The sequence below is a fragment of the Neodiprion lecontei genome, chromosome 1 (genome assembly GCF_021901455.1).
Source record: "Neodiprion lecontei isolate iyNeoLeco1 chromosome 1, iyNeoLeco1.1, whole genome shotgun sequence".
Taxonomy (NCBI): Eukaryota; Metazoa; Arthropoda; class Insecta; order Hymenoptera; family Diprionidae; genus Neodiprion; species Neodiprion lecontei.
The window spans coordinates 16,590,095-16,734,273 of NC_060260.1; the positions used below are offsets into that span (position 1 = coordinate 16,590,095).

At 33.7% G+C, this 144,179-nt stretch overlaps 2 protein-coding genes, 1 long non-coding RNA gene and 1 pseudogene across 3 annotated transcripts; 1 reads left to right on the forward strand and 3 right to left on the reverse strand.

The window, feature by feature from the left end:
- Positions 1 to 19,274: 19,274 nt before the first annotated feature.
- LOC124296582 (vicilin-like seed storage protein At2g18540) lies at positions 19,275 to 20,543 on the reverse strand. Its single transcript, XM_046746613.1, has one exon. The coding sequence runs from the start codon at positions 20,541 to 20,543 to the stop codon at positions 19,275 to 19,277; it is 1,269 nt and encodes a 422-aa protein (XP_046602569.1).
- A 6,733-nt stretch (positions 20,544 to 27,276) lies between these two features.
- LOC107218168 lies at positions 27,277 to 49,508 on the reverse strand (annotated as a pseudogene).
- Positions 49,509 to 65,933: 16,425 nt separating this feature from the next.
- On the forward strand, positions 65,934 to 67,574 carry LOC124296583 (jerky protein homolog-like). The gene is made up of 2 exons (XM_046746614.1): positions 65,934 to 67,014; positions 67,069 to 67,574. Exons 1-2 carry the CDS (start codon positions 65,934 to 65,936, stop codon positions 67,572 to 67,574), a joined length of 1,587 nt encoding a protein of 528 aa, XP_046602570.1.
- A 17,412-nt stretch (positions 67,575 to 84,986) lies between these two features.
- Positions 84,987 to 85,328, reverse strand: LOC124294607. Its single transcript, XR_006904518.1, has 3 exons — positions 85,277 to 85,328; positions 85,097 to 85,213; positions 84,987 to 85,036 (listed from the first exon to the last, which is right to left on the reverse strand). It is a non-coding gene; the product is annotated as an uncharacterized LOC124294607 (long non-coding RNA).
- Positions 85,329 to 144,179: the final 58,851 nt, after the last annotated feature.

The window sequence follows — 144,179 nt, forward strand, 5'->3', positions numbered from 1 at the left end:
TCCATATAGGACATTGGATAGCATTTTTTCAATGAATAATATTTTTATTTTAAATAATATGTAAGCAAATTGTTACGGGGTAGATTGCGTAGGCTCCGATGAGCGGTAATCGGAGCTCACTCCACGCCCAGCCAAGGTGTTATTTGGCCATTGTAGGGTCCGTTCACGTCGACTATGCACTCGCGTGCTACTACTCCCAATGCAGGAAGTGAATGGAATAGAAAGGGATCGGTATTAAGGGAAGGTGAACGATTTAAAGTATATGGTTGTTTATTAGTGGTCAATGCAACGGAGTCGGTCAAGGGAAAAAAGGTTTGGTCTTGGTTTAGAGGGATAGGTGTCTTGCTTGAGCGCTGGGATGGATCTGCCTGGTTTTGCCGGATGTAGCAGGCAAGCTAGCCGCGAGTTACAGGAGAACCTGCTGACTCGCGAACGATAAGGGTAGACTACAGAGCGTAAAGTAACTAAGAGCGTGGGAAGGGAATATAAAGTCTGGAGGACGTAACACGCCCCCCCTTGGGGAAGAACATTCGGTGAGAGTACGAAATAGGATGTTCGGAAGGAAGCGGAATGCCATGAAACGTAGTGACTCACTTACAGAATATTACAAAGAAAGGTCTTAAAATCTAGCGCCTAGATGTTAGTGCGCGTTTAAGTGGGTTAGTGTACATTTGAATAAAAAAAAAAAATTTTATAAATGACATCTTATCGTACTGAATCACTTACAGAATATTACAAAGAGGGGGCTTAAAATATAGCGCCTAGATGTTAGTGCGCGTTTGAGTGGGTTAGTATACATTTGAATAAAAAAATAATAATTTATAAATGACATCTTATTGTACTGAATCACTTACAGAATATTACAAAGAGGGGGCTTAAAATATAGCGCCTAGATGTTAGTGCACGTTTAAGTGGGTTAGTTTACATTTGAATGAAAAAAATTTCTAAATGACATCTTATAAATGTGGTGGTATATATGATAGATATTGTGTATGTTATAAACGAAACTTATGCAACGTGCTGATGATTCGGATGCATGGGAATTTGGTGGAACCCGGAAGCAAGGTCGAATGTGGAAAAGTATTCAGCTGAGCCAAGCTGGTCAAGGATTTCCGTGATATCGTGCATGGGGTAGGCGTCGCCGACTGTTTTTTCGTTAAGTTTTCTGTAGTCGATTACCATACGCCATCGTTTATTGCCGTCACTATCCGGTTTTTTTGGAACGATCCACACCGGGGAATTATACGGAGATGAGGAATGTTTAATAAGATTTTGTTTGAGTAGCTTATCAACTTGGGATTCAATTTCGTCTTTGTGAATTTTGGGAAAAGGGTATTGTTTGGTATGAATAGGCGTATTGTCCGTCGTGGGGATAGTGTGATGAGATAAATTGGTGGGGCCTAATTTATCACCTGGGAGATGAAGGAGATGGTTAAATTCTGTTACGAGGTTAAATATAGATTGTTTTTCGGTCTCATTCAAATAATCAAGATGTACGCTGCTCTTTAGGACGTCCAATCTTTCTGACCTACTGTCAGTCAAGAGCACTGTTGCGGCACCGGGACAGGGTGTACTGTCGTCAGGGATAGGAGGATCGGATTGCAGTTGCGCGAGGTCAGTGGACTGGATGGGGCAAGAGGGGGGATTATTAGTCGGTCGCGATGTACGCTTGGCGGCAGAAAGAATTAATGATTTGCTGAGGAGAGGGCCTGGGTGCGAAACGAGGGTTTTGGCGCGGGCATCGCTGTGGTGGTTACTCGATGCAGTGGGCGTAGCGTTGGGCATGACTGTACTCAGTGGCTCGTCGAACTCGTCTAGGGTTACTGTTGGGGGTCTTATCTCTACGGCAGATTCGTTACAATTGAACGCGTACGAGTAAGCTATGCCGTTCTGGTTTTCAACTAACGCTTCACCACATAGAACATTGTTGCCTAAATCGATGCGTTTAAGGTAACCTACTTTAGTGTCTGGGTTCGCAACTATTAGTGGGATGGCTTTCACGGTACGGGCCTGTATTGTAATTACGCGCGTTTTTTCGGGCGCGGACGAGGGTTCATCGAATTTACTAAAGTGGATTGGCAATGAGGATCCAAGCATCACCGAGTTTGAGTTGAAAGAAATAGTTGCTTTCTCTTTTCGTAAGAAGGGCTGGCCTAAGATGCCGTCGTGCGGAATCGGAAACGAGTCAGGGACCAAGTGAAAGGTATGGGATTTATTATTAAAACGTATTTCCGTTTTTGCGATAGTTTGCGTCTTTTTGTCCGTTATACCAGTCAGCGTCAAACGTTCGTCGGTTGTTCGTCGTACAAGGGGCCTAACGGAACTTTCTTCGACCAAGTTGACGTCTGCACCGGTGTCAATAATAAATGTAGATATTTTTATTAGCTCGGGGGTGTCGATCGAAATTAGTGGAGGGTCAGCTGAAGCTGTTATGGGGATATGACTTGAAGATCGGAACGCTAGTTGTTTGCATTGCTCGCGGGCGCGTTCTCCCCGCGGGCGATATTCCCGTTTAAATGTTTATTTGAGTCTGCATTGCCTTGGTTATTACGCGGAAAGGATCTACATCGGTCTACTGTGTGGCCTCTGCGATTACAATTACCGCAGTATAGTTCTTGATTTCTGTTGGTCCTGTTGCATTCATCGTGAAAGTGGCCCATTCTGCGACATTTAGTACAATATCTTTTACTTTGCAAACGGTGACATTCCGTGATGGAGTGACCCTGGTGGTTACAAAATTGACAAGTGCTGGGCAGAGCATTAACGTGGTCAGCAGAACTGGTGTTCGGATGGAGCGCTTGGGCGTAGGTTCCGGGTTCGGTACGAGGCGCTGGTTGATAAACGTAACCACGTGTGGGCAATCACATCAGGGGGGGGATAGAGGAGGCCGCGGTGGGCGCCTGAGAGGAGGAGCAGTATGGGGGGGTAACGGCAGACACATGGGTGTAGAGGGGGTAAAATAGTGTGCAGAGAATTGCATCTGACGGTTAATTAGCTCGGCTTCTTCACCTTCGGCGATGCTGACGGCAGTTTCGAAGGTTGGTAATGGTTTGATAGTAGCGATTCTCCACTCCAATTCTGGCCGAAGCCCTCTAATAAACGATCTAGAGGTATCCTTCTTTAGATCGTTCAGTAGAAGCGTTGCTAAGTCTGGTGGGTGTTTGGCTATGATCGCTGTGCTTATTTCTTTTGATATTGCTCTTATTCTGCACGAGTAATCTATAATGCGCTCATATGGTTGTTGTGTAACTCTATCTAATTGAGCAGATAACTGGCGTATGGGGATATCCGGGCGGTATGCTCGGCTAAGGGCAGTTATGAGGTCCTCGACGTCATTACAGTTAATGCCTATTAAATATTGGGAAGCGGGGCCTGTAACCTTTGATTGCGCAAATTTGGCGAAGGTCATTTTATCCGAAGCTTTCATAAGAGTCTCTACGTGACGTAATTGTTCTACAAATGAGTCAAAGGGCATGTTGTGGCCGTCAAAAGGGGGGATTGTCGGCAAGACATCTTTTACTGACCAAAAGTTTGAACCGGTTTCGTTAATTGGTGCCTTGTCGATTTAAACAGAGTATTGCAAGTATAGGAATAAAAATATCAACTTAGCACTAAGACTTAGAATAGACTTACAGGGCGAAGGTGAACGCAAAAACAGAGTACAGCATGGTTGTAGGCAGCTGGACGCAGGTGAAACTTGAAGAGGCGATACACGTCATGCGTCGGCACGAGGAGGGTATAGATGAGGTACTCCGTGGCGTGTTGATAAATAAGTGTGGTAATCCAGGTCTTAGGGCGATGCCACTTTCGGGTCCAGATTCTCTTCTTAACAGGGTTGCAGGAGTCCGAATGAGCGGGAAGGGTCCATTCGATATTCGTCGGTTCGAAAGGTGATGTGTTCAGATGCGGTGTGCGGCTTAACTTGGCTGTCGCACTGAATTTCCACTCGCTACACAGTTATTCGACGTCGTATCTATCGATGAATTTCAATAGTACCAAAATGTGACGGAGTTATTGAGATTGGGGACTCTTTGCAGAGCCTGTATCCGTGGCGAGTTGAATAGGTTCTGCGTGCCTGTCACAGTACTTTGTGGCCCAGAGTTCTTTCGTAACACGGCTATCACTGATTGGTACGGCGTCAGAAATTTTGAGCACTGAACACTTTCGTAGAAAACATGCAGCACTGCACTGACGAGTAGGTCGACGGGCATCCCACCGCTGCCACCAAAATGTTACGGGGTAGATTGCGTAGGCTCCGATGAGCGGTAATCGGAGCTTATTCCACGCCCAGCCAAGGTGTTATTTGGCCATTGTAGGGTCCGTTCACGTCGACTATGCACTCGCGTGCTACTACTCCCAATGCAGGAAGGGAATGGAATAGAAAGGGATCGGTATTAAGGGAAGGTAAACGATTTAAAGTATATGATTATTTATTAGTGGTCAATGCAACGGAGCCGGTCAAGGGAAAAAGGGTATGGTCTTGGTTTAGAGTGATAGGTGTCTTGCTTGAGTGCTGGGATGGATCTGCCTGCTTCTGCCGGATGTAGCAGGCAAGCTAGCCGCGAGTTACAGGAGAACCTGCTGACTCGCGAACGATAAGGGTAGACTACAGAGCGTAAGGTAACTAAGAGCGTGGGAAAGGAATATGAAGTCTGGAGGACGTAACAAATGGTTATTGTTTTTTTTCCGAAATTTTTTTTTCAAAAGTAAATTAAAAATTATAATATACATATTAAATTTATTTTTAATTTTTTTTTCTTTCAATTAATTATATATGTATATATACAAATCATACATTATTGTGATTGAATATAAAAATGAAGGCAATTGAATTGAATAATATGATGGTATAAAAAATAATTAATCGGGGTTTACCATTTTTCTTGTATTCAAGAATAATTGATTCTCAAAAATTAAAAATCTGAAATCAAATAACTAATCATATATCTATTTGTGTGTTTTCTTTGAACTTTTCAATAAGTTGTGATCCATCGTATGAATGTTTCAAAGTACAATCCATGAAGTACATCAAATGGCATTTTTTTAATGAATTATATTTTCATTTTAATTAATATGTAAACAAATAATCAAAAAATATATAGGATTCTTTTTATAATTATATTTTTCTCGAAAAATTTCAATTATTGTGAAGATATTTTTCGATGAAAATTCTTCTTTCTTCAAAAGTGAATTGAAAATTATAATATATTTAAATGAAATACATATAATAAATTTATTCATCATTTTTTCCATTTAATTAATAATATATATTTACAAATTATACATTATCATAATTCAATATAAATAGGGGCAATTGAATTGAATAATTTGATGATAATGAAAATAATTAATCCGAAATAATCTTTTTTCTGGAATTGAAGAATAATTCATTTTCAACAATTAAAAATATGAAATTGAATAACTAATCATTCATCTATCCGTATGTTTTCATCAAACTTTTCAATAAGTTGTAATCCAATGTGGAAATGTTCGAAATCACGATCCATAAAGTACATTGAATGGCATTTTTCGATTGGATACTATCTTTATTATAATTAATATGTGAGCGAAAAATTGAAAAATATATAGAATTTTTCTAGTGATTATATTCATTTTCAAAAAATTTCATTAATGTGATAATTTTTTTTTCAATTCTTTTTTTTCTAAAAGTTAATTGAAAATTATAATATATACAAATATAGTATAAATGATAAATTTATCTATCATTTCATTCACTCAATCAATCATATATATTCACAAATTATACATGAATATAATTGATTACAAATGTATGCGGATGAATTTAATAATTCAATGATACAAAATAAAATAATCCAAATGAATCATATTTCTTAAATTAAAAAATAATAGGTTTTCGAAATTTAAAAATATGAAATTAAATAACTAATCATTTATCTGTCTGTATGTTTTCTTTACACTTTTCAACAAGTTCTAATCCATTGTATGAATGTTCCAAATTGCAATCCATAAAGGACATTAAATGGCATTTTTTTAATGGATAACATTTCTATTTCAATTAAAATGTGAGCGAGTAATCAACAAATATATAGAAATTTTCTAATAATCATATTTATTTCTAATTAATTTGATTAGTGTAAGAAATTTTTTGTTTTTCTAGAAATTCTTTTTTTTTCAAAAGTGAATTAAAAATTATAATATATATAGATAAAATATAAATGATAAATTAATTTTCTCATTTTTTTTATTCAACAATTTTGTATATATATATAAATTGCCCACTGATATAATTAAATATAAATGGGGACAATTAAATCAAATAGTTCAGTAATATTAAAAATAATTCATTTCAATAGATCATTTTTCTTGAATTCAAGAATAATTAATTTTGAAAAATTGAAAATATAAAATTAAATAACTAATCACATATCTATCCGTAAGTTTTCTTCAGACTTTTCAATAAGTTCTAATCCATTGTACTAATGTTCCAAACTACAACCCATAAGGGACATTGAATGGCATTTTTTCAATTAATACTTTTTTTATTCGAATTCATATGTGAGCGAATAATTGAAAAATACAAAGAATTCTTCTAATCATTATATTCAATTTCCCTCCTTTTACAAGTGAATTGAAAATCATAATATATATAAATAAAATGTGAATAATGAATTTATTTATCATTCAATTCATTTAATCAATTATGTATATACAAATTATACAATAATATTATCGATTAGAAATGTAGGCGAACAAATTGAATGATTTAATAATATAAAAAGAAATAATTAAAATAAATCATATTTCCTGAATTAAAAAATAATCAGATTTTGAAAATTCAAAATATCGGATAGAATAACTGATTATTCATCTGTCTGTGTATTTTCTTTAGACGTTTCAATGAGTTCTAATCCATTGTATGAATGTTCCGAATTGCAATCCATAAAGGACATTGTATGGCATTTTTTTAATGAATAATATTTTTATCTTAATTAATACGTAAGCGAGTAATCGAAAAATATGTGGGATTTTATTCATATATGTATTTATTTTCAAAAAATTTGATTAATTCGAGAATTTTTTTATTCTATGAAATTTTCCTTTCTTTGAAATTGAATTGAAAATTATAATACATATAGATAAAATATAAATAATAAATTTATTCATCATTTTCTATTATTTAATCAATTATATGTATATACAAATTTTACATTAAGATAATTCAATATGAATGGTGGCAATTGAATTGAATACTTTGATGATATAAAAAATAATGAATTTTTGATAAATCATATTTCTCAAATTAACAAATAATTTGTTTTTTAAAGATAAAAATGTGAACTAGAATAACTGATTATTCATCTGTCTGTATGTTTTCTTGAGACGTTTCAATAAGTTCTAATCCATTGTGTGAATGTTCTAAATTACAATCCATATAGGACATTGGATAGCATTTTTTCAATGAATAATATTTTTATTTTAAATAATATGTAAGCAAATTGTTACGGGGTAGATTGCGTAGGCTCCGATGAGCGGTAATCGGAGCTCACTCCACGCCCAGCCAAGGTGTTATTTGGCCATTGTAGGGTCCGTTCACGTCGACTATGCACTCGCGTGCTACTACTCCCAATGCAGGAAGTGAATGGAATAGAAAGGGATCGGTATTAAGGGAAGGTGAACGATTTAAAGTATATGGTTGTTTATTAGTGGTCAATGCAACGGAGTCGGTCAAGGGAAAAAAGGTTTGGTCTTGGTTTAGAGGGATAGGTGTCTTGCTTGAGCGCTGGGATGGATCTGCCTGGTTTTGCCGGATGTAGCAGGCAAGCTAGCCGCGAGTTACAGGAGAACCTGCTGACTCGCGAACGATAAGGGTAGACTACAGAGCGTAAAGTAACTAAGAGCGTGGGAAGGGAATATAAAGTCTGGAGGACGTAACACGCCCCCCCTTGGGGAAGAACATTCGGTGAGAGTACGAAATAGGATGTTCGGAAGGAAGCGGAATGCCATGAAACGTAGTGACTCACTTACAGAATATTACAAAGAAAGGTCTTAAAATCTAGCGCCTAGATGTTAGTGCGCGTTTAAGTGGGTTAGTGTACATTTGAATAAAAAAAAAAAATTTTATAAATGACATCTTATCGTACTGAATCACTTACAGAATATTACAAAGAGGGGGCTTAAAATATAGCGCCTAGATGTTAGTGCGCGTTTGAGTGGGTTAGTATACATTTGAATAAAAAAATAATAATTTATAAATGACATCTTATTGTACTGAATCACTTACAGAATATTACAAAGAGGGGGCTTAAAATATAGCGCCTAGATGTTAGTGCACGTTTAAGTGGGTTAGTTTACATTTGAATGAAAAAAATTTCTAAATGACATCTTATAAATGTGGTGGTATATATGATAGATATTGTGTATGTTATAAACGAAACTTATGCAACGTGCTGATGATTCGGATGCATGGGAATTTGGTGGAACCCGGAAGCAAGGTCGAATGTGGAAAAGTATTCAGCTGAGCCAAGCTGGTCAAGGATTTCCGTGATATCGTGCATGGGGTAGGCGTCGCCGACTGTTTTTTCGTTAAGTTTTCTGTAGTCGATTACCATACGCCATCGTTTATTGCCGTCACTATCCGGTTTTTTTGGAACGATCCACACCGGGGAATTATACGGAGATGAGGAATGTTTAATAAGATTTTGTTTGAGTAGCTTATCAACTTGGGATTCAATTTCGTCTTTGTGAATTTTGGGAAAAGGGTATTGTTTGGTATGAATAGGCGTATTGTCCGTCGTGGGGATAGTGTGATGAGATAAATTGGTGGGGCCTAATTTATCACCTGGGAGATGAAGGAGATGGTTAAATTCTGTTACGAGGTTAAATATAGATTGTTTTTCGGTCTCATTCAAATAATCAAGATGTACGCTGCTCTTTAGGACGTCCAATCTTTCTGACCTACTGTCAGTCAAGAGCACTGTTGCGGCACCGGGACAGGGTGTACTGTCGTCAGGGATAGGAGGATCGGATTGCAGTTGCGCGAGGTCAGTGGACTGGATGGGGCAAGAGGGGGGATTATTAGTCGGTCGCGATGTACGCTTGGCGGCAGAAAGAATTAATGATTTGCTGAGGAGAGGGCCTGGGTGCGAAACGAGGGTTTTGGCGCGGGCATCGCTGTGGTGGTTACTCGATGCAGTGGGCGTAGCGTTGGGCATGACTGTACTCAGTGGCTCGTCGAACTCGTCTAGGGTTACTGTTGGGGGTCTTATCTCTACGGCAGATTCGTTACAATTGAACGCGTACGAGTAAGCTATGCCGTTCTGGTTTTCAACTAACGCTTCACCACATAGAACATTGTTGCCTAAATCGATGCGTTTAAGGTAACCTACTTTAGTGTCTGGGTTCGCAACTATTAGTGGGATGGCTTTCACGGTACGGGCCTGTATTGTAATTACGCGCGTTTTTTCGGGCGCGGACGAGGGTTCATCGAATTTACTAAAGTGGATTGGCAATGAGGATCCAAGCATCACCGAGTTTGAGTTGAAAGAAATAGTTGCTTTCTCTTTTCGTAAGAAGGGCTGGCCTAAGATGCCGTCGTGCGGAATCGGAAACGAGTCAGGGACCAAGTGAAAGGTATGGGATTTATTATTAAAACGTATTTCCGTTTTTGCGATAGTTTGCGTCTTTTTGTCCGTTATACCAGTCAGCGTCAAACGTTCGTCGGTTGTTCGTCGTACAAGGGGCCTAACGGAACTTTCTTCGACCAAGTTGACGTCTGCACCGGTGTCAATAATAAATGTAGATATTTTTATTAGCTCGGGGGTGTCGATCGAAATTAGTGGAGGGTCAGCTGAAGCTGTTATGGGGATATGACTTGAAGATCGGAACGCTAGTTGTTTGCATTGCTCGCGGGCGCGTTCTCCCCGCGGGCGATATTCCCGTTTAAATGTTTATTTGAGTCTGCATTGCCTTGGTTATTACGCGGAAAGGATCTACATCGGTCTACTGTGTGGCCTCTGCGATTACAATTGCCGCAGTATAGTTCTTGATTTCTGTTGGTCCTGTTGCATTCATCGTGAAAGTGGCCCATTCTGCGACATTTAGTACAATATCTTTTACTTTGCAAACGGTGACATTCCGTGATGGAGTGACCCTGGTGGTTACAAAATTGACAAGTGCTGGGCAGAGCATTAACGTGGTCAGCAGAACTGGTGTTCGGATGGAGCGCTTGGGCGTAGGTTCCGGGTTCGGTACGAGGCGCTGGTTGATAAACGTAACCACGTGTGGGCAATCACATCAGGGGGGGGATAGAGGAGGCCGCGGTGGGCGCCTGAGAGGAGGAGCAGTATGGGGGGGTAACGGCAGACACATGGGTGTAGAGGGGGTAAAATAGTGTGCAGAGAATTGCATCTGACGGTTAATTAGCTCGGCTTCTTCACCTTCGGCGATGCTGACGGCAGTTTCGAAGGTTGGTAATGGTTTGATAGTAGCGATTCTCCACTCCAATTCTGGCCGAAGCCCTCTAATAAACGATCTAGAGGTATCCTTCTTTAGATCGTTCAGTAGAAGCGTTGCTAAGTCTGGTGGGTGTTTGGCTATGATCGCTGTGCTTATTTCTTTTGATATTGCTCTTATTCTGCACGAGTAATCTATAATGCGCTCATATGGTTGTTGTGTAACTCTATCTAATTGAGCAGATAACTGGCGTATGGGGATATCCGGGCGGTATGCTCGGCTAAGGGCAGTTATGAGGTCCTCGACGTCATTACAGTTAATGCCTATTAAATATTGGGAAGCGGGGCCTGTAACCTTTGATTGCGCAAATTTGGCGAAGGTCATTTTATCCGAAGCTTTCATAAGAGTCTCTACGTGACGTAATTGTTCTACAAATGAGTCAAAGGGCATGTTGTGGCCGTCAAAAGGGGGGATTGTCGGCAAGACATCTTTTACTGACCAAAAGTTTGAACCGGTTTCGTTAATTGGTGCCTTGTCGATTTAAACAGAGTATTGCAAGTATAGGAATAAAAATATCAACTTAGCACTAAGACTTAGAATAGACTTACAGGGCGAAGGTGAACGCAAAAACAGAGTACAGCATGGTTGTAGGCAGCTGGACGCAGGTGAAACTTGAAGAGGCGATACACGTCATGCGTCGGCACGAGGAGGGTATAGATGAGGTACTCCGTGGCGTGTTGATAAATAAGTGTGGTAATCCAGGTCTTAGGGCGATGCCACTTTCGGGTCCAGATTCTCTTCTTAACAGGGTTGCAGGAGTCCGAATGAGCGGGAAGGGTCCATTCGATATTCGTCGGTTCGAAAGGTGATGTGTTCAGATGCGGTGTGCGGCTTAACTTGGCTGTCGCACTGAATTTCCACTCGCTACACAGTTATTCGACGTCGTATCTATCGATGAATTTCAATAGTACCAAAATGTGACGGAGTTATTGAGATTGGGGACTCTTTGCAGAGCCTGTATCCGTGGCGAGTTGAATAGGTTCTGCGTGCCTGTCACAGTACTTTGTGGCCCAGAGTTCTTTCGTAACACGGCTATCACTGATTGGTACGGCGTCAGAAATTTTGAGCACTGAACACTTTCGTAGAAAACATGCAGCACTGCACTGACGAGTAGGTCGACGGGCATCCCACCGCTGCCACCAAAATGTTACGGGGTAGATTGCGTAGGCTCCGATGAGCGGTAATCGGAGCTTATTCCACGCCCAGCCAAGGTGTTATTTGGCCATTGTAGGGTCCGTTCACGTCGACTATGCACTCGCGTGCTACTACTCCCAATGCAGGAAGGGAATGGAATAGAAAGGGATCGGTATTAAGGGAAGGTAAACGATTTAAAGTATATGATTATTTATTAGTGGTCAATGCAACGGAGTCGGTCAAGGGAAAAAGGGTATGGTCTTGGTTTAGAGTGATAGGTGTCTTGCTTGAGTGCTGGGATGGATCTGCCTGCTTCTGCCGGATGTAGCAGGCAAGCTAGCCGCGAGTTACAGGAGAACCTGCTGACTCGCGAACGATAAGGGTAGACTACAGAGCGTAAGGTAACTAAGAGCGTGGGAAAGGAATAGGAAGTCTGGAGGACGTAACATTCACATCAATTAAATTCATTAAAAATAAATATAATCATTCAAAATACCCTATATATTTTTTAATTACTTGCCCACATATTATTGGAATGAAAATGTTATTCATTAAAAGGAAGCCGTTTGATTTACTTTATGAATTGTAATTTGGAACATTCATACAATGGATTAGAAGTTATTATAAGGTTTAAGGGAGCTTTCCAGTGTGACAGCCCGAAAAATTGCTGTTTTTCGCGATTTTTTTTTTCAAGAAAAAATAATCTAATCGGTCTGGTTTTTTTTTGTATATTAATTCGGTATTGAAAAATACAAAACAATTTTTAAAGATCGATTCATTCATTAATTAATATCTATAAAAATGATGAAACAATTGTTGCAGAAAATGCACTTGGATGTGGTGTCCACGTTGGGGGTCACAATTTTGATCTGAAACAAAAAACACAAAAAGATTATTGATCGGTATATAATTGGCTTTCGTGCTATGGAGGCTTTTTTCTTTATTTTTTTTTTTTTTGCAAAAATGACGCCGGTTTGAACAAAAAGTATCGATTTTAGCATTTTTTTTGGCAGTTTTCTTTACAAAAAAATAGGAAGATGTTGAAAAAAAAAAAGCTTCCATAGCACGATAAACAATGACGTTAAGAATATTGTGTAAAAAATTCAACTCGATAGCTTTAAAACTCTGCCCTCCAAGTTGGACACCGTTTTGAAAAATGCTGTTTCGAGAAAAACGCGTTCAAAGTTTCAAGTGAGGGAATTATAAGTAAATCGTTTACTTACGGTCAATCAGCGATGCCAGGTCCATACAATATCCCTTCTGCTTCTTCGAAAAGATCGTACTCAATGGATTGTTCAGTCTGACGAGCTGTCCTCGCCTCTTTGCTATCCAGGGACGCCCGGCGGTTTGCTTGGGTGATGCACGCATTCTTGTACTTAGCGGCGAAATCTGCGGCGCTCGGCCCTATCGTGCATCCCATCGTCTCCAAAATTTTCAAAATTGGGTCGTAACCTTCATTGAAGGTGCACACAGCACACTGCGTAGCGATTTCTACTATCTGCTTGCCGCAGAATACGTGCTTTGGGGCTAGTTGCCACACACAGTGATTGATTGATTTTCAAGAATTTAGCACGCCATCCGCTTTTTTTTGAAAATTGAGTGGGACAAAGAAATAAGTCGAGCGACTAATTTACGGCTAATTAACGGCAAATTATGCAATAGTCCGAATTCACATTTTCGACAATTAGCGAGCCAAGTTCATGTACGTGCAGGTAGGAACGAGACAATAGAAATAACGGTCGCACAGGCAGACGGCCGACGCAGCAGCTGTAGCGCTCCGTTGCCTTCTTCCAAGAAATGCTGTACAGTAACCGAAATAATCTGAATTTCGGCATGAAAATTCTAGGGAATATTCGGAAGAGTGTATACTATTCGATAAAGCAAAAAAAAAATCGATTTTTTGAAAATTCCACACTGGAAAGCTCCCTTAAAGAACACATACAGATAGATAAATAATTATTTATTTAATTTCATATTTTTAATTTTTAAGAATTAATTATTCTTCAATTAAGGAGAAATAATTAATTTAAATTAATTATTTTCTTACTTTATTAAATTATTTAACTCAATTACCTAGATTTATATTTAATTATATTAATGTATAACATATATACATATATACATATATTATAATTTTCAATTTACTTTTGAAAAAAGAGAAATTTTGAAAAAAAAATTTTTTTCACATTGATTAAATTCATTAAAAATGAATATCATTATTAAAAAAATCCTATATATCTTTCAATTATTTGCTCACACATTAATTAAAATAAAAATATTATTCATTAAGAAAATGCCATTTAATTTACTTTATGAATTGTAATTTGGAACATTTACACAATGGATTAGAACTTATTATAAGGTTTAAAGAAAACATACAGATAGATCAATGATTATTTATTTAATTTCATATTTTGAATTTTTAAAAATTGATTATTCTTCTATTGAGGAAAAATAATTTATTTAAATTAATTATTTTGTCATTTCATTAAATTATTTAACCTAATTACCTCCATTTATATTCAATTATTATAATGTATAATATATATAAATAAATGTATTTATATTTAATTATATTGATGTATACCATATATATATATATATATATATATTATTATATATATTATATGAATAAAAATATCATTCATTAAGAAAATGCAATTCAATTTACTTGATGAATTGTAATTTGGAACATTAATACAATGGATGAGAACTTATTATGAGGTTTAAAGAAAACATACAGATAGATAAATGATTATTTATTTAATTACATATTTTTAATTTTCAAAAATCATTATTCCTCAATTCAAGAAGAATAATTTATTCAAATTGATTATTTTCTCATTTTATTAAATTTTATAACTTAATTACCTCCATTTATATTCAATTATATTTATGTAAAATATATATATATATATATATATATATATACAGGGTGTCCCTAAATTGAGGGACACGGACCAGCGAGCGTGATACCTGACTGAAATGCAACCGAGAATTTCTTTACCGGAAGCTCGTCCGACGCATAGTTTTTGAATTATAAGCGATAGCGTTAGGCCAATCAGAGTGCACCATTTCATCTGGATTTGCCGCCACGGAAATTGCTGTTTTGTTCGTCTGGGTGAATTATTATTATTCGGTTACAAACTAAATATCGGCACCTCCCCTCACTCGCTGTTGTACCCCTTCTCGAGCGCTGACCTCGGTATTGTTGCCGCGGCACACGCTACCGGCCGCACACCCACGGACGCACACTCGTGTGTGTGAAAATAAGCGAATGCCCAGCTCCACAATACTACGAAACACACATACACGAGTGAAAATAAAAACAAATCTCGAAATAAATCAGCGGATTTAAGATTTAATGTTATAAAACACTTCCAATCATCGACGTATGCATAAAACTAGAGATTTTAGATGATTGATATGCCGTTAGGGTTCATAATTAGTCATTCAATCAATCTGAATTATGCTTTCCGAACATTTTTTGTGTCTTTGCAACATAACTTTTCCACTAGTTTGAAATTCATCATTGACATCCGATTTTTCAATAATGCGAGGGAACAACAACTCGCTGAAATGACGTGTCAATAGGTTTGTAAATCACTTACGATTCACCTGAGTTAACACAAAATAACTGTATAAATGAGAATTCACTGACTCACTAAAAATGATAACTGAAATCTGGAGAATTATTTGAGATTTAACTGAATTAGGAAGAGTTGTAATAAGTCAAGTTACTTTGAATAACTTTAGATTCGTGCCAAAATTTTATGTTTAGAGAGAAAAATAATTAAATTCAAATAAAAAAGTAATTTTAAATCAAGAAGAAGGAAATTCCCAAATACCTGAATTCAAATGAAGCAATTTCAATTTAATAAATCTATCTGAATTTGAAGAAAAATAATTATTATTATTTGGAATAGAAAAATGAAGTCGAATTACATGAATAAATTCAATTAATTCAACTCAAAAAAATATGGTGTCATTCAAATTCCCAGTTATTTCCTCGTCTATTCAATGTGGGTCTGGAGCCGCTTGTTTACTAACACGAACGATGCAATACAGTATCGATGTATGTATGTATGTAATCTTTATTGTTCCCCTTGGGGTTACAAGGACTTCCCTTTTCTTCTTCCTTTACAATATTTTTTTTTTTTTTTTTTTTTTTTTTTTTTTTTTTTTTTACATGTTTTCTTAACCTATTCTTACCCTAATTCTTACTTCCTACCTTATCCTTACTTATTTTCTAATTGCCTGTGTCCTGTGCCATTGCCTTGCCATTCCCTTACTTTCCCTCTTATCCTTTCCTTACTTTTTATCCTTATCTTTACTTAACCTTATCCTATTTTACCTTATTCTATTCCCTAATTCGTCCTTATCCTAATCGACTTCCATTTCCCATTCATATCTCACTCTTTCATTCTCTTGTACATCCCTGATCCTTTCCAATTCTCTCATCCAGACTTCTCCCCCCCCCTCCTCACCTAACATCTCCCTCACCACCTCCTGCCAGCTTTCCTCCCTTCTATCCCAGCCTACGCACCTTTCCCATACGTGCTCCCATGTTTCCTCCGCCCCCCCGCACACCCTACACCTTCTCTTTTCCTCTTCTTCCCAGTACCTTGCCTCCTTCATCTCGCTTCCTAACCTAAATCTTGCCACCCTTATCCACCTGCTTTCTCCCCATCCCTTTCCCAGATATCCTGGTATCCCTTCTCCTTTCACTAGCCTGTACCATCTGTTGTACCTCGATTCCCTTATTTTCTCCCACCTCTCTTTTCTCTGTTCTTCCCTCTCTCTCTCCTCTATTTCCCTAAACTCCATCTCGCCCCTCTCCCTTCTCGCGACTACCTCTCTACTCTCTGCTCCCCTTTCCGCAAAGAAACTTTCCCTTTCTCTTTCCCACCTCGATCCCTGCCTCCCAGCTTCTGCCTTGTCCCTTATCTCTTCCCAGCATCTCCTAGCTAACTCGCTACCCTCCCCTCTCTCCAGCTTCCTTTCAAAATTCCATGCCCTTCTCCCTGCCCTAATCCTTAGTTTCTCCCTCTGTAGTTCCTCCCTTACTAAATATCCCGGTGTTCTCCCATCCACTCCTAATGTCCATCTCAAAAATCTATCCTGTACCGCCTCGACCGCCCTCCACTCTCTCCACCCCCATATCTCCGATGCATACTCTATTACCGTCCATACTAGCCTGTCAAATAACCAAATCCTTTTTTCCCAATCCCTCCCAAACCTTCTTTTTCCTATTCCCCATACCTGCCTCATTACTACCCCTGCCTTCCGTACTCTCTCTTTCACCTGTGCTTCCTGTCCCCCATTGCACTTTACTCTATACCCTAAATAGCTGAACTCTTTCACCTCCTCTATCCTTTTCCCTTTCCATCTCCAATCTATGTTTTTCCTTCTACCGCCTCCTTTCCTAAATCTCATAATCTTTGATTTCCCTACATTTACCGTCAGCCTTTTCCTATCCATATACCTTTCTAACTTCCTAATCATTACCTCCATTTCCTCTTCACTTTCCGCTAGTAACACCATATCATCCGCATAAGCTAACGTGCATACCCTGCCGCCTGCTGGCTCCACCCCCCCAACCCTTCTCCCTCTCCCCATTTCCTCTTCTAAGTCCGCCAGCAGCAGGTTGAACACATGCGGACTGAGCGGACATCCCTGCCTTACCCCCCTCGCTGTCCAAAACGCCTCTCCTAGCTTACCCCCGCTCCTTACTCGACTCTTTGTTTCCTTGTAAATTTCCTCTATCCTTACCCTTAGCCCTTCCCTCACCCCTCTCCTTTCCATAGTCTCCCACAGCACCTTCCTGTTCACTGAATCAAAAGCAGCTTTCAGGTCCACAAAAAACGCCACCATCTTTCCCTTATCCTTTCCCACCTGCCTATTGATTAAATAGTTAAGAACATATATATTGTCAATGGTGCCCATGCCTTTTCTGAAACCCGTTTGGTTTTGCGGTATCAAGCCCTTTTCTTCTACCTCTCTTTCTAACCTATCCGCTAATGCCATCGCATACACCTTATATAGAGTTGGCATCAAAGTCACCCCCCTATACTCTTCTACCCTTTTCCCCTCCCCCTTCTTAACTATCGGCGCTATCAATCCCTCCCTCCAATCCTCTGGCCAGCCCTCCCCCACCCAAACTCTGTTACATGTTTTCCATATCCACTGCTCCATTTCTTCCCCCCCATACCTCCATACCTCGCTAACTATTCCATCCCCCCCTGGTGCCTTTCCATCCCTCAGCTTTCCTATCACCTTTTTAATCTCTTCCCTCTGCAGCTCCCCTTCCCCGTCCCCCTTCCTATTTACCGACTCCCCGCCTTCTGTTACCTTGCTTTCTACCCCGCCTAATACTCCCATGAAATACTCCCTCCACTCCTGATCTCCTATTTCTTCATTCACCCTCTTCCACTTCTTTCTTTCCCTATTAACTATCTCCCATACCTTGCTTTCTGTCCTTGCTTCCGCTGCTTCTTTTATGAATCCCTCATTTTCTTTCTTTTTCCTCTCCTCGCATAGCCTATTATATTCCCTTCTTTCCTTTCTATACGCGTCCCCTTCCCCCTCCCCCTTTCTCCATTTCCTTAGACTCTGCCTAACTTCCGCTTTTTTTCGCCTACATTCCTCGTCCCACCATCCCTTTTTCGCTTCCCTCCCCCTCCCTCCTACATCTAAGGCTCGTCTAAACTCCCTTATTCTTTTCTCTATCTCTTTCCCTACATCCACTTCTCCTATCCCCTCCCATTTGACTTCTGTTCTAAACCTCATCCTACCCTCCTCCGTCCAGTCTCCTCTATTAGTTCCCCCTACTCTTTTTCCCTTCCTTGTCCTAGCCACTGCCCCCCTCAACCACACTATTACCGGGTGATGATCCGAGTCAACCCTATCCCCAATCTCTATCCTTTTGACCCTATCCCTCACCTCGATGTCTCTCATAGCGTAGTCTATCACTGTCACCCCTGCCCCTCCTACATACGTAAATTCTCCCTCCTCATCCCCCTCTATGTTCCCGTTCATTATTGTCCATCCTGTCTCCTCTAAAAATTGCACCAGCTGCCTACCTTCCGAGTTTATTTTCCTGTCCTTTGATTTCCTACTCCTACTCTCCTCCTCTCCTTCTCCCCAGCATCCTCCCCCCTCCTGCCCTGTCCTTGCATTAAAATCACCCCCCACTAACACTTTTACCCCTCCCTCTATCTCTTCTGCCCGCTCCTTCAATTCCCCTATCTTTTCTTTGAGGTCCCCATTTACGTATATTCCTATTACTACCCATTTTTCCCCCCCTACACTTATTTTCCTTTCTATCATGCCCTCTTTTACCTCTTCCCTCCCTCCCTCCCCACTTACTATCTCCCTTCTTACCCCTGATAGCATTCCGCCTATTGCTCTTCCCTTCCTATTTTTTCGAACCGCATACTGCACTTCCCATTCATACCCTACTGGCAACTTATTTCTAATCCTTTCCCACCCCTTCTTTTCTATCCATGTCTCCATTAGAAATATTACATCCCACTCCCCTAGCCCCCTCCAGAAATCTTCATCCTTTCTCGCGAGCCCCGCCACATTCCAAAAAGCTACTTTCCACCCCTCCCTTTCTGTCTCGCCTACTCCCCTCTCTCTCCTCCTTATTTCCCTCCCCACCTGCCTCTGCCCCCCCCCACTACCCATTCCCCCGACTGCCTTTCCCTACGTACCCTTCCCTGTGCTTCTATACTTCCCTCTTGTCTTTCCTCGCTTGCTGACCTTTCCCTATCGCTTTCCCCCACTTTTCCCCTCCCCTCCCTTTGCCCCCCTTCCCTCCCCTCCCTTTGCCCCCCTTCCCTCGCTCTCCCTGTACCATCCCTAAGCACTTCTCCTATCTCATCCCACTTCCACATTTTCCCTTCTATCCAGATCTTTGCATACCCTATTCTTACTCTGTTTCCCCTTCTCTCCTCAATAGCTGCTATCTCCCTCAACTTCCATTTCATTCTTCTCTCTGCCCAGGTGAGATCCTCGTCTATTCTCTCCTCCCTCCCTTTGAGTAGGCTTTTTCTTCCCATTACCTGCCTCTTTTGCTCCCTATTTCCTAGTCTTGCTATCCATATACCCTTTTCTCCCCCCTTTTTCGCGCCTACCTCCCACATATCCTTTACCTCAACCTCTACCCCTATCAGCTGCAAAATCTTTTTCAACTCTTCCTTTTCTCTTCCCTTCTCAAGTCTCGCTCCTCTCAATACTATATTTCCCCTTCTTTCTTCCCTTTCTTTCCTCTCTATGGCCCACTCCATCTCTTTTAATCTATCTATTGTTACCTGCGCCACTTCCGCATTTCCCTGTACCTGCCTTTCTCCCCCTCCTTCTGCACTCTTCTTTTCTAATTCTATCAGCCTTTCCTTTACCCTTTCCATCTCACCCCCTCTCCGCTCTTCTACCTCTTCTAGTCTTTTACCTAGATCCCTTATCATTTCCTTCATCTCCCCCCTCTCTACTTCCCACTGCTCTTCCCTTCTAGCCATTTCGCCTTTAATCTTTTCCACTTCTTCCCTGATCCCCCTTCCCTGCCCTTTGACCTCCTCTAGACCTATCTTTAGCTCTTCCCTAATCAACCTTAACATATCTTGTATACCCCCTCCCTCTACCTTCCCTTCCTCCCCTGTCTTACCCTCCGGCGATCGGTGCACTTTCCTGCTTTTCCCAAATACTCTTTCTCTTTCCTGCAACTCGTCTGCCTCTTCCTCCCCTTTTTCCCCTTCCTCCTCCCGCTTTCTCTTCCATAAGTCTAGCACCGTCGCCGACGATCCCAGGCTATGCCTCCTATCCCTCCCTAACGCTGCAACTGCCCCCGGCCTACCTTTCTTTTTCTCCTCCTCTTCCCTGTTCGCCCCTTCTTTTTGGCCACCCGCGTTACTCATACTATTTCTCTCCTTCACCGCTCCCTACCTTATCTATCCGCCGCCTACCTGTCTACTCTATCCCCCTTCTTACTCCCTAGGTGTCACTGCCTATTCCTATCTTATCCGAATCGTTGCCGTCCGCCTGCTCTTTCTGCCTAACCTCAAAACTCTCCCCCTTCTTTCTTTTTCCCCCGCCCTTCCCTTCTATCCCTGCCTCCCTATTCCCTTCACCCGACCGCCCGTCTATGTCTTCCCCGCTCCTTCTCTGCCCTATTTCCTTTTCTCCTCACCTTTGCTATCCTGCTAAATTCTCTCCTTTTCTCTCGGACTCTTTCGCACACCTGTCACTCACATTCAGAACGGAAACGGAAGTCCGTATCGATGTATGTGATTTAAGTAACAATTACTCAAAATTTGTCAAACTCAAAAATATTTTGAATAAGACTATGAATTATCGAAATATCTCTTCTGATATTAAGACTACACGCAGAAATTTACCAAATTGATTAATTTTTACCAATTTGATCGAGCCATGTCCGATTACTTTGTTGAAATCGATTAATCGATACATCGATTATTCTCAGATAAGTGTCCATCACTAGCATTGATCTCAACAATTTCAACGTTACTTGCCACTCCAGACCCACATTGAATCGACGAGGAAATAACTGGGAATTTGAATGAAACCATATTTTTTTGAGTTGAATTGATTGAATTTATTCATGTAATTCGACTTCATTTTTCTATTCCAAATAATAATAATTATTTTTCTTCAAATTCAGATAGATTTATTAAATTGAAATTGCTTCATTTGAATTCAGGTATTTGGGAATTTCCTTCTTCTTGATTTAAAATTACTTTTTTATTTGAATTTAATTATTTTTCTCTCTAAACATAAAATTTTTGCACGAATCTAAAGTTATTCAAAGTAACTTGACTTATTACAACTCTTTCTAATTCAGTTAAATCTCAAATAATTCTCCAGATTTCAGTTATCATTTTTAGTGAGTCAGTGAATTCTCATTTATTCAGTTATTTTGTGTTAACTCAGGTGAATCGTAAGTGATTTACAAACCTATTGACACGTCATTTCAGCGAGTTGTTGTTCCCTCGCATTATTGAAAAATCGGATGTCAATGATGAATTTCAAACTAGTGGAAAAGTTATGTTGCAAAGACACAAAAAATGTTCGGAAAGCATAATTCAGATTGATTGAATGACTAATTATGAACCCTAACGGCATATCAATCATCTAAAATCTCTAGTTTTATGCATACGTTGATGATTGGAAGTGTTTTATAACATTAAATCTTAAATCCGCTGATTTATTTCGAGATTTGTTTTTATTTTCACTCGTGTATGTGTGTTTCGTAGTATTGTGGAGCTGGGCATTCGCTTATTTTCACACACACGAGTGTGCGTCCGTGGGTGTGCGGCCGGCAGCGTGTGCCGCGGCAACAATACCGAGGTCAGCGCTCGAGAAGGGGTACAACAGCGAGTGAGGGGAGGTGCCGATATTTAATTTGTAACCGAATAATAATAATTCACCCAGACGAACAAAACAGCAATTTCCGTGGCGGCAAATCCAGATGAAATGGTGCACTCTGATTGGCCTAACGCTATCGCTTATAATTCAAAAACTATGCGTCGGACGAGCTTCCGGTAAAGAAATTCTCGGTTGCATCTCAGTCAGGTATCACGCTCGCTGGTCCGTGTCCCTCAATTTAGGGACACCCTGTATATAAATGAATGTATTTTTATTTAATTATATTAATCTATAATATATTAATGTATAATTTAATAATTTGTATTATATAAAAAGATAAGCTAATGAAGCACATGTGTTCATATCTCATAGATAAAGATTTTAATTTTTTTCTTTTTATATAAAATGCCTGAAAAAGGGTTATTTTGATAGAATCAATTATGTAATATGATAATTACTTTTATAGTTGATACAAATCATTATAATTTTTAATGATAAATTCAATTTTTTTTTCAAAATGCATGCAATTAGTTAGTTTGAATTAATATTTTTATTTAATATTAATTTTCGGTATTTAAATTACTATCAATTCTTCATTATGAATTGATGATTGAATAGGAATGGAAGTGAATTTATTGTCATTCATTCGTTTATTAATAAATAGTAGTAATAAATTATCCAAATTTTTTAATTCTTTAATGTTATATTATATTATTTGAGTTGGGGCTTCTTCTCTTTTATTTATAAGAATTTTAATAATGAAAATAAATTTAATTTTCATGAATATAAATTTTTTTATGATTTTATTACAAATTAGATTGATTTTAAAGTTAGGGGCTAGTCCATATCATTGTTGATTGGTAAAGATTATTAATAATATTAGATAAGTCAATTTTTTTTTCATTTTAACTATTCAAAAACTTGCTCCGTTATTCATTTTAATTAATATTAATAACAAATTAATTATTTGTATATCAATAATTTTATCTGGATTTATAGGTTCATTGTTAGGATTAAATCAAACATCATTACAATTGATTACAATTTACTCTCCTCTTAATCATATATCTTGGATGTTTATGTCAATATCAATTGATTTTTATATTTTAGTAATTTATTTAATAATTTATTCTTTAAATAATATAATAATTTGTATTTTTTTTATTTGTTTTATTATAAATTATTTGAATCAAGTTTATAAGTTTAATAATATAAGGTATTTTATATAGTTTTTAGTTATAATAATATTTATATCAATAGCTGGTATTCCACCTATATTTGGGTTTATCCCAAAGTTTTTTGTTTTCATTTCAATAGTAAATGATAAATTTTTTATTGAATGTTTGATATTTATTATTTTTACATTAATTGTTTTATTTTATTATATAAATTTAATTTTACCTACTATATTATATTTAAAATTGATATTTCAATTAAATTTTAATAATTTCATATTTAATTTTCATTTTTTTATGATTATTTTATTCAATGTTTTTATTATATTAATAATTTATTTTATTTCATTATATTTTAATAATTAATTTGCAATAATTTTAATAATTTTTATAATTTCAAATTTGCCATTTAATGTTACATATATTTCACTATGAAATCAAGAATTTAAGTTAATTAAACTAATAACCTTCAAAGTTTCAAATAAAAATTTGTTTCTAAATCTCATTTTATTAATAATAGAATTAAACTATTTCTAAAGATTTCAAAAATCTTTGTGCTTATGACACTAAATAATATGTATATATATATTATAATTTTTATTTATTTTTTATTGAAGTTTGATTTTGGTTTTTATATAAGTTTTATTATTTTTTTTTGCATGGATTTTTTTAATTGATTGAAAATATTTTTTTGCAGCATTTAATTTTAATAATCGAATAAATTTAGAATTATGAATAATATAAATAGTTTAGACACAAAAATTGTGCTAGCAGTAGCGGTTAAACGTTTTATACAAATTAATATTTTTAATTAATAAATTGTATTATCTATTTATATTCAATTAAAAACAATTTTATGGTGAAATAAAATTTCTTGATTATATATATAATAATTAAATATTAATATAATAATTAAATTATATATAATAATTAAACATAATAATTAAATATATATATATATTATTTTATGAAATCTAAAATTTGAACTAGGATTAGATACCCTATTATTTTAGATGTTAATATTATATTTCAATAATTAATAGTTATGTTCTTTAAAATTAAAAAAATTGGCTGTATTTAAAACTAATTAGGGGAATTTGTTTATTAAACGATAATCCGCGATAAATCTTACTTCAATCAATTGAGTTTATTTATTTTCGTTTACAGAATATTTTTTAAAATTATTAATTTTCATTAAATTTTATAGAAATTTTATTTCAGATCAAGATGTAGCTTATATTAAAGTTTAAATGAATCACAATGAAAATTTTATTTTTGGATATTAAATTGAAATATTTATTTAAAATTGGACTTCATAGTCAAATTTAAAATTATATTTATTTGAATTAAGAATTGAATATGTACAAATCGCCCGTCACTCTCATTATAAAATGGGATAAGTCGTAACAAAGTAAATATACTCGAAAGTGTATTTAGAATTCAAATCATTTGGAAGGATTTTTTTATTCACAATAAATTAAATAGTTGTTCAATTCAACTTAATTTGGAATTAATAAATTATATTTTTTAGAATTAAAATTTTTTTATTAATAAAAATATTTTTATTAAATTTATAATTTTAGTATTGTTAAAAGACAAAATAATTTAAATTACAGTTTAATTGTATATTGATAGAAATTTGAAATGTTTTGAAAAATAAAATTTTTAAAAAAGTATATTTTATTTATTGTACCTTGTGTATCAGGGTTAATTGAAAAAATAATATAAACTAATATTTTTCTCGAATTGAAAAGATCTATTTGATTTTAAATTATTTTTAATGTTTAATAATTATTTTGATATAAAAGTTTTAAGGGATTTGCTTTAATTCTAAATTTTATAATTGATTTCAAATTATATAATTATATTTTAGGCTGAGAATTAGTTTTAATTTGAAAATTGTAATAATTTTATAAAATTATATATATACATATATATATATATGTACACATATTATTTATGAATTTTAGTTTTAATTTAATTTTTTTTATCAAAATAATTTAATTAATAATTATTTAATTTAAATAATGATTGAATTAGTATATATTATACGATTTATAAATATAAATTCATATGAGAGTTAATCATAAGGAATTCGGCAAAAATTTAATTCACCTGTTTAACAAAAACATGTCTTTTTGATAAAATATAAAAGGTCTAATTTGCTCAGTGAAAATTTTGAATAGCCGCAGTATTCTAACTGTGCAAAGGTAGCATAATAATTTGTTCTTTAACTTAGGACTGGAATGAATGATTTTACGAGATTAAGGCTGTCTTATAATTATTAGTTATTGAATTTAATTTTTGAGTTAAAAAGCTTTAATTTTATTGGAGGACGAGGAGACCCTATAGAGTTTTATAATTATATTTATTTCATTAATTAATTTATTTTCATGAAATAAATATAATTATTTTGTTGGGGTGATAATTAAATTTAATAAACTTTTAATTTTGTGTTACATTAATTAATGAATTTTTGATACTATATTTTAGATTATTAGATTAAATTACCTTAGGGATAGCAGCGTTACTTTTTTTAAAGTTCTTATTGACATAAAAAATTGCGACCTCGATGTTGGATTAAAATTTATTTTGGGTGTAGAAGCTTAAAAATTTAGGTCTGTTCGACCTTTAAAATTTTACATGATCTGAGTTCAAACCGGTTTAAACCAGGTTGGTTTCTATCCTTGATTTTATTAAAAATTTTTAGTACGAGAGGACCATAATTTTAAATTATTATAATTTTATTTAAAACGAATTTTATTAAATTTGTTAACTATTTTGGCAGATTAATGTAATAAATTTAGAATTCATTTATACTTTTTTTAAGAAGATTAATTTTACTTATTATGGTATTAGTAAGAGTGGCTTTTTTAACTCTTTTAGAGCGTAAAGTTTTAGGTTTAATTCAGATTCGTAAAGGGCCTAATAAAGTTAGAATTGTAGGTATTTTACAGCCATTTTCTGATGCTATTAAGTTATTTTCTAAAGAGTTTTCTGTTCCTTTAATATCAAATTTTTTTCCTTATTTTTTATCTCCTTTAATTATATCAATATTAATATTGATTTGTTGAATAACAATACCTTATGTTACTAATTTTTATTCATTTGATTTAAGTTTGGTGTTTTTTTTATGTTGTTTAGGTATTGGAATTTATCCTGTTATAATTTCTGCATGATCTTTAAATTCCAAGTATTCTTTTTTAGGCATATTACGTACTGTAGCTCAGACAATTTCTTATAAAGTTAGTTTACTTATAGTAATTTTATCAATTTTATTTTTAATTGAAGGTTATTCAATAAATTTATTTAGTTTATATCAGGAATTTATTCGATTTATTTTTTTAACTTTTCCTTTAAATTTTGTTTGATTCGTTATTTGTTTAGCTGAAACAAATTGAACACCTGTTGATTTTTCTGAGGGGGAATCAGAGTTGGTTTCTGGGTTTAATATTGAGTACAGAGGTGTAGGATTTTCATTAATTTTTTCATCTAAATATTCAAGAATTTTATTTATAAGTATATTATTTGTTTTAATGTTTTTAGGAGGCGATTTATATAGTTTTATTTTTTATTTAATAATGATTTTTATTAGATTTTTATTTATTTTAATTCGAGAAACTTTGCCTCGTTTACGTTATGATAAATTAATGATAATGGCTTGAAAAAAAATTTTACCTGTTTCATTAAATTATTTAATTTTATTTATGGGTTCAAAATTTATATTTTATAGTTTTTTATCAAAAATTATATTAAAAATTTAATTATTTGAGTTTAAATCAATAAAAGATTTAAAACTTTTATATTATGTTTTCAAGACATAAACTTATTCAAGTTCATTGATTTGTAGGGTTAATTTAATTTAATAAATAGTCTTATATTTTTGTTAATATAGGATATATTAAAAAATAAAAGAAGTATACTAATGTTAAAATTTGTCCAAAAATAATAAATGGATTTTCTACAGGTCTTATTCCAATTCGTGTTAGTATTGATACAATTCTAATAAATATTCAAAATAGAAATTGTCTGAATGGATAAAAATTTAATCCTTTAAAATTTATTATTTTATAAAAAGGTATAATTAATAAGACTAAAATAGATATTAAAAGAAGAATTACTCCTCCTAATTTATTAGGGATAGATCGTAGGATTGCATAGGCAAATAAAAAATATCATTCAGGTTTAATATGAGGTGGGGTAATTATAAGATTAGCAGGGGCAAAATTGTCTGGGTCTCCTAATATATTGGGATTTATTAAAATAATGTAAATTAAAATAAAGTATATTAAAATAAATCCTACAATGTCTTTTAATAAAAAGTATGGTTGAAATGGTATTTTGTCAATATCACTATTAGTTCCTGAAGGATTTCTTGATCCTGTATAATGGAGAAATATTAAATGAATAATTGTTATTATAATAATAATAAAAGGAATAATGAAGTGAAGAGTAAAAAATCGTGTTAGTGTAGCGTTATTAATAGAAAATCCTCCTCATAATCATTGTACTAAGAATTCTCCTAAATACGGGATAGCTGAAAAGAGGTTTGTGATTACAGTGGCTCCTCAAAAAGATATTTGCCCTCAAGGTAAGACGTATCCTAAAAATGCAGCTGTTATAGTTAATAATAACATTATTGTTCCTGTCATTCAAGTTGGTTTAAAGTTGAATGATCCAAAAAATATTCCTCGTCCGATATGTAAATATATACAGACAGTGGTGTAGCTATCATAGGGCCAGGTGGTGCAGTGCACCAGGGCCCTGGAGCTCAGGGGGCCCTCTAACCTCAGCTTTGAAAAAAAAAAAAAATTTTTTTTAAAAAAAAAAAAAATTTCAATCTAGTGACTGTGTTTTTTTCAAATCAACATCACCATATCACCAATTATAGAACTCCTTATTTAACATTTCCAACACATGCGCCAAGCGTCCTCGATAGGCATGTTCTGTTTGTTATCGTTATTTCGGTTATTTGGTAGTTTGGATGAGTAAACCAGTAGCTCATTGGATCAGCGATAAGCTCACGTGCTTGACGGTCGCGAGATCAATTCGCCAATTCCACCCATCAACTTTTTAATGAAGTTTTCATTCGATCTTGCCTAGCATCAGTTCTCATTTATGATATTTGTGGCGATGTTTTCAACCTTCTGGGGTCTGGGACGTACTACAATAGTTCAAATAGTTGACGCTAGGTGTGTCGCTGACTGTTGTAATTCGTAATTCCCTACTACCAGCCTTATTTCATCAAGGATCACCTCTAATGTTATGATTTCTATTCCGCACATCCATCCATCTGGCACCAAATTCTGCTAGAACTCATTTTCGCTAAAAAAATTTCCGATGACAAAATATGTATGATACAGGTTGCAGCCCAACGGTAACCGTATAATCTATGATAGCTCTCAACATGATCGACAACAAAAAATAAACAACGTTATTCTAAACTCAAATTCAAATTGACAAATGAGCTACTATTGAAACTATAATATTTTCTTATGACCTTACGAGTTAATATTGATTTTACCGCATGATTACCAAACAAGCTGTTTCGTGGGTCTTTTTTGTTGAGCTTCCTTTAATCTTTACTGAACATCAAAAGCAATAGAGGGAAAATCTCAGTAAGTACTCCGAATTTCTAAAATTTCGATAGTTAACAATTAACAATTATGGAAAGAAAAAAAGAACGTAGCGGTGCCGCAAAGCGGAAACGACGTCAAGAAAGGGAAGAATGTAAAAAAAAATTTGTCAAGCTAGACAGCTTTTTCACGAAACCGCTTTCTGCTACAGTTCCTTCAACAGCTGAAATATCGGTCAAAAGTGACAAGTGTTCATTTATTGATAACGTGGGTACAGCTGTGTTAATTAATAAAGCGACTCGAGTAGATCAGGAATATCAGGATCCAATAACTACCACCAATGCCACTGCTGAAAATGACTACCTCGACGCTTCCGTGCAACCTACATTAGAAGAATCATCCATTTCTACGTCTTCAAAAGTTCTTGAAATTTCAAATGACTTGGGAAAGTACATGAACAAGAAATTGAACGATAACGAAAAACGGCTGATTTTTGACAAAGGACCTTTGAAACCTCCGGGACCTTTTCCGAAGGACCCCCACCAAGATAACAGGAGCTTTTCGGAAACGTATTACGTTCCTACGTCACAATACGGTCCAGTTGATCATTTTTGGATATGCTACTCGAAAATGCTGGATGCTGCCTACTGCCAACCGTGTTGGTTGTTTGCTTCGCAAATAAATGCATGGTGCACAGGCATTCGGGACTCGAGGCATTTATCAGATAAAGTTAAGCAACATGGTTCCTAGAAAGCATAAACGGAGGCGTGCGCTGTGTATGAAGCGTGGCAAAAAGTTCTACCATCGACAGAGAACTTGAAGATGAAATTCGCAAAGAAGCATCATTTTGGAGACAAGTTCTTCGGAGATTATTCGATATTATAATTACTCCTGCGAAGAGTTCTTTGGCTTTGAGAGGACATCGAGAGGATCTGAGTGAAGGAGGAAACCACGGAAATTTTCTCTCAATTGTCCAACTCGTTGCTAGATACGACCACATCTTGCGTCAAGTTTTGGATATGCCCAGAGGTAAGAATTTATATCTCGTTTACTAAGTTTATAATTTATGTTATCATAATCTAATGTTTTCTCATATTTCCCATGTTTTTAGGATCAACAAGATACCTCAGTGCAACGATTCAAAATGAAATGATCGATTGTTTTGGCACCAAACTCGAGAATCATTTATTGGATCAAATCAGGGCGTCACCGTTTTTTACCATTGTTACGCCCCGACGTACCGCCTCGGCGTACCTTTTTTTTAAATTCCATTTCATTTCATTTCTTTGATTACTTCAATGCACACATATCATTTCATCAAAATCTCATATTCTAATAACGGCGAGTTCCACCCCTCCTGGCAAAAGTCACGTAGAGACCAACGATGATCCCTAGTATAAGGTTCAACTTTATTCTATTTAACTGGTACCAAGAACTGAGATAGGAGACTGCTGAATTAGCATCAGTAGCGCTCAGCCTGGAAATATCCCTCTTTTTAAGTTAAAACTATAATCAATAACTAGGATAAACCACTACCTTTAGAACCACCAAATTAAAACAGATTACTTATTGGAATGTATGAATGAATGTGTGAACATTGCATGTAAATATCTTTTGTTCATATCTTCAATGTGTCACCGACGAGATTGAGAATCGTCGGAACACCGTCGAAGAGCGAGAAGTAACGCTGACCATGTGGATTTGGGCACCAGGAGGTCGCCCTCGCACCTCATTGGCTAATTACCGTTTTAACTAATTACAACTGCAGCTCCTTGGACCCTCGGGCCCAAGAAGACGCGTCTTTCGTCTGTCAAGTCGCGAAGTGCGTGGACGTAAACCCGGATTAGCCCTTCTCGAGCAAGAGTAGCGTTTGGAAAATCTTAGTTGTGACCGACCTAAAATCTCGCGCTAATTCGTTAAATTCGAGCATTCGGTTATTCTGTTAGCTGAAAGAGACTCACTATTTTCTACGTTTCAATCTTTTCTGTTCTTTACTAAATCTCATCATTTCGCGGATAGACATTTTTATGCAGTTCCATTTTCCATAATTAAATTGAGTTCGGCCCTGATTCAAACGAATCAGGTAATTCTAAGTAATAATAATAATAATTACACCATCATTTTCAATAAATAAATCGTTGCAATCAATTTCATCATACATTAAAATCAGAAAATTGACACTTTCAACCTTGCGATAACAAGATATCATTCTAAATTCACAAAGACTAAGTGACCGGCGTTCAACATCATTCGATTCATCAACTCTTCCAAATTTGAGGTGAGGCCCCCTGGTCCAGCATTCTACCGACGCAGACCGACACGATCCGACGGCTCTCAATCTCGTCGACCGATTCACCAAAAGCTAAGTCAATCCGAGGGTTAACCTTCAAAATTAGACGAATTCTTGTTTCACCTTGATAATCAAAACTACTTCAGTAAATTCGCAAAAACCAAGTCTAGAATTGGTGGCTAGCTTCACTACCCCCAATTAAATTGTACTTATTGTTTCCAAGAATTAAAGAATAAGACTAAACGATTATATATATATAATCGATTTAAGATAATCTAAAAAGAGAGATACAATACAATAATCACGACCAGCTAGTTATAACCATCGTTCAGAGTAGATGTTCCTGGTACCAAATAATAATATCCTCTAGGATAGTATAACACACGATTTTTTATAAACTTGAAAACTTTATAAATTGTTATTTTTGGCTCATATATCATTATCACCATCGATTGTTACCAGATATTTCAATAACTAAATTGAACCAGAATATACTACATCTTTTACCAGTTAAATCATATTAAACATTTATTCTGAATGACCTTCTTCCCATTTTCTTTATTATAAAATTGCCTCAACTATTTAAACAAGCCTCACAGACCTGTACAGGTCTATGGCAACACGATCCTACAAATTACCGGCTTATCGAAAGGTAAGTCTTTTCTTAGTTTCAATTATTATTCATTGTCGTTACGTGGGAGCTAGATTATTCAATTAATCATCAACTACCACCGCTCAGTACACACTCACCCCCACGTAACACCATCATCATGGATACCACGCAGGACATATCAAAAGTGGATCAACTAAGCATCGTCGTAAGATATGCAGTGATATCAAGATCGGAAAATGGACAACCAATCGATATTGAAGTAAGAGAAGTATTTCTAGGTTTCCACTCAGTCACTAAACACAGCGCCGCGGATTTGGTAAATCAAGTTACCACGTTGTTCTCCGAAAAGGGTCTTGATTTTAAAAAGTGTGTTGGGCAAGGTTACGATGGGGCCAGTGTAATGAGTGGTGCGTATAATGGAGTACAAAAACAAGTTAAAGATATTCAGCCGAACGCAGAGTACGTACATTGCGCCAGTCATAATTTAAATTTGGTAGTTAATGATGCCGTTCGAGGTTCCGTCGAAATTCAGAAGTTTTTTGCAACAATTCAAGACCTGTTTAACTTCTTTGGAAACAGCATTAAGCGCTGGGACCTTTTATCGAAATTCACCGGTGAATCAGAACTTACTTTGAAAAAATTGAATCCGACAAGATGGTCCAGCAGGGTAAACTCAATAACTGCAGTCAAACTTCGTTTTTTCGATAGCATAAAAGCATTGTCCGAAATAACGCTGAAGAGTTCCAATAAAGATGAACGTAGTGAAGCAGAAATTATAAAATCAAAAATGCTGAATTTTGAGTTTGTATTTCTTTGTGAATTCATGCACAGCGTATTGAACAACATCAATTATGTTTACAAAATTTTGCAAAAACGTGATATCGTTTTGGATGAGGCGAGTTAGGCTTTGGACGAAACAACGGATAAATTGAAAAAGTATCGAAATGACTTCGAGGCCTTCAAATCCAAGGCTACCGAAACCGCGAGAAAGTACGATATCGATCCTACCTTTCCAGAAAAGCGACGGAGAAAAACTACAAAGCATTTCGATGAATTGGCTTCTGATCACCGATTTGAAAACCAGAAAGAAGTCTTTAGAGTAACTATTTTCAACAATGTACTCGACATAATAATCAATCAGTTAGATGCGCGTTTTATTGGTATGAGTGCAGTTTGTAAATCGTTCGACTTCCTGATGCCAAAAAATTTGCTTAGCTGGAATGAAACGATTTTACTCCAGAAATGTGATCAGTTTCAGAAGAAATATTGCGATATAATTGAACCCAATTTTTCGCTCCAATTTCTCAATGTTTATCATCTGATCCTCCCTCAATTGATGAAGACGTCGTCTATTCGCCAGCTTTGCAAAGAAATTATAACGAAATTTGGTCTGCTCGAATGTGACCTTGCGGAAGTGTATACAGCGATGCTTCTGTTTCAGACAATTCCCGTTACTTCCGCGGCAGCAGAAAGATCTTCCAGTAAACTGAAGATTATAAAAAATTATTCAAGAAACAGCATTCGACAAGGTCGCCTCCAACATTTATCGTTAATTGCAATAGAAAATGAGGCGGCATCAAACTTGGATTTGAGTGAAATTATAGACGAATTCGCAAAAATTAAATCGCGCAAGAGATTGTAAATTGGGCGGCGAATTCTGTTAAAAATCGTTTTTTCCCTTAATTAATCTCATCTGTATAATAAATATTCTATATTGTCATGTGCATCGTTGTTTCTTTATTCCTTTTTTCTTCTATTAAACACATGGAGATTCTAATAGAAACGACGTATGGATTTAGCCTACTGGGGATAAGTTCAACTCACTGTTTCCTATTCTTATTCTTATCAATAATTTTGAAGGCCAATATAAGTTCAAACTACGCGGAAAGAGGGGAGGAAAAGGGCCCGATTCTTTCCCTATGCACCAGGGCCCTTGTCCCCCTAGCTACGCCACTGTATACAGATGAAAAATATAGAAGCACCATTTGCATGTAAATTTTTGATTATTCAACCATTATTAATATCTGGGTAAATATGAATAATTCTATCAAATACTATTTGAATATTAGGTGTATAATGTATAGCTGAAAAAATACCTGTAATTAGTTGGGTTACTAAACATAATCCTAACAATGAACAAAAATTTCATATTGAATTAATATTCGATGGTGTTGGTAAATCTACTAAACATCTATTTATAATTTTTATTAAACTATTTTTTAAACGTGATGGTAACATTGGAAAGTTTTTCGTAAAGGTCCTAAACTGATATTAGAAATTTTTACAACAATAATTAGTGTAATAAATAAGTAGTTTATTATTATAAATGAAATAATGAAATTTGGTTGATTAAATAATTTATTTAATGATATTTTAATTAATATTCTTTTACTTAGTTCAATATAAGGGAATTTTATTGTATCTTCAAATAAAAAATTTATTTTATTATAATTAATTATTAATATAAATATTAAAACAATTATGATAATATTTAATATTATTCATTTGTTGAAAAGAAATTTCACATTTGAGATTAATCTTGATACATAAATAAAAATAATTAATAATCTTCCTAAAAAACTTGAAAAAATTATATATGAGTATCAAAATCTTATATTTAACATTCCTGATGTTACAGAAATTAAAGATGTTTGGATTAGTAAGATTAATCCTATTGTAAATGGAGTTTTTGTTAAATATATTATTATAGTGTTGATTAACATAAATAGTATGAAAATTTTTATAATGAATTAATTTAAATGAATTTATATTAATCAGTTTAAAAAAAAAAATTTTCTCTGATTTGCAAAATCAATATTTTTAATGAACTATTAAAACTTATATTGAATATTAAATTTCAAAAAATAGTTCATTAAAATATTAATTTTGGAGATTAATGATAGAAATTTTTTTTCTTTTTTTTGAAATTGATATATATACTGTGACGTGGATTTTTCCCGCTCCTCGGTCACTCAGAGAAAGTGACCGAGAACTTACCGCGTGCACAATAATTTGGCGTCCACGATGTACCCTGGATCTAAAACAATATCGCAAAGTTTTTGTTGGGCGCCTGGCGTGATTAACACGCCTCGAAATCATTGATACGCTATTCCTCGGGCATATGCTCGATAGCTCAGTACCGCGGAGAGGGGAGGGGTAATTTTTGGAGAGAGAGAGAGACACTCGAAATACACACGCTATTTAACAAAAGTAAAATAAAATCTTATATTTCATAATAGCGGTGATACAAAACAAAAAAAATATAATCCAAAAATCGCTCATCGCGAGTCTAAAATTAAACAGAAAATTACACGTAACCTACTCTATTTCTTACTCTAATGAGCTCGCGGCTCCCTAACTAAAACGTCACTCAACGATCGCAAAATCCTGATACGCAATTCTCAATTTGCAAATTCGCCATTTGTTCTCCATGGCGATTATTGCTCGAAACGAAACTAAAACTAATTATTCGACGGTGCGCCGTCGGGCTACCGAACAGACGGCGTCCTCAATCTCACTCGAGATCTCACCCAACTCGGAGCTTCGACGCTACCGCGAGCTGTCCTAAATCTAAACGAATCCGTAAACGCTACTATATTTTAAACGCAACTAAAACTCAATGCTCAAACTTCTCGTCTCAACTGCTGCTCAACGCAACGGCAATTTCGACTATACATCACCTAACCTCGACTAAACACTATCTTAACTAAACGTAAACTTAACTAAGCGCAAACACCACTACATTTAACTTCAACTAAACACAAGCTCAGAGTAACGCAACTCAATCTACATTATCTTAACTAACGGGTACGGAACTCAATGCAGGCGCAACTAAACGTAACCTAAACTATACGCAATCGCAACGCATCCGAACTTAATTCTTTTCAAAATCCCCCAAAACGTTACCCGCTAATCCGAGCACTCCAATTCGGTACTTCCCGACCTACTCGAGAGGTGACACAAAAAAAAAAACGATAACGCGGCTCGACCCGGTACGGCGAAATTCAGCTATACTTGGTTTCACTAACGAGAAAGATTCAACTAAAACCCGTGACTCTACTCAACTTTTTCAGAAACTCAAAATTTACTTTACTCTAACCCGCGTACTCAGGCTACGGTCATCAAGCAAAAGAATCGGCAAAAGAATTTCGAGTACTTCTCTACAACGCAAATCCAAAACGGCTATCCGTTACTCGGCAAGCCTTTTCGCAATTATGCTCGAAATTCACTCGCGGGGATAGAAGCAGCGCTTACCTTCTACATCCTTGCAACCCCCTTTCCATTCCCCTCGCGATTTTTGGGCGACTCCATTGCTTCGCGAAACTCCCCCAAAACGTGACTACTAATCACGACCGCCAGAACTAGAGTGGTTTCAAAAACCTACCACCTGCCGCAACACGGATCTCGATACGCCATCCCACACGTGACGTCATACCCCCAAGAATACGCAATAATCGATACGTCATCGATTTCGTCGATCGCGCAACTCGACGCGCACCTTCGATCGCATCGCTGCGCAGAACTTAAAGCTAGCTTGCAATCTCGTCCTCCGCGCAGCTCCATGACGTCTTGGCGGTGAGCGTGGTGCTCCCTCGTCGCTAGTCGGTCCGTCGCAAGTCCGCTGGTCAATTGTTGGCGGGGTGAAGGGGAAGAGGCTGCGGCGCGCTGGCCGCCAGCGGGAATCGCGTCCACCTTGGATTCCCGCGATGCGGGGATCTGCGTCGGCTCCCCCTCCGCAGCCTCGACATCCTTCCTTCGCAATTGTTGCTAGTCCGCCACTTCGCAATTTCCTCGAATTCGGTGTCGACTTCTTGCCTGATGCCGTTATAGCTCGAAAAATAAAAAAACAAAAAAAACTGAAATATCTTACGCTGGTCGCTAAGGTGTCCCCTCTCGTAGTTTCGGATGCGTGACTCTAGTCCTGGCGCTCTTTTCCAAAAACTTCGCGACTCAATTTCGGAAATTCCTAAATTTTTGGTTCCGCCCAGGGTTCAAGGAGCCCCTTGTAACGGGCATCAAAAATGCCACGTTACAATACATATTATATGTATATATATATATATATATATATATATATATATATATATATATATATATTACATATGTAAACAAATATGACGAGGCCTATATTCACCTCATCATATTTCTTCCTCACTCCCAAATTTGAAATTTCACCGCACAACAATAAGCGCCTTTGGCAGTTTCACGGTCAATAGTAGATACGTGTAAATATAAGCGAATAGAGACAATAGAATGCCGAAGGCATATGACAGATGAGTACATAAGCTATTATCAGCGGAATCGCACGTGGAAACGTCAGAACGAGAGGAAAATAAGCTGTGAATGTCGTTTCTCCATTTACAGGTAATATTATTTTTATTCAACGTAGAATATAAGTACGTAATGTAAAGAAAAGTAATGTAATGTACTAGTGTACGAAACAATAAACTCCATTTACAGAGAAACTCATCGCAGCTTCGACAAAGTTAAAAAAGGAACATTATATATATATTATATATATATATATTATATTATATATATTATACATTAATACAATTAAATATGAATACATTAATTTATATGTATTGTAACGCTAAATTCTGTTACCCTCGGATGAGGACTTACCGTTGACACTTTGGCGCGATTCCCTACTTATCCGCAATATCAAACTATAACAAAATAATTACGTTGGGCGCCAGACGCATTAGCGTCGATTTTCAAACAATAATGCAAATCAATAAAATTAACACAAAACCGTACGAAAGAGATAAATAGAGAACCCGTTGTATGGCTGGCTAGGCACAGGTACGATCGCGTACATCCCGGTAGAGTGGCGGAATTCAAGGCAGCTAACAGTAATTCCAGAATCAAAGAGAATAACAAAATAAAGAATAAACTCCAGTCAAAAGGGAAAATGAACAGGTCAATCGATCATATATTGTCGAGAAGGTTACATGAGTGAGACAGGCAAATAAGATGGTATCGACAGCGGTAGTTAATAAAATAAATAATCGTTGTTCACAAAAAGTTCGGTAGAATAGCAGTAAACGGTAGCTTTAGAACGAGAGTCGATAGTTAACAGAGAAAAATGCACGTAGGTCGAGAGATGCGATATAATGCAAGAGTTGACTTGAAACTACACGTCACTGGGCGACGTGATCTTACCCAAGTTGCAAATGACGCTACGAGAATTATTATTCTGTCAATTAAAACGAGAGAACTTTACTGCGATCGGTAGAAAACAACGTAACGATAGTTCGGTAGATGATACGACAAATTGACTATAAATTATAACCAGTATGAGAGATTGACATTCAGTAACAATTTACCAAGTCGGCAAACGATCGACTAGGTAGCCTTCGGTAGAATTATTCATAAACGGTAGATTCGATAATTTATAATCATTACATACTTGAGGAATTAAATGGTGAATTCCTAAACATAACTTTTGAAAGAATACCAAAATACAAAATTATGAGAAAGTGAGAATTTCGGAGAGTTTACAAAATAGAGAAATATGTATACTAAAATATACCGCAATACAAAAGAATGATTCACAGAACTTAATTTAACAAAATAAAGAGAAATAAATAACACGCAAAAATGATATGAAATTGCCAATAGCAATAAAGAAAAAGTACGGTAATATCTAGGGTTGATTCTACGCTCGCTTGTACTCCAAGGAACTCGATATACGATACAATAGGCACAAAAATAAATAAAAATATAATAAGCGATAACAGAAATAAAATATAAAGCACACTACTATTACAAAAAGAATATGGAATAAAATATGAAGCCAATAGGGCTCGAAATACGGTGGAAAGTGCAGAAGCAGGCTAATAGAGATTCACAAATAATCAGAAAATCATAAATACAGAGAAATAATTATTTGGCAGCTACGAGGTCGCTCAGATACGAAAATAATAAATTACTGAAATCATGCAGTCACACGGCGGCTCACTGCAACTGTAAGTCGTGGACCATGATTCACACATAGTCGATAAATACCATAAGAAAGAATAGAGATTATGAGCAACTTCGTAACGATACTATTCAAAGGCAGAAGCCTTACCTTGGCGGTTGACTTCAGGCACACAAACTGACTCTAATTTAAATTATACGTTATATTAGCAAAACTGAGAAGGAAGGGAAAAAGAATGAAAAGAGTTTAGAAGGATGAAGTTTTCGGTAGGATAAACGATAGAACGATAGCGGTAGAAGGATAAGGTATCGGTAGCTTAAATCGGTAGAATGATGCGGAAAGCAAAGCTGTCTCTCAGCAGGTCAAGCGTAGAATAGCAGGTCGTAGTTCAGCTCGCCGATCTCGCGGTTGTCGTGAGGTGATTCTTCTTCTTTGATTGGTAGGTTGACCCCCACCGCAAATAGACCACCCCCCTGTGGCGAATATTGGTTACTACGTGGTCATACGTTTTCCAAAATTACCGCTAGATGTGGCGTAATGTGCTGCTCGCGATTTCGTCGTTGATACCAACTCGTACGATTTTGTAGCTGCTTCGGTTTACGGTTCAGGCTGCCTATCATCGGGGACTTCTTTGGCAGAGGCATGCACAGGGTGCATACTCAGGGTAAGTTGGAGGATGGCAGGCTACGGTCTGCCCTTCACGCCATCCTTACGGCATCCGATAGAGCTGGCAGCTGGTTCCTCTTCGAGAAACGGTGCCCTCGGCCGCCGGGAGGATTTTTATCTCCCTGTTCACCGGTAGTCGAGCCGATACGGAAGGTTCGGGTGGATGCTACCCCAGGTGTATATAAAGGTGCACCAAGGTAGCCAGTGTAGTCTGGTGAGACCGTCAGTAGGCAAAGTCGTCGAGAGCTGCAAACGGTAGCTAGTGGTCCCTTGTTGATCGGGATCGTTGTCGTCCAAGTACCTTATTAGCTTGCGCCGAAGCGCGAAATAAAGAATTTACAAAAAAAAAAAAATTAGTTAAAAGTAGTTATTGCCTATTTTGTATCGAGTTTGGTTGGAGTACCCTGCTGAGGACGCGTAAACTAAAAATAATAGCGGTTGTGTGCCCTTGTGACGGGCGACTCTGAAACGCCACGCTACAGTGTACATTATACAATAATATAATTGAATATAAATGGAGGTAATTGAGTTGAATAATTTAATAGAATAAGGAAATAATTGGATTAAAGAAATTATTTTTCTCAAATTGAAGAATAATTAATTTTCACAAATTAAAAATATCAAATTAAACAATTAATCATTCATCTATCTGTATGTTTACTTCAAACCTTATAATAAGTTCTAATCCATTGTATAAATGTTCCCAATTACAATTCATAAAGTAAATTAAATGGCATTTTCTTAATGAATAATAATATTTTTATTTTAATTCATATGTGAGCAAATAATTAATAGATATATAGGATTTTTTCAACAATTATATTTTTTTTTAATGAATTTAGGTACTATAAAAAAAAATTATTTTTTTTTAAATTTCTCTATTTTTAAAAGTGAACTAAAATTTATAATATACATACATATATATATATATATATATATATATATATATATATATATTATACATTGATATAATTAAATATAAATGAAGGTAATTAAGTTAAATAATTCAATAAATTAAGAAAATAATTAATTTCAATAAATTATTTTTCTCAAATTGGAGAATAATTAATTTTCAAAAATCAAAAATATGAAATTAAATAAATAATCATTTATATGTCTGTATGTTTTCTTTAAACCTTATAATAAGTTCAAATCCATTGTATAAATGTTTCAAATTACAATTCATGAAGTAAATTGATTGGCATTTTCGTAATGAATAACATTTTCATTTCAATTAATATGTGAGCAGATAATTAAAAGCTATATAGGATTTTTTATCAATTATATTCATTTTTAATGAACTTGATTACTGTAAAAATTTTTTTTTCTTTTGAATTTCTCCCTTTTTAAAAGTAACGTCAAAATTATAAAATGTATATATATACATAATATACATTATTATAATTGAATATAAATACATTTATTTATAAATATATTATACATTAATATAATTGAATATAAATGGAGGTAATCAAGTTGAATAATTTATTAAAATAAGAAAATAATTAATTCATTCAAATTACTTTTCTTAAATTGGAGAATAATTAATTTTCAAAAATTAAAGATATGAAATTAAATAAATAATCACTCATCTATTTGTATGTTATCTTCAAACCTTATGATGAGTTCTAATCCATTGTATGAATGTACCAAATTACAATTCATAAAGAAAATTAAATGGCATTTTCTGTATAAATAATATTTTTATTTTAATTAACCTGTGAGCAAATCATTGAAAAATATATAGGATTTTTTCAATAATTATGTTTATTTTTAATGAATTTAATTACCGTAACAAAAATTTTTTTTTTAAATTTCTCTTGTAAAAGTAAATTAAACAGTATAATATATATATATATATTATACATTGATACAATTATATATAAATACATTAATTTATATGTATACATTTTACAATAATAAAATTGAATATAAATGGAGGTAATTGAGTTGAATAATTTAATAGAATAAGGAAATAATTAAATTAAATAAATTATTTTTCTCAAATTGAAGAATGATTAATTTTCACAAATTGAAAATATGAATCTAAATAAATAATCATTTATCTATCTGTATGTTTTCTTCAAACCTTATAATAAGTTCTAATCCATTGTATAAATGTTCCCAATTACAATTTATAAAGTAAATTAAATGGCATTTTCTTAATAAATAATGATATTTTTATTTTAATTCATATGTGAGCAAATAATTAATAAATATATAGGATTTTTTCAACAATTATATTTTTTTTCAATGAATTCAATTACTGTGAAAAAAATTTTTTTTTAAATTTCTCTCTTTTTAAAAGTAACGTCAAAATTATAATATGTATATATATACATATTATACATTCATATAAATAAATATAAATACATCTATTTATATATATATTATACATTATTATGATTGAATGTAAATGGAGGTAATTAAGTTGAATAATTCAATAAAATTGAAGAATAATTAATTTTTAAAAATTAAAAATATGAAATTAAATAAATAATCATTTATCTATCCGTATGTTTTCTTGAAACCTGCTAATAAGTTCAAATCCATTGTATAAATGTTCCAAATTACAATTCATGAAGTAAATTGAATGGCATTTTCGAGATGAATAATATTTTTATTTCAATTAATATGTGAATATAAAAATTGAAGATATGAAATTAAATAAATAATCATTCATATATCTGTATGTTTTCAATAAACCTTATAATAAGTTCTAATTCATTGTATATATGTTCCAAATTACAATTCCTAAAGTAAATTAAATGGCATTTTCTTAATGAATAATAATATTTTTATTTTAATTCATATGTGAGAAAATAATCAACAAATATATCGGATTTTTTCAACAATTATATTTTTTTTCAATGAATTTAATTACTGTGAAAAAAATTTTTTTTTTTAAATTTCTCTATTTTTAAAAGTAAACTAAAAATTATAATAAACATATATATATATATATATATATTATACATTCATATAATTGATATGAATACATTTATTTATATATATATATATATATATATATATATATATATTATACTATGATATAATTAAATATAAATGGAGGTAATTAAGTTAAATAATTCAATAAAATAAAAAAATAATCAAATTCAATAAATTATTTTCCTCAAATTGGCGAATAATTAATTTTTAAAAATTAAAAATGTGAAATTAGATAAATAATCATTTATATGTCTGTATGTTTTCTTTAAACCTTATAATAAGTTCAAATCCATTGTATAAATGTTTCAAATTACAATTCATAAAGTAAATTAAATGGCATTTTCTTAATGAATAATATTTTCATTTTAATTAACTATATAGGATTTTCTTGATAATTATATTTATTTTTGATGAATTTAATTACTGTAAAAAAATTTTTTTACTTTCAAATTTCTCTCTTCTTAAAAGTAACGTCAAAATTATAATATGTATATATATACATATTATACGTTCATATAATTAAATATAAATACATTTATTCATATATATATTATACATTATTATTATTGAATGTGAATGGAGGTAATTAAGTTAAATAATTCAATGAAATAAGAAAATAATTAATTTGAATGAATTATTTTCCTGAAATTGAAGAATAATTAATTTTTAAAAATTAAAAATATGAAATTAAATAAATACTCATTAATCTGTCGGTATGTTTTCTTTGAACCTTATAATTAGTTCTAATCCATTGTATAAATGTTTCAAATCACAATTCATAAAGCAAATTGAACGGCATTTTCTTAATGAATAATATTTTTATTTCAAATAATATGTGAGCAGATAATTAAAAAATATACAGGATTTTTTTAATAATTATATTTATATTCAATGAATTCAATTAATACAAAAAATTTTTTTTCCTTCCAATTTCTCTTTCTTTAAAAGTGACGTCAAAATTATAATATATATATATATACATATTATACATTATTATAATTGAATATACATACATTTATTTGTATATATATTATACATTATTATAATTGAATATACATACATTTATTTGTATATATATTATACATTATTATAATTGAATATAAATGGAGGTAATTAAGTTGAATAATTCAATAAAATAAGAAAATAATTAAATTGATCAAATTATTTTTCTTCAATTGAATAATAATTGATCTTTAAAAATTAGAAATATGAAATTAAATAAATAATCATTTATCTATCCGTATGTTTTCTTGAAACCTTACAATAAGTTCAAATCCATTGTATAAATGTTCCAAATTACAATTCATAAAGTAAATTGAATGGCATTTTCGAGATGAATAATATTTTTATTCCAATTGATATGTGAATATGAAAATTAAAGATATGAAATTAAATAAATAATCATTCATATATCTGTATGTTTTCAATAAACCTTATAATAAGTTCTAATTCATTGTATATATGTTCCAAATTACAATTCATGAAGTAAATTTAATGGCATTTTCTTAATAAAAAATATTTTTATTTCAATTAATATGTGAGCAAATAATCCAATAATATAGAGGAATTTTTTCATAATTATATTCATTGTTAATGAATTCAATTGATGTGAAAAAATTTTTTTTTTTTTTAAATTTCTCTTTCTTTCAAAGTAAATTAACAATTATAATATATATATATATATAATATATATATATATTTCATATATATATATATATGTATATATACATACATATATATTATACATTAATACATTATACATCAATATAATTAAATATAGATACATTTGTTTATATATATATATGTTGTAACGTGGCGTTTCAGAGTCGCCCGTCACAAGGGCACACAACCGCTATTGTTTTTAGTTCACGCGTCCTCAGCAGGGTACTCCAACCGAACTCGATACAAAATAGGCAATAACTACTTTTAACTGATTCTTTTTTTTGTAAATTCTTTATTCCGCGCTTCGGCGCAAGCTAACGAGGTACTTGGACGACAACGATCCCGATCAACAAGGGACCACTAGCTACCGTTTGCAGCTCTCGACGACTTCGCCTACTGACGGTCTCATCAGACTACACTGGCTACCTTGGTGCACCTTTATATACACCTGGGGTAGCATCCACCCGAACCTTCCGTATCGCCTCGACTGCCGGTGAACAGGGAGATAAAAATCCTCCCGGCGGCCGAGGGCACCGTTTCTCGAAGAGGAACCAGCTGCCAGCTCTATCGGATGCCGTAAGGATGGCGTGAAGGGCAGACCGTAGCCTGCCATCCTCCGACTTACCGGCCTGGTGCCGGACTGACCCCAAACCACTACGTCCAGGTTGATAAAGCCATCATTCTCGATCGACGCTGCCTTCCTATCGGCAGGGACTAATTGTGTGGGTCGTGGTCCACGGTTTGGCCAACCGTCTGACTGCACGACCTCAGGTACAGGCAGCTAGCTACTGCCTGTACAAAAGCCGGTGGAGGTGAACAATGAGGCGTCACTCTCCACCCGGTAACTTTGACCGAGAGGCACCCTGTGTATGCCTCTGTCAAAGAAGTCTCCGATGATAGGCAGCCTGGACTGTAAACCGAAGCGACTACGAAACCGTACGAGTCGGTGTCAACGACGAAATCGCGAGCAGCACATTACACCACATCTAGCGGTAATTTTTGGAAAACGTATGACCACGCAGTAACCAATATTCGCCACAGGGGGATGGCCTATTTGCGGTGGGGGTCAACCGACCAATCAAAGAAGAAGAATCACCTTTCGACAACCGCGAGATCGGCTAGCTGAACTACGACCTGCTATTCTACGCTTGACCTGCTGAGGGACAGCTTCGTTTTTCCGATTATTCTCCCGATCATTCTACCGATTTAAGCTACCGACACCTTCCCTTCTGCCACTATCGTTCTATCGTTCATTCTACCGAAAACCTTCATCCTTCTAAACTCTTTTCATTCTTTTTCCCTTCCTTCTAAGTTTTGCTAATATAAAGTATAATTTAAATTAGAGTCAGTTTGTGTGCCTGAAGTCAACCGCCAAGGTAAGGCTTCTGCCTTTGAATTGTACCGTTACGAAGTTGCTCATAATTTTTATTCTTTCTTATAGTATTTACCGACTTTGTGTGAATCATGGTCCACGGTTTAAAGTTGCAGTAAGCCACCGTATGACTGCATGATTTCAGTAATTTATTATTTTCGTATCTGAGCGACCTCGTAACTGGCAAATAATTATTTCTCTTGTATTTATGATTTTTCTGATTATTTGTGAATCTCTTTTATCCTGCTTCCGTATTTTCTATCGTATTTTGAGCCCTATTGGCTTCATATTTTATTCCATACTCTTCTTGTAATAGTAGTGTGCCTTATATTTTATTTCCGTTATTGCTTATTATATTTTTATTTATTTTTGTGCCTATTGTATCGTATATCGAGTTCCTTGGAGTACAAGCGAGCGTAGAATCACCCCTAGATATTACCGCATTTTTCTTCATTACTATTGACAATTTTATACTATTTCCGCCTGTTATTTATTTTTCCGTATTTTGTTAAATTAAGTTCTGTGAATCATTCTTTTGTAATGCGGTGGATTTAAGTGTATTTCTCTATTTTGTAAACTCTCCGGAATTCTCGCACTCTCATAACTTTGTATTTTGGTATTCTCTCAGAAGTTATGTTTAGGAATCCATTATTTAATTCCTCAAGTACGTAATCATTATAAATTGTCAAATCTTCCGTTTATGAATAATTCCACCGAAGGCTACCTAGTCGATCGTTTGCCGACTTGGTAAATTGTTACTGAATGTCAATCTCTCATACTGGTTATAATTTATGGTAAATTTTTCGTATCATCTACCGAACTATCGTTACGTTGTTTTCTACCGATCGCAGTAAAGTTCTCTCGTTCTAATTGACAGAATAATAATTCTCGTAGCGTCATTTGCAACTTGGGTAAGATCACGTCGCCCAGTGACGTGTAGTTTCAAGTCAACTCTTGCATTATATCGCATCTCTCGACCTACGTGCATTTTTCTCTGTTAACTACCGACTCTCGTTCTAAAGCTACCGTTTACTGCTATTCTACCGAACTTCTGTGAACAACGATTACTTATTTTATTAACTACCGCTATCGATACCATCTTATTTGCCTGTCTCACTCATGTAACCTTCTCGACAATATATGATCGATTGACCTGTACATTTTCCCTTTTGACTGGAGTTTATTCTTTATTTTGTTACTTTCTTCAATTCTGGAATTACTGTTAGCTGCCTTGAATTCCGCCACTCTACTGGGATGTACGCGATCGTACCTGTGCCTAGCCAGCCATACAACGGGTTCTCTATTTATCTCTTTTGTACGGTTTTGTGTTAATTTTATTGATTTGCATTATTATTTGAAAATCGACGCTAAAAAGTCGACGCTAACGCGTCTGGCGCCCAACGTAATTATTTTGTTATAGTTTGATATTGCGGATAAGTAGAGAATCGCGCCAAAGTGTCAACGGTAAGTCCTCATCCGAGGGTAACAGAATTTAGCGTTACAATGTATATCATAAACACTAATATAATTGAATATAAATAGAGGTAATTGAGTTAAATAATTTAATAAAATAAGAAAATAATTAATTTAAATGAATTATTTTCCTTAAATTGAAGAATAAATAATTTTTATAAATTAAAAATACGAAATAAGTAAATAATCATTTATCTATCTGTATGTTTCCTTTGAACCTCATACTAAGTTCTAATCCATTGTATAAATGTTCCAAATTACAATTCATAAAGTGTATTAAATGGCATTTTCTCAATAAATAATATTTTTATTTTGATTATTATGTGAGCAAATAATTAAGAGATATATAGGATTTTTTTAATATTTATATTTTTTTTCAATTGATTCAATTAATGTGTTACGTCCTCCAGACTTCATATTCCTTTCCCACGCTCTTAGTTACCTTACGCTCTGTAGTCTACTCTTATCGTTCGCGAGTCAGCAGGTTCTCCTGTAACTCGCGGCTAGCTTGCCTGCTACATCCGGCAAAACCAGGCAGATCCATTCCAGCACTCAAGCAAGACACCTATCCCTCTAAACCAAGACCATACCCTTTTTCCCTTGACCGACTCCGTTGCATTGACCACTAATAAACAATCATATACTTTGAATCGTTTACCTTCCCTCAATACCGATCCCTTTCTATTCCATTCCCTTCCTGCATTGGGAGTAGTAGCACGCGAGTGCATAGTCGACGGGAACGGACCCTACAATGGCCAAATAACACCTTGGCTGGGCGTGGAGTAAGCTCCGATTACCGCTCATCGGAGCCTACGCAATCTACCCTGTAACAAATGTAAAAAAAATTTTCTCTCAAAAATTTCTCTTTTTTTGAAAGTAAATTGAAAATTATAATATATATATATATATATATATATATATATATATTTATATATATATATATGTCGGAGAACGGCCAGATAACACTCGCGAACTTTGTGTTTTGCGTGTGGGACGCATGATGAACCAACTTTTTATTCTTTTACAAGATTAAACCGGAACTTAACTCATTGAACAAAGCTTTTTAAAATTCAACGTTTATAACAAGATCCAAAATGCTCAATGTTTATTCTGTTATTGATCTTTGCCGTAGTTTCTCTGGAGACCGAATAGAAGAAAGCGGTGATAATCCTCCTTGTTATTCATTGCATCATCCTTGACACGGCTAATCCTGACAATCACACGTCCTCGTGTGCTGTAATACAAAAATTAAAAGATATTTAGACCGTTCGGCCAACCTGATCATATTACCATTCCAAAAATCACGATGTGCTTTAACAAATCCATAAGTTTTAACAAATTTCGTACTAAATAACAAGTCCGGTGACAAACTGTTGACAACACCCCATTTCATAGAAATCATCTTCTTTCCACAAGAGCAAGAACTACAATCTTCTCAAAAGACTTGCATTCCTCTAATGAGACTTATATTTTTATCCAAACATGTAATTTCCACACACATTGCCAATTATCAATTGGGCTTCACATATGTGACCGTATGACAACGTCAAGCCGTCCATACATCGACATTTCCACACACACTCGCCTCATGCGACAGCACCACACCATTAGCCGTTACATTGCGCCATCTCCGCTCACCGAAATGAGTAAGGTTTTTTTTTTGACTTGCAACTAATAAGCGTAATGAATGTGTGCACTAGGATCAAGCTCAAACCAAAGGGAATGACAATCATTTCCTACTCCAATATTCTGATGAATTTCTTATAGCAGGTGCGCCAACGAGGATGTCACAGGTTATTAATCCAAAAATAACACATTAAATTTGTAATTTAATACCTTGAATACTCAATGACTCTTCAGAAGATTTATCAAAATCAATATCCAATTCTGAAGGTACAGAACAGTCAGGCATTGCTCGAAGACGGTCATGAGCGTATTTGTACGTTCGATTACAATTTAGAGATTTTAAAATGTACCGATCTCCGTCCAACACTTCAATAACACGAAATGGCCGTTTAAATTTTGAATTCAATTTTGTTTGATTTCTTTCGTGATTTTCAATTAAAACATAATCCCCAACAGAAAATTTTAAAAATTTTGCCTTTCGGGCATCATATCGCGATTTTTCAATTTGCGAGTTAATCTCAATCATATTGGCTGCTCGCTCTCTGATTTCCGATAAGTCAATTTCTTTTTCACAATCAGTAATCGGTTACAGATTCAACGGTCTGGCTACGCGACCAATCATCAATTCCAGAGGAGTAGCTTTAGTCGCACTACTGACGGAACAATTCAGTGCCAGTTGAATATCTCCAAGAGAATCCTGCCAAGATCTATTATTATCAACCTCAACAGAAGTGAGCATATTTTTAAGTGTACTCATAACACGTTCGACTTGACCATTGCCTCGACTAGTACCAGTAGCAATCAAGTGAAGATTAATGCAATGGGAAGCACAAAAATCACGAAAATTTTTGTTTGCAAAACATCTCCCCTGATCAGCAATCACACGAACCGGTGCTCCAAATAATGTGACGATTGATTTTAAAGCTTTTATAGCACTTACAGCATCAATAGAAAGAGTATGGTAAAGAAAAACAAACTTAATAAAGGCATCAATAAACACAAAAACATATTCTTTAATATTACTTTTGCCACTAAGCTTTCCAGTAACATCAATATGAAGAGTACGCCAAGTAATACTCTTTGGGATTGGATGTAATTCAGCTTGAATTTTACCAGAAGTAGATTTGGAAATTCGGTAAGTAATGCAATTTTCGACAAATTTTCGGACATATTTGGACATATTAGAAAACCAATAATGTTGGTAAGCCTTCTCTAAAGTTTTATGCCATCCCAAATGAATAATCGATTCATGAACATGATTTATTATAGACCACTGAAAAGCTTTAGGGATTATTGGTAAAATACGAGTGTCATTATTTCGCTGTATTTTTCTGAACAAAATTCCAGATTTAAGTTCGTATGTATTAGAAACATTTGAGTCAAGCTCATCATTTTCTAATTTAGAAATAAGATCACGAATTTCGGCATCCTTCTGCTGCTCCGCTTGTAACCAACCGTGAGAAATTTTTGAAAAATTTATACGTTTTCGCTCAACAGTTTCAACATTCAGTTTGTCATTCTCAGGTAAAGGATTTCGAGAAAAGAAATCTGCATGTGATAGATTTTTTCCTTCTCGATAAACAATATCAAAGTCGAATGACTGTAAAAATGCCCACCACCTATAAACTCTTGGGGATAAGTCAAGTTTTGCACGAGATGCCTTGAGAGAATAACAATCTGTAAGTTTTAGTTTAGTTTAATTTATTGAGCTTCTAGGACAATTACATAATCCATAGCCCAGGGGGCACTTATACAATTAATTGACACATTTAATTATAATTCTTAAAAAACAGAGTAAAATAGAATAAAACAAAATAAAATAATAAAGTAATAAACGAGACTATTACAATCAAGATAACGGCAATACAAATATACTTTTGTTATCGACAGAATGCGAAGTGATACTAAAGAGTACGCGACAATTTATTCGTTTAAAATAAATGCTCTCAGACGACAAGCCTGAGGTATGAACAGGCTGAGAGCTTTTATAGTTTGCATGTCAGGATTTTTCAGAACATCGTGGATTGCAGGAGGTGCAAAACCAGAATTAATCAGGTACTGCTGACGGAGATGAGCCAGGACTGGGCAGTCAGTCATGAAGTGTTCGATGGTGTCATTTTCCTTGGTATTGCAGATTGGGCATTTTGAGTCGTAGTGCAGTTCATAGCAGCATCCAGAGGTTTTAAATGCAAAGTAAAATTTGCTGGCAAGTCTTAGTTGCATAAACAGTCTGGTGGCGTTGAGCTTCATCCTTTTGGAGAGATATTTGCAGCAGCCTCTTGGATTAGCATTTGTGTAAGGTGTTTGTAGGTAATGGGCATTACTGGCCAGCCGCATATCTTCCCACCAGGTTTGATTCTGGTATCTGCGTAGGAACGTATCCCTGTATGAGCACCATGTGGGTAAGTCCAGTTTTTCGAGACGTGGTACTATATCTGGATAGTATTTTTTGATGATCTCGAGAAGATGACAAAGCCAATTGAATTTAGCCTTGGATTGTGCAGCCTGGGAGAGACTGCTCATACGTTTAAGGCAGATCTTTGGTAGCCGCTTATCATCCATTGCCAGAATCTTGCAGATCCAGTCCCAGGTTGCCTTCAGTACGAAGTACGCTAGTCTAGGTCGTCCTAGTTCCACTCTTAAGAGAGCACCGGCAGTAGTCTTTGGCAGGCCGAAAACTCGTTTGAAGAACTCACATTGAATCTTCTCTATGAGATCAAGGTTCGATAGTGCCCATATGGGTGAGGCATATAGGAGAGTAGCTTGAACGATGCTGTCAAAGAGTTTCATAATGCACGGCACAGAGTCGGTTTTGGTTGAGAAGATGATTCCGGTGACTGAGCTGAGAGCTGAACGAGCTTTGTTGATGGCATTGATTGCAGTGGGGCGGCTGAATCCACTGGCCGAGACAGTTAGACCCAGATACTCATAGTTGTCGGTAATTTCGATTTTTTGATCACCAAAGCGGAAGTTCAGGTCTCTTGGTAGACGACCAGCGCAGCGGCAGTAAATTATTTTGGTTTTGCCAACGTTGACTGCTAGTTTGTTTGATTGACAGTATTGCGTGAGCAGATTTAGCTTCTTCTGGAGATCGGACTTGGTATGAGCGAGTAGCGCGAGATCATCCGCGTATAGCAAAGACAGTATGTCGCATTTACCATCAATATTGATACCGATGCTTCCGTTGTCTCTGAAGAAATCCTCGAGGTCGGCTATAAATAGGATAAACAATAGCGGACTCAATATTTCGCCCTGCAGGACACCCTCTGCGACGTTAAAGTTCTTTGTTGTTCTGCCGTTGCTTTGAATTTTGAAGGTTGCAGAGCTGTACATTTTGCGAAGCAGTCTGACCAGTTTTGCACTAACACCCAGTTTGTGTAGCTTTAACCAGAGGAGCTTATGATTGACGGAGTCAAAGGCTCTCCTGAAATCCACAAACAGAATGTAGAGTTTGGCCGTAGGTTGACGCAATCGGAAGTTTATTGCCGAGAGTAAGTTAAACAAATTATCTGTGCAGCCTTTTTTGGCTTGGAAGCCAGCTTGCGACTCAGGGATGGCTCCAGTGTCACGTGCCCATTTTTCCAGTCGTTTGTTTAGCATATATGTGAAAACCTTGGTAACATGGTTGACGAGTGCGATACCTCTGTAGTTTGAGGGGTCGCCACGGTCGCCTTTTTTATGGAGCATCGTTATCGAAGTAGAGAACCAGTTGCTAGGTATAATTTCAGTGTCTAATATTTTATTAAATAGACAGAGCGTGTAATATTTCCAGTTAGATGGCAGCGATTTGTAGAACTCGCTTTTGACTTTGTCGGGACCAGCTGCTTTGTTTGATTTAGAGTATTTTAATGCCGAATTTAATTCCTCGATAGTAAATTCTAGGTCCAGTGATGGGTCTAGCACTCCGTAGAATAGTGTTTCGTCCGGTTCCTTCGGCGGAGTTACCAGTTCATAAAAAGAGTTCCAGGTTTCTATGTCTATAGGAGTAGCATTGGAATTATGCTTCTTTCTATGCTTCTTGATGGTAGCCCAGAAGTCGGCAGAGTTTTTGATGTTTGCCAAGGTTTCCAGTGCTCTCTTGTGCGACTGGCGCTTTTTGCTTTTGACCAACGCTTTGAAATTCTTTTTGGCACTAATGTAAGCTGACTTTTCTGGGTCCTTGAAGCTTGCTTGTTTGAATCGCGCGAATAGGTTTTTTAGCTCGTGTTTTTTGTATTTGCATTCTTCATCAAACCACTCCTGTGACTCTCTGTAGTAACTCTTGGAGGATGATTTCTTAGACATACCTGCATGTTGGGCACTTTCGATGATGGCATTATATAAATTTTCGTTGAGAGCGTCTACCGGGGTGTTATTGAAATCCACAGCAATTTTGGCTGATTGTAGCATTTGAAGTTTGAAGTCCGAGCGACTTGCCGGCAACCAGTGATAGGTAGTTTTGACAACTTTGTTTGTAGCTGTGCCGTGCTCGGCTGAGGCAGTGCAGAGGGGATTAAGTATCGTCAGAAGTAGGGGAAAGTGATCTAAGGGGTTTTCGGCATGTAAAACCTCCATGTCGTTGATCAGTGGCAGGCTTTGGATGTTGGCCCAAACAAAATCAATAGTACTGAGTCCATTGCCAAAGTAGGTGAATTTGCCAGGTGAGTCGCTGGGCGTCCTTCCATTCAGGAGTATGAAAGAGTTATCAAGCATAAAGTTAGTTAGTAAGCGGCCCTTTGTGTCTGTTCTCAGATCATTGGAGATTCTCTGCTCGGTCAGGTTGGTTCCGAGAATGATCTCCTCGGAGATTTGGCCCAAAGGACCAACGTGTGCGTTGAAGTCGCCCGTGAGGAAGCAGGCGTGATGCTCATGTGATTGTGTGATCTCATCAATCGCGAGTTGTAATAATTCCAAGGAAGATACTATGTCGCGTTGAGGGCGAAAATAGATACTCCCAATGATGATGCTAGTAGGACCGAAAGAGGCCTTTGCTATGAGCCAGCTGTCTGACGAATCCAGTATGGTGATGTTTAGAGATTTTCTGGCAATAATAGCAATGCCGCCGCTGGCATGTCCTAAGCTTTTTTCTTTAATGGCAGGAGCTATATGAAGTGTGTAATCTTGGAGGCTTGCTGGAAGAGTGAAAGCTGTTGTTGCACAGGTCTCGCATAGACAGATTATATCAGGACGCGGAGAGAATGTGTGTCCGAACAAATTCTTCATGCCTCTTGCATTCCACGATAAGATTAGCAGTTTTTTGTATCTGTGGATGGTGAAGAAGTGGGAATGGAACTGTTTTGGCTGTTTAGGGAGCGGTTTATCGACGATTTGAGCTGGTCTTCCCAAAAGTCCCAAACGAACAATTCATTATTCATTTCCAACCTGGTACCTTTTATCTTCGGGTTTTTGCCATCTTTTCTCATGTCGGCTGCGGTTTCTTTAATCTTCTTTAGGCAGTAAAGTTCTCTATTAGTGTATTCATTGTTTAGTGACAAGGTCGAACCCTTTAGAACCGTACGCTTGGCATTCATTACTGTGTCTTTGGCTTTTCATAGCTGAGTTTGATTTTTAAGACTTTTCTGTCTTGACGCATTGGTATAACATCAATAACTGCATTAGATAAGCTGAATTTTTCCTCCATGAATCCATTTATCTGGTGTATGAGGTTAGGTTCACGCCAGTTGTGATTCTTGGCTATAATATTGAGCCGCTTTGCAGCTTTTTCTTGTTGGCTAACCAAGTCCTCCAGCTTATGGAGTCTGGCCTTATTGACTTCAGCTTCTGAGGAAGGATTTGTGGTGGACAGCGAGATGTTCCCGGACTTGAGTGTTTCAAGCTCCTTCTCGAGTTTGTCTTGCCTTTTTGAGATGTTATCAATCCGGCCCAACAATGTTTTTTCGCTCTTAAGGAAGTCGTCTCTGATGGCTTGGATAGCATTTTGATTTTCGCGCTGACTGTTCTTGATCTGCTCTTTGAGAGCTTCAGTATTGTTGTTAGCCTGTAACTGCATCTGCGCAATTTGGTCTGTTAACCTCCCTAGAAGGGCTGAGATGGGGTGAGCTTCACCAGTGTTGCTCAAATCGGACATCATCGCGTCAGGATTTGACACAAGAGAAGCGGAGTTGGAAGCTTGGTTAAACATCTTTTTGGCAGCTTGTGTTGTTTCTTCTGAATCGGATGGTGAGTCGTCGGGGTCTCTATCATCAATGGTCCTTTTCCTGTTAAGATAATCTTTAATGTCACCAAGTGAGGCGGCTCTTTCTCGAGTAAAAGTGAATGCTTTGATTGGAGCCCCGGGTTTCTTGGAGCTGGCAGGTGAGTTGGTGGGATTGTGAACAACACCGTCTGGTTTCGGGCTGCTGTTTACCATATTTGTGGGTTAAGGACTACCGCCTGGCCGCACGAGGACCAACCCGGGACTGGCATTTATTTATCTGGATTAGTTTAAGAGCCTGAATCTCGATCACACTAATTTGCAGATTAAAATTTAAAAGCAGATAGTTTATATTAGAGTCTGTTTATATGCCCTGATCAGAAACCTAACCTTCAAGAGTTGGCATCTCGGGCTTTATTTAAAATTCTGGTTAATTTGACGCGAACTTTTGTACTTTTGTGTTTAAAACACTTTTTGCTGCGTTACAATTCAATAAATAGCAGTTCGGCACTGGTAGGATTTTTACTTGTTTTTAAAACTTTTTATTTTATTCACAACATAAATAAACACGAGGTTACTCAAGCAGCGCTACAGTGGCTCCCCCTTATAATCTGTAACTACTGTAAATTTTCTACCATGTAAATAATGCCGAAAATGCCTAATAGCATTCACAACAGCAAGTGTTTCCAATTCATACGAATGATATCGCGACTCTATTTCTGTAGTTCTTTTGCTAAAATAAGCTACAACATGGGCCTTTCCACCAACTTTTTGGATGCAAATTGCACCGTAACCAACTGAGCTAGCCTCTGTATGTAATTCTATAGTAAAATTTGGATCAAAAATCATTAAAAGAGGAGAACTCGTCAGGTGAGAAACAATTTTTGTTCGAATTTCCTCAAATTCAGATTTCCAATCAATCCTACCCTTTCCATTAGTAAGTTCATACAAAGGACAAACAAGTTTAGAAAACCCTTTTATAAATTGCCGAAAATACGAGGCAAGTCCAATAAATTGTCTAAGTTGAGTAACAGTTTGAGAAGGCGGGAGTGCAGTCAACGCGATAACCTTGCGAGGATTTGGTCGAATTTCTCCTGCCGAAACTTGATAACCAAGAAATTCTATTTTCGTTTTCAAAAATGAACATTTCTTTAGATTGACTGAAAATCCAGCTTTAGTCAAGGCCCCTAAAACAACTTCTAATTTTCGAATACCCTCAATAATTGTTTCTGATGGGATGAGAATATCATCCATATAACAAATAATAGACGTATTCACTAGATCTCCCAAAGCTTTGTTAATTGCTCGCTGAAAAACAGAAGGTGCATTTTTCAAACCAAAAGGCATTGCTAAATATTCGTACTGCCCGTCAGGAGTAACAAAAGCAGTCCGTTCAATAGAATCTGGGTGAATAGGAATTTGGTGAAAACCGCTAGCCATATCAAGAGATGTAAAATAATTAGCACCTCCTAGTCTATCTATCTGATCAGCAATAAGCAGTAACGGATATTTATCAGCCACCGTATTATTGTTAAGCTCCCGATAATCAACACACATTCGATCAGAACCGTCTTTTTTTTAACTAAAATAATCGGACTAGCAAAAGGAGAACAACTGGGTCTGATGACATTCTCCTCTTGTAATTCCTTGATTTTATCTCGCACTATTTGACGTTCAACAGTCGAAAGACGATAACGTAGTCTTTGCACGGTTCGGTTAGGATCTAGCAAACGAATTTCAAGTTGTCCGGTCGTTACTCTAGATTTAGGTGTTCCTATGACGAAAGTTGAACGAAATTTGTTTAAAACATCAACCAAGAGACGTTTGTCATGTTCAGAAACGTCTGTTTTTATTTCGTCAAAATTAAATGAATGATAATCTACTTCACAAACATTAACCCTCGGAATTCTTTTTAGAACTAAACTGTCAACTGTCATTTCTATTCAGTAACCAAGAGATAATATTTCTCTTCCAACAAGAATTTCAGTACTAAGAAAATCATCATGAATCACATGAAATAAAATTTCCAGGCAATGATCATTTATAGTCACTTGTGCCAAGATTTGAATGACACTTTGAATACTGGAAGGACCGATACCGGAAAGAATGACTACAAAGTTCTGACGTTTTCCTGAAAATTTTTTAGCAATGCTTTCTTTAATCAGAGAGCATTCAGCACCGGAATCAAAACAAAATGAAAACTTCTCACCGGAATGTAGTAACTCGCCAAAAGCCGGTTGAATAGAACACGAATTAACACGACGCTCCATTTGACCTTGAGCAAGGGTATTTTGTCCAGATCCAGAAGACTTCTTGCAGCTTGTAGAAACATGTCCAACTTCTCCACATTTGAAGCACGTCACAAAAGATTTCACAGCGGTGGAGGGTATTTTCTTTGAAAGATTTCCAAAGTTGTCCGGGATAGTGCTCAATGAACGACTTCGACATTCCGATATTTTGTGTCCAAATTTTCCACAGTGAAAGCATTTTAATGAAGATACATAAGTTCTCAGTCGTTTGGAATCGAACGATGAGCCCTCTCTGGCTTGAGAAAAAGGAAAAGCTCTTTTTCGGTAATCAACGGCCATAAGTTCTTGTTGTAACTTCGTTCGAGAACTTATTTCCGTAGTAAGAGCCAAACGTTTTAAACGTGGATCCAACTGAGCCACGTGAGAAAGAACAATCGAAACAGCAATTTCTTCGGAATTCATCAGTTGTAGTCGTGGAATAAGAACACTTAAAACTCGACTTGAATATGCAGCGATATTTTCATCTCCATTTGGCTGTCCCGAATATAACGAAAGTAACGTCACCGCGGGAGTTTCAATAATTTCATATCGCGCGAGAAAAATGTTTTTAAATTGTTCCCAAGTCATTCCGTTAAAGCTGATTTGAGGAAACCAAGATGCAGCTGATCCTTTCATAGCTTCACTCAACGCATTTACTAACTTGCTCCCTTGAAGTTCCTGTTCTTGCATACACAAGCTAGCTGTCGAGCACCAAGCTTGTGCATCGATATTTTGCTCATTCGGATTGAATAGCGGAAAAGTAACTTCATGATAAGAAACAGCAGTTGGACTTTGCATTTTTCGAATTAACTCCATTATATTTTTTATTTTGATTCTCAAACAAAATTTGCCAACGATCTTCCGAAGTATCAGAATTGCGTTGAGGAGTCTCGGACGGTAATTCTGAAATGGATGGTTCCGCGTCCCTTCGGTATCCCACTTCTGATGTCGGAGAATGGCCAGATAACATTCGCGAACTTTGTGTTTTGCGTGTGGGACGCATGATGAACCACCTTTTTATTCTTTTACAAGATAAAAACGGAACTTAACTTATTGAACAAAGCTTTTTAAAATTCAACGTTTATAACAAGATCCAAAATGCTCAATGTTTATTCTGTTATTGATCTTTGCCGTAGTTTCTCTGGAGACCGAATAGAAGAAAGCGGTGATAATCCTCCTCGTTATTCATTTCATTATCCTTGAAATATATATCTATATGTATATATATATATTAGGCTGATTCAAAAAAAACGGCTATTTTTTTTTTTTAAATCCTCACATAAAAACTTCCGAGAAGGTGTGAAAAGACGCCTGTCAAAAGCAGAGCCCTTAATATTATTATTAAGAGGTCGCGCATCGGGAATTTCTATTTCCCGTTTAAATAACACAGGAATAAATTTTTTAAAATTTTGCAATTTCGTATTTGTGCAACGGCTCATTGAATTAGCGGACCAAAGCATATTTTTGTAGGAAATTTGACGCTCTACAAGAACAGTCCTTACAAAGTTTTCGATAGTCACACTCCTTCAAAAGTTATTCGAGGTCAAAGTTGAATTTACAAAAAAATTCAATGTTTTTTTGTGTTCGATGATACTATGAATCTTTTCTCATTATTTTGTTATAAAGAGGATAGATTTCGGAACAATTACATTTTTAAATAGTCAAGTGCATCAGTTATGGATTCTCCATGATAACATGTTTATTATTTAACATCGCATTTTTGTAAGGTAACTTTATATTGACTCAATGGGAAAATTAATGATTGAAAAAGCCCAATTAGAGTAAGATATATTTATTAAATATATCTTTATAACAAAATAATGAGAGAAGATTCATAGTATCATCGAAAAAAAAAAAAAACATTGAATTTTTTTGTAAGTTCAACTTTGACCTCGAATAACTTTTGAAGGAGTGTGACTATCGAAAACTTTGTAAGGACTTTTTTTGTAGAGCGTCAAATTTCCTACAAAAATGTGCTTTGGTCCGCTAATTCAATGAGCCGTTGCAAAAATACGAAACTGCAAAATTTAAAAAAATTTATTCCTGTGTTATTCAAACGGGAAATAGAAATTCCCGATGCGCGACCTCTTAATAATAATATTAAGGGCTCTGCTTTTTACAGACGTCTTTTCACACCTTCTCGGGAGTTTTTATGTGAGAATATTGAAAAAAAAAAAATTAGCCGTTTTTTTTTAATCAGCCTAATATATATATATATATATATATATATATATATATATATATACATATATATAATATACATCAATATATTATACATTAATATAATGAAGATAAAATTAGTCGAAAATTCCGGTCAGGAAAAGAAGTTCAATGATTTGGAAAACGTAAACATAATAATCGTTTCCGATGTTTCGGCCGGGCCCTGCCGACCATCTTCAGGAATATTTCTATAATAATTACCAAAAAGAATGTTTCAAAAAACAATTCTGAATTAAAAGCAGCGAGGTACGTTTATAAGTATAGTTGTTGTTGTACAACATTTGTTGCACTTATACTCTTATCTCTCGTGATCCCACCATTAAAATACAAAAACAAGTCGACGATATGATAAGCCTGTGGCAACAGAAAAAATTTATAGATTCCAACTCGGCAAAAAATCTCAGAACGTACAACTCTTTGCCTCCTAAAATATATTTCCTACCAAAAATTCATAAGAACAATGTACCTCTCAGACCAATTGTTTGTAACATTAACTCTCCCACTTACAAAATTTCAAGATTTTGTACTAGTGTACTCTCTAACATAACAGGTACATCCAACTATCACATCAATGACACTTGGTCTTTTGTAAACAAAATTAGAAATACACCAATCCCTCGAGAACACCTGTTACACTTCTCGCAAAAATTAAGAAAACAACAAAATTTTCGAAATTTTTTGGTAATTTTCAACAGGCTGTATTTCAGTGAAAAATGGTCGTACAAGAAATAGAGGATCAAAGCTTTTGAAGCTTAAAGACTCTAGTTTTTGAATTTTTTGATTAACAATTTTTCGGAGCACTATTAGCCATGCAATCATTGGATAAAGCACGAAGAAAAAATTTTCAAAATTTTTTACATTTTTTTTTTTCGCTCTACGGGCATGGAAAAATTTTTTCGAGCCAAACCAATGAATAGGTCGCATAGCCTGTTTATTCAGCTTCCAGATACTTTTTTTTAAACCTCGATACGACCATTTGTCTCCGAGATATCGAATTTTGAATGCCAAAGGATCACTCAACTGCCGATATCTCCAGAACTACTGGTCGCCTAGCGAGCCGAAGGGCAGTTTCTTTTTCTGCAGAAAATTTCCTACAAAAATCTGTCATCGTTGATGTCAAAAAAAAATTTTTTCCACCTGTAGCGTTAACGTGAAAAAAGAGCAAAAAAATGCCATTTTGCCTTTTTTTGGATAATCCACTGTATCTTCGTCAATATTAGGGGGAAGGCTTAGGTTAAAAGAAAATTTTACAGCCCAATGTACCCCAAAGGTCCCTCTAGATCGGTAAATCGATCGATTCAGCGGTTTTCCTGGACCAATTGATTGAAATTTTAAAAAAATTGAGGGAACAAGGATTTTGTTTCTTAAGGAATTTTTGGATAATCGACTGTATCTTCGTCAATATTGGGGGGAAAGCTTAGGTTAGAAGAAAATTTTACAGCCTAATGTACCCCGAAGGTTCCCCTAAATCGGTATATCGATCGGTTCAGCGGTTTTCCTGGACCGATTGATTGAAATTTTGAAAAAATGAAGGAAACAAGGTTTTTGTTTCTTAAGGAACCTTGTTCTCTTAATTTTTTCAAAATTTCAATCAATCGGTCGAGGAAAACCGCTGAACCGATCGATCTACCGATTTAGAGGGACCTTTGGGGTACATTAGGCTGTAAAATTTTCTTCTAACCTAAGCTTTCCCCCCAATATTGACGAAGATACAGTCGATTATCCAAAAAAAGGCAAAATGGCATTTTTTTTCTCTTTTTTCACGTTAACGCTACAGGTGGAAAAAAATTTTTTTTGACATCAACCATGACAGATTTTTGTAGGAAATTTTCTGCAGAAAAAGAAACTGCCCTTCGGCTCGCTAGGCGACCAGTAGTTCTAGAGATATCGGCAGTTGAGTGAAAAAGAATCCTTTGGCATTCAAAATTCGATATCTCGAAGACAAATGGTCGTATCAAGGTTTGAAAAAAAGCATCTTGAGGCTGAATAAACAGGCTATGCGACCTATTCATTGGTTTAGCTTGGAAAAATTTTTCCATGCTCGTGGAGCGAAAAAAAAAATGTGAAAATTTTGAAAATTTTTTTTCGTGCTTTATCCAAGGATTGCATGGCTGATAGTGCTTCGAAAAATTTTTAACCAGAAAATTCAAAAACTAGAGTCTTCAAGTTTCGAAAGCTTTGTTTTTTTATTTCTTGTACGACCATTTTTCACTGAAATACAGTCTGTTGAAAATCACCAAAAAATTTCGAAAATTATGTTGTTCCCTTAATTTTTGCGGGAAGTGTATATACATATATGTATATATACATATATATATATATATATACATATATATATATATATATATATATAATAAAATTTTGAATTGACTTTTGAGAAAAAAGAAATTTTTGGAAAAAAAATTTTTTTTACAATCATGAAATTCACTGAAAATAAATATAATTATTGAAAAGATCCTGAATATTTTCTAATTATTTGCTCACATATCAATTGAAACAAAAATATTATTCATATGGAAGAAAAATTTATTTAATCAATTATTTCCTTTTTTCATTAAATTATTTGAAATTATTACGATCATCTATATTCAATTATATCAATGCATAATATACATATATATACATATATACATATATAATAATATACATGTATATATATATATATATATACATATATATATATATATATATATATATATATATATCATAATTTTGAATTAACTTCTAAAAAAAAAGAAATTTTTGAGATAAAAGTTTTTTTTTCGATAAATAAATTCATTAAAAATGAATATCATAATCAAGAAGATCCTGTATGTTCTTCAATTATTTACTCACATCTTAATTGGAATAAAAATATTATTTATTAGGAAAAACAATTGATTTCAATCAACCATTTCCTTTTTTTGTTAAATTATTTGACTCGATTATCTCCATTTATATTTAATTATATTAATGTATAAAATTGAATTATATACATATAAATATTATGATTTTTGATTTACTTTGAAAAAAAGAGAAATCTGAAAAAAAAAACTTTTTCACAGTAATTAAGATCATTAAAAATGAATATAATTATTCAAAAAATCCTATGTATTTTTTAATTATTTGCTCACATATTAATTGAAATATAAATATCATCCGTTAGGAAAGAAAATTTATTTAAATCAATTATTTCCTCATTCTATTAAATTATTTAACTTAATTACCTCCATTTATATTCAATTATATTAATGTATAATATTCAAAAATATACATATATACATATTATGATTTTTGATTTACTTTTAAAGAAAGAGAAATTTGAAAATGAAAAGTTCTTTGCTATAATTAAATTCATTAAAAATAAATATAATTATTCAAGAAATCCTATATATTTTTCAATTATTTGCTCACATACTAATTGAAACATAAATATTATCCGTTGAGAAAAACAATTTATTTGAATCAATTATTTGCTTATTTTATTAAATTATTTATCTGAATTACCTCCATTCATATTCAATTATATTAATGGATAATATACATATATATACATATATACATATACAATAATATACACACATATATATATATATATATATATATATATATATATATATATATATATATATTATAATTTTGAATTTACCTTTAAAAAAAAAGAAATTTAAAAAAAAAAAATTTTTTTTACAATAATCAAATTCACTGAAAATAAATATGGTTATTGGAAAGATCCTGTATATTTTTTGATAATTTGCTCACATATTAATTGAAATGAAAATATTATTCATTAAAAACAATAATTTATTTGATCAATTATTTCCTTTTTTTATCAAATTAGTTGGCATAATTACCTCCATTCATATTTAATTATATTAATGTGTAATATATATAAAAATAAATGTATTTTTATTTAATTATAATCATGTATAATATACAAATATATATATACATATTATGATTTTTAATTCACTTTTAGAAAAAGAGAAATTTGAAAAAAAAAAATTTTTAATATAATTAAATTTATTAAAAATATATATAATTATTCAAAAAATCCTATGTATTTCTTGATTATTTGCTCACATAATAATTGAAATATAAATATCATCCGTCAAGGAAAATAATCTATTCAAATCAATTATTTTCTTATTCTATTAAATCATTTAACTTAATTACCTCCATTTATATTCAATTATATTAATGTATAATATATGTGTAAGTAAATGTATTTATATTCAATTATATTAATGTATAATATACAAATATATATATATATATATGTTATGATTTTTAATTGACATTTAAGAAAAGAGAAATTTGAAAAAAAAAAAATTTTTTATTATAATCAAATTCATTAAAAATACATATGATTAATCAAGGAAACCTATGTATTTTTCAATTATTTGCCCACATATTAATTGAAATATAAATATTATCGGTTAGGAAAAATAATTTATTCAAATCAATTATTTGCTTATTTTATTGAATTATTCAACTTAATTACCTACATTTATATTCAATTATATTAATGTATATTATACATATATATACATATATACCCATATAATATTATACATGAATATATATGTATATTATAATTTCAAATTTACTTTTAAAAAAAGAGAAATTTTTGAAAAAAAAATTTTTTTTACAATAATTAAATTCATTAAAAATAAATATGGTCATTAAAAAGATCCTGTATATTTTTTAATCATTTGCTCACATATTAATTGAATTAAAAATATTATTCATTGAAAAAAATAATTTATTTAATCAATCATTTCCTTTTTTTATCAAGTTATTTGACATAATTACCTCCATCTATATTCGATTATATTCATGTATAATATATATATGAATAAATGTATTTATATTCAATTATATTAATGTATAATATATATATATGAATGAATGTATTTATGTTCAATTATAGTAATGTATAATATTTAAATATATAGATATATATATATATATATTATGATTTTTCGTTTACTTCTAAAAAAAGAGAAATTTGAAAAAAAAAAAATTTTTTTACACTCATTGAATTCATCAAAAATAAATATAATTATTCAAAAAATCCTACGTTTTTTTCAATCATTTGCTCACATATTAATTAAGATATGAATATTATCCGTTAGGAAAAATATATTATTCAAATCAATTATTTCCTCATTTTATTAAATTATTCAACTAAATTACCTACATTTATATTCAATTATATCGATGTATGATATACATATATATACACATACACATATATAATAATAAACATATATGTATATATATTATGATTTTGAATTTACTCCAAAAAAAAAAAATGTTTGAAAAAAAAAATTTTCGATATCTAAATTCATTAAAAATGAATATAATTATTGAAAAGATCCTGTATGTTTTCCAATTATTTACTCACATATTATTTGAAATGAAAATATTATTCATTAGGAAAAACAATTTATTTCAATTAACTATTTCATTCTTTTATTAAATTATTTGACCTGATTATCTCGATTTATAATCAATTACAATAATGTATAATATATATAAATAAATGTATTCATATTCAATTATAATAATGTATAAAATTCAAATATAAACATATATATATATTATGATTTTTAATTTACTTTTAAAAAAAGAGAAATTTGAAGAAAAAAAAAATTTTTTTTTACAGTAATTAAATTCATTAAAAATAAATATAATTATTCAAAAAAATCCCATGTATCTTTTAATTATTTGCTCACATATTAATTTAGATATGAATATTATCCGTTAGGAAAAATAATTTATTCAAATCAATTATTTCCTTATTTTATTAAATTATTTAACTAAATTACCTACATTTATATTCAATTATATCGATGTATGATATACATATATATACACATACACATATATTATAATAAACATATATATATATACATTGTAATTTTGAATTTACTCCTAAAAAAAAATGTTTGAAAACAAAAATTTTCGACATCTAAATTCATTAAAAATGAACATAATTATTGAAAAGATCCTGTATGTTTTCCAATTATTTACTCACATATTATTTGAAATAAAAATATTATTCATTAGGAAAAACAATTTATTTCAATCAACTATTTCATTCTTTTATTAAATTATTTGACCTGATTATCTCCATTTATAGTCAATTATAATAATGTATAATATATATGAATAAATGTAATCATATTCAATTATAATAATGTATAAAATTCAAATATAAACATATATACATATTATGATTTTCAATTTACTTTTGAAAAAAGAGAAATCTGAAAAAAAAAAAATTTTTTTCTACAGTAATTAAATTCATTAAAAATAAATATAATTATTCAAAAAATCCCATGTATTTTTGAATTATTTGCTCACATATTAATTAAAATATAAATATCATCTGTTAAGAAAAATAATTTATTTGAATCAATCATTTCCATATTCTATTGAATTATTTAACTCAATTACCTCCATTCATATTCAATTATATTAATGTATCATATATATGAATAAATGTATTCATATTTAATTATATTAATGTATAAAATTCAAATACAGTAGAGCGTCGATTATCCGAACGTCAGTTATCCGAAACGTCAATTATCCGAATGGTGATTTGGTTTATCCGAAACGTCAATTATCCGAAAGATTTGTGGGGGTAGTGATTAGGTTTGTTGGTAGGTATACGGAAAACCTGACCGAGGTTAACCGTTAGGTCCGCGTAGACGTGCATGTGCAGTTTGCATTTGGCGACCAGATGTTTTATGGCCGAGTCGTGCAACTGTTAGGACCGTATCGCGGGTTCTACCTGGTCGCGAGCTCAGACTTGCACGGCGTACCTCCCCTCCGCCCGCTTGACAGGAGCTCGCGCGCATTTAGTTTTCCAGTGTCAGTCTTTATGTACTTTTCTGCAGAGCTGTGAAAGAGCGAGCCCCGATATTGAATCTGATTGTATGTGATTCCTAACTCACGTTCATAATGAGTTCTACGTCTAGTCCTTTAACTTCTAAGCGTAAACGACACGTTCTTACCTTGGAACAAAAACGAGAGATTCTTTCTAAGCTAGATAAAGGAGAGACCGGTGCATCTCTAGCTCTCGCGTACAATGTGGGAAATGCAACAATCACGGACATTAAAAAGAATAAGGATAAAATTTTGTCATTTGTGTCAACGTCGGACGGTGAACATGGGGCCCAGAAACGAAAAGCTTTAAAATCCGCGCAGAATCCAGTTCTCGACAAGGCTTTATCCGAGTGGTTCACGCAGAGGCGAAGTTTAGGACAACCAATTTCCGGTCCAATCTTGTGTGAGAAAGCTCTTGACTTGAACAATAGAATCGGCGGATCGTCTGATTTTAAAGCCAGCTCTGGATTTCTGAAAAACTTCAAGACTCGCCATGGAATACGAGAACTTCAGGTTCAAGGGGAAACGTTATCGGCAGATTCGGAGGCTGCTGAGAAGTTTAAACAGAACTTCGCTACCATCGTAGAAGAGGAAGGATATTCTAGAGATGATGTGTACAATGCAGATGAGACTGGGTTAAATTGGAAGTCTTTGCCCACCAAATCTCTCGCATCTAGGCGTGAAACTGCAGCACCCGGATTCAAGGTGTCCAAAGAACGAATAACGGCTATGACATGTGCTAATGCAGCCGGCACTCATAGATTACCGTTATTACTTATCGGAAAGGCGAAGAAACCGCGGTGCTTCAAAAATGTGACTGGCTTGCCTGTGATCTATAAAGCCCAGAATAGTGCTTGGATGGACTCAAGATTGTTTTGCGATTGGTACACAAACGATTTTATGAAGAACGTTAAAGAATGGCGCAAGGCTCAACATAAAACTGGTAGAGTGTTGCTGCTCCTAGATAACGCGCCTTCTCATCCATCCGCTGAGGTATTGAACAGTCTCGATCCAGACTTCGAAGTCAGATTCCTTCCACCGAACGTAACATCTCTTATCCAGCCTATGGATCAGGGTGTGATAGAGAAAATGAAGAGATTGTATAGAAAAGAAGTTCTTAGGAGACTGTTTATGGCAGAAGAAAACACCGAAGACAGTATTGTTCAATTCGCGAAAACCATAAATTTGTAACATTGTTGCTACATGATAGCTGATGCGTGGGCATCGCTAACAGAAAGAAATCTGAAGAACGCTTGGAACAAACTGTGGCCACCCTCAGAAGAAACGCAGGCCGAGATTCGAGAAGATATTTCTAATTGCGAGCAAGGTGGCATAAATGAATTCGTTGAAATCTTCCACGCCATCCCTGGATTCACGGAATGTGACAACGATGACGCCGAAAATTGGCTGAAAGATGACGCGAACGATCCCGGCTATCAAATTTTAACCGACGATCAAATCGTATCTTCAGTTCTCCACGACGAAGATAGTGATTCTGATGACAAACACAGCGACGAAAGTGTGGAAGCGTCAAAGCAGCCCTCTCACGGTGAGGCCTTCGGGGCTCTGGAAACGGCTATGGAGTGGTACGAAAAACAACCTGAATGTTGTCAAACGCAACTTCTTCTCCTGAAACGATTGCGGGATTTGGCTGCAAAGAAGCGAGCTTCCGTTGTAAAACAGAGGAAAATCATGAACTTTTTTCCAAAGAAGTAAACCAAGTATGTACATACACCTACCACTTATAAAATTAGTATAGACACTTGTTTTTCAATACATATATTTTGTACACTATATTCTATTACGTAACCGTTATAAATGTTAACAAAATGTACTATGTATATAATAAGAAGATAGTTCATCTGTTTTAAATACATACGTATGTTTATACATTGAACGAATCAGCGTTTTTTTCACACTGTTCGGTTATCCGAATTTTCGATTATCCGAATAGTTCCCGGTCCCAATTAGTTCGGATAATCGACGCTCTACTGTATATACATATATATATATATATTATGATTTTTAATTTACTTTCAAAAAAAGAGCAATTTGAAAAAAAAAATTTTTTTTCACCATAATTAAATCGATTAAAAATAAATATAATTATTCAAGAAATCCTATGTATCTTTCAATTATTTTCTAACATATTAATTAAAATATAAATATTATCCGTTGAGAAAAATAATTTATTTAAATCTATTATTCGCTTATTTTACCGAATTATTTAACTCAATCACCTCCATGTATATTCAATCATATTAATGTATAATATACATATGTATACTAATATACATATATAATAATAAACATATATATATATATATATATATATATATATATATATATATATATTATAATTTTCAATTTACTTAAAAAAAAAAAAAAAATTTTGGAAAAAAAATATTTCTCACAATAAATCAATTCATTAAAAATAAATATGGTTATTGAAAAGATCCTGTATATTTTTTAATCATTTGCTCACTTATTAATTGAAATAAAAATATTATTCATCAAGAAAAATAATTTATTTAATCAATTATTCCTTTTTTTTATGAATTTATTTGACATACTTACCTCCATCTATATTTAATCATATTAACGTATAATATATGTACAAATGAATGTATTGATATTTATTTATATTAATGTATAATATACAAATATATATATATATATATATATATATATATTATGATTTTTAATTTACTTTGAGAAAAAGAGAAATGTGAAAAAAAAAATTTTTTTCTCAACGATTAAATTCATTAAAAATAAATATAATTATTCCAGAAATCCTGTGTATTTTTTAATTATTTGCTCACATAATCATTAGAATATAAATATTATCAGTTAAGGAAAATAATTCATTTGAATCAATTATTTCCTTATTTTATACAATTATTTAACTTAATCACCTCCATTCATATTCAATTATCTTAATGTATTATATTGTGGCACCCGGATCGGCAGTACCGACTGTCACCGCAAGGGAGCACGTCAGTGCTCAAGGCGGTGGCGACAACCAGCAGCAGCGTAGTCGGCGGAAACAGACGTTGACCGTGAAAACTGATTTCATCGACTTCATTAGCTGAACAAAGGCTACAGCTGTAGCACGTGGTCAAAGTTCAGACAAATAGTGATCATTGGGCTGTAATAGTTTTAAGACATTGAATAAATATATAATATTTATACATACTAGGTATTCGTCGTTGGTGTGTGTGTAAGCCCGCCTAACACAATCCCTACAATATACATATATATGCATATATACATTGTGACGTGGTATTACGTACCCCGTCACTTTGTTTAATTATCGCATTCCCCTAGGTGCAGATATCGCTAAAAATAACGAAATCACGTCTGGGGCCAATACTCCAAAACTAACGACTGGTTATCTTCAAGTGAAACTCTCTTTATTAAGCTAATTCTATTCTATTTTCTAATTTTGTAACGCTCTACGAGAACCATCTACGAGACTTCCGTTTCAAGATACCAGGACACTGCCTAACAGGGGTCACGTACCAGCTCAACACCGATCAACACCGACTACAGACGAACGAATACCGCTGAAACCACTCCCGATGGATGCCTATCTAAGTTGTGAACAGGGCCGTGCGTGATGCACAAACAGTACGTCCAACTATTCAAGACTTATCGGCCAGGAGCCGAACGACGAATCAATGCTTCTACCGCTCGGATGCATCGCCAGACGGCGTACAGGGCTGTGCGTCAAAAACACAACAAAGCCTCCCGTCGACGATACTTATCAGCCTGGAGCTGAACCGACCCTAACATCTACTAAGTCGTTGACTATCCAATAGAAGACGGTTTTCTCTTCACGAACCGTCTTATCGAAGGACTGCGGCGTGGAATAGGCTAATGATATGCTGACCACGTGGATCTGGTGGATCTAGTGTGGGGATCCGGGTTGAGGGCCATCACCACCAGATCGTTCCGGCATGAGGGCTTCGATGAGCGAGGGCCGGGATGCAGCGCCGACGAAATAGCTACAACGGGGAGTACCAGTAAAGCAAGGAGTGAGTTACAGTCGATCGCAAGTCCAAAGGACCGGTGACGTAATATTGCCGCACACCTCAATATCGCAACACATGAGCAGTACGACCCCCCCTCTCACCAACGATACCGCATAGCTGAAGGAAAACATCTCTAACAACCTTCCGACGTCCCGATACCTCGATACCTGTCGTCGAGGGAAAAGAAAATCAAGCGGCGAGGGATTATCGCCGCCTACCCATGGACCAGGCCTACGCGACCTGCTGGTCCAATTAAAATACCGCAAAGGGCATAGCCGGATAAGCAGGTCGAATCGGCCCCCGCTGAATTTTTTGTCGGTACTTCAGGGATCAATTTGGATCCAAATGAAAATAATTCAGTTAAAATTTCAGCTATTAATCTTAAACGGTTTCCGAGTAATTGAAAAAAAACCTATTTTTTAGTATTTATTTTTTTTTTAATAGTAAAATTAAAAATTTTGTTTTTGCTGATTTTTTTTTAAATACTTACGAGTAAAAGCTGTGAAAAAAATTTTTTTTTATGATTTCTAGACTAATAGCCGATTTTTAAACTAAAAAACAAAATTACAATTATTTTTTTTTATGCCTATTTTAAAACATGCAATCACCAAATTTGGACAGAATACGTCTTTCATACCCCTCTGTACTCAGGAATTTTTTCAATTTTTTTGGTTTGGTGCAACGTCATGAAAAAAATTAAAAACCAATTTTTTGTTAATTATTTTATATTTCAACTGCTTAGAACACTACTTACAACTAATTATAAAATGTATTTATTCATAAAAATATTCATCAAAAACGTAAGTGGTCATCAAAATATTTGTTAATATTTTCGTCAATCTTCATCTCTGTCTTCATTAATAACTACACAGCGCCCGGTATTATTGAAAATGCGACTTAAAATCTCTGCTGGTCTTACAATTCTCGATAAATATCTAGCATGTGATAGGTAATAAATAATAGCTGCTACATGCGAACAACAACCAACTGTACGCCGACCGTTGGCACAATCACAGCAATATCGAGAAATTCCGTTAACTCCATTTTTGCCACGATGATACTCAATGAAGCAGCAATATGTTTTTGCATTAATATGCCGAGATCTTACTTGAAATCTAAGAATGTTTTCAGCCGATCTTACGTACTGAAGGCTTATATTATTATCTTCATCCATCATCTCAGCTAAGTATGACACTGCTTGAGAAAGCTGGTATGATCCTTTTAAGTCGCATTTTCAATAATACCGGGCGCTGTGTAGTTATTAATGAAGACAGTGATGAAGATTGACGAAAATATTAACAAATATTTTGATGACCACTTATGTTTTTGATGAATATTTTTATAAATAAATACATTTTATAATTAGTTGTAAGTAGTGTTCTAAGCAGTTGAAATATAAAATAATTAACAAAAAATTGGTTTTTAATTTTTTTCATGACGTTGCACCAAACCAAAAAAATTGAAAAAATTCCTGAGTACAGAGGGGTATAAAAGACGTATTCTGTCCAAATTTGGTGATTGCATGTTTTAAAATAGGCATAAAAAAAATAATTGTAATTTTGTTTTTTAGTTTAAAAATCGGCTATTAGTCTAGAAATCATAAAAAAAAATTTTTTTCACAGCTTTTACTCGTAAGTATTTAAAAAAAAATCAGCAAAAAAAAATTTTTTAATTTTACTATTAAAAAAAAAATAAATACTAAAAAATAGGTTTCTTTTCAATTACTCGGAAACCGTTTAAGATTAATAGCTGAAATTTTCACTGAATTATTTTCATTTGGGTCCAAATTGATCCCTGAAGTACCGACAAAAAATTCAGCGGGGGCCGATTCGACCTGCTTATCCGGCTATGCCCTTTGAGGAAGAATCACGTGACAGCAGCTCGACGAAAATCAGGATCATCGCTCATCTCGTCACTCTACGTTCAGTTACTGATATTAACAGACGTGTTCTTGTTATCGCTACCAAAGTTCGTCGTACCGCTATTGTACCTTATCGCATTCTCTCGCACCTGTTATATCTTCTTTTACGTAAGTGAGGCTCCTTTTCTATTTTGTGAAGCCACGAGATTACTTGCAATATATCGTACCTTTACCTTTATCTCTTTCTCTCTTTACCTTGCAGTTGGTCTGCTTGAGCCAATTGGGCTCGTATCTTTTCTCTTTATCTTGCAGTTGGTCTGCTTGAGCCACCTGGGCTCGTACCTTATTCTCTCTTATCTCTTATCTTGTCCCTTTTTCTGCCTTATTGCAAGTAACTTCGCGACTGGTTGATTATTACTTACGCATTGTAGTGACTATTGTTTATTTTATTATCTTTCTCTTCTGGAATATTTGAATGTCTAATATCGCTGTCTAGCAGCGCGTTCCGTTAAAGGATCAATTTTTATCTTAGCTACTGAGCATTGCTATCTTGTTATATTTTCTCTGATTAGTTTCTATCTGTCTCTTTATCTATTATCGTTGATTATCGTATCTTAGTGAGTGTACCGCGGGAGCGATCTTATATCGCTGCGCGGTCCCGCTCGTCGTTCATTTGACATTGGAGTATTGTGCCGTATCGCATAACATCTTTTTCACTATTTTCTTCGCTAATATCGCTGATCGTAGTTGTCCGTAGTCTATTTGGTTTGCCGTACGTTGCATATTAATTATCTTGAATATTGTTTGCCGTATCTTGAATTACCTTCTATCGTACCGAATATTATCTCTTTTTCTCTCGCACTTACCGCAAACTAGAGACTACGTATTATCTGTTATTCTCTATATTTTATGCTAATTTTTTATTTGACATGTCGCTTGAATTTACCTTGTAATTCATAATTCCCTGCCTGCCTATTTCTGATCATTCTGGTAATGTGATAACTATTACAATTGTTGTATTTCGCATGTGTTTATAATCGCTTCTCATATTTTATGATTTATTTGCTTACCGCTTAATTTAAGTACAGTATATCTTTCTCTGTTCTGCCTATCTATCATAAAACCGTGTTAATCATTACCGTTAGTATCGCGAGCTTGCGCATATTTCCCGCTTATTCGGAAAACGTTCCGTTATTTGTTAACTCTCTCGCTTAACCTTTCTCTGGCTGTAAATATTGTTAATTATCGCATTTATCGTAATTGTAACTCAATCTCTTCAGCTACTTGCTTGTCATTAAACTTATCGCCTCTTGTTTAATATATTTGACATTATTCCTGCTTCACCTGTTTCTTATTTTATCTATTGGATTCGACTCCGCCCCTCTACCATTATCTTGTCTCTCTGAGCGAACTGTGCAAAACCGTCGTAGAACCTGACCTTACCTTTATCTATTACCTTTACCTTTACCTTTGTCTTTTTCTCTAATTATCTCTTTTTGACGCATGTGCGTCTGGCGCCCAACAATCGTATCTTTCTCCCTTAGTATCTCTCTCTCTATCTAATTATTCAGGTTAGTGACTGCGCCGTAGGGTAACCAATTATCGTTATATCGTTTTACCCTCAACTGTATGAAAAATATTGGTTACAACATATATGATAATATACAGATATATATATATATATATATATTATAATTTTGAATTTACTTTTAAAATAAAAAAAATTTTTGAAAAAAAGTACGATAATTGAATTCATTGAAAATAAATATAATTATTCAAAAGATCCTGTATGTCTTTCAATTATTTACTCACATATTATTAGAAATAGAAATATTATTTATTGGGAAAAACAATTTATTTCAATCAACTATTTCCTTTTTTTATCGAATTATTTGACATAATCACCTCCATTTATATTTAATTATAATAATGTATAATATATATACAAATAAATGTATTTATATTTAATTATTTTGATGTACAATATACAAGTATATATATATATATATATATATATATATATATATATATATATATATATATATATGTATATATATATATATATATATATATATATATGATGATTTTTAATTCACTTTTAGAAAAAGAGAAATTTGAAAAAAAAAGAAATTTTTGAAAAAAAACTTTGTTTTACGATAATTAAATTCATTAAGAATAAATATAATTATTCAAGAAATCCTATGTATTTTTCAATTATTTGCTTACATATTAATTGAGATAAAAATATTATTTATTAAGAAAAATAATTTATTTAATCAATTATTTCCTTTTCTTATTAAATTATTTGACATAATTACCTCCATCTATATTCAATTATATTAATGTATAAGATTTAAATATATACATGTATATATATATTATGATTTTTAATTTACTTTTAAAAAAAGAGAAATTTGAAAAAAAAAAAAATTTTTTACAGTAATTAAATTCATTGAAAATAAATATAATTATTCGAAAAATCCTATGTATTTTTTAATTATTTGCTCACATATTAATTGAAATATAAATATTATCCGTTAAGAAAGAAAATTCATTTAAATCAATTATTTGCTTATTTTATTGAATTATTTAACTTAATTACTTTCATTTATATTCAATTATATGAATGTATAATATATATACAAATAAATGAATTTATATTTGATTATATTGATGTATAATATTCAAATGTATACATATATATATATTATGATTTTTAGTTTACTTTTAAAAAAAGTGAAATTTGAAAAAAAAAATTTTTATTACAATCATTAAATTCATTAAAAATAAATGTGATTATTCAAAAAATCCTACGTAATTTTTAATTATTTGCTCACGTATTAATTAAGATACAAATATTATCCGTTAGGAAAAATAATTTATTTAAATCAATTATTTCCTTATTTTGATCAATTATTTATCCTAATCACCTCCATTTATATTCAATTATATTAATGTATAATATACATATGTATATATTTGAATATTATACATTGATATTATCAAATATAAATACATTTGTTCATATATATCATACATTATTATAATTGAATATAGATGGAGGTAATTATGTCGAATGATTTAATAAAAAAAGAAGATAATTGATTAAATGAATTATTTTTCTTAATGAATAATATTTTCATTTCAATTAATATGCGAGCAAATAAATAAAAAATATTCAAGATCTTTTCAATAATTATATTTATTTTCAATGAATTTCATTATCGTGAAAAAAATTTTATCATCGAAAATTTCTTTTCTTTTAAAGGTAATTTCAAAATTATAATATATATATATGTATCTTATTATATATGTATACATGTATATATGTGTATATTATAGATCAATGTAATTGAATATAAATGGAGGTAATTAAGTTAAATAATTTAATAAAATAAGCAGAGAATTGATTTAAATAAATCATTCGTCTTAACTGATAATATTTACATTCTAATTATTATGTGAGCAAATCATTAAAAAATACGTAGGATTTTTCGAATAATTATATTGATTTCTAATGAATTTATCTATTGTGAAAAAATTTGTTATTTTTCGAATTTCTCTTTTTCTGAAAGTAAATTAAAAATCAGAATATATATATATGTATAAATATTTGTGTATTATACAATAACATAATTAAATATAAATACATTTATTTGTATATATATATTATACATTCATATAATTAAATAGAGAATGGAGGTAATTATGTCAAATAATTTGACAAAAAAAGGACATAATTGATTAAATAAAATATTCTTCCTAATGAATAATATTTTCATTTCAATTAATATGTGAGCAAACAATTAAAAAATATGTAGGATTTTTTGAATAATTATATTTATTTTTAATGAGTTTAATTCACGAAGAAAAAATTTTTTTTCAAAAATTTCTTTTCTTTCAAAAGTAAATTCAAAATTATAATATATATATATATATATATATATATATATATATATATATATATATATATATGTATATATGTATCTCATTATATATGTATATATGTATATATGTGTATATTATAGATTAATATAATTGAATATAAATGGAGGTAATTAAGTTGAATAATTCAATAAAATAAGCAAATAATTGATTTGAATAAATTATTTTTCTTAACGAATGATATTTATATTTTAATTGATATGTGAGCATATAATTAAAAATTACTGAGGATTTTTTTAATAATTATATCTATTTTTAATGAATTTAATGACTGTAAAAAAAATTTTTTTTTCGAATTTCTCTTTTTTTAAAAGCAAATGAAAAATCATAATATATATATGTGTATATATTTGAATATTATACATTAATATAATCGAATATAAATACATTATATATATACGTATTATACATTAATATAATTGAATTCACATGGAGGTAATAAAGTTAAATAATTTAATGAAATAAGGAAATAATTGATTTGAATAAATTATTATTCTTAACGCATAATATTTATATTTTAATTAATACGTGGGCAAATAATTAAAAAATACACAGGATTTCTTGAATAATTATATTTATTTTCAATGAATTTAATTATAGTAAGAAAATTTTTTTTTTTCAAATTTCCCTTTTTTTTAAAGTAAAGTGAAAATCACAATACATATATATTAGGGTGGTCGTTAAAAATTAAAATCTTTGCGGCGCCCGAAAAAATCCTTCCTTCTGATGAGAAACTACGGGGAAAATTTTGCTTTTGCGATTTAAACAAAAATAACACATGCCGACGGCCAATTGAAGTTAATTTTTCGATAAAATTATGGTTTTTTTTTTTAATTTGTCTCAGTAGTTGAGTTTGGGTGAAAATCATCAAAAACGGCTTGTAGAAAATTAAATTCTCTACAAAATTTTCAGCAGTGATTTTGATAATAAGTTAGAATTTATAAATTTGATATTGAGATTATTGCGATGGATATGAACGTTATCAGAAACTTGAAGGAACATTTTTATAGAGAATTTAAATTTCTATTAGCCGTATTTAATGATTTTTACCCAAACTTGAATACTGTGACGAATTTAAAAAAAAACTATAATTTGATCGAAAAATTAACTTCAACTGGCGGTCGGCACGTGTTATTTTTGTTTAAATCGCAAAAGCAAAATTTTTCCCGTAGTTTCCCATCAGAAGGAAGGATTTTTTCGGGCGCCGCAAAGATTTTAATTTTTAACGACCACCCTCATATATATGTATATATTTGAATATTATACATTATTATAATTGAATATAAATACACTTTTTTTATATATATATTATACAATAATATAATTGAATATAGATGGAGGTATAATGTCAAATAATTTGATGAAGAAAAGGAATAATTGATTAAATGAATCATTTTTCCTGATCAATAATATTTTTATTCCAATCAATAGTGTGCAAATAATTAGAAAATATTCGGGATCTTCTCAATAACTATATTTATTTTTAATGAATTTCATTATTGTGAAAAAAATTTTTTATCCGAAAGTTTATTTTTTATCAAAAGTAAATTCAAAATTACTATATATATGTATATTATTATACATGTATATATGTCTATATATGTATATTATACATTAATATAATTGAATATAAATAAACGTGATTAGGTTAAATGATTTGATAAAATAAGGAAATAATTGATTTAAATAAATTATTTTCTTTACCTGATAATATTTTTATTTTAATGATAATGCGCGCGAATAAATAAAAAATACGTAGGATTTTTTAAATGATGATGTTTATTTTCAATGAATTTAATTGTTGTGAAAAATTTTTTTTTTTTCAAATTTCTCTTTTTCTAAAATTAAATTAAAAATCATAATATATATATAAGTATATATATTTGTATATTATACATCAATATAATTGAATAAAAATACATTCATTTGTATATATATTATACATTCATATAATTATATACGAATGGAGGTAATTATGTCAAATAATTTGATAAAAAAAGGAAATGGTTGATTGAATAAATTATTTTTCCTAATAAATAATATTTTTATTCCAATTATTATGTGTGCAAATAATTAGGAAATATTCAGGATCTTTTCAATAACTATATTTATTTTTTATGAATTTCATTATTGTAAAAAAAAATTTTTTTTTCAAAAATTTCTTTCGTTTTAACAGTGGATTCAAATGTATAATATATATATATATATATATATATGTATATTATTATATATGTATATATGTTTATATTTGTATATTATACATTAAAATAATTGAATAAGAATACATTTATTTCAATGTATATTATACATTAATATGATTGAATATGAATGGAGGTAATTATGTCAAATAATTTGATAAGAAAAGGAAATAATTGATTAAATAAATTATTTTTTCTAATGAATAATATTTTCATTCCAATTAATATGTGAGCAAATAATTAGAAAAAATACACGATCTTTTTAATAACCATATTTATTGTGAGTAAATTTAATTATTGTGAAAAAAATTTTTTTTCAAGAATTTCTCTTATTTTGAAGGTAGATTCAGAATCATAATATATATATATATATATTATATACGTATGATGATATATATATATATATATATTATTATGTATGTATATATATATATATATATACATATGTATATTATACAATAATATAATTGAATATAAGTGGAGGTAATTGAGTCAGATAATTCAATGAAATAAGCAGATAATTGATTTGAATAAATTATTTTCCTTATCGGATAATATTTATATTTTAATAATTATGTAAGCAAATGATTGGAAAATACACAGGATTTTTTTAATAATCATATTCATTTTGAATGAATTTAATTACTGTGAAAAAATTTTTTCTCTTTCAAATTTCCTTTTTTTCAAAAGTAAATTAAAAATCATAATATATATATATGTATATATTTGAATATTATACATGATCATAAATAAATATAAATACATTCACTTATATATATATATATATATATATATATATATTATACATTAATATAATTAAATATGAATGGAGGTAATTATGTCAAATAATTTGATGAGAAAAGGAAATAATTGATTAAATGATTTATTTTTTTTAATGAATAATATTTTTATTCCAATTAATATGTGAGCAAATAATTAGAAAAAATACACGATCTTTTTAATAACCATATTCATTCTGAGTGAATTTAGTGATTGTGAAAAAAATTTTTTTTCAAGAATTTCTCTTCTTTTGAAGGTAGATTCAGAATCGTAATATATGTATAATATATATATATATATATATATGTTATTATGTATGTATATATATATATACTGTGACGTTAAGTCTTTTCTGCCCCTCGTCGAGCGCTAATTTGTAACGCTAAATGTTGTTACTTTCGGATGAGGACTTACCGTTGACACTTTGGCGCGATTCTCTACTTATCCGCAATATTAAACTACAACAAAATAATTACGTTGGGCGCCAGACGCATTAGCGTCGTTTCTCAAAGAATGACATAAATCAATAAAATTAACACAAGACCGTACAAAAGGGATAAATAGAGAACCCGTTGTATGGCTGGCTAGGCACAGGTACGATCGCGTACATCCCGGTAGAGTGGCGGAGTTCAAGGCAGCTAGCAGTAATTCCAGAATTAAAGAAAATAACCAAATAAAGAATAAACTCCAGTTAAAAGGAAAATGAATAAGTCAATCGATCATGTATTGTCGAAAAGGTTACATAGGTGAGACAGGCAAATGAGATGGTATCGATAGCGGTAGTTAATAAAATAAATTGTCGTTGTTCATAAAAAATTATCGGTAGAATAGCAGTAAACGGTAGCTTTAACACGAGAGACGGTAGTTAACAGAGAAAAATAGACGTAGGCCGAGAGATGCGATATAATGCAAGAGTTGACTTAAAACTACACGTCACTGGGCGACGTGATCTTACCCAAGTTGCAAATGACACTACGAAAATTATTATTCTGTTAATTAGAACGAGAGAATTTTACTGCGATCGGTAGAAAACAACGAAACCGTAGTTCGGTAGAGGTACGACAAATTTACCATAAATCATAACCAAGATGAGAGATTGACAGTTAGTAACAATTTACTAAGTTGGCAAACGATCGACTCGGTAGCCTTCGGTAGAGTTATTCATACGGTAGATTCGATAACTTATAATCATTACATAATTGAGGAATTAAATAGTGAATTCCTAAACATAACTTTTGAGAGAATACCAAAATACAAAGTTATGAGAGTGAGAGAATCTCGGAGAGTTTACAAAATAGAGAAATATACTAAAATACACCGCAATACAAAAGAATAGTTTACAAAACTTAATTTAACAAAATACGGGGAAATAAATAACAGGCAAAAATAATATAAAATGGTCAATAGTAACAAAGAAAAATGCGGTAATATCTAAGGGTGATTCTACGCTCGCTTGTACTCCATAGAACTCGATATACGATACAATAGGCACAAAAATAAATAAAAATATAATAAGCAATAACAGAAATAAAATATAAAGCACACTACTATTACAAAGAGAGTTTGGAATAAAATATGAAGCCAATAGGGCTCAAAATAAGATAGAGACTACAGAAGCAAGATAATAGAGATTCACAAATAATCAGAAAAGTCATAAATACAAGAGATAATTATTTGGCAGTTACGAGGTCGCTCAGATACGAAAATAATGAATTACTGAAATCATGCAGTCACACGGAAGTCGTGGACCATGATTCACACAAAATGGCATCACACGATGCAATCAAGAAACAATAAATATAATATTAATGACCGGAATCATGCAGCCACACGGCGGCTTACAGCAACTTTAACCGTGGACCATGATTCACGCAAAATCGATAAATATTACGAGAAAGAATAGAAATTGTGAGCAACTTCGTAACAGTACAATTCAAAGGCAAAAGCCTTACCTTAACGGTCGATCTCAGGCACACAAACTGATTTTAATTTAAATTATACTATAGAATAACAAAACTGGGAAGGAAAGGAAAAGAGAAGGAAAAGAATTTAGAAAGATAAAGGTACTCGGTAGGATAGACGGTAGAACGAAAGCGGTAGGATAGACGGTAGAACGGTAGCTTAAAACGGTAGAGAGGTCGGGAGAGCAATTGGAAAATTGAAGCTGTTCCTCAACAGGTCGAGCGTAGAATAGCAGGTCGTAGTTCAGCTCGCCGATCTCGCGGTTGTCGTGAGGTGATTCTTCTTCTTTGATTGGTCACTTGACCCCCACCGCAAATAGGCCATCCCCCTGTGGCGAATATCGGTTACTGCGTGGTCGTACGTTTTCCAAAAATTACCGCTAGATGTTGTGCAATGTGCTGCTCGCGATTTCGTCGTTGACACCAACTCGTACGGTTTCATAGTCGCTCCAGTTTGCAGTCCAGGCTGCCTATCCTCGGGGACTTCTTTGACAGAGGCACGCACAGGGTGCCTCTCGGTCAAAGTTAGCGGGTGGAGAGTGACGCCTCATTGTTCACCTCCACCGGCTTTTGTACAGGCAGTAGCTAGCTGCCTGTACCTGAGGCCGTGCAGTCAGACGGTTGGCCAAACCGTGGACCACGACCCACACAATCGGTCCTCGTCGATAGGGAGGCGGCTAGTTCCTCTTTGAAGAACGATGCCCCCGGCCGCCGGGAGGATTTTTATCTCCCTGTTCACCGGCAGTCGAGGCGATACGGAAGGTTCGGATGGATGCTACCCCAGGTGTATATAAAGGTGCACCAAGGTAGCCAGTGTAGTCTGGTGAGACCGTCAGTAGGCGAAGTCGTCGAGAGCTGCAAACGGTAGATAGTGGTCCCTTGTTGATCGGGATCGTAGTCGTCCAAGTACCTTGTTAGCTTGCGCCGAAGCGCGAAATAAAGAATTTACAGAAAAGAATTAGTTAAAAGTAGATATTGCCTATTTTGTATCGAGTTCGTTTGGAGTACCCTGCTGAGGACGCGTAAATTAAAAATAATAGCGGTTGTGTGCCCTTGTGACGGGCGATTCTGAAACGCCACGTTACAATACATATATATATATATATATGTATATTATACGATAATATGATTGAATATAAATGGAGGTAATTAAGTCAAATAATTCAATGAAATGAGCAAATGATTGATTTGAATAAATTATTTTCCTTACCGGATAATATTTATATTTTAATAACTAGGGGCTTCGCCCCTGCGCGCTTCGCGCGCCAACCCCATCTCGGCGCTACGCGCCTCGGGCACTCGGCGCTGCGCGCCTCGTTGTTCGGCGCTTCGCGCCTCACTATTTCCTTACGCATTGTCTAGTAGACAGGCGAATTCCTTCATGTTGATTTGATGACAGGTCTGCACTTGCTGTCCACTTCAATTCCTTCTGTGCTTACTTTTCTTTTTTTTATCAATCTAAGCTTCCATTCGTTGGTTGAAAATTGGTGTTCCTTCTCTATTGATATCTATCTATCTCCTTGACTTGCTGAATTATTTTTGCTACCGCTCTGCCCGTTATTCTCCAAAATCACCTTGTTTACATTATTTTTTTCTCTATATTTATGTTGCTGTTCACTCCGTAAATCACCTCTTTCTCTTGTGGTCAACATCGATCATGGTCGTTCTCTTTCCTGGTTATACGAATATTTGATGGATATTATTCTATGGCTTATTTGGTTCTTCGCACTTACAATTTTATTTTCCTCTTTCTTTTGTGATACTTCCGACCATCCACCATCTTCATCGCCTTGTCTGCTGCTTGAAACTCCTCCTTTCTCCATTGTCATCGTAAATCCTGGCTGTCCTTTTGACTGTTTGGTGATATATTTAGATTTACTATTATTTGATTGTTACTTTTCATACTTATTACTCACTATCTGAATTTTATTTTGGTTCTGCAAGACATCAAAGTGTCCACTGTCTCCGTCGCCGGTGAAGAGTAGCGAGAATTGTGTTCCATTTTGTGATCCGTTCCGGTGTGGATGAATTTGTTCTTCGCGATACACGATTAAACATATCTTAAAAATATCCGCAGCTGCATATATTGCATTTTTATTCATATGTGATTTGTAATCACCAGGTCACCTAATCACAGCACCGTTTGACTCATTACCTGTAATAAAACCCGCAAATGTAGACCAATTATCCACTATATTTGAAACGATACTCAGTCTCACCTCTGCGTGTCGATCTTTTGTGCCGTATACACAATACGCCAACGCGCGAAAAAGACAATTCCTGTCGGGAATCATCTTGATAATTTTCGTTTGCATGTTCATTTTTTGCGCGTCAGAAACAGATACCTATAAAGATATTTGTCAAAGACTGTCATAAACAGCCGATGACAGCTGTCAAAGGGTTTGCTAGATGCTTTTTGTTTTGTTTTCGGGATCTCACCCCACCGCCAACTTCATGCGTATACTATTGTTATTATAATCTTTTTTTACTATTGTTATTATAATCTTTTTTTACTATTGTTATTATAATCTTTTTTTACTATTGTTATTATAATCTTTTTCTACGTTCATTTGTTTGAAACTTTTTTATTAGATAGAGAGATTATGCAAGCAAATAATTGAAAAATACACAGGATTTCTTGAATAATTATATTTATTCATAATGAATTTGATTATAGTAGAAAAATTTTTTTTTTCCAAATTTCTTTTTTTTTTAAAGTAAATTAAAAATCATAATATATATATATGTATATATTTGAATATTATACATTAATATATGTGAATATTAATACATTTATTTGTATATATATTATACATTGAGATGATTAAATATAAATGGAGGTAATTATGTCAATTAATTTGATAAAAATAGAAAATAATTGATTTGAATGAATTATTATTCCCAACGCTTACTATTCATATTGCAATTAATATGTGGGCAAATAATTGAAAAATACATAGGATTTCTTGAATAATTATATTTATTTTTAATAAATTTAATCATAGTAAAAAAATTTATTTTTTTCAAATTTCCCTTTTTTTGAAAGTGAACTGAAAATCATATTACATATATATGTATATGTATATTTGAATATTATACATTATTATAATTGAATATGAATGGAGGTATTCAAATCAAATGATTTAATGGAATAAGGAGATAATTGATTTAAATAAACTATTTTTCCTAACGGATAATATTCATATTTTAATTAAAATGTGAGCAAATAATTGAAATATACATAGGATTTCTTGAATAATTATATTTATTTTTAATCAATTCAATTATAGCGAAAAAAATTTTTTTTTCTAATTTCTCTTTTTTTAAAAGTAAATTAGAAATTATAATATATATATATATATGTGTATATTATACATGATTATAATTGAATATAAATACATTTATTTATATATATATTATACAATAATATAATTGAATATAGATGGAGGTATTATGTCAAATAATTGAATAAAAAAAGGAAATAATTGATTCAATAAATTATTTCTCTTAATCAATAATATTTTTATTCCAATTGATATGTGCGCGAATAATTAAAAAATATTCAGGATCTTTTCAATAACTATATTTATTTTTAATGAATTTCATTATTGTAAAAAAAATTTTTTTAACAATTTTTTTTTTTTTAAAAGTAAATTAAAAATCATAATATATATAAATGAGTGTATTTGAATATTATACAATGACGGAATTGATTATAAATACATTTATATATATATATATTATACATTGATATAATTGAATATAGATAGAGGTAATTATGTCAAATAATTTGATAAAAAAGGAAAAGAATTGATTGAATAAATTAGTTTTCTTAACGAATAATATTTTTATTCCAATTAATATGTGAGCAAATAATTAGGAAATATTCAGGATCTTTTCAATAACTATATTTATTTTTAATAAATTCCTTTATTGTAAAAAAATATTGTTAAAGTCTATTTAAAATTATATTATATATATACTAGGGGCTTCGCCCCTGCGCGCTTCGCGCGCTCACCCCATCTCGGCGATACGCGCCTCGGGCACTCGGCGCTGCGCGCCTCACTATTTCCTTACGCATTGTCTAGTAGACAGGCGAATTCCTTCATGTTGATTTGATGACAGGTCTGCACTTGCTGTCGACTTCAATTCCTTCTGTGCTTACTTTTCTTTTTTTCATCTATCTAAGCTTCCATTCGTTGGTTGAAAAATAGTGTTCCTTCTCTATTGATATCTGTCTATCTCCTTGACTTGCTGAATTATTTTTGCTACCGCTCTGCCCGTTATTCTACAAAATCACCTTCTTTATATTATTTTTTTCTCTATATTTGTGTTGCTGTTCACTCCGTAAAACACCTCTTTCTCTTGTGGTTAACATAGATCCTGGTCGTCCTCTTGCCTGGTTAAAGGAATATTTGATGGATATTATTCTATGGCTTATTTGCTTCTTCGCACTTACAATTTTATTTTCCTCTTTCTTTTGTGATACTTCCGACCATCCACCATCTTCATCGCCTTGTCTGCTGCTTGAAACTTCTTTCTCCATTATCATCTTGAATCCTGGCTGTCCTTTTGACTGTTTGGTGTTATATTTAGATTTACTATTATTTGATTGTTACTTTTCATACTTATTACTCACTATCTGAATTTTATTTTGGTTCTGCAAGACATCAAAGTGTCCACTGTCTCCGTCGCCGGTGAAGCGTAGCGAGAATTGTGTTTCATTTTGTGATCCGATCCGGTGTGGATGAATTTGTTCTTCGCGATACACGATTAAACATATCGTAAAAATGTCCGCAGCTGCATATATTGCATTTTTATTCATATGTGAGTTGTAATCACCAGGTGACCTAATCACAGCACCGTTTGACTCATTACCTGTAATAAAACCCGCAAATGTAGACCAATTATCCACTATATTTGAAACGATACTCAGTCTCACCTCTGCGTGTCGATCTTGAGTGCCGTATACACAATACGCCAACGCGCGAAAAAGACAATTCCCGTCGGGAATGATCTTGATAATTTTCGTTTGCATGTTCATTTTTTGCGCGTCAGAAACAGATACCTATAAAGATATTTGTCAAAAACTGTCATAAACAGCCGATGACAGCTGTCAAAGGGTTTGCTAGATGCTTTTTGTTTTGTTTTCGGGATCTCACCCCACTGCCAACTTCATGCGTATACTATTGTTATTATAATCTTTTTTTTACTATTGTTATTATAATCTTTTTCTACGTTCATTTGTTTGAAACTTTTTTATTAGATAGAGAGATATATATGTATATTATTAAATATGTATATATGTATATATATGTATAATATACATTAATATAATTAAATGTAAATCGAGGTGATTAAGTTAAATAATTGAATAAAATAAGGAAATAATTGATTCAAATTAATTTGTTTTCTTGACTGATGATATTCATATTTCAATGATTATGTGAGCAAATAATGAGATAACACGTGGGATTTTTTGAATAATTATATTTATTCTCAATGAATTTAATTTTTGTAAAAAAAGTTTTTTTTTTCCAATTTCTCTTTTCCTAAGAGTAAATGAGAAATCATAATATATATATATATATATATATATATATACATATATATTTGTATATTATACAATAATATAATTGAATATAAATACATTTATTTGTATATATATTATACATTCGTATGATTAAATATAAATGGAGGTAATCATGTCAAATGATTTGATAAGAGAAGGACATAATTGATTGAATTAATTATTTTTTCTAATGAATAATATTTTCATTTCAATTGATATGTGAGCAAATAATTAAAAAATATGTAATATTTTCTGAATAATTATATTTATTTTTATTGAATTTAATCAACGAAGAAAAAATTTTTTTTTTCAAAAATTTCCTTTTTTTTCAGATGTATATTCAAAATTATAATATATATATATGTATGTATATGTGTATATCATGATATATGTATATATGTTTATATGTATATACATGTATATTATACATTGATATAATTAAATAGAAATGGAGGTAATCCGGTCGAATAATTTAATGAAATAAGGAAATAATTGATTCAAATAAATTATTATTTCTAACGGATGATATTTATATTTTAATTATTATATGAGCAAATAATTAAAAAATACGGAGGATTTTTTGAATAATCATATTAATTTTCAATGAATTTAATTATTGTGAACAATTTTTTTGTTTTTCAAATTTCTCGTTCTCTAAAAGTAAATTGAAAATCATGATGATATATATATATATATATATATATATATGTATATATATATATATATATGTATTTGTATATTATACATTAATATAATTAAATATGAATTCATTTATTTGTATATATATCATACATTTATATAATTAAATATAAATGGAGGTAATTATGTCAAATAATTTGATAAAAAAAGGACATAATTGATTGAATAAATTATTTGTCTAATGAATGATATTTTCATTTCGATTCATATGTGAGCAAATAATAAAAAAATAAGTAGGATTCTTTGAATAATTATATTTATTTTCAATGAATTTAATTAACGAAGAAAAAATTTTTTTTTCAAAAATTTCTTTTTTTTTCAGGAGTAAATTCAAAATTAAAATATATATACATCCCTATATGTATATGTATATACATAAATATATATATATATATGTATATATATGTATATTATTCATTAATTCAATTGGATATAAATGGAGGTAATTATGGTAAATAATTCAATAAAATAAGCAAATAATTGATTTGAATAAATTATGTTTCTTAACGAATAATATTTATATTTTAATTAATATGTGAGCATACGATGAAAAAATATTTAGGATTTTTTGAATAATTATATCTATTTTTAATGAATTTAATTACTGTGAAAAAATTTTTTTTTTTCAAATTTCTCCTCTTACAAAGCAAATGAAAAATCATAATATATATAAGTATTTATTTCAATATTATACATCAATATAATCAAATATGAATACATTCATTTATATATGTATTAGACATTAATATAATTGAATTTACATGGAAGTAATTAAGTTGAATGATTAAATGAAATAAGGAAATAATTGATTTAAATGAATTATATTTTCTAACAGATATTATTTATATTTCATTATTATGTGAGCAAATAATTTAAAAATACGTATGATTTTTTGAATAATTATATCAATTTTTAATAAATTCATCCATTGTAAAAAAATTTTTTCTTTTCGAATTTCTCTTTTTCTAAAAGTAAATTAAAAATCATAATACATATCTATATATATTTGTATACTATACAATAATATAATTAAATATAAATACATTCATTTGTCTATATATTATACATTCATATAATTAAATAGGGGGCGCCACTGAGCATCTATAGTAAACAGACGTGTCTTGTGTCGCTCTATCATATTTAATCTTGCTAGTTAATAAATTCTGCGTAAAAAATTATAAGAACGTGCATATTCTGTGTAGAAACAAGTGATTAAAGTCTGCAGATACAAATCTTTAAATCCTTTCGAGTTTAGCATATAAAATTCTGTTTTTCCTGATAACACGGTGTGTGCTCAGCTGGCGTGTTTATGATTGTTTACGTTTCCTGACTCCGTAAATGAATACAGGCGACATCTCACGGTCAAATTCTGACCCCGCACCTGTGACGCCACTGTTAGTCAAACCCCGCCTCGTTTTGAATCACAACAACTCTATAGCCGGTGTCACACCTGCGGCCCCGTCAAGAAAAGGGCGACCATCCACCCAGCAACTCCTTGCAGAAGCTGCCAACACCTGCACTCCAATAACCAACTTTATCGAAACCAAGAGGAAAAGACACAGTTCCGGTCAATCTCCCACAGAAGAGCCGAAACAGCCTTCGAAGACTTTTAAGAAGACAGATTATGCGAAGTTAGAAGACTACCTGGACCCAATTGATAACAGTGATTCAGCGATGGATAAAATACTGGAGGAATTGAGAGGCCTCAGGTCCGACCAGGAAACTAAGCTCAAGGTGCTCACCGATAAACTGAACAAAAAGTTCGAAGACGACGCAACAGCCTTTGAGAATATACAGCGAAACCTAGCAGAATTAAAAACCGACTTACAGGGAACCAAGATCGATCTAACTAAACGAGTTAAAGCTCTGGAAGACAGCACAGTGAAGAAAGATGAACTTAACAACTTAAAAGTTTCTCCACTCTCAAAAGAGGAACGTGACAGAATCTCGCAACTCAGTAATAGAATTGATTTTCTTGAAAAGGAAAATAAGAAGACTAAAATCTCGATAGTAGGCCTCACTCTATCCACAAACAATCACACGGAGGAGGTCAAAACGTTCTTGAATTCCAATTTTGGGGTCAATATCCTTAGAATTGAAATAACGGAATTCACCAAGAGGCTTATAGTCGACCTATTTGATATAAATATAAAAAATCTAATACTCAAGAACAAAAAAATTAAATTGACCGGTACTAACATTTTTATTGAGCCAGACAGAACAGCCAGGGAGCGAGAAATAGACTGGAATGTCAGAACGCTCGCTAAACAACTAGGAAGCGAAAGTAAAAAACCCGTAAGAAAAGGGAATAAAATTCTGGTGGACGATCTTGTCTACTCCTGGAACCCGGAAACAAACAAGATGATGCCTCAATCAAGGAACTCCAGCTTGCTTTCGGGCAGCATGGAGTGGACAGAATCAAAGTCAAAAAAGTAATTAGCACACCCGTGGGAACATCTACAGTCAAAATCACATTTTGGAACCTTCATGGCTTCTCGAACCTTGAGCCAAGCTCAATAATTGGAGATTCCGACATCATCGCAGCTTGTGAAACTTGGATAACCCATACGTACACACCTGTTTATCTGAATAAATACAACATCTTTTGGTCCGAGGCGTTGAGAGAACATGCAGTAGGTAGAGCAAGCGGCGGTCTAATAACGGCAGTTAATACACAATATAATTCCTCGTTAATCGAAGCTTCCCCTTGGTGGATCTTCACTGAAATTCAACTTGGATCATCCGTAGCTGTTATTGGGTCAGTATACTTCCGCAAATGTCTCGACCTCCGTTACTTACTCGATATTTTTCAGAGCATCATCGACGACATCAAAACTCAGCGCACATACGACTTGTTTATTATAGGCGGTGACATGAACGCTAAAGTCGGCACCCTGAATCCATGGCCAGCTGATCTCTTCACCGGAAGCCAATTATACGACATTTTTCGCACTACTGATAATTTTACCTGTGAAAGGGGTCGGATGATCACGGAATTCATGGTTGACAACGACTTTGTACTTTTGAATGGGAGGACAGTCAGTGATTCTCTAGCTCAACCGACGTACGAAAACCTTGGCTCATCAATCATTGACTTAATTTGGATTGACATACCGTCTCTGCGCCTTGTAAACGATCTGGTAGTTCAAATGGAGCCGTCCATGTCCGACCATTATCCAGTATGTCTCAGTATCTCGCTGGAAACCTATACTCCGCCAGTTAAAAATGATAACCCGAAAAAACCACAATTTTCCAAGATTAAATGGACGAATAACGCTGCCGATCCTTACCTTGAACAACTGTCTAATCTCTTGATTCCAGCTGACACGGAAACCCTAGCAACTGACAACTTACAGTCGCTCCTGCATTGCCACATGTACATTGCTGCTGAAAAAGCTAACCTGGTGAAAACTCTAGGTTTCGACGGAAATAGCTGGACTACTCGCAACCCGTGGTTTGACTCAAGCTGTAAGGTAGCAAAAAGCGAGCTAAGAAAAGCATTAAAAAAACTTAAAAACGATCGAAGCAATAATATACTCAAACAGGATGCCACTCTTTGTAAAAATAAGTACCGGGAAATATGCAAAGCTAAGAAAAAAGCTCACATTGATAGTATAAAATCGGCTTTTGCCAACGTCACGGCTCCAACAGACTTCTGGGCCGCAGTTAGAAAATTCAGCTTCAAGCACAGCTCTTCCCCTGACGTCTCAATCGACAGCTGGAACAAGTTTTATGCTGCGATCTCCAAGCCAAGAGTTGTCACGCCTTCTATTTCTGCAAGCATCACAAACGACATCCTTGATGCTGAAATTTGGTTTCCGGAGCTCAACTCGGTTCTTAAATCTCTGAAACCCGGCAAAGCTGCCGGCCCCGACTTACTAACCAATGAACTATTCCAAACTCTAACGGCACAGCATACAAACTTGCTAATAGTTCTATTCAACAGAGTGCTCAATGAAGAGCGTGTACCAAAAAATTGGGCAAAGATATGGTTGTCAATGCTGCATAAAAAAGGTGCCAAGTATGACCCAAGCAATTACCGAGGCATCGCTCTTATTAATATAATTACCAAGATATTCACCAACATTTTAAAGAAACGATTAGTTCTATGGATGGATAAGGAAAAGGTCCTGCCGGACTCTCAAATGGGCTTCAGAAAAGGGCGCAGCTGCACAGATGCCATTTTCACACTCCTCAGTGCCATTCAATTACAGTTTCGACACAACGATGGCAGAGAAATATACGGTATTTTTGTTGACTTTCAAAGGGCATTCGACTCGGTACCCCATGGGCGTCTGTGGCAGAAACTACTTGATCTAAAGGTCAGTAGCAAGTTTATCAACACAATGAAATCTCTATATGACCAAGCGACCATGCAGGTTAGAACCAAGGAAGGTCTCACGGAAGTCTTTGATGTTACTGAAGGCGTCCTACAAGGCGAATCTTTAAGTCCAGACCTGTTCCTACTATACTTGCACGATTTTGAGCAGTTTTTCCGATCTAAAGGTCTTCATGGCTTGGACATCAATGGAGTAGTCGACATTCTTTTGCTGCTGTACGCCGACGACACCGTAATCTTCGCCCATTCGCATATGGATCTTCTACGCAAGCTGCGTGCCCTCGAAGAGTACTGTGACCTGAACCAGCTAACAGTCAACAAGTCAAAAACAAAAATTCTCGTGTTCAAAGCAGCTGGTAGAATACGAGAATGCCCTACTCGGTATAGGACCTACAAACAAACTTGCCTGGACTTGGTCAATAGTTATACCTACCTAGGTGTCGAGGTGTCCACCTCTACCAGAGGTCTGGCAGCACTACAGTCTGCTACTAATAAAGCAAAAAGTGCTTCAGGAGCGTCCTTGGCCTTACTGGCTAAAGCAAAGTGCGACTCTTGGAACGCGTACAACAAGATATTTGACAGTATGGTCTCGACGGTATTTTTATACGCTATCCCAGCCTGGGGTCTCTGGTATAGAAACTCCCTGGAAGCTGCTCAATCTTTCTTTTTCAAGAAACTGTTCAAACTACCCAGGAACACCCCAGACTGGGCAGTACGTTTGGAGTTCGGACTCGATCCTATGGCTCTGAAGGCCATGACCAGTATATGGAGATGGTTGATCAAAACTCTTAGGGCGGATGACAACTGCTTGCACAAAATCTGCCTCCTGCGCCTCCTCAACCTGGCTAAAAACACCACGACCGCCTCACCGCATAACTGGGCCACACAGATAGGAGCTTTTTTAATGGAATGTGACGCGTCAGATCTAATTGATTCGATCGATCCCAACCTCTGGGAATCCGAGATGGAGTCCACTCTGAATCGGTATCAAAGTATCCTTCATAGCAACGACTTAAGCGCAGCAAGAAACTCCAAGTCACTCGAATTCTCCCTGCCTCATGCAGAACCTCGGGTCCCAGTCAGATATCTCCTAATGAAGATTCCGCTCAGCAGCAAGCGACTGATAGCCCAACTGAGGCTTTCAAACAAACATAACTGCTTTTTAATCACAGACAACCTTATGACAAAATTTGCTCGGAACTCTGCATGTCAATTATGTAATCTAAAAGAGCCGGATACAGTCGAGCACTTGCTGATCACCTGCCCCTACTACGTGGGCTTCAGGAATCAATATCTGCAAAATTCACTGTGCAGCAGTGAACGAATACCAGCATTATTCTCATCATCTGACGCAAAAACTCTCTATGCAATTGTCAACTACGTCACCAAGTCACTAAATCTTAGAGCCTGGGCTCTGCATCTCTAACTTGTTTAAATTGTTTAAATGTAATTGTTTGACTGAATGACTACTTATATTTTGTACTTATACTTATATTTATAATTTATCTGAAATTTTAATCAAGACATGATTTTATATATTGTTCTACAACGCTAATTTAATTTTAAATACTGTTTTTATTTGTAAATTTTACACTTTGTTACCCCCTTGCTAAAAACAACCCTGTAATTGTTTAATGCAATAAAGCTATAAATAAAAATAAAAAAATAATTAAATATAAATGGAGGTAATTATGTCATATAATTTAATAAAAAAAGGACATAATTGATTGGATGAATTATTTGTCTAATGAATAATATTTTCATTTCGATTCATATGTGAGCAAATAATTAAAAAATAAGTAGGATTTTTTGAATGATTATATTTATTTTTAATAAATTTAATTAACGAAGAAAAAATTTTTTTTTCAAAAATTTCTTTTTTTTTCAGGAGTAAATTCAAAATTAAAATATATAGATCTATATATGTATATATATATATATATATTAGGGTGCTTTTTTTTGGACTATATTTTTTTTTTTTCGGTCCCATCGTGAAATTTTGTTGGAAATACAACAAAAAAATTTCCTGAAAGATTGAGCCCTTAATATTAATATTAAGTGCTCGCCCAAGGCATGTAAAGATTTCCCGCTCAAAATACACGTAAACTTCAATTTTTTTCTTTAAAACATCTACAGTTCAGAGGCCTTCTATGGTGTAGTCTAGGTCGTCAGTAGGTTTTCTTCAGAATGAAATGCTCTACAAAAGTACTCATTGCGGTGAAGTCGTAACTCACACCGGCGAAGTCGTACGGGCCACCCAAACCCAATTTTTTCATGAAATTCTTGTCTTTTTGCCCGTATCTGGTAAATAACAAGAGCCACAAAAAAAAGTATTCAACAAATTTGTAGGAAATTTAATTTCCTACAAAAAAGTTCCAAAAAACCAAATTGCTAACATCGATATTTATTGAGATATTGGGCTTTTAAGGTGAGGAAGTATGGAATTTTCATGAATTATTGAGTCAAACTGTCGAATTATTGATTGCCGAATATTTTTTTGTTTTGTAGCTCTTGTAATTGTAATGACAAGAATTGTAATTGTAATGACAAGAGCTACAAAACAAAAAAATATTCGACAATCAATAATTCGACAATTTGACTCAATAATTCATGAAAATTCCATACTTCCTCACCTTAAAAGCCCAATATCTCGATAAATATCGATGTTAGCAATTTGGTTTTCTGGAACTTTTTTGTAGGAAATTAAATTTTCTACAAATTTGTTGAATACTTTTTTTTGTAGCTCTTGTTATTTACGAGATACGGGCAAAAAGATACGGGCAGAATTTCATGAAAAAATTGGGTTTGGGTGGCCCGTACGACTTCGCCGGTGTGAGTTACGACTTCACCGCACTGAGCACTTTTGTAGAGCATTTCATTCCGAAGGAAACCTACTGACGTCCTAGACTACACCATAGAATGCCTCTGAACTGTAGATGTTTTAAAGAAAAAAATTGAAGTTTACGTGTATTTTAAGCGGGAAATCTTTACATGCTTTGGGCGAGCACTTAATATTAATATTAAGGGCTCAATATTTCAGGGAATTTTTTTTGTTGAATTTCCAACAAAATTTCACGATGGGACCGAAAAAAAAATATGGTCCAAAAAAAAGCACCCTCATATATATATATATATATATATATATATATATATATATATATATGTATATATATATATGTATATATGTATATATATGTATATATATGTATATACATGTATATTATTATATATGTACGTATGTATATATATGTATATTATTCATTGATTTAATTGGATATAAATGGAGGTAATTAAGTTAAATAATTCAATAAAATAAGCAAATATACGATTTGAATAAATTATGTTTCTTAACGAATAATATTTATATTTTAATTATTATGTGAGCATACGATGAAAAAATACTTAGGATTTTTCGAATGATTATATCTATTTTTAATGAATTTAATTACTGTGGAAAAATTTTTTTTTTTCAAATTTCTCTTCTTACAAAGCAAATGAAAAATCATAATATATATATGTATATATTTCAATATTATACATTAATATAATCAAATATAAATACATTTATTTATATATGTATTAGACATTAATATAATTGAATTTACATGAAAGTAATTAAGGTAAATAATTTAATAAAATAAGGAAATAATTGATATGAATGGATTATTTTTTCTAACAGATATTATTTGTATATAATTATTATGTGAGCAAATAATTTAGAAATACGTAGGATTTTTTGAATAATTATATCAATTTTTAATAAATTCATTCATTGTCAAAAAATTTTTTGTTTTCGAATTTCTCTTTTTCTAAAAGTAAATTAAAAATCATTATATATATCTATATGGGCTATTCCGCGTCAACCGGATCAGTCATCTCTCAGATATTTTTTTAATTTGGCATGTGGATTGTGTAAGGGGAGTTAGATTTTTGTGCCAAAGCGCGAATCTCATAATGCAAAATTCGATTTTTTATTAACAATAACAAATTAGACTCCCATTTTTTTCAAAAATTCATAACTTCGGCAACAAATTAGATACAATTTTTTTTTTTTTTTCAAATTACGCGGAAAGCTCCATAGAATTTAAAAAAAAATACGAAATGGTAAAAAAAAGTTGTTATCAATTGTTTATTTAACAATTAATTTTTCAAAGATTTTTAAAACAGTGACCGACACGATCAAAAAATTTTTTTAAAATTCTGACATGTTCCTTGAACTGTACTACAACCTGTGAATTAATTCCAGAGGGGTGTTTTTCTTCGTTTTCGAGTAAAAAATCATTAAAGGTGTCGATGCGCATGAAATTGCGGCGCGTCGAGTCTCTACGTAATGGCGGGCGGCCGGTTGCCGTCCACCGCTACCCCGCGGCGGCGTCGCGGCGTTATTTTAGAGTCATTTTCACGATGTAGGACATGATTGAAAAATCTGAAAAAAATACTGTACCTTCACAAGGCCTGCTCAAAGCGATAAGTGAAGTTTCAAGAATGTGTTTTTCACCGTTTTTTTATTACAGAGATTCGAAATTTGTTATGACGCATTATGATTCAAACATGAATTACGAACACAGGTCAAGTGTTGTTCCAGGATATGGAATACCTGCACCTGTGCATGCGTCACCTAAATCCTTCACTATCCAGGTAGTCCAGGTAGGGTCACCACCTCGATTCCGCGAAGGGGTCATTTGGCTAAAGTCAGGTACATTGAATTGCACCTGCATTATGTTAGCCCCATTGGTGGAATTCAAGCAATTAGAAGAGTCGTTGGGTGGGTGAAGCACTATATTCCAGGATATGGAATACGTCCACCTGTGCATGCGTCACCTAAATCCTTCATTATCCAGGTAGTCCGGGTCACCACCTCGATTCCGCGAAGGGGTCATTTGGCTAAAGTCAGGTACATTGAAATGCACCTTCATTATGTTAGCCCCATTGGTGGAATTCAACCAATCAGAAGAGTTGTTGGGTGGGTGAAGCACTATTCTGAACGAGTATAAATTTCGAGCATTTCAAAATGCATAACATTCAATCGAATACCAGTGTAGCGATCAGTGCAATACATCGTCTCATTCTTCACACAAGTAATTCATTTCTGAAAGCAATGTCTACAACAGATGTGAAACGGTGCTGTAATCCTTTCCAAAGAGTTGGCCATAATTGGGTGCGAAATTTGGTAAAGCCAGTGACACCAGCATTACGGAAAAAGTTTCCGGACCTAGGAGAATATGTGTGCATGGATTGTCGAATAAAATTGTACAAATGCAACACAATTACTCCATCTGATAAAAACGAGGTAAGTGATATGAATCATAATTATGCGAGTGGTGACGATCTTGTTTCACCTTCACCAATTAGTGAACAGAGCAGTGTGGAAATGTTTCTTGAGAATGATATCGGGCAAGAATTGTTGTGTGATGTGAAAGAATTGTTTATCAACGCGAAGTGTGTCGCGGACAAAATTAAATATCTCACAATGACTCCTCGTAGTTGGTCCATCAGAGAATTGGAGTTACAATTTGATTGTTCATATAGAATGGCTCGTAAAGCTAAAATATTGCAAAGTGAGCGTGGATTTGGATCCTCCCCAGATCCAAGACCATCTCGCACTCTTTGTGATGATGTTGTCTCTCATGTAGTGGAATTTTACTGTTCTGATGAAATAAGTCGGATCATGCCTGGTCAGAAAGATTTTGTCACTCTTCGCGATGTGGATGGTTCAAAACATCAAGTCCAAAAACGACTTGTTTTGTGTGATCTGAAGGAAGCTTACGCCGCGTTCAAGCAACAGCATCCGAATGATAAAATTGGATTTACAAAATTCGCGGAACTCCGCCCAAAGCAGTGTATTTTAGCTGGACCAACAGGAACACATACAGTTTGTGTTTGCAAAATTCACCAGAATGTGAAAGTTATGTTGGTGGCGGTTAGCTCAATTTGTCAGACATTCAAAAGAACGTACCACGATTTGATAAAACAGATATCGTGTGACTCTCCAAATCCTTTGTGCTATCTCGGTGATTGTAGTAGTTGTCCAAGTTTTGATATGGTTACACACGAAATGGAAAGTTTATTCGACGATAATTTCGTAGAAAGTATTAGCTACAAACGGTGGACTCATACGGATCGATCTGTTTTAGAAACGATCACGCAAGAAACGGAAACGTTCCTCGAGACGCTAAAGGAACAGACGATAGCCCTCAAGAAACATGATTTCATTGCTAAACAGCAAAGTGCATATTTGAAAGACAGAAAACATCGTCTACAACCAGGGGAGTTCTTAGTTTTGGGTGACTTTGCTGAAAACTATGCATTTGTTGTTCAAGATGAAATTCAAAGCTTCCACTGGAATAACAATCAAGCTACCATCCATCCTTTTGTTGTGTATTATGTTGAAAATGAGGACTTAAAGCATAAAAGCTTCGTTATCATATCAGAAAATCTACAACATAATACAGTCGCGGTCCATCTGTTTCAGAAGAAACTAATCGGTAAGCTTTTTGAGTTCTTCGGTAGTGAAGTTATCAAGAAAATGATTTATTTTACTGACGGTGCTAGTGCACAATATAAAAATAAAAGCAACTTCATTAATTTGACTCATCATTTTGACGACTTCAATGTCGAGGCTGAATGGCATTTCTTTGCAACGTCACATGGAAAAAGTCCATGTGATGGCATTGGTGGAACTGTGAAAAGATTTGCTGCACGTGCAAGCCTACAGCGGCCCAATGAAAATCTTATTTTGACTCCAAGGCAATTATTCGAATGGAGTGTGAGTGCTTTAAAAAATATCGCATTTGACTTCTGCAGCAACAGCGAACACGAAGAACATGAAAAATTATTGAAGCCGCGATTGAACCAAGCAATAACGGTTGAAGGCACTCGACGATTCCATTCATTTTTACCTCTATCTATAAAAACTGTAGAATGTAGGGTTTACTCTTCCTCTGATGAGTCATTTACCCGTAAATCTATGCGCTAAGATAGCCATGTAAGTTATGACGAAAACCTTTGCTCACATTTCTAAGTTTAATGCCCAGTTTGATCAAAGATTAATAGATTGTATCCATAGAATAAGCGATTTATTTGTATGAAATATATAATTGTAAGTGCGTTCATTTCGCAGCTTCCACATATCTTCGGGGGTGATTATAAGTACTAAAATAAGTAGCAAGTTATGTAATTATTATCATTTATGTGCACTCTCATGGTGCGTAACTGTTATTTTGAATCTCTGTAATAAAAAAACGGTGAAAAACACATTCTTGAAACTTCACTTATCGCTTTGAGCAGGCCTTGTGAAGGTACAGTATTTTTTTCAGATTTTTCAATCATGTCCTACATCGTGAAAATGACTCTAAAATAACGCCGCGACGCCGCCGCGGGGTAGCGGTGGACGGCAACCGGCCGCCCGCCATTACGTAGAGACTCGACGCGCCGCAATTTCATGCGCATCGACACCTTTAATGATTTTTTACTCGAAAACGAAGAAAAACACCCCTCTGGAATTAATTCACAGGTTGTAGTACAGTTCAAGGAACATGTCAGAATTTTAAAAAAATTTTTTGATCGTGTCGGTCACTGTTTTAAAAATCTTTGAAAAATTAATTGTTAAATAAACAATTGATAACAACTTTTTTTTACCATTTCGTATTTTTTTTTAAATTCTATGGAGCTTTCCGCGTAATTTGAAAAAAAAAAAAAAATTGTATCTAATTTGTTGCCGAAGTTATGAATTTTTGAAAAAAATGGGAGTCTAATTTGTTATTGTTAATAAAAAATCGAATTTTGCATTATGAGATTCGCGCTTTGGCACAAAAATCTAACTCCCCTTACACAATCCACATGCCAAATTAAAAAAATATCTGAGAGATGACTGATCCGGTTGACGCGGAATAGCCCATATATATATATATGTTACGTGGGGGTGAGGGTGTACTGAGCGGTGGTAGTTAATGATTAATTGAATAATCTAGCTCCCACGTAACGACAATGAATAATAATTAAAACTAAGAAAAAGACTTACCTTTCGATAAGCCGGTAATTTGTAGGATCGTGTTGCCATAGACCTGTACAGGTCTGTGAGGTTTGTTTAAATTGTTGAGGCAATTTTATAATAAAGAAAGTGGGAAGAAGGTCGTTCAAAATAAATGTTTAATATGATTTAACTGGTAAAAGATGAAGTATATTCTATTTCGATTTGGTTATTGAAATATCTGGTATCAATCGATGGCGATAATGATATATGAGCCGAAAATAACAATTCATAAAGTTTTCAAGTTTATAAAAATCGTGTGTTATACTATTCTAGAGGATATTATTATTTGGTACCAGGAACATCTACTCTGAACGATGGTTATAACTAGCTGGTCGTGATTATTGTATGGTATCTCTCTTTTTAGATTATCTTAAATCGATTATATATATATAATTGTTAAGTCTTATTCGTTAATTCTTGGAAACAATAAGTACAATTTAATTGGGGGTAGTGAAGCTAGCCACCAATTCTAGACTTGGTTTTTGTGAATTTACTGAAGTAGTTTTTGATTATCAAAGTGAAACAAGAATTCGTCTAATTTCGAAGATTAACACTCGGATTGACTTAGCTTTTTTGGTGAATCGGTCGACGAGATTGAGAGCCGTCGGATCGTGTAGGTCTGCGTCGGTAGAATGCTGGACCAGGGGCCTCACCTCAAATTTGGAAGAGTTGATGAATCGAATGATGTTGAACGTTGGTCACTTAGTCTTTGTGAATTTATAATGATATCTTGTTATCGAAAGTTTGAAAGTGTCTGTTTGTGATTTTGATGATAAGTTAAAATTGATTGGAACGATTATTTATTAAAAATGATAGTGTAATTATTATTATTTTTACTTAAGATTACCTGATTCGCTTGAATCAGGGCCGAACTCGATTTTAACTAAGGAAAATGGAATATCATAAAAATGTCTATTCGCGAAATGACGAGATTTAGTAAAGAACAGAAAAGATGGAAATGTAGAAGATAGTGAGTCTCTTGCAATTAACAGGATAACTGAATGCTCGAATTTAACGAATTAGCGCGAGACTTTAGGCCGGTCACAACTAAGATTTTCCGAACGCTACTATTGCTCGAGAGGGCTAATCCGGGTTTACGTCCACGCACTTCGCGACTTGACAGACGAAAGACGCGGCTTCTTGGGCCCGAGGGTCCACGGAGCTGCAGTTGTAATAAGTTACAACGGTAATTAGCCAATGGGGAGCGAGGCGACCTCGTGGCGCCCAAATCCACATGGTCAGCATCACTTCACGCTCTCCAACGGTGTTCCGACGATTCTCAATCTCGTCGGTGACACATTGAAAATATGAACAAAAGATATTTGCATGCAATGTTCACACATTCATTCATACATTCCAATGAGTAATCTATTTTAATTTAATGGTTCTGAAGGTAATGGTTTATCCTAATTATCGATTATAATTTTAATTTAAAAAGAGGGATATTTCCAGGCTGAGCGCTACTGATACTAGCTCAGCAGTCTCTCATCTCAGTTCTTGGTACCAGCTAAATAAACGAAAGTGGAACCTTATGCTAGGGATCGTTGTTGGTCTGTACGTGACTTTTGCCAGGAGGGGTGGAACTCGCTGTTATTAGAATATGAGATTTGAATGAAATGATATACGTGCATTGAAGTAATCAAAGAAATGAAATTAAATAGAATTTTAAAAAGGTACGCCAAGGCAGTACGTCGGGGCGTAACACATATATATATATATATATATATATATATATATATATATATATATATATATATATATATATATATATATATATATATATATATATATATATATATATATATATACATATATATGTATATATGAATATATATATGTATATTATAATTTTCAATTCACTTTTAAAGAGAGGGAAATTGAAGAAAAAAATTTTTTTCTACAATATTTCAATTTTTCAAAATTATGTATAATTATTAGAAAAATCCTGAATATTTTCAATTATTCGCTTATTTTTTATTTTATTTAATTTTTTTATAATTTTTTCCATTCACAATCATTTTTTATTTTATTACATTATTTACTTCAATTACCTTCATTTATATTCTATTATATTAATGTATAATATAAATATATATATATATATATATATATTTATATATATATGCATGAATATATATATGTATATTATAATTTTCAATTTACTTTTTAAAAGAGGAAAATTAAAAAAAAAAATTTTTCTCACATTATTTAAATTTTTTAAAATTATGCATAATTATTAGAAAAATCCTAAGTATTTCTAATTATCCGCTCATTTTTTATTCTATTTCATTTTTTCATAATTTCTTTCATACATAATCATTTTTAATTTTATTACATCATTCACCTTAATTACCTTTATTTATATTACATTATATGGATGTATATTATAATTGTATGTAAAAAAATATATGTATATATGTATATATATATATGTATATATATATATATATATACATATATGTCTATATATATATATAAATATATATATATATATATATATATATATATATATATATATATATATATATATATATATATATATATATATTTATATATATATTTATGAATATATATATATATGTATATATAGATATATATATGTATATTATGATTTTCAATTTACTTTTAAGAAGAGGGAAATTGAAAAAAAAAATTTTTTTCACGTTATTTCAATTTCTTAAAATTATGTGTAATCATTAGGAAAATCCTAAATAATTCTAATTATCCGCTTATTTTTTATTCTATTTCATTTTTTTATAATTTCTCTCATTTATAATCATTTTTTATTTTATTACATTATTTACCTGATTACCTTCATTTATATCCCATTATATGGATGTATAATATGAATGAATGTAAATAAATATATATATATATGAACATATATATATATATATATATGTATATATATATATATATATTAGGGTGGGCCAAAAAAATGAGTATTTTTTTTTTTACTTTATACTCTGAAAATCGGTTGCTAGATACCTCTAAAGAATTCTCACCAAATATGAGCTCTTAATTTTGATAACAAGGTCCTCCGCTTTACAATTTTGCATTTTTTCCTGAGTATTAGAAACAAAAATTCATATCTCTTTGACACCTGTTCGTTAAAAAATATCTCTCCCCATATTCTTGTAGGAAATCGAACGCTCTACAAAAAAGGTCTCTTACAATTTTTTCGTAAACCTTACCGTTTAAAAGATATCAAAGCTTAAAGTTTGATTATTTTAAGAGAAATTTCTGTTTTGCTTATGAATTTTTTAACTCGCTTACAAAAAATTTTGATGAATTGCACAACTCATAGTTTTGTAGGAAATTAACTGCTCTACAAAAATGGTGTCTCATGATTTGTCGATTAAGTTAAGCGTTTAAAAGATATTCATCGTCAAATTTCAATGCATACTAATTTTAACGGTTTTTGATGAATAATTTGAAAAATTTCAATTTAATTTATAAGTTTCATGAAAATTCATTCCAATGTGAGTTCCTAAGAAAAGAGAAAAATAGTATAAAAATATATATTAAAAATTGAAAATTAAAAAATGTATAATATATAGAACTAAAAAAATAAAAGAAAAATAGTTTAAAACATTTCTCTCTTCTTAGGAACTCACATTGGAATAAATTTTCATGAAACTTATAAATTAAATTGAAATTTTTCGAATTATTCATCAAAAACTGTTAAAATTAATAAATACTAAATTTTCTTGGGAACTTGGACAGAATTGATCAGATTCAACTTATCAAAATTTGCAACGTTTCGTTGGTTTCATTTATTTTCCAACTTCATCAGGCAAGCTGTAACAGATGTACATAAACTTTAAAAATTAAGTTGCATAAAACAATAGACATGATACATGTAAGTTATAAATTCAGAAATAATAAACTAAACAAAATTACAAAATATTTACTTTTGAGGTTAAATCATCGTTAAAATCCTCTGGTCCATAACATCAAGTCAAAAATATGTTTAAATAAGACTAGACAGATATATACATTTTTTTTTTTAATAAAATTATAAATTCATTGTGCCAATAAATCAATTTAAATAAAATAAAATGGACAAATATAATGATGGACAAATACACATGTCAAACGTAGTGACTCTTAAATCACAGACTGTACTACTCTCACACAGTGTGATAGTACGTGTGGAGGTCGCATTATCTGTATTGTTAACATGACTCTGTTGTCCATGACTAGTACTGTTCATATCGTGCGCGAAAGTTCAACCTCTAAGTAAAATAAAAATAATTACTATGACTTCACTAAATCCTTAACATCGTTTATCAGGTCACTGTAAATTGTACTGAGGTTTTGCGTGTCGGATCTAAAATTGACACAATTCATCGCCTTAATAAAAATCATTTCACTTAGGTTTCTCTTCATGTAATTTTTCTCCAGATCTAAAATCTCAACATCCTCGAACTGAAAGTTATGACCATCCTCAACAAAGTGATGTTCCGCTAATGCTGTTTTGTTGTTTTTTATGGACTTCTCAGGTCTGCAGTCAAGTTTGTGTTGTCTCACTCTGGCTTTTAATTTTTGCCTGGTCTGTCCAACGTACCATTTCCCACACGAGCACGGAATCCTGTATACCAGGCCAGATCTATCTTCTTTCTCCACTTTGTCTTTTAGCCGGGAAAATAGATCCTTAACCTTGAATACATTATAGAATACCAACTTGCAGTTGGTGTGCCTAAATAAAGATCCCAGTCTTGGTGACAAGCCTTTTATGTAGGGAAATCTGCTGAACGACCAATTCCTGTTAACATTGTTGCTCCTGATGTTGTTTCTAATCCTCTCGGACACAATTTTCTCACACTTGCTGATGACCTTGTTTGGATAATTGTTAGATGACAGTAATCTTCTAACCATGCGAATACTTTCCTTGGTCTTGTTCACATGACTCAAGCGCATGGCTCTGTTCAAAAACCCTTTTACAACCCCCAATTTCTGGCTCAATGGATGATTGGAATTAAAATTCAAAATTCTTCCTGAGCTGTACGGTTTCTTGAACCAAGAAGTTATAAGATCACCATCTTCTGATCTTTCTATTAGTTTGACTTGTATATTTTGTAAAAAAACAGGTCACGACGCCAATCATTGTTTTCTAATTAAGAAAATTAGTGGAAAACCGATGCAAGGTTCGAATCCAAATTCTTATAATTGGCGTAAGAAAAACATAGAAATAGGGGAAGCAAATCCTCAATTGAGTTCTTCAACAGGAACTCACCCAAAAAACTAATTTCAGATGATTTGTCAGGGCGGAAATCATCGCAGATTGTTGGAAGTGGAAGCCCTCTTAGAGAACAGTTTTTAATTAGAAGTCTACGACAGTCTGGTCTTTACGCGCGCGGTACTGTAAATGGCGTCGATTGTCTGTGGGTAATAGACACGGGCGCGGAAGTAACCGTAGTTCGATCGGATCTCTTTAAATCCGATGACCAGATTGTTCCCTCTTTTTCTCTGCGAACAGCCACTGGAGAGACGACCCCGGTTTTGAGACAGGCTACTGTCCAAATTAACCTTTATGGGTGTATCGACTCTCCACATAAGGTTTTTATAGCAGATATAGAGGATGAAGGTATTTTGGGAATAGACTTTCTTACAGCTCATAACTGTGTTATCTCGACTAAGAGAAATTCACTAGCTTCAAACAATCGCGAAATAACTCTTTGTACAAATAGGAATGAAATTTATTGGACTCCTCCTAGAATTCGAGAAATAGAACTGTCGGAAGATGATTTGCAACAACATTTTCCTCTTCATTTACGGAGCCTTGTTGAGAAATCTTCGATTTCGTTAAATTCAGCTCAGGAAGAATCGTTTAAATCTCTTTTGCTAGAATTTATAGATTCTTTCGCCAAAGATAGTGGTGATAAGGGCCGATGTACTTCTGTCAAGCACAAGATCAACGTCGGAGAGAGTCCACCAATAAAACAAGCTCCTCGAAGACTCGCTCTCAACGCCCGAGAAGAGGTGAAGAAACTTGTGGAAGACATGCTAAAGAACGATGTTATTGAACCATCGTCTAGTCCCTGGGCCTCACCAATCGTCCTTGTTAACAAAAAGGACGGAACCAAACGGTTTTGTATCGATTACAGGAAGCTGAACGATATAACGAAGAAGGATTCTTACCCTTTACCCAGAATTGATGAGACACTCGACCTGATAGCTGGTGCAACTTGGTTCAGCACCATAGATCTTCAGAGCGGATATTGGCAGGTCGAAATGGATCCTCTAGATAAAGAAAAAACAGCTTTTGTTACGGGTTAAGGAGGATTATGGCAGTTCAAGGTTATGCCGTTTGGTTAGAGTAATGCCCCGGCTACCTTTGAACGAATGATGGAGGCTGTTCTCCATGGGCTCACGGGCAAAATATGCCTCGTTTATTTAGACGATATAATCGTTTTTGGCAAGAACTTTGAAGAAGAAGTTCAAAATCTCAGAAAAGTTTTCGCTAGGCTGAAGCAAGCAGGTCTGAAAATGAGCCCGAAAAAATGTCATCTGTTCCAGAAAGAAGTAGGCTTCCTCGGACATATCGTTTCAGCACAAGGTGTGAAGACCGACCCATCCAAAATAGAGAAGGTTTCTTCTTGGCCGACACCTAAGAATAAAGAACAAGTTCAAAGCTTTTTAGGCCTTTGTACGTATTACAGAAGATTTGTAAAAGGTTTCGCTAGTATAGCTAAACTTCTCCATCATTTGACCGGAATCAAGATTCTTTTGACTGGACCCCGGAATGCGAAGAGGCTTTCAAGAAATTAAAGGAAAATCTTATTTCTTCGCCGATTTTAGCTTATCCAGAGGTCGAAATTCCTTTTATTTTAGATACGGATGCATCTCTTTCAGGAATAGGCGGGGTTCTGTCACAAATTCAGGGAGGTCAAGAGAGAGTGATAAGCTATTTCAGCAGAGTTTTGAGTAAAACCGAGAGGAATTATTGTGTCACTCGTAGAGAGCTTTTAGCTGTTGTTAAGACCGTAGTACATTTTCACCATTATTTGTACGGCAGGAGATTTTTGATACGTACAGATCATGCTTCTCTCAGGTGGCTACTTTCGTTCAAATCTCCCGAAGGTCAGGTAGCTAGATGGTTAGAAAGGCTCGGTCAGTACGATTTTGATATTCGTCATCGAGCCGGAATTCATCATGGAAACGCCGATGCTCTCTCTCGTAGACCCTGCGAGGAAATGCCAGAGTGTAAACAGTGTGCATGATTAGAGAAAAATCGTGACCCCTCTCTTATGATACGGAAGATTTCTTTCAAAAATAACCGGGAAGAATGGAGAAAATCGCAACAAGAGGACGACACTTTGAATCAAGTGAAGTCTTGGGAAGAAGCAGAAACTCGCCCAGACTGGCAGGATATATCTTTAGCCGAGTCAGATTTGAAAATTTATTGGGCTCAATGGGACTCTATCCTTTTAATTGATGGAATTTTATACCGAAAATGGGAATCTGCAGACTTGAAAGAAATCAGGTGGCAACTTTTGGTTCCCAGGTCACGAGTTCCGGAGATTCTTGCTCTTTATCATGATTCACCTGCAGGTGGACATTTCGCTTCGAATAAAACTCTGGGCAGAATTCGCAACTTCTACTTTTGGCCCCGTTGCCGGATGGACGTTGAAGATTGGTGTCGAAGATGTCGAATCTGCACGGCAAAGAAAGGACCTCGAGCGAAGGGACAAAGCTCTCTTCAAATTTACAACGTGGGAGCTCCATTTGAAAGAATAGCGATGGACATTCTCGGACCTCTTCCGATAACCCATTCTGGAAATAAATATGCTTTGGTTATTGCTGATTATTTTACTAAATGGCCTGAAGTGGTTCCTCTCGCTGATCAAGAAGCCTCTACTGTAGCACAGGCATTCGTTAAAGAATTTATTTGTAGACACGGAGTTCCTCTAGAACTTCATACTGATCAAGGCCGAAATTTTAAGTCAACCTTAATGAAAGAGGTTACTCAGATGTTAGGGGTTAGAAAAACTCGTACAACTCCTTTGCATCCGCAATCTGATGGCATGATAGAGCGTCTGAATCGGACTTTGCTACAGTATTTGTCGTCCTTCGTAGAACAGAATCAGAGAGACTGGGACTCCTGGATCCCTTTCTCCCTCTTATCTTACAGATCTGCGATTCATGAGACGACGAAGCAGACGCCAGCCCTCATGCTTACTGGAAGAAATCTTCGACTTCCGTCAGATTTAGAGAAAGGCCCTGTTCCTGTGCAAAGACAGCATCAAACAGATTATGCCTTTTTATTACAACAACGTTTAGAAGAAATTCATCACTTTGCTAGGAATAGAATTTCTATGGCTTCAGATAAATTAAAAACTCGCTATGATATTCGAGCCAGAGATTTAAAATTTAATCCTGGAGATTCTGTTTGGCTTTTTCAACCACGAAGACAGAAAGGACGATGTCCAAAGCTACAAAGAAATTGGGAAGGCCCTTACTTAGTGGTTAACCGGATAAATGATGTTGTTTATGAAATCCGAAGATCTCCTCCTTCGCCTCAGAAAGTGGTTCACTTGGACCGTCTTGCTCCTTTTAAAGAGGATCAACCTGGAACAATTTCTCCAAGACCAGGGACATCCTTCGAGGTTAGATCTTCAAACGAACACCCTTGACGACTGTGATCGATTTGGCTTTCTTTACAGTCGGTTATCAATTGGGAGAAGAATTTACCTTTCGGAATTCATTTGAGTAAAACTCGACCGCTTACGATTATTATTGAAGGAAATATCGGATGCGGAAAAACAACTTTCACCAAGAGGTTTTTAGCAGATCGCCAGGTCTGTACACTTTCAGAACCTCTTGAAGAATATCGAAATGTAGCTGGAATTAATCTTTTAGATTTGATGTATCAGAACCCAGATCGTTATTGCTATTGTTTTCAGCATTTCGCTCAAATGGTTATGTTAGATAGACATCTGCAGACGACTTCATTGCCTGAAAAGGTGATGGAAAGATCGATATTCAGTAGCAATTGTTTTGTAGAAGCTCGTCGAAGGTTAGGTAATTTTCGCGACTTCGAATCTCATTTATTGACGAAAAATTTTGATCTTCTCATTCGCTCGTCTGAGCTCAGAGTAGATTTGATTGTTTATTTGCGAGTTTCCCCAGAAACTTCTTTTGCTCGAGTTAGTTCCCGTTCTCGTGAGGAAGAATCGAGTATTTCTTTAGAGCTACTCAGAACTATTCATGAGGTTCATGAAGATTGGCTAATAAAACAAACCTTTTCTTCTTTATCGGCTCCTGTTTTAGTTATCAATGCAGAAGCTACAGCCGATCAAGTTTTTAAAGATTTTTGTACTTCCTTAACATGCGGATAGTATATAGTTAACTTGTATTTGCTTTATTAAGGGTTTTGTTTCCTTCTAGAAATTTCTTCTTCAGAATCGAGTTTTGTGTCGGATAGGCTTTGGTTTAAGGAATAATGTGAAAAGAGCCACGATTATTTTTCAAGGTCGATGAGCGATTGCTTGATTTTCACATTTTATTAACCTTAAGTGTCAGTTTTTGTGAGTACTTTTCAGGTTACTCGACACAGCCTTTTCCCATCCAATTTTTCCCCGATTCCTGAGGATGACTGGTGGTTTTATTTTGAAGAAGGACGCTGAAATAATTCAGATAAGATCGTTTCTTTTCTTTTGAATACATATTCAATTTATTTTATTCAAGTATTCTCCCAAATTCACTCAGTGAATTTGAATTGTTATACCACCACTCACATTTGTCCTCCAAACTCTAGGGTGTGCTGTCTCAGAAGAAGCTCTGGATTCAGTCACCCCCCGATTTCCTTATTTCCTATAAAAAGAAGTCTGTTTTTATCTTATTTGGTCCTGGAATTGTCGGTTCCCGGTTCGATGTTTTCATCTGAACCTGTTTTGGAGGGATTCTTCATGAAGAAGATTGAATTTCTTCCCGACATCAATCTGGGCCGTTGCGGATAACTTTGAATTCATGAAGCCACATAACACTCATTAACACTAACCTTTATGAAACATGGCACATAAATTTTTGAGATTATTTAACGCTCAACTATCTGCTCAAGGTTTTCTGTGGTTTACCTTGAGACTGTGGGCAAATGCCAGATAGTAGAAAAGGGAGTTCTTAAATTTTCAGAGCCACAGCTCCAACTCACCTTTGAGCACTGACTACTAGAATACTTTTTTAATTGTCTTATCTTTCCCGAGTCGGGACGACTCTTTTCCTCGGGGGGGAGTAGTGTTACAAAGGGTGAAATCACCCGTTTTGCCCCCTCTTTAATGATCTAGTAGTCAGCATAGATAAAAGACGTTTATAAACCTCTTATGTCTTTAAAAAGAATAAGGTTGCTGCGCCAACCGATATTATTGTAAAAACAGTCTTGTTTCAGACTTTAAACAAGAAACACGTATATTGCATTAAAAGCATTTATCACGATATTTTTGTTCACGCCTTTGATTTGATAATAAGTAAACTCGCGGATCCATATTTTATTAACGTAACGCCCAAATCGTTACAATATATATATATATATGTATATATATATATATGCAGAAATATATGTATGTATATTATTATTTCCAATTTACTTTCAAGAAGAGGGAAAATGAAAAAAAAAATCTTTCTCAGATTATTTCAATTTTTCAAAATGATGTATAATTATTGGGAAAATCCCAAATATTCCTAATCATCCGCTTATTTTTTATTCTATTTCATTTTTCCATAATTTCTTTCATTTATAATCATTTCATACTTTATGACATGATTTACCTTAATTACCTTCAATTATATTCCATTATATGGATGTACAATATAAATATATGTAAATAAATATATATATATATATCTATATACATACATATATATATATATATATAAATATATATGTATATTATAATTTTCAATTTACTTTTAAAAAGGGGGAAACTGAAAAAAAAAAATTTTTCTTCACATAATTTCAATTTTTCAAAATTATGTATAATTATTAGGGAAATCCTTATTATTTCTAATTATCCGCTTATTTTTTATTCTATTTTATTTTTTCATAATTTCTCTCATTCATAATCATTTTTTATTTTATTACATTATTTACCTCAATTACCTTCATTTATATTCCATCATATGGATGTATATTATGAATGTATGTAAATAAATATATGTATATATGTATATATATGTATGTATATATATATATATATATGTAGACATGAATATATATATGTATATTATAATTTTCAATTTACTTTCAAAAAGAGGGAAATTGAAAAAAAAAAGTTTTCTCACAATATTTCAATTTTTCAAAATTATGTCTAATTATAAGAAAAATCCTAAATATTTTTAATTATTCGCTTACTTTTTATTTTATTTCATTTTTTTATGATTTTTTCCATTCACAATCATTTTTTATTTTATTACATTATTTACCTCAATGACCTTCATTGATATTCTATCATATTAATGTACAATATAAATATATATAAATATACGAGTATATATACGTATATATATATATATATATATATATATATATATATATATATATATATATATATATATATATATATATATATATATATATACATATATATATATATATATATATATATATATATATATACATATATATATATATATATATACATATATATATATATATATATATATATATATATATATATATATAAATATATACATATGTGTTACGCGGGGGTGAGGGTGTACTGAGCGGTGGTAGTTAATGATTAACTGAATAATCAAGCTCCCACGTAACGACAATGAATAATTATTAAAACTAAGAGAAGACCTACCTTTCGATAAGCCGGTAATTTGTAGGATCGTGTTGCTATAGTCCTGTACAGGTCTGTGAGGTTTGTTTAAATTGTTGAGGCAATTTTATAATAAAGAAAGTGGGAAGAAGGTCGTTCAAAATAAATGTTCAATATGATTTAACTGGTAAAAGATGAAGTATATTCTGTTTCGATTTGGTTATTGAAATGTCTGGAAACAATCAATGGTGATAATGATTTATGAGCCGAAAATAACAATTTATAAAGTGTTCAAGTTCATACAAATCGTGTGTTATAATATTCTAAAGGATATTATTATTTGGTACCAGGAACATCTACTCTGAACGATGGTTAACTAGCTGGTCGTGATTATTGGATTGTATCTCTCTTTTTAGATTATTTTGAATCAATTATATATATATTATGGTTAAGTCTTATTCGTTAATTCTTGGAAACAATAAGTACGGTTTAATTGGGGGTAGTGAAGCTAGCCACCAATTCTAGACTTGATTTTGAATGAAAATTACTGAAGTAGATTTTGATTATAAAGGTGAAACAAGAATTCGTTTAATTTCGAAGATTAACACTCGGATTGACTTAGCTTTAGGTGAATCGGTCGACGAGATTGAGAGCCGTCGGATCGTGTCGGTCTGCGTCGGTAGAATGCTGGACCAGGGGCCTCACCTCAAGTTTGAAAGAGTTGATCAATCGAACGGTGTTGAACGTCGGTCACTTAGTCTTTTAGATTTGGAATTATATTTAAGATTACCTGATTCGATTGAATCAGGGCCGAACTCAATTTAATTACGGAAAATGGAATATCATAAAAATGTCTATTCACAGAAAAGATGAGATTTAGTGAAGAACAGAAAAGATGGAAATGTAGAAGAAAGTGAGTCTCTTGCAGCTAATAGAATAACTGAATGCTCGAATTTGACGAATTAGCGCGAGACTTTAGGCCGGTCACAACTAAGATTTTCCGAACGCTACCATTGCTCGAGAGGGCTAATCCGGGTTTACGTCCACGCACTTCGCGACTTGACAGACGTAAGACATGGCTGCTTGGGCCAGAGGGTATTAATAGGGAAAAATCTGCAGTTGCAATAAGTTGCAACAGTAATTAGCCAATTAAGTGCGGGGGCGACCTCCCGGTGTCGAAATCTACATGGCCAGCGTTAGTTCGCGTCATTCGATGGTATTCCGACGATTCTCAATCTCGTCACTTATACGTACAAGATGTTAACAGAAGGTATCTTAAGATAATTCTCACGCATTCATCCACACATCTTAACAAATAAACTATTTTAATTTGGTGGTTCCAAAGGTAATGGTTTATCCTAATTATTGATGATAATTTTGACTTAAAAAGAGAGATATTCCCGGGCTGAGCGCCGCTGTTACTAGGTCAGTAATTTTATAGCGCGATTCCTGGTGTCAGCAAATAAGATACTATGTCAGCGGATGCCGAGGACTGTACGTGACCTTATTAGAATATGAGATTGTTATGAAATAATTAAAGAAATGAAATGAAATGGAATTTTGAAAAAGGTACGCCAAGGCGGTACGTCGGGGCGTAACATATGCATATTATAATTTTTAATTTACTTTCAGAAAGAGGGAAATTGAATAAAGAAAATTTTTCTCACATTATTTCAATTTTTTAAAATTATGTATAATCATTTGGAAAATCCTAAATATTTCTAATTATCCGCTGATTTTTCATTCTATTTTATTTTTTTATAATTTTTCTCATTTATGATCATTTTTTATTTTATTACATAATTTACCTGAATTACCTTCATTTATATTCTATTATATGGATGTATGATATAAAGACATGTAAATAAATATATATATATATATATACATATATATATATATATATATATATATATATATATTTATATATACATATATATGTATATATGAATATATATGTAAACAAATTCGACGAGGCCCATATTCACCTCATCATATTTCTCCCTCACTCCCAAATTTGAAATTTCACCGCACAACAATAAGCGCCTTTGGCAGTTTCACGGTCAATAGTACATACGTGTAAATATGAGCGAATAGAAACAATAGAATGCCGAGGGCATTATGACAGATTAGTACATAAGCTATTATCAGCCGAATCGCACGTGGAAACGTCAGAACAAGAGAAAAATAAGCTGTAAATGTCGTTTCTCCATTTACAGGTAATATTATTTTTATTAAACATAGAATATAAGTACGTAATGTAAAGAAAAGTAATGTAATGTAATAGTATACGAAACAATAAACTCCATTTACAGAGAAACTCATCGCAGCTTCGACAGTGTTAAAAAAGGAACATTATAAAACGACATTTTTGCTTAAAAAAAAAAAAAAAAAAAGAAATACAGAATGGAAAAACTGAAATTTGAATTTACGGTCAAGTCTTCGACGGAAGATCCGAAAACAAACATAATCGCTATAACCTCAATAACCACACCCGACGATCGCTGTTTTATACTCCCGGACCAGCTTCAACCGATGAGACATCATGCGAAACTTACAACTACGGCGGGTTATCAGAAAATAAAAGCTACACTACAAAAAAGAGGACAAGCGAGAAAAGTATGGATTAGTTTGGCCGGAGATATACTACAACAGTATAAGGATGAAGAACGGAACATAATATGCAACGACTACTTACTTGAAGAAATGTCAACAGCGCAAGACACTACACCCACACCAAACATCACAGAAGAGACATTATCAAGAATTTTGGAAAAATTTACCGAAAAGAAAACTGAAGATAAGCCCCAAGATTATGGAATCCGTAACTTAAGAAAGGTATCTGAAAAATTTGTAATAGAGAAATTGACAGGCAAAAATTCAAATGTGCCCCAGTGGATGGATATTTTTGAAAATGAATGTTCTCGATTAGGTGTAGAAAGAGATATCGAAAAAATCGAGATCTTTAGACTTTTTCTAGAAGATTCATGCATCGACTGGTATGGGTCAATGCTGATAAAATATACATTAGATTCAGAGTGGAGAACATGGAAACAAAATTTCTGTGAAACTTACGCCAATAAAGGGTGGACTGGGATTAGATATGCAATATCTTACAAATACATTAAGGGTTCGCTATTAGAATATGCTTTAAAGAAAGAAAGACTTCTATTAGAAACAAACAAGTCAATAGATACGCCCACCTTAATTGATCTTATTGCTGTAGGGTTACCAAATTTTGTATCCGATAGTATAGATAGAGAAAAGTTAAATCAGACTGAAGATATATTCAAGGAGATCAGAGGACTAGAGCACCTGGTGAATAAAAAAAATTCAGAAAAAAAGAGTAATACAACTACTACTTATATTGAAAACAAAAGTAAAGCGAAAAATAGTGACCATAAACCATGTTCGATTTGCGAGAAAAAAAATAAGAGCAATCGCTACCACCCAGAATCTTTATGCTGGTTCAGGAACAAAGCCGACGATCACCAAAACAAAGAATACATAAGGCATGTAAATAACTCTGGGTTAGAAATAGAATTAAATACCAAAGATCCAAAAAACTTATAGTGCCACCATTAATCAAAATCAAAGTATTGCTAAATAATGCGTTACAAATCCAAGGAATTTACGATTCCGGCTCGAACGTTTCTTTAATTAATTCAAAGCTGTTACATTTAAAACAAAAGAAACTTCATAACTCACATAACGCACATTTAAAAACGATTAATGGTGTAAGAAAAGCAAACGGCATGATAACTCTTGTGACGGGTTTTGAGTCCGCACGAATAATATGGGGGGGGGAGACAATTAGAGACGGGGCGGATATAATTGGTAAAACTTAGTGTGTGTATTTTTGCACCAGGGGGTCGACTTAACCTAAGGGGTACAAAAGGGTTGTAGACTTGAGCGGTGGCTGATCACGCCTCAGCCCTTAGCGTTACTTAATACTAACTTACAGATACGCGCGCGGGGGGGGGGGAGGAGTGCGGGAGGTGACGGGGAATATGAGTTCGGAAGGGTGATATGGCGAGGGGAGGGTGGTGTAGAGTGACGGGGAGTGTGTGGTAGACAGGGTGGTATTGCGAGGGGAGAAGCAGATCGGCGGTAGAATGCAGGCTAACCTGGGGTCGTCGGCGTGTGCGTGTGTGTAACAGTGTGTAGCGGTGTGTAACTGGGTCTCTCTCGTTCTCCCTCCTGGTGTCGTCGGCGTATGTGTATCGGGGTGTATCGGTGTGTGGTTCTGGGTCTCTCTCTCGTTCTCTCTCTCTCTCTCTCTCTCTCTCTCTCTCTCTCTCTCTCGCGTTCTCCTGGCTCCTCGAGGTTACTGCTTGGAAGGCCGTGATCGTACTGAATCTGGTGCTCGGCTCTGCCGAGCGTCGGGGGGGCTTCGGTGATGTTCGGGTCTTTCCCGACGGGACAGGGCTCACCCGTTCGGCTCTTCTCCGCGGGTTTGGGGTTTGTTGTGACTTGCACTCTAGGTGCAACGTCACAACTCCCCCCTCCCCACGCGGGGCGAGGCCTATAGGGTGAGCCGGTTTCGGTGACGGATTTTGTGGTCCTTTCGTCTGTGTATTCTCCTTTTGTTATTTTTGTTGTTTCTGTGTTGTCTGCTCCGATCTGTCGGGGTTAAGGGATGGAGGTTGGGTTGTATTTGCGGGGTGTGTGTTTGGTGTGGGTTGTGGGTCGTCTTATATCTACTTATTCTACTTAGTCTCGTGTGTCTTAATCAAAATCATGTTTTTTTTTTTTTGTATCGCATTGCGTCCCGTGTTGTGTGTGCGTCGTTGTTCGTCCGTCCGTTTGGTGTTGTCAGTTTGTCTAGTGTTTCCTGTTTTGTTCTTTTTTCTGTTTCCGTATTGATTTTCGTTTTTTGTATCGTTTTGAGTCCCGTGTGGTGTGTGTGGCTGGTTGGGGTGTTTGTGTATGTTCGACTGTGTCCGTGAGTGAGGTGGTGTCGGTGTTACTGTCTGTGTCGTTGTCCGTCGTTTGTGTTTGTAGCGTGCCTGTGTGTGTGGTTTCGATGTGTATCACTGTCTCTGCGGTGGAGGTGGTGGAATCTGTGTCGCTATCGGTGTCTGGTGTGTTGGGGGGTTGTGTTTTGTGTGGTGCTGTTTGATGTGTGGTGTGTGGTTGGTGTGTTGAGGTGCTGGCTTCTGTTTCGTCAGTGTTTGTGCGTTCGTGTGCCCGTCTGGTCATGTATCTTTCTTTTTGTGCTCGTAATTCGTCGCATAGGGTGCTTGCTGGTTCTAAACTTGCGATTATGGCTATTATCTCGGGGTGTGGTCCTGTGTGTTGTTTGCATGTTTGTTTTGTCTGTGTCGATTCTGTGTGTCTGTCCATGTTGGCGAATGTCTGTAAGATTCTGTCTTCTGTTGTTTGTGGTCTCGCGAATCTGGTGTGTGCCCATTGAGGGGGTGATGCTGGGGGTGGTGTGTACCGTGGTGTTGGTGTGGGTGTGGGGCGTGTGGTTGTATGGGGTGTTTGTTTCTTGGTGGGTGGGTGTGTAGTCGTGTGTGTGGCCGTGGTTCGTGTGGTGTGGGTAACTGTTTGTGGGTGTGTGATAATTTGTGGTGGGTGTGGTGTGTCTGTGTTAGTTTGTGTGCATGTTTGTATGTGTTCTGTGTATTTGGTGCCCCGGACCAGCCCGTTGCATTTCGGGCATTGCCTTGGTCCGGAGGGTGTACTTGTGTGTGTGGTCATCGTTGTGTGTGTTTGTGAGTGTCTCTGTGTGGCTGTGGGTGCAGTGGTTGTTAAGTGTGTTATCGTCGTGGTGGTCTGTATTACCTTTCTGTATGTGGGGGGTGTCGGTAGTAGGGTTCGTCGGGTCTCCGTCTGGTGTGTGCCGTCGCGTCCGTATTTGTGTGGGTGTGGGGCCTGTCCTGGTGTTTGTAATAGTGGTGTTTTTTCTGTTTGTGTCGTCGTTGTCGTCGGTCTCGTCAGTCGCAGCGTCATTAGGGCCGGTATTTTTGTTTGCTGATTTTCCATGTTGTGTTTCTGTGGAGTGAATACACATGGTAGTTTATTTTCGGGGTGTGTTATTTGATTATGTATATAATTTCAGGTCTTCTATATGACATTTTCCTATATTTCTACCGCTCTCTGTTGTTAATTCGTATATTGTGGGTGAGACTTTTCTAGTGATTATGTATGGGCCTATGAATTTTTTATTTAACTTAGCTGTCGTTCGTTCTGGTCCGGATGAGAGTGTGTGGTTCTTTTTTAGTACTCTGTCTCCCTCCTTGAATTGAATGTCTCGTCTTCGTAGGTTGTAGTAGTGTGCTTGTTTTTCGTTTGCTTCTATCAAGTGCCTCTGTACTTCGTCTCTAAGTATTTGTAGTCGTCTCAAGTGGTCTGTCCATCTGTCTGTGTCTTGTAATTCTACTTCGTCGCGGTTCTCTAACTGATTTCTTAGACATTGTGTGGGATTTAATTCCCTTCCTAGGTTTAAAAAGGCTGGTGTGTGTTTAGTTGATGTGTGTGTACATGTATTGATTGCAAATTGTAAGTCTTGTAAGTGTATGTCCCATTCTGTGTGGTCGTTGTTTACGTAGGCTTGGATCATTGTTTTAGCGGTTCTGTTGACTCGCTCTACGGGGTTGGCTTGTGCGTGGTATGGGGGGATTGTTGCGTGTCTTATGTTGAATTTTTGTGTCAGTTCGCGTATGAGTTTGTTTATGTATGGTGTGCCGTTGTCTGTCAGTAGTATGCGTGATGTACCCCATCGTGATATTACGTGTGAGTGGAATGTCTGTTCTACTGTTTTGGCGTTCGCTTTGCGTGTCGGTATGATTTCCACCCATTTAGTGTATAGGTCTTCGAACACTATGATGTATTGGTTTCCTTTTTTTTGATCGTGGGAGTGGGCCCATGATGTCGGAGGCTACTACTGTCCACGGTTCTTCGATAATTCTCATGCCCATTAGTCCTGCCGGTCGCGCTTGTATTGTTTTTGTTCTTTGGCATGTGTCACATTTTTTTATGTAGTTTACTGTGTCTCTGTACATCCCTGGCCAATAATATTTTTTTGCTACTCGTTGGTATGTTTTTTCGATCCCTAAGTGTCCTGCTTGTGTTACGTCGTGGTTTTCGTGTAGTATGTGTGTTATTTTGTCTTTGGGTATGACTAGTTTCCATGGGTTTGTGTCTGGTAGGAGGTTTGAGTGTAGGGGGTTCGGGCGGTAGAAGTATAGTTGATTGTTTCTGATTCGCCACGACTCGTTTTTCTCTGGGCGTGTTTACACTTGTGTTTTTTTGTATGTGTACCACTTGTCTGTCGCGTCTTCTATTGTGTCTATGTGTTCTTCGTCTTCGTGTCGTCTTGAAAGTGCGTCTGGCACGTCGTGCATTGTACCTTTTCTGTGTGTAATGTCAAAGTCGTATTCTAATAGTTCTAGTGCCCATCGTGCAAGTCGGCCTGTGGGGTTTTTCAATTGTCTAAGCCACTTCAGTGCGTGGTGATCTGTAATGACTTTAAAATGGTATCCTTCCACGTATGGTCTGAATTTTTTTATGGACCAGAGTACCGCCAAACATTCTCTCTCAGTTGTCGAGTATTTACGTTCTGCCTCGCTTAGCGCACGGCTAGCGTAGGCTATGACATGCTCTTCGTCATCGAGAGATTGTGTTAGTACGGCACCTATCCCTGTTCCGCTAGCGTCTGTTTGTAGTGTGAATGTTTGTGTGTAATCTGGGCATGCGAGTGTGGGTGGTGATGTGAGTGCGTGTTTGATTGTGTTCATTGCGTTTTCTTGTTCTTCCCCCCAGTGCCATTTCTGGTCTTTTTTCAGTAGTCGTGTTAGTGGTTCTGTAATGTGTGCGAAGTTAGGTATGAAGCGTCTGTACCATGATGCCATGCCAATTAGTCTCCGTAGTTGTTTTATTGTTTTTGGGTTTGGGTAGTTTTCTATGGGTTGTGTTTTGTCGGGGTCTATGTGTAGTCCGTGTCTGTCTACTATGTATCCGAGATATTTGACTTGTGCGCATCCGAATTCGCACTTCTCTGGGTTTATTGTTAGTCCCGCGTCTGTAATTCTTTTGAGTATTTGTTCTAGTCTTTGTAAGTGTTCGTCGAATGTTTGTGTTACTATTATTATGTCGTCTAAGTATGCGAATGCATATGGTTCGCATTCTGGGCCTATGAGTCTGTCTAGTAGTCTTTGGAATGTCGCCGGTGCGCCTGTCAGTCCGTATGGCATTGTTTTAAATTGAAATAAGCCCATTCCCGGGACTGTAAAGGCTGTTATGTGTTTACTGTCTTCGTCGAGTGGTATTTGGAAGTATGCTTGGCTTAAGTCGATTTTTGATATGTACTGTGCTGTCCGTAGTTTGTCTAATATTGCTGTCATGTATGGTAGTGGGTATGCGTCTTTTTTTGATACTGAGTTTACTTTTCTAAAGTCTAAACAAAAGCGATATGTGTTATTTGGTTTTTTTATCATAACAATTGGGCTTGACCATTCGCTTTCTGATGGTTCTATCACGTCTTCTCTTAGCATTTTGCCTATTCCTGTGTGGATGGCTTCTCTAATTTTTGGTGATACCATATAGTATCTTTGTTTTATGGGTGCGTGTCCTTGTGTGTCTATTTTGTGTTTAATTAGGTGTGTTAGCCCGAGTTGGCCTGGTAGTGTTGGGATTTTCTGTTGTATTGTCGTCTGTAGTTGTGTGTGTTGTGATTGTGTGAGTTCTTGTATTCCTGCGCATATCTGTGGTTCGGTTTCTTTGTCGGTTTGTGTGTCGTCTGTTGTTTGTGCGTTTGTGGGTATGATTTTTTGATTTGTGATTTGTGTGTTCTGTGGGTTGTCTTTTTGGGGAATGTTTTCCGGTGGTGTCTTTGTGCTGGGTAGTGTTGGTGTTAGTGGTTTTTGTTTCATGGTTGTTTTTTTTGTGTTTTCGTGTCTTTCTGTTGTTTTCGGGTTCGTTTGTTGTTTCGTTGCTTCTAATTTTTCTGCTGCTTTTGCTTGTTTTGTGTGTGTTTGTGTTGATTGGTGTCGTGTTTCTCGTGTTTGATGTGTTTGTATGTATTCTTTGAGTGGTGTTGGTAGTTTTTGTGGTCTAGCTTGCATGTGGTAGTGTGTCTGTGGGTCGTCTATCAGCGACCAAGTGTTTTTTCCATAATTTATTAGTATTCCAAATCTTATCAAGTCGCTGTTCCCAATGATACCTTGTGAGCCTAAGTTTGGTATTAATCCGAAATTAATTTTCTTTGTTATGTTGCCGAGGCGTATTGGGAGTGTTACTGCTCCTTCTATCGTCACCTGTGTTCCGTTTCCCATTGTAGCTGTTCTGTCGGGTGTGTTGTTTATTTGTGTGTCTGTGTTGTGTAGTATTTGTATTACTTCTGCGCCTAGGTATGAGTGTGTTGCGCCTGTGTCTATTAGTGCGTTAAATTCGTGACCGTGCATTTCGATTCTGATGTGAAACCTACTTTCCGTTCTGTTGTTATCTGTTGTGGGTGCTACTGTCTCGGGTGTGTTTGTGTTGTTTTTGGGGTTGCCCTCCACCCTTGCTGGGTCAACCCTTACTCGTTTCCCTGGTTCTGTGTTTGTGTGCATTGCCATCTGAAGTGTCCGGGTTGGTTGCAGTTAAAGCATCTGCGTGGTGTTGTGCCTGTGTTTGGATTCGTTTGTGTTTGTTGCTGAGTGTAGTGTGGTGAGTTATACGTGATTGCGGGGTATCGAGTCTGTTGCGTGTTTTGGTTTGTTTGGTTTCGTCGTCTGTTGTCTGTGAGTGCCGGTGGTATATTTGGTGTTGGGAGTATTGCTGGGCGGGGTTGTGTTTGTGTGTACTTGTATGGGATGTATTGTGTGTGGTGTTTTTGGTGTGTGTAGGTTTCTCGCGGGTGTGTGTAGTTGTTTAATATTGTTTGTCTCGTGTTTTCCCATTCGATATTTGCTTCCCATTCTTTTGCGGCTATTTCCAGTTGGTCGAAGTTCGCGAAATCGTATGGTTTTATGTATGCCTTGTATTCTATTTTCATGTTTCTGTATGCCAGGTCTAATTGTGTTCGTGGGTGGTATGGTGGTTTTAGTTGTGATAGTAGTGTTCTAAATTGTATTAGGAATTGTGTGATTTTTTGTGTTGGTCCTTGTACGTAGTTTTTCATTTTTTGTTCCAGTCTGTCCCTATGTTGTATGTCTTGAAATGCGTGTGTAATGTCTCTTTCGAATTCTTCCAGTGTTCGCCATTTGCCTCTATTTAATCTGTACCAGTTTTTTGCGTCACCTTCGAGTATCGGGCTGAGGTTGTTGATTAATTGTGTATCGTGTATTTCATAACCCGTTTGATAGTCGCGGAGATTTTGTAAGAATTCGTCTATGTCTTCGTCTGTGTTTCCTGAGTATTTTATGTTCCATGTTTGTATTGTTTTCATTGCCATTGCTGGCTGATTCCAGTATGTACTGTTCGGGTTTGGTGTGTGGTTTAGGTGTGTCGTGTTTTGGTTGTTTGTGGGGTGTATTGACTGTGTGCTGTATATGTGTGGGTCTTCGTATTCGTTTCTGTCGCTTGGTAGTGCTCCGAGGTCTATCAGATTTTGTATAAATCGTGTGTTACGAGTGTTGGTGGCTAAAAATGTGTCTGTTCCCGTGAAGTGTCGGTTCGTTTGACTGGTTGTTACCGTGTTAGTTCGCGTGTGTGTAGGTGTTGGGATTGTATTGTATGTTTGTGTGGGATTTGTTGGTTCTGGGCTTTCTTGATGTTGAATTTGTGTACTACGTAAATTGTGTGTATTCTCTATGATAGCTGCATCGATTATATTTATTGCGTTTGGTGAATTTATCGAGCGTCTTCTATTTATTTCCTGCGGTTGGGTCGGCGTTTGTTGATCTCGTGTCACGCGCGGCTCGCTCTGTGTCGAGTTGTTTTGGTTGCGTTCGGGTGTGTGTATGTCCATGTGTTCGCGCGCTAGGACTTGTGGTTCTCTGTGTCCTTGGTCTGCCATTGTGTGTCTCGTGTTTGGTAGTGTGTGTGTTTAACTGTCTTTATTCGAATTTTCGTGACTGTGTAACTTTGTTTCATGAGTCTGTGTGTACTTTGTTAGCGTTTATTCCTGTGTTTTGTCTCTTAATTGTTCGTATTTGGGGTAAAAATGTGGGTAATTTACGTTGGGCGCCAATTTGTGACGGGTTTTGAGTCCGCACGAATAATATGGGGGGGGGAGACAATTAGAGACGGGGCGGATATAATTGGTAAAACTTAGTGTGTGTATTTTTGCACCAGGGGGTCGACTTAACCTAAGGGGTACAAAAGGGGTGTAGACTTGAGCGGTGGCTGATCACGCCTCAGCCCTTAGCGTTACTTAATACTAACTTACAGATACGCGCGCGGGGGGGGGGGGAGGAGTGCGGGAGGTGACGGGGAATATGAGTTCGGAAGGGTGATATGGCGAGGGGAGGGTGGTGTAGAGTGACGGGGAGTGTGTGGTAGACAGGGTGGTATTGCGAGGGGAGAAGCAGATCGGCGGTAGAATGCAGGCTAACCTGGGGTCGTCGGCGTGTGCGTGTGTGTAACAGTGTGTAGCGGTGTGTAACTGGGTCTCTCTCGTTCTCCCTCCTGGTGTCGTCGGCGTATGTGTATCGGGGTGTATCGGTGTGTGGTTCTGGGTCTCTCTCTCGTTCTCTCTCTCTCTCTCTCTCTCTCTCTCTCTCTCTCTCTCTCTCTCTCTCTCTCTTTCTCACGCGTTCTCCTGGCTCCTCGAGGTTACTGCTTGGAAGGCCGTGATCGTCAGGGTATGGACACTCAACAGTTTTTGAGGCAAATTATTCGTCGGTGTGGACTGGGCTATAGCCAACATAATAACAGTTTTCACTAACAAAATTATAGGAATTTCATATTTTTTTCCACAATAGTTGGTACATGTTGATTACGACGACCTCTGTTGATACTTACAAACAATAATCAAACCTCCTTCAAACAGTTTATCATTAACATTAACTTCATACAAGCCAATTATCAAATCTCCAGAGGACGCCTCGATATGTCAGTGATACCACTTAAACTTAATACATGGGAATTTTACATCTTATTGTTGTGGTATGGCCCTGGTCCACTGTGCTTGAATAAGGAGTGGAGGGGAGGTCTAAGTGTCCATACCCTGGTGATCGTACTGAATCTGGCGCTCGGCTCTGCCGAGCGTCGGGGGGGCTTCGGTGATGTTCGGGTCTTTCCCGACGGGACAGGGCTCACCCGTTCGGCTCTTCTCCGCGGGTTTGGGGTTTGTTGTGACTTGCACTCTAGGTGCAACGTCACACTCTAAAAGCTAAAATTTTTGATATCGAAAAAGAAATTGATGTTTTCATGATAGATAACGAACATTTTGAACACGATTTTTTAATCGGACTAGACTGTATAAAAAATTTCCAATTAAGACAAAACGAAAATTTAGAAATTACACAAAAAATCCAGGCCATTCCTGAAAATAGACTTAAAAACAAACCTAACATACAAAATACAAATAAAGAATATATTGAAAACAAAACAAAAAATTACCAATTGAATTTCAATGAACATTTAAATACGTCAGAATTTAACATAGTAATAAACCACTTGGAAATGCAACAACAATCCGAAATTGACAAACTAATCGATAAATATAAATCGATTTTTGCCAGAGATAAATACGACATAGGCACTGTAACGGATTATGAAGCTCGTATTGATTCATTAGTTGATAAATATTGTTACAAAAGACCGTACAGATGCACTATGGAGGATAAAAAAGAAATAGAACACCAAATAACAAAATTATTAGAAAAAAATTTAATTGAAGAATCTTATAGCCCATTCGCTGCACCAGTGACATTAGCTTATAAAAAAGATGAAGGAAAGAAAGCTAGACTATGCATAGATTTCCGGGAATTAAACAAGATAGTCATTCCTCAGGCGCAGCCTTTTCCATTAATTGAAGATCTGATAGTTAAGACACGAGATTGTAAATATTTTTCGTCCTTAGATATAAATTCAGCTTTCTGGTCAATTCCCCTAAAAATTGAAGACAGACGAAAAACCGCATTCGTAACTCAAGAAGGCCATTTCCAATGGACCTGCCTACCCTTTGGTTTAAAAACATCACCAGCGATTTTCCAGAGAATATTAAGTAATATAATAAGAAAGCACAAGCTCTCGAACTTCAGCGTAAATTATATAGATGACATTCTAGTATTTTCAAAAACTTTTGATGAACATATTGACCACTTATCACAGCTATTAGAGTCAATTATGAAAGAAGGATTCAGACTAAAACTTTCAAAATGTACCTTCGCATCAGACTCAGTTAAATATTTAGGCCACGAAATAAGATACAACTCGATTAGTCCACTCAATGACAATCTAATCTCAATAAAAAAATTTCCAACGCCAAAAACAAAAAAAAATGTTCGACAATTTCTAGGAAAAGTGAATTTTTACGGAAAATATATACCAAACGTTTCGGTTACCTTAGATCCGCTACATAACTTACTAAGAAAAGGGCAAAACTTTATTTGGTCCGAACAATGCCAAAAAGCTTTCGAAAGCATGAAATCTCTACTTTGCTCTCAACCGATTTTAACAATTTTCGATCCACATCTGCCAATATATATCCACACGGACGCAAGCTTACAAGGCATTGGGGCTGTACTAAAACAAACACAATTAAACAAAGAAGATAAACCAGTCGCATATTTTTCAAAAAAATTAAATGTGTCCCAAAAAAGGAAGAAAGCAATCTATATAGAATGTTTAGCAATAAAAGAGGCAATAAAATTCTGGCAGCACTGGCTTATAGGAAAATCATTTACGGTTTTCTCGGATCATAAACCTTTAGAAAATATGAATATTAGGTCTAGGACAGATGAGGAATTAGGTGACTTAATGCATTATCTATCTCAATACGATTTCGAAATAAAATACACTCCAGGAAAGGACAATTTAGAAGCAGACTGCCTCAGCAGAAACCCAGTACTAGAACCTAATGATAATGAAGAAGAAATTTTAAAAACCGTTAATTTCATGAAAATAGAAGACATTCAGAACGATCAAGAAAACAATAAAGACATCCAAAACGGTAAAGACTAGTTACTATAGAAGAATAACACGTAGTATAAAAGAATAGGAACAAGTGAAAAAATTCTACTCTCAGAAGATTTCAGTAAAGAACTTATACAAAAAGTACACCTCTTCTATTGCCATTTAGGAATGAAACAAATACAAAATAAGATAAAACCATTTTACATAGCAAAAAATCTGAACCAAAATATTAAAACAATTTGCGAAAACTGTGAAGTTTGCATCAAAAATAAATCAAGAGGAAAGCACAAAATTGGATTAATGTCCCAATTAGGTCCTACGACTTACCCCTATGAAATAGTGTCTATAGATACAATTGGCGGATTCGGAGGTTCACGGTCAACAAAAAAGTATTTACACTTGCTCGTTGATCATTTCACAAGATATGCTACTATTTTGACCTCAAAAACTCAGAATGCAACTGATTTTATAAAATTGATACAGACAGTCTTGCCAAATAATAAAATAAATATGATCCTATCCGATCAATATCCAGGGATAAATTCCAAAGAGTTCAAAGAATTTTTGAATAAGGAAGATATAACCTTGACTTTTACAGCAGTAAACGCACCGTTTTCAAACGGACTCAATGAAAGACTAAACCAAACGCTAGTTAATAAAATTAGATGTAAGATAAACCAGAAAAAATCAAAAACTGCGTGGACAACTGTAGCACATGAGTGCATAGAATAGTACAATGATACAGAACATACTGTAACAGGATTCTCTCCTAGATACTTATTGGAAGGAAGAAGCAGTACAATCTTACCAGAAGAGCTAAAACAAGAAAAAACAGAAAACGATTTGCATGAAGATAGAAAACGTGCTCTAGAGAATACAAAGAAATCACATGAATATAATAAAAAGCAATTCGACAAAAATAGAAAATATCATGAATTTAATATTGGAGACCTAGTTTACGTTGAAAATAGCCATAAACTATATAGGAAAAAATTAGATGAACTGAAAATCGGACCATACAAAATTATAGAAAAAATTTCAAACTCAATTTATAAAATACATACAGATCGAAATAAGTCAGAGTCATTATTTCACATTACAAAGCTTGTACCGGTCCCAAAGGTTATTCAAGAAGACCAGTGTCTCCTCACTGGTTTCTTTTCTTCGGGGGGGGGGGAGATGTAAACAAATATGACGAGGCCTATATTCACCTCATCATATTTCTTCCTCACTCCCAAATTTGAAATTTCACCGCACAACAATAAGCGCCTTTGGCAGTTTCACGGTCAATAGTACATACGTGTAAATATGAGCGAATAGAAACAATAGAATGCCGAGGGCATTATGACAGATTAGTACATAAGCTATTATCAGCCGAATCGCACGTGGAAACGTCAGAACGAGAGAAAAATAAGCTGTAAATGTCGTTTCTCCATTTACAGGTAATATTATTTTTATTAAACATAGAATATAAGTACGTAATGTAAAGAAAAGTAATGTAATGTAATAGTATACGAAACAATAAACTCCATTTACAGAGAAACTCATCGCAGCTTCGACAGTGTTAAAAAAGGAACATTATATATATATGTATATTATAATTTTCAATTTACTTTTAAAAAGAAAGAAATTAAAAAAAAAAATTTTTTTCCACAATATTTCAATTTTTTAAAATTATGTATAATTATGAGAAAAATCCTGAATATTTTTAATTATTCGCTTATTTTTTATTTCATTTCATTTTTTTATAATTTTTTCCATTCACAATCATTTTTTATTTTATTACATTATTTACCTCAATTACCTTCATTTGCATTCTATCATATTAATGTGTAATATAAATATATATAAATACATATATACATATATATGTATATATATATGTACGTTTATATATATATATATATATACATATTGTTACTAAGGGTGAAATCACCCTTTTGCCCCCTCTTTAATGATCTAGTAGTCAGCATAGATAAAAGACGTTTATAAACCTCTTATGTCTTTAAAAAGAATAAGGTTGCTGCGCCAACCAACATTATTGTAAAAACAGTCTTGTTTCAGACTTTAAACAAGAAACACGTATTACGCATTAAAAGCTTTTCACAACATTTTAATTTCGCCTTTGATTTTGGCTTGTTATTCACGCTCTTGATTTCTTCGACTTAATAAGTAAACTCGCGGATCCATATTTATTAACGTAACGCCCTAAAACGTTACATTTGGTGTCAGAAGCGGGATCTTGAGTTCTTGTTAATTAAGTCGATTCAGTGCGTGTAATAAACAATGAGTAGCAGTCGTTTGACGCGCTCTCGTCGTCGGGAAAGTGGCGGAGAAGAACATTCCATCACCGAAAATCCGCGGGTTCCCGAGACAATTTGTGCACCTTCAGTGGACTCTTTACCTGTCCCTACGATGGTCTCAGTCTCACAAATCGACCTACTAGAGATTATGAGACAACAACAAGAAGCGGCAAGACAACAACAAGAAGTTGCTGCTCAACAACAGCAACAACTAATCCAGCTGCTTCAAGAGCAACAGGAACAACGGAGGCGAGAAGAGGAGGCTCGAGAGCGTTCAGAAGCTAATCTTCAGGACCTTCTTCGGACGACTGGGGAGGCTCGAGAGCGTTCAGAAACTAATCTTCAGGATCTTCTTCGGACGACTGTGGCGGCCCTTCAATCCGTTCATCAAATGAGTGGTACTGGAGGACCGGCTGTTACACCACAGAGTTCTAGAGTCGCTACTCCTGTTCCCTCTCCTGTTCCCTCGCCTGTTCCTGTTCCCGTTGTTCAAGAGATCCGACATCCAGGACGAATCCAGGATGTTCGAGATTCAAGGTCTATGCCTTTTACTAGGGAAGTAGTTGAATCCCCAGTTTGTAGAAATAGAGTAAACAATGAGGTTGATTTTTCCGAGCCTCTGTCTCAGGTTCGGCCTCAATACTCTAATTTGAGTCAATTAAATAATTCGAGACTTCCTGGGGTTACTTCTCAGATTAATGAGAAACCTTTTTGTCCTTTGAAACCGCCAATTTTTGATGGAAAGATTCCATGGGCGGAGTATGAACGTCAATTTAATACAATTGCTAAACATAATCAGTGGGACTCCGCCATGAGGGCCCACAGCCTTGCTTCTTGTCTTCGGACGCCGGCTCTGAATGTTTTAACGGCATTGTCTGAAGAAGAAATTTCCGATTACGAAAAACTTAGTTCTGCACTAAAGTTAAGATACGGAAATGACCACTTGACGAAACTGTACACGGCTCAATTACAGACTAGGAGACAAGGACGAGACGAAGACCTCGCATCTCTTAGCCAGGATATAGAACGGCTTTCACGTGTAGCATTGCCAGATCACGAGCCGTCTCGTAATTTATTAGCGACTCAAGCCTTTCTAAACGCAATTAGTGATCCAGAAATTAAAATGGCCGTTGGAACATCGGGCCTCACTTCTCTGCGGGAGGCAACGGCCAAAGCCCTTGAGGTGTAGGCGATGAGGAAACAGTATTTTGGGCTGAACAAGCTTCGTCGGATTGAGGTGCACGAAAACACCTCAGAAAGGCGAAGTTTTAAACGCTCGGAGGAGTCAAAACCTCAAAATTATAAAAATAAAGATAATAATAGTAATTTTAAACAAAGAAATCGAGGTTCTTTTCGAAACCAGCAAAACAAGCGTATAAATGAGAACGCGGTCATGACGAATCAAACCGGCTTGACTTGTATATTTTGTAAAAAAACAGGCCACGACGCCAATCATTGTTTCCTAATTAAAAAAATTAGTGGAAAACCGATGCAAAGCTCGAATTCAAACTCTTATAATTGGCGTAAGAAAAATATAGAAATAGGGAAAGCAAATCCTCAATCGAGTTCTTCAACAGGAACTCATCAAAAAAACTAATTTCAGATGATTTGTCAGGGCGAAAATCATCGCAGATTGTTGGTAGTGAAAGCCCTCTTAGAGAACAGTTTTTAATTAGAAGTCTACGACAGTCTGGTCTTTACGCGCGTGGTACTGTTAATGGCGTCGATTGTCTGTGGGTAATAGACACGGGCGCGGAAGTAACCGTAGTTCGATCGGATCTCTTTAAATCCGATGACCAGATTGTTCCCTCTTTTTCTCTGCGAACAGCCACTGGAGAGACGAACCCGGTTTTGAAACAGGTTACTGTCCAAATTAACCTTTTTGGGTGTATCGACTCTCCACATAAGGTTTTTATAGCAGATATAGAGGATGAAGGTATTTTGGGAATAGACTTTCTTACAGCTCATAACTGTGTTATCTCGACTGAGAGAAATTCACTAGTTTCAAACAATCGCGAAATAACTCTCTGTACGAATAGAAATGGAATTTACTGGACTCCTCCTAGAATTCGAGAAATAGAACTTTCGGAGGAAGATTTGCAACAACATTTTCCTTTACATTTACAGAGCCTTGTTGATAAATCTTCGATTTCGTTAAATTCAGCTCAGGTAGAATCGTTTAAATCTCTTTTGCTGGAGTTTATAGATTCTTTCGCCAAAGATAGTGGTGATAAGGGCCGATGTACTTCTGTCAAGCACAAGATCAACGTCGGAGAGAGTTCACCAATTAAACAAGCTCCTCGAAGACTTGCTCTTAACGCCCGAGAAGAGGTGAAGAAGCTTGTGGAAGACATGCTAAAGAACGATTGTGATTGAACCATCGTCTAGTCCCTGGGCCTCACCAATCGTCCTTGTTAACAAAAAGGACGGATCCAAACGATTTTGTATCGACTACAGGAAGCTGAACGATATAACGAAGAAAGATTCTTACCCTCTACCCAGAATCGACGAGACACTCGACCTGATAGCTGGTGCAACTTGGTTCAGCACCATAGATCTTCAGAGCGGATACTGGCAGGTCGAAATGGATCCTCTAGATAAAGAAAAAACAGCTTTTGTTACGGGTTTAGGAGGATTATGGCAGTTCAAGGTTATGCCGTTTGGTTTGAGTAATGCCCCGGCTACCTTTGAACGGATGATGGAGGCTGTTCTCCATGGGCTCACTGGCAAAATATGCCTCGTTTATTTAGACGATATAATCGTTTTTGGCAAGAACTTTGAAGAAGAAGTTCAAAATCTCAGACAAGTTCTCGCTAGGCTGAAGCAAGCAGGTCTGAAAATGAGCCCGAAAAAATGCCATCTGTTCCAGAAAGAAGTAGGCTTCCTTGGACATATCGTTTCAGCACAAGGTGTGAAGACCGACCCATCCAAAATAGAGAAGGTTTCTTCTTGGCCGACACCTAGGAATAAAGAACAAGTTCAAAGCTTTTTAGGCCTTTGTACGTATTACAGAAGATTTGTAAAAGGTTTCGCTAGTATAGCTAAACCTCTCCATCATTTGACCGGAATCAAGATTCCTTTTGACTGGACCCCGGAATGCGAAGAGGCTTTCAAGAAATTAAAGGAAAATCTTATTTCTTCGCCGATTTTAGCTTATCCAGAGGTCGAAATTCCTTTTATTTTAGATACGGATGCATCTCTTTCAGGAATAGGCGGGGTTCTGTCACAAATTCAGAGAGGTCACGAGAGAGTGATAAGCTATTACAGCAGAGTTTTGAGTAAAACCGAGAGGAATTATTGTGTCACTTGTAGAGAGCTTTTAGCTGTTGTTAAGACCGTAGTACATTTTCACCATTATTTGTACGGCAGGAGATTTTTGATACGTACAGATCATGCTTCTCTCAGGTGGCTACTTTCGTTTAAATCTCCCGAAGGTCAGGTAGCTAGATGGTTAGAAAGGCTCGGTCAGTACGATTTTGATATTCGTCATCGAGCAGGAATTCATCATGGAAACGCCGATGCTCTCTCTCGAAGACCCTGCGAGGAAATGCCAGAGTGTGAACAGTGTGCACGATTAGAGAAAAATCGCGACCCCTCTCTGATAATACGGAAGATTTCTTTCGAAAATAACCAGGAGGAATGGAGAAAATCGCAACAAGAGGACGACACTTTGAATCAAGTGAAGTCTTGGAAAGAAGCAGAAACTCGCCCAGACTGGCAGGATATATCTTTAGCCGAGCCAGATTTGAAAATTTATTGGGCTCAATGGGACTCTATTCTTTTAATTGATGGAATTTTATACCGAAAATGGGAATCTGCAGACTTGAAAAAAATCAGGAGGCAACTTTTGGTTCCCAGGTCACGAGTTCCAGAGATTCTTGCTCTTTATCATGATTCTCCTGCTGGCGGACATTTCGCTTCAAATAAAACTCTGGGCAGAATTCGCAACTTCTACTTTTGGCCCCGTTGTCGGATGGACGTTGAAGATTGGTGTCGAAGATGTCGAATCTGCACGGCAAAGAAAGGACCTCGAGCGAAGGGACAAAGCTCTCTTCAAATTTACAACGTGGGAGCTCCATTTGAAAGGATAGCAATGGATATTCTTGGACCTCTCCCGATAACCCATTCTGGAAATAAATATGCTTTGGTTATTGCTGATTATTTTACTAAGTGGCCTGAAGTGGTTCCTCTCGCTGATCAAGAAGCCTCTACTGTAGCACAGGCATTCGTTAAAGAATTTATTTGTAGACACGGAGTTCCTCTAGAACTTCATAATGATCAAGGCCGAAATTTTGAGTCAACCTTAATGAAAGAGGTTACTCAGATTTTAGAGGTTAGAAAAACTCGTACAACTCCTTTGCATCCACAATCTGACGGCATGATAGAGCGTCTGAATCGGACTTTGCTACAGTATTTGTCGTCCTTCGTAGAACAGAATCAGAGAGACTGGGACTCCTGGATCCCTTTCTTCCTCTTATCTCACAGATCTGCGATTCATGAGACGACGAAACAGACGCCAGCCCTCATGCTTACTGGAAGAAACCTTCGACTTCCGTCAGATTTAGAGAAAGGCCCTGTTCCTGTGCAAAGACAGCATCAAACAGATTATGCCTTTTTATTACAACAACGTTTAGAAGAAATTCATCACTTTGCTAGGAATAGAATTTCTATGGCTTCAGATAAATTAAAAACTCGCTATGATATTCGAGCCAGAGATTTAAAATTTAATCCTGGAGATTCTGTTTGGCTCTTTCAACCTCGAAGACAGAAGGGACGATGTCCAAAACTTCAAAGAAATTGGGAAGGCCCTTACTTAGTGGTTAACCGGATAAATGATGTTGTTTATAGAATCCGAAGATCTCCTCATTCACGTCAGAAAGTGGTTCACTTGGATCGTCTTGCTCCTTTTGAAGAGGATCAACCTGGAACAGTCTCTCCAAGACCAGGAACATCCTTCGAGGTTAGATCTTCAAACGAACACCCTTGACGACTGTGATCGACTTGATCTTCTTTACAGTCGGTCATCGATTGGGAGAAGAATTTACCTTTCGGAATTCATTTGAGTAAAACTCGACCGCTTACGATTATTATAGAAGGAAATATCGGATGCGGAAAAACAACTTTCACCAAGAGGTTTTTAGCAGATCGCCAGGTCTGTACACTTTTAGAACCTCTTGAAGAATATCGAAATGTAGCTGGAATTAATCTTTTAGATTTGATGTATCAGAACCCAGATCGTTATTGCTATTATTTTCAGCATTTCGCTCAAATGGTTATGTTAGATAGACATCTGCAGACGACTTCATTGCCCGTAAAGGTGATGGAAAGATCGATATTCAGTAGCAATTGTTTTGTAGAAGCTCGTCGAAGGTTAGGTAATTTTCGCGACTTCGAATCTCGTTTATTGACAAAAAATTTTGATCTTCTCATTCGCTCGTCTAAGCTCAGAGTAGATTTGATTGTTCATTTGCGAGTTTCCCCAGAAACTTCTTTTGCTCGAGTTAGTTCCCGTTCTCGTGAGGAAGAATCGAATATTTCTTTAGAGCTACTCAGAACTATCCATGAGGTTCATGAAGATTGGCTAGTAAAACAAACCTTTTCTTCTTTATCGGCTCCTGTTTTGGTTATCAATGCAGAATCCACAGCCGACCAAGTTTATTCCAGTTTTTGTTTTGCGATGACACACGGACAAGGCTAGAGAAATTTCTTGTTTGGCGTTTAAGGGATTTATTCAATAAGAAACTTTATTCTAATTTTAACAATCAATGTAATTAAAAAAGAAAGTAACGAGTAACATTTTTAATTTTTTTAATTTCCTCTTTCACTTTTTTGCATTCATTGCACCCACTCGTCCTTTTTTTTTGCAATGAACAGACTTTGGCCACAGATCCAACATTTAGCCTTTTCTTCGTGGAATGTGAGGTGAAAGGATATTATATGGTCCAGTAATTTGGGTTCTCAGCTGTTTAAAAAAAAAATGTTCCTATGTTTTTTATAATTTATTTATGTTATTCGATATGATGAACTTACTGGAGGATGAAGCAAGATTCGCAAGAATAATCCGTTCTGCCTTTTTCTTGAAATCCTTCTAACTTGCCACATGACATTTCTTCCCATTTTGAATCAAGAAAATCACAGATTTCTTTTTCTGAGAGATCTTCGATATTACCCGGGAGACATTTGCGTGATAATGCTCCCGCATTTAGGGAAATATGTTCTTCTGAGTTCGGGTTCATGTTGTGTGCTTTTGAGTGGTTCGGCGGAATTGTATAAGGATTGTCTTCAATGACTACTTTTCTTGTAATGATTTGTTATTTCTGCGTTGCTAATCAATTTGAGATTTGTTTTCTTCGGTTGTTCCTTTCTAGAAACTTCTTTTCTGGAATCAAGTTTTGTGTCGAATAGGCTTTGGTTTATTAATGTGAAAGGAGCCACGGTTATTTTTCGAGGTCGATGAGCGATTGCTTGATTTTCACATTTTATTAACCTTAAGTGTCAGTTTTTGTGAGTACTTTTTCAGGTTACTTGACACAGCCTTTTCCCATCCGATCTTTCCCCGATTCCTGAGGATGACTGGTGGTTTTATTTTGAAGAAGGACGCAGAAATAATTCAGATAAGATCGTTTCTTTTCTTTTGAATACATATTCAATTTATTTTATTCAAGTATTCTCCCAAATTCACTTGGTGAATTTGAATTGTTATACCATCACTCACATTTGTCCTTCCAAAACTCTAGGGTGAACTAATTCTAAAAAAGTCACCCCACGATTTCCTTATTTCCTATGAAGAGAAGTCTGTTTTCATCTTATTTGGTCCTGGAATTGTCGGTTCCCGGTTCGATGTTTTCATCCGAACCTGTTTCGGAGGGATCGTTCATGAAGAAGATTGAATTTCTTCCCGACATCAATCTGGGCCGTTGCGGATAACTTTGAATTCATGAAGCCACATAACACTTAATAACACTAACCTTTATGAAACATGGCACATAAATTTTTGAGATTATTTAACGCTCAACTATCTGCTCAAGGTTTTCTGTGGTTTACCTTGAGACTGTGGGCAAATGCCAGATAGTAAAAAAGGGAGTTCTTAAATTTTTAGAGCCACAGCTCCAACTCACCTTTGAGCACTGACTACTAGACTGGTTTTGGAATTGTTTTATCTTTCCCGAGTCGGGACGACTCTTTTCCTCGGGGGGGAGTAGTGTTACAAAGGGTGAAATCACCCTTTTCCCCCCTCTTTATTGATCTAGTAGTCAGCATAGATAAAAGACGTTTATAAACCTCTCATGTCTTTAAAAAGAATAAGGTTGCTGCGCCAACCAACATTATTGTAAAAACAGTCTTGTTTCAGACTTTGAACAAGAAACACGTATTACGCATTAAAAGCTTTTCACAACATTTTAATTTCGCCTTTGATTTTGACTTGTTATTCACGCTCTTGATTTCTTCGATTTAATGAGTAAACTCGCGGATTCATATTTATTAACGTAACGCCCTAAAACGTTACAATATATATATATATATATATATATATATATATATATATATATATATATATATATATATATATGTATATACATGTATATACATATGTATATTTTAATTTTCAATTTACTTTTAGAAAGAGGGAAATTAGGAAAAAAAAATAAATGAGCCATCACGGGACGCCTGGCAGATGTGAAACATCGACATTATTTTGTAAAGTTGAAATTAATTATAATTAATAATCAATTCAAAAAAATTAAAATTAATTCAAATTAATAATCCATTAAAATAAAAATCAGTATAATTTTACATTTACTGGCGTTGAAACACACCAAATATACGCGTGCTTAATGCACAGATAAATGCACACTTTGATTATAAAAATATAATTAACTTACTGATGACTTGATAGTGTGTCATCGGGTGATTTTGCTTTTTTCGCAGGAGGCTGATCACTTTCACTCTCTAAATTATTACTGTCAGACATTTTATTATCAGAATAATTTGTTTTCAAGTTAAACACAGGTTATGTGTACTGTAGTAAACAAAAACAAAACACGCGCGGCGACGCGTCGCCACGGCTTGGGTCGCCACGCCTGAAATCTGTTTTACGTGCGGCTATAGATGTTTCACATCAAAAATTTTTCTTACATTATTTCAATTTCTTGAAATTATGTATAATTATTTGAAAATCCTAAATATTTCCAATTATACGCTCATTTTTTATTCTATTTTATTTTTTGATAATTTTTCTCATCTATAATCATTTTTCATTTTATTACATAATTTACCTGACTCACCTTCATTTATATCCTATTATATGGATGCATGATATAAATACATGTAAATGAATATATACATATATATATATATATATATATATGCATAAATATATATATATGTATATTATAATTTTTAATTTACTTTTAGAGAGAGGGAAATTGAAAAAAAAAAAATTTTTTCCCCAATATTTCGATTTTTTAAAATTATGTATAATCATTAGAAAAATCCTAAATATTTCTAATTATCCGCTTATTTTTTATTCTATTTTATTTTTTCATAATTTCTCCCATTCGTCATCATTTTTCATTTTATTACATTATTTACCTTAATTACCTTCATTTATATTCCATCATATGGATGTATGTTATGAATGTATGTAAAAAAATATGTGTATATATGTATATATATGTACGTATATATATGTATGTATATATATGTATGTATATATATATATATATATACATGTATATATATGTATACATGAATATATATATGTATATTATAATTTTTAATTTACTTTCAAAAAGAGGGAAATTGAAAAATGAAAATTTTTTTCACAATATTTCAATTTTTTAAAATTGTGTATGATTATTACGAAAATCCTAAATATTTCTAATTATCCGCTTATTTTTTATTCTATTTCATTTTTTCATAATTTCTCTCATTCATAATCATTATTTATTTTATTACATTATTTACCTTAATTACCTCCATTTACATTCCATTATATGGATGTATATTATAAATGTATGTAAAAAAATATATGTATATATGTATATATGTATATATATACATATATATACATATATATATATAAACATAAATATTTATACATATATATACATATATATGTATATATGAATATATATATGTATAATATAATTTTCAATTTACTTTTAAAAAGAGGGGAATGGAAAAAAAAAAAATTTTTCCCCAATATTTCAATTTTTTTAAATTATGTATAATCATTAGGAAAATCCTAAATATTTCTAATCATCCGCTTATTTTTTATTCTATTTTGTTTTTTCATAATTTCTCCCGTTCGTCATTATTTTTCATTTTATTACATTATTTACCTTGATTACCTTCATTTATATTCCATCATATGGATGTATATTATGAATGTATGTAAAAAAATATGTGTATATATGTATATATATGTACGTATATATATGTATACATAAATATATATATGTATATTATAATTTTTAGTTTACTTTCAAAAAGAGGGAAATTGAAAAAAAAAAATTTTTTTCACAATATTTCAATTTTTTAAAATTGTGTATGATTATTACGAAAATCCTAAATATTTCTAATTATCCGCTTATTTTTTATTCTATTTCATTTTTTCATAATTTCTTTTATTCATAATCATTTTATATTTTATTACATGATTCACCTTAATTACCTTCATTTATATTCCATTATATGGATGTATAATATGAATATATGTAAATAAATATATATATGTATATACATATATATATATAAATATATATATGTATATCATAACTTTAAATTTACTTTCAAAAAGAGGGAAATTGAAAAAAAAAATTTTTTTCCCCAATATTTAAATTTTGTAAAATTATGTATGATTATGAGGAAAATCCTGAATACTTTTAATTATTTACTTGTTTTTTATTTCATTTCATTTTTTCATAATTTTTTCCATTTACAATCATTTTTTATTTTATTACATTATTTACCTCAATTACCTTCATTTATATTCTATTATATTAATGTATAATATAAATATATATCATTATACAGGGTGTCCCTAAATTGCCTTCCACGGACTAGCCAGCATGATACCTTGTTAAAATCCAACCGAGAATTTTTTTTCCGAAAGCTCGTCCGACGCGTAGTTTTTGAATTATAAGCGATAGCGCTAGGCCAATCAGAGTGCACCATTTCATCTAGATTTGCCGCCACGGATATTGCTGTTTTGTACGTCTGGGTGAATTATTATTATTCGTTTACGAATTAAATATCGGCACCTCCCCTCTCTCCCTGTTGTTCCGCTTCTCGAGCGCTGACCTCGGTATTGTTGCCGCGGCATACGCTGCCGGCCGCACATCCATGGGCGCACACTTGTGTGTGTAAACAGAGGCGCATCCTCGAGCATAAGGGGTACAGCAGCGAAAGAGGGGAGGTGCCGATATTTAATTCGTGAACAAATAATAATAATTCACCCAGACGAACAAAACAGCAATATCCGTGGCGGCAAATGTAGATGAAATGGTGCACTCTGATTGGCCTAGCGCTATCGCTTATAATTCAAAAACTATGCGTCGGACGATCTTCCGGAAAAGAAATTCTCGGTTGGATTTTAACGAGGTATTATGCTGGCTAGTCCGTGGGAGGCAATTTAGGGACACCCTGTATATATACATATATATGTATATATATATATATATATATATATATATATATTTATATATATATATATGTATATATACATACATATACACATATATACATGTATGTGTATATATATATATATATATACATGTTTGCATAAATATATATATGTATATTATATTTTTCAATTTACTTTCAAGAAGGGGAAAACTCGAAAAAAAAAATTTTTCTGACATTATTTCAATATTCGAAAATTATGTATAATTATTGGGAAAATCCCAAATATTTCTAATCATCCGCTTATTTTTTATTCTATTTCATTTTTCCATAATTTCTTTCATTCATATTGATTTTATATTTTATTACATGATTTACCTTAATAACCTTCATTTATATTCCATTATATGGATGTATAATATGAATGTATGTAAAAAAATATATGTATATATGTATATATGTATATATATACATATATATACATATATATATATAAACATATATATGTATATATATATATATATATTTATTTATACAAATATATGTATATATGAATATATATATGTATAATATAATTTTCAATTTACTTTTAAATAGAGGGAAATTGAAAAAAAAAATTTTTTTCCCCAATATTTCAATTTTTTAAATTATGTATAATCATTAGGAAAATCCGAAATATTTCTAATTATCCGCTCATTTTTTATTCTATTTTATTTTTTCATAATTTCTCCCATTCGTCATCATTTTTTATTTTATTACATTATTTACCTTAATTACCTTCATTTATATTCCATCATATGGATGTATATTATAAATGTATGTAAAAAAATATGTGTATATATGTATATATATGTACGTATATATATGTATGTATATATATGTATGTATATTTATATATACATATATATATATATATATATATATATGTGTATATACGTATACATGAATATATATATGTATATTATAATTTTTAATTTACTTTCAAAAAGAGGGAAATTGAAAAAAAAAAATTTTTTTCACAATATTTCAATTTTTTAAAATTGTGTATGATTATTACGAAAATCCTAAATATTTCTAATTATCCGCTTATTTTTTATTCTATTTCATTTTTTCATAATTTCTCTCATTCATAATCATTATTTATTTTATTACATTATTTACCTTAATTACCTTCATTTATATTCCATCATATGGATGTATATTATAAATGTATGTAAAAAAATATGTGTATATATGTATATATATGTACGTATATATATGTATGTATATATATGTATGTATATATATATATATATATATGTATATGTATGTATACATGAATATATATATGTATATTATAATTTTTAATTTACTTTCAAAACGAGGGAAATTGAAAAAAAAAAATTTTCTTCACAATATTTCAATTTTTTAAAATTGTGTATGATTATTACGAAAATCCTAAATATTCCTAATTATCCGCTTATTTTTTATTCTATTTCATTTCTTCATAATTTCTCTCATTCATAATCATTATTTATTTTATTACATTATTTACCTTAATTACCTCCATTTACATTCCATTATATGGATGTATATTATAAATGTATGTAAAAAAATATATGTACATATGTATATATGTATATATATACATATATATACATATATATATATAAACATATATATACATAAATGTATATATATATATATATATATATATATATATTTATATATATTCATTTATACATATATATGTATATATGAATATATATATGTATAATATAATTTTCAATTTACTTTTAAAAAGAGGGGTTTGAGAAAAAAAAAAAAATTTTCCCCAATATTTCAATTTTTCAAATTATGTATAATCATTAGGAAAATCCTAAATATTGCTAATTATCCGCTCATTTTTTCTTCTATTTTATTTTTTTATAATTTCTCCCATTCGTCATCATTTTTTATTTTAATACATTATTTACCTTAATTACCTTCATTTATATTCCATCATATGGATGTATATTATGAATGTATGTAAAAAAATATGTGTATATATGTATATATATGTACGTATATATATGTATGTATATATATGTATGTATATTTATATATACATATATATATATATATATATACATATATATATATATATATATGTGTGTACATATGTATACATGAATATATATATGTATATTATAATTTTTAATTTACTTTCGAAAAGAGGGAAATTGAAAAAAAAAAATTTTTTTCACAATATTTCAATTTTTTAAAATTGTGTATGATTATTACGAAAATCCTAAATATTTCTAATTATCCGCTTATTTTTTATTCTATTTCATATTTTTATAATTTCTCTCATTCATAATCATTATTTATTTTATAACATTATTTACCTTAATTACCTTCATTTATATTCCATCATATGGATGTATATTATGAATGTATGTAAAAAAATATGTGTATATATGTATATATATGTACGTATATATATGTATGTATATATATGTATGTATATATATGTATATATATATGTATATGTATGTATACATGAATATATATATGTATATTATAATTTTTAATTTACTTTCAAAAGGAGGGAAATTGAAAAAAAAAAATTTTCTTCACAATATTTCAATTTCTTAAAATTGCGTATGATTATTACGCAAATCCTAAATATTCCTAATTATCCGCTTATTTTTTATTCTATTTCATTTTTTCATAATTTCTCTCATTCATAATCATTATTTATTTTATTACATTATTTACCTTAATTACCTCCATCTACATTCCATTATATGGATGTATATTATAAATGTATGTAAAAAACTATATGTACATATGTATATATGTATAAATATACATATATATACATATATATATATATAAACATATATATACATAATATATATATATATATATATATATATATATATATTCATTTATACATATATATGTATATATGAATATATATATGTATAATATAATTTTCAATTTACTTTTAAAAAGAGGGGAATGGAAAAAAAAAAAAATTTTCCCCAATATTTCAATTTTTTTAAATTATGTATAATCATTAGGAAAATCCTCAATATTTCTAATAATCCGCTTATTTTTTATTCTATTTTATTTTTTCATAATTTCTCCCGTTCGTCATCATTTTTCATTTTATTACATTATTGACCTTGATTACCTTCATTTATATTCCATCATATGGATGTATATTATGAATGTATGTAAAAAAATATGTGTATATATGTATATATATGTACGTATATATGTGTATACATAAATATATATATGTATATTATAATTTTTAGTTTACTTTCAAAAAGAGGGAAATTGAAAAAAACAAATTTTTTTCACAATATTTCAATTTTTTAAAATTGTGTATGATTATTACGAAAATCCTGAATATTTATAATTATCGGCTTATTTTTTATTCTATTTCATTTTTTCATAATTTCTTTCATTCATAATCATTTTATATTTATTACATGATTCACCTTAATTACCTTCATTTATATTCCAGTATATGGATGTATAATATGAATATATGTAAATAAATATACATATGTATATACATATATATATGAATATATATATGTATATTATAATTTCAAATTTACTTTCAAAAAGAGGGAAATTGAGAAAAAAAAATTTTTTCCCCAATATTTCAATTTTGTAAAATTATGTATGATTATGAGGAAAATCTTGAATATTTTTAATTATTTACTTGTTTTTTATTTCATTTCATTTTTTCATAATTTTTTCCATTTACAATCATTTTTTATTTTATTACATTATTTACCTCAATTACCTTCATTTATATTCTATTATATTAATGTATAATATAAATATATATTATTATACAGAGTGTCCCTAAATTGCCTTCCACGGACTAGCCAGCATGATACCTTGTCAAAATCCAACCGAGAATTTTTTTTCCGAAAGCTCGTCCGACGCGTAGTTTTTGAATTATAAGCGATAGCGCTAGGCCAATCAGAGTGCACCATTTCATCTAGATTTGCCGCCACGGATATTGCTGTTTTGTACGTCTGGGTTAATGATTATTATTCGTTCACGAATTAAATATCGGCACCTCCCCTCTCTCCCTGTTGTTCCGCTTCTCGAGCGCTGACCTCGGTATTGTTGCCGCGGCATACGCTGCCGGCCGCACATCCATGGGCGCACACTTGTGTGTGTAAACAGAGGCGCATCCTCGAGCATAAGGGGTACAGCAGCGAAAGAGGGGAGGTGCCGATATTTAATTCGTGAACAAATAATAATAATTCACCCAGACGAACAAAACAGCAATATCCGTGGCGGCAAATGTAGATGAAATGGTGCACTCTGATTGGCCTAGCGCTATCGCTTATAATTCAAAAACTATGCGTCGGACGATCTTCCGGAAAAGAAATTCTCGGTTGGATTTTAACGAGGTATTATGCTGGCTAGTCCGTGGGAGGCAATTTAGGGACACCCTGTATATATACATATATATGTATATATATATATATATATATATATATATATATATTTATATATATATATATGTATATATACATACATATACACATATATACATGTATGTGTATATATATATATATATATATATATATATATATATACATGTTTGCATAAATATATATATGTATATTATAATTTTCAATTTACTTTCAAGAAGGGGAAAACTCGAAGAAAAAAATTTTTCTGACATTATTTCAATATTTGAAAATTATGTATAATTATTGGGAAAATCCCAAATATTTCTAATCATCCGCTTATTTTTTATTCTATTTCATTTTTCCATAATTTCTTTCATTCATATTGATTTTATATTTTATTACATGATTTACCTTAATAACCTTCATATATATTCCATTATATGGATGTATAATATGAATGTATGTAAAAAAATATATGTATATATGTATATATGTATATATATACATATATATACATATATATATATAAACATATATATGTATATATATATATATATATTTATTTATACAAATATATGTATATATGAATATATATATGTATAATATAATTTTCAATTTACTTTTAAATAGAGGGAAATTGAAAAAAAAAATTTTTTTCCCCAATATTTCAATTTTTTAAATTATGTATAATCATTAGGAAAATCCTAAATATTTCTAATTATCCGCTCATTTTTTATTCTATTTTATTTTTTCATAATTTCTCCCATTCGTCATCATTTTTTATTTTATTACATTATTTACCTTAATTACCTTCATTTATATTCCATCATATGGATGTATATTATAAATGTATGTAAAAAAATATGTGTATATATGTATATATATGTACGTATATATATGTATGTATATATATGTATGTATATTTATATATACATATATATATATATATATATATATATGTGTATATACGTATACATGAATATATATATGTATATTATAATTTCTAATTTACTTTCAAAAAGAGGGAAATTGAAAAAAAAAAAAATTTTTTCACAATATTTCAATTTTTTAAAATTGTGTATGATTATTACGAAAATCCTAAATATTTCTAATTATCCGCTTATTTTTTATTCTATTTCATTTTTTCATAATTTCTCTCATTCATAATCATTATTTATTTTATTACATTATTTACCTTAATTACCTTTATTTATATTCCATCATATGGATGTATATTATGAATGTATGTAAAAAAATATGTGTATATATGTATATATATGTACGTATATATATGTATGTATATATATGTATGTATATATATATATATATATATATATGTATATGTATGTATACATGAATATATATATGTATATTATAATTTTTAATTTACTTTCAAAAAGAGGGAAATTGAAAAACAAAAATTTTCTTCACAATATTTCAATTTTTTAAAATTGTGTATGATTATTACGAAAATCCTAAATATTCCTAATTATCCGCTTATTTTTTATTCTATTTCATTTTTTCATAATTTCTCTCATTCATAATCATTATTCATTTTATTACATTATTTACCTTAATTACCTCCATTTACATTCCATTATATTGATGTATATTATAAATGTATGTAAAAAAATATATGTACATATGTATATATGTATATATATACATATATATACATATATATATATAAACATATATATACATAAATGTATATATATATATATATATATATATATTCATTTATACATATATATGTATATATGAATATATATATGTAT

Bases quoted from the DNA above. Each gene is read 5' to 3' on its own strand.
- LOC124296582 (XM_046746613.1), bottom strand. From the start codon at position 20,543: ATGAGTAACGCGGGTGGCCAAAAAGAAGGGGCGAACAGGGAAGAGGAG.
- LOC124296583 (XM_046746614.1), top strand. From the start codon at position 65,934: ATGAGTTCTACGTCTAGTCCTTTAACTTCTAAGCGTAAACGACACGTT. The intron at 67,015-67,068 runs GTATTGTTCAAT...GCTACATGATAG, and splicing joins AGAAGAAAACACCGAAGACA to CTGATGCGTGGGCATCGCTA.